The sequence below is a fragment of the Achroia grisella genome, unplaced genomic scaffold (assembly GCF_030625045.1).
Source record: "Achroia grisella isolate CSIRO2021 unplaced genomic scaffold, CSIRO_AGI_Agris_v1 utg1186, whole genome shotgun sequence".
Lineage (NCBI taxonomy): Eukaryota > Metazoa > Arthropoda > Insecta > Lepidoptera > Pyralidae > Achroia > Achroia grisella.
This window is the reverse complement of record NW_026712592.1, coordinates 1,150,326-1,294,504: the sequence shown is the minus strand read 5'-3', so window position 1 is coordinate 1,294,504 and position 144,179 is coordinate 1,150,326. Positions and strand designations below refer to the sequence as shown.

Here is a 144,179-nt window from a genome sequence, read left to right as displayed (position 1 = left end):
TCTCGTGAAGTTGTTCGTTGTTATAAATTAAGTTTCGCTCATATTTGTAGTAGATAATAATAAATATTCTATTCGTCTATCTTTTTTTGTAACCACGTTTATTTTCTACAATTAATAATATTAAAATTATATAATAAAAAAATATGCCTTCAGTAGCTTTATTGCAGATTGTGACACAACACTTTGCTTGAATCCATTATCTTTGATATCCAACATGTATGAGAGCAAATTTACCACCACCTCTCAGACTTGTTTGACTTGTTGTCGTAATTACCATCACTGGAAAATTAGTGAGTATTGTGCATCATGACCTAGAAAACCCCAGAATTACGCCCAAGTAAAGGTGAGTTCAAATCTGCAAACACAAAAAAAATGTACGTAAATTTATATAACTATATACACCTCTTACCTACATTTGTGATGGTTGGATGGTTGTTTTTCTAGTGCCAGTTTGATTTCAACTCTTGCCTAATCCAGTAGGCTATTGCGAGATAATATAGAATCCAAATAAATATGTAACTACGGTTTAAAAGTTATTAATTTATTTCACAAACAAATGTAACTTTTGTAAATGCATATAATAGAATTCAAATACGGAATTGATGTCCGAATTTTAGTGCTTAAACCGGGCGGGAAAAGCTGAAAACAACATGTGGTTTCTAATTCATACAGAGCAAGCGAAATTAAAACTTGACAGATACAATTTCACAGATTTAGTATGCAACAGAATACGTGAATTTAAATTCTCGTCTTGCGTGTTCGTAGCGAAACAAAAGCGTCCAAAGTGGCTACCTTGCAGCCGACGTGAATAAATGCGCGATTTTGTATTTCATGCTCGCAACGTCGCAACACAGAACACTTGGAGCAAAATATCCACTGCTATGAAAAGGGAACAATGCCGGAAATAATACTGTTTACACTATCATGACCTACATATTTATATTACAGGGGAAGCATTGTCAGAAAGCCAAAACAAAATGCAACAATTTGATATTTTTACAGAATTGCATTGTGGCTTTTATTAAGTTTGATTTATGTTTAAGAAATGTATTTGATTTGATGATTTAGACTTTTAATTAATTACTCATAAATTTCATTTAACTGGCCGTTGTCTGGCCTGATGAAAATGTAATTAAACACGTATTGATTTTATTTATTATTATTTTTACTTAATAAATATGACTTTAGTTATTAATATAAAAAAGATAAGAATAATAAATTTATTACCTTACCTAATTTCTTTCTGTACCTAATGCATGCATGCAACCACATGAGATTTTATAAGTATAGTACTTATGTATTCTGCGACCAAGTGTCTGTTTAAGAAATATAAATAATGTTCATCAAACTTGTACAAAAGTCAGTATTAGGTTTGTAGAGTTTTTTTATAGATAATATTTCAGGAAAAGTTGATAATAGTCATAAATTTCCGTCCACACGTGCGTCCTGCTTATTAGAGCGGAAATAAAGATCAATTTGGCCCTTTATTTCCGGTAATATTAACATGTCATGTCCCTATTAGTTGCACCTATTGAAATATCAGTGAACTTTCTTATGATTTATAAACGTATCTCTGTATCAATAATAATATGCTAATAAAAGAAACGTCGAAGATTTTTCTGGAAATAGTAGAAGAAATCTGTGAACAGTAATGCCGCTTTTCTATTCTCATTGTCTAAACGTATCAATAGTTACCGGGAAAAATGTTACTAACTGAGCTAGTTATCGAAATAAAAGCACCGGAAAAAACAAGTTCAGTCCTTTTTTTTGTACAAGGATATATACAGACAAAGGCTTTTAGCGTGACTATAATAATTCCTATTTTCTTCGGAATATCTTATATAGTTTGGCTTGTTAAGATAGTCGAACGTACCTATATAAACATAATTTAACAAAATAGGAAATAATATTACGTCGTAAACAAATGAAATAAGCATGTGTTCATATATGAGGGACAGTATAATTTTGTTATAGGAGTGAGAGAGATAAGATAGTAAAATTATAAGAATGAAAGTGTAACACATATCGTATCAATAACATTACAAAATAGATTTTTTTGTGACATTATTTATACTATTCAGTTTAAGCGAGGGTTAGCTATCAATTCCTGCTAGGTGGTCTGTCGGTTTGTTTGCAGTTTAAGTTTTTTAATTTTTTATATAAGTCAAATATTTTTATATATCAATAAATATTATTCCAACTTATGAGATTATGAAGAGGAATATCTCAGGATATTGATAATTTTAAAAAGTAATATTTATATTAGTTAATTACTAATAATGTGTTAAGAATGTATAGTGATTGTAATAAAAATATAAATTGTCTTTATTCCAATAAACCTAATATAGGCCAATTTTAATATTTATACTATTCTAGTCACATAATATTTTTTTAGCCTACCGCTCATTCGAAGCCGACTCATTTGTAGAAGAAAGGGCAAGACTTGCGGTGTTGCTCAAATAAATATTGTTACATATTTAAGATTTTGTGTGAATACAAACTGCCAAATAGCAAGAATTACAAAAATGACTAAATATAATAGCTATATTAGAAATAAAATAAATCAGTCATATTAGTTAGTATTAAAATACTCCTCGATGAAATTTTCTGGTAGAAAAAAACTCTTGGTACACTATAAATTCAACCATGTAACTACCTACCAGTCAGTAGACAGATTTTTACCAACCAGTAAACAGAGCGTGTAAAGGCATATTCGTTTTGACCGACTTTTCCAGATAATACCGAAGGGTCAAGTCTTAAACTATTAAGCGGATGTGTTTCGTTATCCGAAACATGTATCCGACGATGTTCTATTTTATCTATGAAATTATTTCCATATCCCGCGAAATTAGAACATTACATAACATAATATTATATGTAGTATGTTGTCTTTTGATTTAGACATTTACTTATTATATATACCTCAATGTGTACTGTCACAGTACAGTAATATTACCGTAATTATTTTATCTTCTTTTTGTAACAACAGAAAAATAATGAACCAAGTTATTGGAAGTTTCATTATGCGTAGCTTTGATATTTTCTTACGAAACTATTATATATTTATTTTCTTGGGATTATTAGGTTTAATTTTGCTAAACATAAAAAGTATTTAATATACACATAATAGTGTTCTTATGAATAAGGTAGGTACCTTATTCATAAGAACACGTAATATATGCATCTTTTTTCTTTGTAAAAAAATCTTTAATCAAAATGTGTCCAAAAAATAAAAAGCGCCTAATTACCCTTTTATAAATCCTATAGAACGTCACTTTATTGAAATGGGATAATACTCGTATTACTCAATTTAATTTTATTGTATAATGACGGCACTTCATTTGACGTAGCGTTTTCGTTTATTTTCTCTAAAACAACCATATGCGGACGATTTATCTGCTGTATGTTCACGAGTACGGCAAATATGTAATTTCTGGTATACAAGTACTTTGGTTTCCATATATATATCAATTTTTCGTAACACATAAATATACATGAATACTCAAATAAACTAAATAAATATTCGAACTATCCACATTTATAGCAGTAAGTTGTGTACTGGAGACTTGTTGGGAAGTTAGTATTATATTAATTTTTATTTTGTATGTTAATTACACTTTGTTACTGGACAAATAGCTACATCTACGGGACTGGTAACAAATGCAATGATAGAAGAACATTTATTACTAACTCAGACAATTATATACTAGTATGTATATTTTATATTAATTTATAATAATTAATATTTATTTAACAAATATTACTGTCTTTACGAAACATAGACAAATGTACGTAATATATCTATTGGTAACTGGGCAGCGGAGGAATATAAGTGATAATAAATTAAAAAGTCACACGTGACTCTTTTTAGAATAAATCTGTTATGTATTTTATTTTAAAAATTATAAAAGTTATAAATATATCATTCCTAATATAGAAAATGTATTATGAATCATCAGTAAAATTAATTTAGGTAATTATAATATATAAGTGACATCGTGAGACTCAAATCGTTAATTAGTTTTGTAATTATGAAAACATATTGAGTTCGTTGGCATATAGGAGTATGAATGGCATGTTTGTGATATTTGCGTTACACCGAATATTCAGCTGTATATATATAAATAATACATATACATTTCATCGAATATTATAGGAAACTAGTTAGATTGTGTAATCTTAGTGAGTTTTGCTAATTACAGAGTTGTTTCGTAGAGGCTTCTGATTTGCAGAATACCACTGTAATGGTGGAACTTTGAATTAATTTGAGTATAGAACTATTTGTACACTCAACAAATTTCCATTTTAATTAAAATACGTAGAAGAGTTTAAATGGTTTTAATTACATAGTGACCAAACATTGCTAACTGTTTATATGAACTCGCATAGATTAGACTTAGAACTGGAGAATGTCTGCTTTTTGTCTTTATTTACTATTCTATAAAATTGTATTGTTTTATAGTCTATGCTGTTGGGCTTTCTAACTTACTTTAATCCAGATGGATAGATAAATATAACACATTAAATGAGACAAGCACTAGTATTTAGTTCGAATCTATGTCCATCTAATATTAAGATATTCGGATGATAGAAGAAAATAATATAAAATAAGGACATTAAATTAGGTACATGCAATAAATACTGACGGACACTTTATAAAGTGGTTTGCGTTCTTTATCTCTACCGCGCCTATTTCAGTAACATGCTTTATAAAATGTCTTTCGGTGTGCCGTATTTGAAATTATAGAGCACGGAGGCTTGACATCTTAGTCTGGCTCCGGAATGGCTGCTCACAAGTAGCGGCCGACATGCGATGAAGTGATGTCCGTTGTGCTGTTCAAGTATATAGGCAATGATACCTTACCATACCAACCTTACCACTGTAGGTTGACAGCTTATGGGAATGGGAATATTCGTGTTTTATAAAAAAACTTACCTAGCGCAGTCGTTTAATTCCGAAATCTGAATAAGTAGTAAATACATTGCATAAACTATTTCATCTTTACATAGATATAATAACACAGTAATATATTTCAGGGATGTAGTTTTATTACTATACCTACCTTGGGGCTTTCTGCGTTGCGAAATAATTAATACATATGATATATTTTGAACTGACATGTAAATATCGGATATGATTTTACGAAAATATAGCATGTAATTTAACTATGAATTCGAAAGGACCGTACAATGAAACTAAAAGGAGATATTAAAAAAATCAAATGAGATTACCACGACCGCATCGATGCATTTTGTTATGTAACTAGTGGTGAAGATAATGTATGAAAGTTGCCTGGTATGTCAGTTTAGTTACACAAAATAGTAGCTGCTTTACGTAGTTACGTCTGCTGTTATCTAAGATAAAATATAGTACACATATGTCTGTCCTCCTAATGAAGTGTCGATGTGTAAAGTTAACAGATGTGGAATCAAATTAATGTCTTTTTATAAAAATCGTATTGGACAATAAATCTATTAATTTTGTTGACGATACTGTATTTCTAGGTATCACATTAGATTCCAAGTTGCATGGGGTCTCATATTACTAAATTGTTACACAAAATAGTAGCTATTTTAGCTATTTCCATAGCATTATGTCTTATTTTGTTACGTAAATACAATATTTACTTTACAAAAGAGGGCCATTTTATGGTACGTCCAGGGAGTCATTGCGAGAGTGTTTTAAGGAATCAAATGTTATCTACATTTATGATAAAATATAAAAGAGTTAGTGATTGCACTACACATATGATTTTACCTAAATGTCTGTCCTCCTTTTAATGAAGTTTTACAATAAAATCGTTATAAATCTGTTTAAATGTCAAATAAAACAGTTCCTTTGCAAAAAAGTTAACAGATAGAAAAACTGGACAATATTATCACATTAATTAATTTCTTTTTTATATTATATATTATTTATATAAAAAAAAACATCTATTAAAAAGAGGCTTCTTGTGATGAATAATATTCAAAAGGCTTGTAATGAGTTTATTTGAATAAAGATTATTTCTATTTCTATTTCTATAGAATAAATCATTTGAATCATTTCATCTCCTGACTTGATTTCCTTATAATTAAAGTAGTTATGCAATATTAGAACTTTTAGAACCCCTGAAATATCATCTTATAAAATCGACATATATTTTTAAGTGTTATGTTATGCAACTCCGAAATTACACTACCATATCTCACTCTTTAACCAAAACACAACTTACAAAGCGAGCTATCTGCTATTAGAAATAGATAAAACGAAGGTAACCATGGAGTCGACTATGTAGCAAGTCTACCTCGGTAGAACCAATATAAATATCTTTTATCAAATGATTTGAAGCGAGATTGAAAAATATTACAATAATAATATTTCGGCGAGTCACGTACGTTTACGGGGAGTTTAATTTCCGTTTTGTAAGTACATTTTCTTTTGGTCTGGTTGTCTATATAATTATACTATTATCATATTTGTAGACAAATAAGTTATTTTTTTATCTAACAATGCTAGTATTAATTATATAGATATTAATTATATATATATAAAATGTTACTCATTGCTGTTTGTACATAAAAGATATATATGAGAAAAACTATTCTTGGGGGACTTTATTAAAGTAATAGTATCAAAAATAATGTTTGTTGAAATTTTTGTTTGTGAGTTTTAAGCACATTAATATATGATATGTCATACACTATTATAAGGGTCATTTAAAAGTTTGTGTTTGGTCTATTCTAATAGTAAACAAAAATGTTATAAAAGTAAATCGCGGGTTCAGCAAGTAATAAATATATATAATAATGACTATTATCAAAAATAATATTGGGCAATTTTTATACTAATAACTACCGTTTTTAAAATATTTCAATAAAATAATAGGATTTTTAACAAAAGTATATACAACTAAAAAGTATATTTAGACTTAGATGGAGGACTGGATATTGATCTTCAACAATATCCATCATCCAACTGTCAAAGAAAGGAGTATAGTATAATGTTTTTCGGAAATATTCATATGTATAATACGTATAAAGTTGTTGTTACTTTATACAAGAAATAGAATTAGCGTAATATTTTCCAAGATTATACCAACTACCTCTTTAGAGTAGAAGAAACAAATTCAAGATAGAAAGTATAGAGACAGATACAGTTTCCTTGTACACATCGTCTTTACTATAAAACTCAATCGTGTGGCCATTTTGGTATGACACACGAAAATAGTTATAACGGAGACCTTTACAAGATGACTAATGCAACTCATATTCACTTTTCGAACAGAAGGAGGTAGCTTGATAATTATTTGAGAAATCAGTTCTGAAACATTTAATGTATCTGGGAAATTGGATCAAAATTACAAACAACGTGTCGTTCTCACTCTTCGCCTTCGTGTACTAAGTTGTACCTATAAGTTACTATACTAGTAGATTTTATTTAAGTGTCCCACCAGTAGATTTAACTATTCCACAGGAACTCTTTAATTTTCTACGATTAAAAGATGAAGATTATTTAAATATCTCCAAAATTCATTTAAATCGGTCCAACAGTTTCGGAGATTACACTTTGCGAACAAACAAACAGACAGAGAAACTATAAAGTTGAAAAAAATCTAAATGTGTTCTATTTCTCTCCTAACATCCTCCTGCCTTGGTTTTTGGCGTTTTGTTTTCTATGTACAGAAATTCGACCTCTACTGTTTCATTATATGTATGAATAGATATATAGTATGCAGTACAAAATTAATGTATAAATAAATTGTTTTAAATCGTGTAAAATTTAGCAGTTGTAATTTTTACTGTGACTTGTTCGAGTCAGAGAATTCGCATAGTTGAAATATTGGTATAACACAATAAAAAAATATTTACTATTACAACATAAATTTAGTAGGCAGCTAGTAAATAATATAATAATTTATACTGACATAGCAACTATTAATCTTCATATCAAGTAAGCATAAAGAGATCTCGAACCCAGCGAAGGTAAAGGCGTTACGACGTAATATCCGTGGATAAGCACACTAAAAGAGGCAACAAAGAGTTTTCTATATACAAGATGTTAGAATAGCACTCGCTAGATCACGCTTTCTCTATCAGTGTGTTGCTGAGGTGTAGCTAATCTGGGCTTTGTGAATTTGAAAAAGGTGATTTTCAATTTCAATGTATACATACATTTGTGGCACGAATACATATTGAAAAGATTGAAATTAAAGTTTAGTCTCATTTTTACATTAGTACACCGACGCAAATTTGTTCAGAACGTTCAGCTTATTATATGTAAATACTTATTGAAATGAAAACAAAAATTGTTGATAAAAATTCGATATTACATTTTTCATGTATTATACTATTTACTTTCAACTTGTCAACATTGTTTTTAAGTTTTTGTACCGAATCATACACACATTCTTTTTTCTATAGTCTATTAATATTGGCATTGTTGCAGTAAAGTTTTTTTAATAATATTTGAAATTTGAATTGGGTTTATTCGTCATCATATTACCTATTAAGATCGTCGTATTACCTGTTAATATTAAACACTATTTTCTATATAATAATTACTAATACATAAACAGCGTTGATGGTATTGTGTATAGTGTAGTAAAATTCAGACAGCATTCACTTTGAATATCTAAAAAAACATTAGATCAAATTACCAGAAAAGATTTGGTCCTTTGAACGTTGGTTGAGTAACGTTTTCTCTTTGACGTATTGATTTGTGAGTACAATATTTTTTTTGAAATTTCCTGTAATTGTATTGTTAAGTGACATGCCTGCCACACACTATCTATCCTTCCGGACCGCTGGTTCTCTAGCACACAATTATGTCGTAACAGAACGTCCCTGACTGACTATCAACAGCAGGTACCTACATTATGTGACAAGTTTTCTTTGAGTCATTTTCTAACAGGGACAAAATCTTACCTACAGCATACACATACTGACAAAGTTGAGCATCAAACCATTACAGTAAGTGCCTTGCGCATTTCATGTATGTACTGCATGAAAATTGCTAATGTAGTCGCATAATTCTTTAAATTCAGCTATGAAGTAAAAAATTGATTAGGTATAGAAAAATAACATATTATAAAATAACTTTTATATTAGTTTGTTAAATTAAAACTTTGTCTTACATCTTTGCATAAAAGGATGATTTCGCCATCATATAAAATTAAAATGTTAGTTATCAATTCCACTGTCTAGGGTTTATTTAATGTTCTATGGGACTCAATAGATATATACATTATGTATTCTTAAGTATAAGTTAATAATCCAACGTAAAAATTAAAATATAACTTAACTTATATGTCGGAAAGCGTATATTTGTACAAACGTAGAAATCCAGTTATATTATTCATGAGTCTGAACAATTTTCCCCAAGGCAGATAGCCTAATTAGGAAAATAATTTTTGAACCTTTCACAGAAAATCGATAACGTGACTGAGCTGTATCTATCCGTGGGGAAACTTGTTCATTTTCATTAATTTTATTACTGAGTTTCAGCTTCCTTTTCATGCAAATATATTGAGATCTGACTTTCTGGGGACGACACACACACAAGATTGGTAGTGTTAGTAGTATTAGTTGTTCTTACCAATGTCGCGTTCCGCCCCTGAACCAATTAACCAGAACGGTTGTTCTGGTTAATTTTGGTGATTGATAATGGAATGGTGTACCCGCCTGTTCGCAATGTTATAAATACTGTAGTTTTTGAGAGAGTTTGTCTCAAAAACTGTCAGATGTTTTCGAATGACAATATATGCACCAAGAAACACCGTGGGCAATGCTAGTCCATTACAGCTTCTTTTCAATTTTCTCTTATTATTGTGGATAGACGTATAGATATCTAATAACAGTAAGAACAAATACAGAAACGGAGAAACATGGCTACAAATATAAAAGAATGCCAATTGAGACGTTTTATCTGAAGGTGAAGCAAACGTAGGGGAAAAGCTATAAAAGTTGTGATAAACAGATTAGTGACGTCAGAGTGTACGACGTATTACGATGCTGACGTCACAGCTTCGCTTTTTCTATGCTCGTGGAATAATAAATATATGTATTATGATTCCGTGAGGCGGATATTTAACACAATGTAGACTTTTGTTTTCTGAATAGATATTGGATGGGATGTTTATGTATTCATCATGTATCATGTGTAAAGATGAAACCTTAAAGTTAGATTATTTTTAGATAAGGACCGAGGTATCTTTTACCTTTTTTACTTGCCTACTTTTTTTGACTGAGGTAAATTTTGTACAAAGTTTTTTCTGTGGATACCACAGTCTATTAGTTCTAGTGTCAAGTAGCTCGCTTTCTAACTTTGTTTCGGTTAAGAGTGAGATATGGCAATGAAATTACGGAATATGACATCGTCCTCTGGTATGACAACACAAGAAGGATATTTTAGGTCATTCTTTTTATTATTTAGGTGATGTGATATTTGTGTATTATATATAAGCATTGGTGGGTCATTGGTTTTCATTTGAAGTGCTTACATCGTCAGGGCGCAAGTTTTTTTTAAACATTTAGATATAATTATATTTATATTACTAAAAGTCACCTTTTTCCCACAAATTTATAGTAATATAATTTATTATTACAAACAAACGTATTATAATTATAATACAAGAAAATAGGTATCACATTTAAATATAGTACCTATGCGACAATGAATCTGTTTGAGAAACAACAAAATAATTTATGTTGAATTGAATTATCGCTTTTAAATCTTAATTAATGCGTTCGAAAAACAACCGATGTGTGGCTTAAATAACGTCCGCGCACTTTACGTGTACAGAATGGATGTATTTTAAAAGTATTTTCGTGCCAACTGCTCGACCGGATCTCATAAATCTGCGAGAGTACGCAGTGAGGGTCGACGCTGAATCCTGCATTTGTTTTTGTTTTATTACGAACATCAAAGCTTTTAATTTATATTTGCAATGACTAATAATATGCTGTTTACTTGCAGTAAGTACTAATTCAATAATTAATGAATTTTAATAGTTTACTCCACAGATTAACTAGTAGATACTTCACTATTATGTAGTAATAATGGGTAGTAATGTAGTACTTCTTTATGTCAAAGAAGTATTAGGTACCTATTCCTTCTAGTCTGTTTTTAAATCGTGAATCGTTCAAAATGATTCTTATAAAATATTTGATGGATACAAGTCAATTACATACAAAAGGTTGTAAACGTAGTTCTAAATACACTTATATAATATTCTAATATTCTACATCAAAAATCAAGATACTATCAAGAAAATCTGTTTGTTTTAGGCTCTGTATATTACTATGAATTTATTCTAGACAAGATGATGGACCATGCTAAAATGTTTCAATAACAGATAGGTACATGCAAGTAATGTCCAACTTCAACTGTCCTGTCATACCAAAATTTATTGCCGAAGTTTCCAGTAATATCAACGTATGAGTGACACGCAGAGTGACATGATGTTTGTGATAGTTACTATTAATGTCTATGGTTATGATATTCCGGCTATGCTTAGGCTTGTTGTTATTCAACTCAAAATGTTCATGTTTGTAGTATTTTTATAAAATTATTTTTATAATGTGGTACTGCGGGTATATACTCGTATCTGCAATAACTTTAAACCACTATAGTGTAGTTTTTGTAATTCAAAATGCAAGAGCAAGAAATTTTTATTATTTTTGTTTTTCCTATTGCTGAAAATAGATTTTTGGAGTCAGACAACTTAGTACAAGCTTCTTGAGCAGGAACAATATCTTTTCTCGTCCCGTAGTCGCTAAGGATATTGTTCGTATGATATCTTAGAAATGAATTATATTGGTTATCAATCCTTTTTACTTTTTTATTTAAGTGAATTAGGAAACGAGCTATCAGCCCACATGTTGGTAAGTGGTAACCTTCTTTGTATATATAAACAACACTACCAACATCAAGTTATTGTGTGGCGCCTATAACATTCATGCGTTACCATTCCGGAGGTGTGCCTTATGGCATAACATTTTACCACCTCATCTAACGCTTTAACTGTAACACATTTTACAAAGCAAGAATCATCAAATCAATAATGTAAATAAAAGTATATATTTATACGTATTCTTAATTTCGTTTCTATACATATTTTCAACATATACCTACAGTTAGGTAATATTAAATCAATTTAAAATTAATGCAATTTTATTTGTTGTCAGATGAGCATTGCAAACATATTAATGATATAACTTTGCAATGCTGTACTTAAAGCCATTTAAAATTATGCATTTAATGAAAATTATAGCATTATTTTCACTGAGCAATGCCAATTAAATATTGTGTTACAATTAATAAAAAAATACTCATGTGAATATTATTAAATTGTAAGTGATATCAAATATTATTTTTATTTTCCACTGTCTGACTGTCAAAAATACTTTTCAATTTGACTTTTTATGTGTTCCTTTGTTTTATAAATGTCTCAATCTAGCAGTTTAGTTTTTTAAATAGATGATAATGGAATGGTGCATTCGGTTGTGCTAACAGTTTACACTGCTGGGTACCAGTGGATGTTGTTAAAATGACTATAAGGTCTAGTTGGTAAGCCTATCGATGCAAATTTATTAGGAATTAATCACGATGGTTTCCAGGGGAAATCGCATGGAGAGCAAACTGACAAGGTACATTGCGAACAATGAGTCCTTATTTGTCCATACGTGTATTATTACCAATTCATTTCTCTCCTAGCGGTTAAAACACCGCCTCAGTTCTGATTGTCTTAGGTTCGCTTTCTTGTATGATGCAAACATATTCACAAGTATACTACACGTGAATTTACAAATAAAGACAGATAGACACATAAATAAATAATTATATGAGGAATCGCGACCTAGCCTACCTATTACCTACTTCTTAAGCCAGTGTCAATAGCTAAATTAAGTACTAGTAATTAGGTATCACCGCTGCTTCATGAGGATAAACTATTGTTTTTTTTGCGGAACGAAGTTTCTAAATATTATAATTAAGATAAACATTAATATCTAATGAGACATTAATGTTTCTCTTAATTATAATATCCTTAATTTACTTATCAACCTATTATATTAACTTATTATATTAATAACTAAATTAACTTCCAAAATTTACGTTACATAATTTTAATGATAAGGGTATATGTATTATCTCGTTTTTTAGTTTTCTTTTTGTAGGTTCAGAATTTCGCGGCGAAAAAAATAAAATCGTTTTAATTTTGGAATGAACTTCTTAGTTTATTCTAAAATCAAATCGGAATAGTATTTCATATGATAGTGTATGCACACGTTTTATTATCGAGCCTCTATTTTTAATTATGGTATCAAAAAGGCACAATAACTTTTTTAAGTTTTTTATAATATTGGAATTATAGTATTTCTAACTATTAAACATTTAAAACAGAGACATTAATTGTTTTTGATATATAGCGCTATTGTAGCGAATTATCGGACTGGCTGACGAAGTTGTACAGCTTAGATGGATTTCCGACCTGGATTTAGAGTCCTAAAATAAAATCATAGACTAATGAAACATAGCCACCAGATACCACTGTTCCGGTATCCATACTAACATTTACAATTAAAAAACGTGTCTGTGTGTATGTTTTACGATCTTTTCACGATAAAAGGACTGAATGGATTTTAATGAAATTTAACATTAAATTGTATCACGACTACGAATAGGACGTGTTTTACCTTAAAAAAACAAAAGTCGAAGTTACTGGTAACTGTTAGTAATTATATAATTGAGCATTGTATTCATGTTTCTGGTTAACCGGGCTTGGCAGTAAAATGCAACGATGCTGTAGTGAAATTAAATACAATGTTTCACATAAAATGGACCTAGTAATTAACTCGTTCTCCCTCTTTATTCAAGCTTGATATGTAATAGGTATACGATTTATTACCACGTTAACTTACATAATATATCCCCAATAGAATAATAAATATAGATGGATAAATAAAGAAAATTAACAGATTTTTACTAAATGCATATGAATGTATCTACGGTACTTACTTCAAAAAAATAATTTTATAATTTTTGGTCTGTCTGTCCAGCCCTTTTGGAGATTAGCAAGAAGTTTCTTGTTACTTGTTCTTAATTCCACACGGACGACGCTGGTAACTTATATAAGTACAGGTAACTTTTGACTTAATCTCGTAGGTGGTAAAGAACTATTTAATTATCATAATGTTATATACATAAGAGTAACTGATGCTCGCTTCGCCTAATTTTTTTAGGGATAAAAAATTGTTATCATACTCACTTAATTTGCTAAAAGATAACAAATAAACAGACAGGTATACTTTTGTATTAGAATTGTTAGTGTATGTAAATGATGCAATTATGATATGTATATTATTCGATTTAAATATGTTTGGCTGTTTGGTGACGAGGAGTTTAACCGACTAACTCTTATTCCAGTGATTCTAACATTATACCAACTTTATTCTGTATTATTGTATTAACCATGTTAAATTAAGATGTATTCATTACGCAGCTCTAAAAAATTATAAATGTGAAGTAATTCCAGTCTTTATTAGGAAACCTTAAAACTATTCGCCATATAATTTCATTATAGTTTTAGTATGTGGTTGCTCCGTGAAGTACGGGCGGCGTGGAACTCTAATTGCTTAATTAACAACTTTCGCTTGGCTGCTTTTAATAAACAAACCCGACCGTGTTATGTATGTATACACAGCGACTTATGTTCTACGAAGAACGATAGAAACATATTGTATTACTTTTGAGCTAAATCAAAAGTCTAATATATATCAGTAGGTATTTGTAGATATAAAAGGAAATATTCATTAAGGTTGACTAATTTTTTAAACATTGTTATCGGCCGAAAGGAGATGGATATAAACTTGTACAATTAGCAGAGATATTAATGTTGAGTGTGGCCAGGAACCAGTACTAACCGATGATAGGATTGCCCTAGTAATAGAATAGTTAAGCAATAACAGATTCCTTTGGTATGGACATGTGGCAGAGGAGAGAGGACAATGACACAAATAAGATAGATTAAAGAAGAATATGAACTTCAATGAGTATAAAGGGATAGAACCACCGAAAAAAAGATGGTTTAAATGTATGAAAGAACATATGCATAAAAGAAAAGTAAGCTCAGATGCGACGGCTGATAGGCTCCGATGGAATAAAGCGACATATTGTGACGATCCCAAGTAGTAGGATAAATGCAAGCAGAATTTCGTACACGCTGTACGCCAATAATAATCCTCGCAAATATTCTATTATGTACTATTATTATGAATAAGAAATTGTCTAACTTGTTACCTTTTGTTTCTTCGTAAACGGATGAATGAATCTTAATAAACTTTAACGCGAAGACAGGGAGATATAAGGAGAACACAAATGTAGCCTGTCTGTCATATTAAACTAAGTAAACAAAGTCGTGGGTAAGAGCTAGTACTTAATATATAGGTACTCTTTCCGTGTGTTGTTTGTGGCTGTTCCCACAGGCGCGCAAACTAATTCCCGTACGCTTGAAAGATTCTTGCTAACATTTTGAAGAACGCTTTGTAGGTCGCATAGAATTATTAAATAGATGAGAGCGTTGTGACCTAGCGGGTTATTACTACAACTTAGAGCGAAAGGTCGTAACTACTAATCTGAGCGATAAATAATTTATTATTATTATTTTTTTTTTTGTCCAAAAATTCTCATCTCCCCTCTTAAGGAGAGGAGATGGCAACATACCCCCGGCAGAAGCACAGTCGGCCGGAGTTCAGGGCCCCAAGGAGAGAAACCGGCGTACAATGCGGGCAGAATCTAACAGCACCGCTTTCTGCATCTTTCCCGGGAGTGACCCGCCCCGGAATCCCAACCGTCTGAGATGTTGTTCCAGACTGGTTGGGATAAGACCGTTCACCGACATAACGATTGGAATGATTTCGGTGGACATCACCCCCCACATTTCGGTCACCTCGTGAGCCAGGTCGAGATACTTTCTCTTTTTCTCAGTTTCGGCTTTCACGAGGTTCTCGTCGTGCGGTATGGTGATGTCCACCAAAAACACCCTCGAAAGTGCCCGATCCATCACCACGATATCAGGTTTGTTCGCAAGAACGGTCCTGTCCGTGATGATGGATCGGTCCCAGTAGAGCTTGACGCTGCCGCTTTCGAGGACCGGCTGGGGCTCGTACTTATAGTACGGCAACCTCTCATTCGCGAGGCCGTACTTCAGAGCTAGTTCTTGATGGAGTATTTTGGCTACCTGGTTGTGTCTGTGCAAGTACTCAGTGTTGGCAAGAGCTGAACAACCCGAAAGCACATGTCTGAGTGACTCTCCGGGATGGCGACATGCCCGACAGATGTCCTCAGTGCCATCCTTCAGAATGTGCTTTCGGTAATTGTTCGTCTTAACCACCTGATCCTGTATTGCACAGACAAAACCCTCGGTCTCTCCGAAGAGATCACCGAACTGTAGCCAGTGCACGGAGGTCTTCGTGTTGACGTACGGCCCGTGAAGGGCTTTGAAGAACCTTCCGTGCAACTCCTTCTCTTTCCATACGGCCTCCCGCTGAGAGGTACCCAGGACTTCGGGTTTTCGCCAGTCCTCTTTAGCCAGAGAAAGAGGGGTGAATCCTTTGTCACATTCTATGACCTCTCTATGCAAACCCTCGTCTCTTTTCTTCAGAAAATATGTCCTGAGACTGTCAATCTCGCGGTTGTGCATGGTCTTAACGCTTAACAAGCCTCGACCACCAGCCTTCCGCGGGATGTACTGCTGTTATGTTTCTGCGTCAATTTATTATTCTGACTATCTCCGGTAAAGAAGTAGCGGTAGGCGGTAGGTACCTTGCTGAATTAAAATATGTATAGTGAAATGTGGAAATCGCAAGTGCTGGGTTTAAACCAGTTGACTATCACTCTTCCCCATCTGAGATAAGTTGTGAAAGTCAGATAAATAAGAATTTTGAGAACTTATTTAACAATATATTTGTAGGTTACTTAGCAAGATTGGGGTTTCAGCAAGATAATAGCATTTTGTTATACCTCTATATAATTTGTTAGGAGTTGGGTATTCAGATAACTGAGAAAACTAATTGCAAAACTCCAGGCCAAGACAGTTTTATTAAGTAGGTTTCATCAACTTATGGAAAAGAACGTACTGCGATTCTAATTAGATGTTTATTAATTTTACGACATCGATATTTCCTTCTTCTATAACTTTGAAAGCAATAGTTTACGGATTTTCCAATTGTACATGTACCAAGTAGTAATAATTTTTTCTTGTGTATTGAGAGAGAGTGTATTGTGTATTTCAGAGTTATACATACTGATAATAATTTGCTTACCACGTCTGGTCGTATCAGTTGCCTTGCATAGTACGCCGCTCCCTCCTCTTTCCTAACCTTACCTTATGCATTTTATTAGTAGGGGTACGACGGTGGTTCACCAATATTGCATTAAATTACAAATTTGTCAAATTAGCATTCAAAATTTATGAATTGAAGCTAACAGTTGTTATTAGTAACAAATGGTAATTAATTAAGTAACTAAAAAACTAATTTAATCATTAACTAAATTAGTAATTAATTAATTAATAAGTTTATGAGCTATTACAAGACGTGTGAAGTGTATTATTACTATAAATATACTAAAAACAGTAAACACAAATGGAGTTAGCTGTGGTAGGTACTGCAGGTGTATATTATTATTGCAGTTGTGGTCCACCACATACACATCACACGCAGCAGTACGTAACACTTAAAATGCTTACATTTTTTCGAGCATTTTCGAATTCAATCTAGTAGGTGTATTCATCATCTATCATTGCTGTTAATGGAAAATACATCTTTCCTACAGTTATTTTTATGTATTGTTCGACAGGGGAATATTGCAAGTTGTAATAATAGTAAAAAAAATATATTGTCTTTATAGGTGATGCCGTGGAATGTACAAAAAGAAAAATATATAATTTCACAGAATGAAACAAATAACGTCAAGTTTTTTTGTGACAGCTACATATTCATTTCTGACCTCAAATATGTGTCTTTTTTTTAATAACTTCATTTATACGACTGTATAACTATTGCATTTAACTAACTTACATCATATATACGTTTGTTACATCGTAAACATGCTACGAAAGTGTTCTAACGAACCCGATAGTTTTTGTTATGTGTGTGGAGAATTAACTTTTAAATCTCAGCATCGAAATTTCACGTCATTAATTGAACAGTGCTATTTAGACTATTTTGGATTTCCTGTTAGGAATCAAGATAAATCCTGGGTTCCACATAAATGCTGTGTAACGTGTGTGAGACTGCTACTAGGTTGGGCTAAACAACAATTCAGAAATTTTGCTGTTTCATTTGCGAATGAGACAGTAGGGACAGAAAAAATCACTATACAAAGAAAGTGTTGCCCAAGCATAAATCACTCATTCCAGGCCATAAAAATGTTACAAATAATCCTTTAGTGAGCCCTGATGACAATCTTTTACCACATTAAAGCATAAAAAAAATTGTAAGAGTTATGCCTAGAGACGGCAGTGGATTTGTATATCTGAAAGAGAAATTCCCCAAACTCAGCAAGTCAAAAATTAAAGAGGGAATATTTGTAGGTCCATAAATACGGCAACTGATAAATGATAAGAGCTTTGAAGAAAAACTGAATGATCAAGAAAAACTCACCTGGAAATGCTTTGTGAACGTTATCCAAAATTTTAGGAAACCATAAATCGGAAAAGTACAAAGACTTAATAAATGAACTTTTAATGTCATAAAAAGATTTAAGGTGTAATATGTCATTAAAAATACATATGCTGGACTATCACTTGGATTTCTTTCCGGCAAATTTTGGTGCTGTGTATGACGAACAAGGCTAGAGGTTCCATCATGACTTTTTCTAAATGTAGAAGCGCTATCAAGGGAAATGGAGCACAGGAATGCTAGCAGATTATTGTTGGAGACTTAAAAAAGACCTTCCAGAAGCCAAATATTCACGAAAATCATAAGTATTTTTTCAATATTAAGCAATAATTTCTCTAAATGTAGCGATGTTTGTACTTTTTAAGAAAATATATGTTTTGATGTCACACGAAAACCTGACGTGTAAATTTTTTTCATTCTTATTTTTTAGGGGCCCTAGTACATTCAAAATTTGATATAAGTTTTCATGTGATAAAAAAGTTACAATTTTGTTAACCAGTGATAATTAGTCTTATGGGCCACATATATCAAAAATACTGAACGTTTGGATGTGAGATAACATTTTGAATATGCATGTATAATGCTTTAGTTCTCAAGAAAGAGCAATGCATAACAAGCTGTTTAGATTTTAATTAGATTTTTCTTTGAGACTATAAAATTTTACTATTTCGTTCTTACTTCTCAGAAAATATAGACTGGAATATACTACAAATTCGAGCCCGTACTAAATATATGTGTCGTTATTTATATATGCATTTTATGAAATTATAATTTATCTGATAGGTGGTCGCTATTCCTTTTTCATCTATCTATTTTATCATTCTATACATTTAAGATCGCTGCTTTTTGAAGGGCAATGTTCAGTGTTTTCAGTAAAACCATTTATTTCAGACTGATAGAAGTGATTAGGCTTATTTACATGATATTATTCATATGAATCATGTCATAAAGTAGATTTTGAAATTTCTATCACGTATGGTTAAACAGAGTCAAAGGCTAAAATGCAGTACGGTGTAAAACTTTATACGGACGTGACGTATCAGAGTTGCATCGGATAAGTAATGCGCTTAGTAACACCTAAGTTTGAAATCTCGAATTCTAGTCGTCAATCCTATTTTCCCCTTTCTGTTATTCGGAGCTATTTCTTTGATATTCAAAGTCTATATCTAACTTTTAAATCCAGAATGTCTTACATGACTTTATGTACGTACGTAAGGAACATTTTAAATATTGATATCGATATTTAAAATGTTCCTTAAGATGACCAGACGGTCATCTTTCATTGTTAAACATGTTGAATAATCATTCATGATCAGACGGTCATCAACATGTATGTTCAACAATGAATAACATATTTGATTGACACGATATTGGTTATGTGAAAATGAATTATGGTTGATCAATAAAACATATAATATACTTTTTCCTGAAAATGTATTTTCTATTATTACAATAGAAGCGTCCTTAAAATATATTAATACACATTAAGAAGTGAATTACGTTCTATAAGGAACGTATTGCATCTTTTTCGAAAATCATTTATAATTGTACCTACTAAACGATTATTATATAACATGAATGCAAATTGTTGTGTTGAAATTGGTATAATAGGAAATACACTATTTTTATTATCTCCTCTTAAGGTAGAGCAGAAAAGTAAGAAGTTTTTATTTTTTTGTTCCGTTCACGCAACATACGAACAAAGCAAAGTGCGCTTCGTCTACTTAGTCTACTTATTCGTATTTAATTTAAGCTATATTATTTATCATATTTAGGTATGTTTAAATTTTCAAATAGTTTTTAATATTTGACCAATATATATAATACTAGCTACCCACTCCGGTTTCGCGCGGGTATACATGTATTATACATATAAACCTTCCTCTTGAATCACTCTATCTATTAAAAAAACGGCTTCAAAATACATCGCGTAGTATTAAAGATTAAAGGTATTAAAGGGACAGACAGCGACAGGGACTCTGTTTTACACTATGTAGTGATAATAGCTCCATGTTATTTTCAGGAACTCGCCAAAGTCAACACAGCTGCGAAAGACAATGAAAACTTGAAATAAAACTATATACGAAACTATATAGCTGTTATGGTAATACTAAGCTAATATCATCCTTTAATGGAAGAAACCTGTGCTCTGTTACGACTGTAATTATTTTATATGGTAAGTCTTCAAATATTGAAGTAATTTAAATTGCTGATGTCATTGTCTCAGTAACAGTATAATATTATGGTGCCATCACCAAGCGCTTTAGATGGCAGAGACGGAGTATGTTTAAAAATATTTGGAATAAAAAAATGTTCAATTAATACATATAAGATCTCAATACATAAAATCATTCTTGGTTTATAATAATTATTATTTCTACGTTTAAATAAAAATAGCAAATTAAAGATATATTTATATAAGTTAGAACATGTTGGGTTAAATAATTTCCCAATATAGACTCAGAAAGTAGGTATCACAACAGGGGTAGTGTTCGGATTTTGAACACTCAGACTCGAACTAATTTAGAAAGTTTCGTTTCCTAAACTAGCTAAACTGTGAATCGAGGAATCGACACTAGCTTACTAGATGTTACATACTAAAGCAAAGATTACTACTGCTTCTTGTTTATTTATTTAATAAATATAAGTATAGACTTAAATAATTAGTATTAACTTTATTATATTGAAAAATATGTCACATTGACACATTATTGTATTGTTAGAAAAAACAAATACGTATGCAATATCTTACCAACGTTTCGGTATGCAATATATACCATATATGAAAATATGCATATATTATGACTATTAGTCACAATATATGCATATTTTTGAAATATTAACGACTCTGTACTGCGTTGAACGACGCAATTATTATGGGATTTCTTTTTGTTTTTTGTTCCATAATATACAGCCCATGTAACTTTTGCAGGTAAAATATTTTAAAATTAATTTTTTTGAGTTTATCATATATCAAAAAATATAATATTTTAGATGCAAGAATCAATCATTTAAAAAATTGTAATTAAACTTCGTGATAATAAGCACACAGTCAAGTACATAAGTAAATTGGGAACTGTGGCTTGTTGTATCTTTCATTTCTTTAATTTTCCGGGGTCTCAAAGCTGTCGCTCTCAGTTAAGTCTTTCAATTTGCGTCGCGACATATATTTCTACAATTCTGTTGTCTCATCTTCTTAGAGAATGCTTGATTTTATAAATTAATCTAATTTTATGCTCAGGTATTTGCAATTTATGTTATAATAAGGAAAAGTTGTCATTTTATGGAGCATAGTGAAAATTATTTATGAAATTTGAAATGTATATTATACATATATTATACATATTAGATAGCGAACAAATTATTTCCATTTACTTTCATTTATTGCTCTTTCTTATATCTGAAATGTAATGGCTTTTTATACCACTGAATAAAAAAGCCTTCGTTATGTGCTTTATAATGTTGGTAAAAAAGATAAGTAGTTGAAAAATGTAAAAAAAAAATTATTTTACGTATTGATACTTCTGTCCTTGTTTACGCTATTTAACATTAATTTTCCTGTTGCTCACCCCGTTACCCAACTATCAAGTTTAATTTTGAGTTAACTTTAATGAGCCACTACAACCCTCTCACATAAGTGTAACTAGAAAACTTTCCTGCTTCAGGCTTTATAAACGTTGTATACTACACAGATTTACAAAGATTTCTTACTTATAAATATTCTTGTAGTTGTCTTTTTCATATAATCCAATTATGATACAGCGATGCAATATGCAACATGTATTGCACATTTTACGAAAGAAGAAAGGACGTTCTTATATACTAATGGTTAATGAAATACAGTATCTGCATTGGGGTAGACACAGATAATAAACGCCAAATTCTGAGATTAAAATATACCAAACTTCTGACACTGGCTACCTAATTAAAACTTTATAAATGCATTCACTAAATTAATTATTTACACTGTCAGTTTATAGCGTTTAAAACTCGGCAGCATTTTTTATTAGGACACGCGAGATTGTATATATATTGTGATACAATGTATCAGTTTAATATATCTTTACTTAATTATGTATAAAAATAGTGAAACTAAAATATAAAAAAAACATTGTTTTTATTTTATCGTTACTTAGGTAACCTATCATACATATAATATAATATCTACCTAATACAGATTTATTTTTTTATATTAAAATATATAAATAGTATTACATAAAACAAAAACTGTCTTCATCTACATATATATATCTCTACTTTACTTCTAAATCACGCAACGATGTTTGATACAGTTACTTACATAATCATTTCAAAAATAATATGAATTCTTTCAAAAGGTTCATATGTATAACAGATACGACCTCATTCGTATAATCGTGCGAAGTCGCGATAGGCTGCTTTATAGTAAGATATCTTATACATATGTATATTTAGTTAAATATAAAAGAAAAAATAAGCTTCTGAACCTTTAATTGTATTAGGAGTTTTACGAAATCTCCAAGGCATTATCTGGGTTTATTGTGACGCAATTACTCTTAAAAAGGGAACCGAGTTTTTGGGTATGGCGCTAAATTAATAAAGATGGATTGTTTGGATAGATGGAATGTTTACGAGTAGTTTGTGCTAGATAAGTTACTGTAAACCTATATATTTAGTTTGTCATGGGAATATACAAGCTTTTTTTATGTAATTGGAACAAAAAGAATGGTCAACTTTATGGTGCATGCTGACCGTTGCACATCATCGTGACATGCCCCTCACGCATTGCCATTCTAGAGAACTAAGATATTATGTAATATTATATTATCTGTGCTATTATACAGATATATGTATTTATGAAGTCGACTGTACCTAGACACAGTAATAGGTTTATAATTTCATTCCAGAAAGCTTCGTTTCATATAATTATTCGCAGTAATCGTCATTCTCCATTCGTAGTCATTATATCACACTCATATTTCACTACCACTTAATGTACACTCGCATTAGTGAAATAGTACTTGGGTATATATCTACCTGACATCATTACACTACTTGACACAAGTGTTATTACTGCCAAGTTGGGTAATAAATCAGCGAATAGCAGTAACTTGATGATCTATTGGTAAAGTGGTTAAATATGCCGCATCGTATAAATGAGGTCGTATGTTCTAGGTATAATATATTCCAAGTGTCATCTTGAGTCCTTTAACTTGCAATATCAATTCCTTTTGTCTTTATTAATATTACATGTGCTATTTGAGTATGATGAATAAGTTGAACTTCAAGTCACTGGAATGGCAACACATGAGGATTTAACTCAATAACCAACCTGACAGTACTATTGTGTGTCGCGATTTTTCGTTGGAAAATAATGACGACAGTAATAGTAAAAACTGCTGCTGAGATAGAGTGATGTTTCTGCACAATGTGATCTTCCATCTATAGGAAAATGGTTTTCTAACATAGGTACATCTGAAAAATGTTATGTTTCTAAGAATGTAACTTTCTCTGTTAATGTGTAATTCACAACATGTTATCTACTGTAAACAGGAGTAATAACTCATCACGACTAATTTTAACCAAAAACCCCTGCAAATATTAGCGTTTACTAAACAATTCGTGCGCAAGCTTCTGACCCCACTCCGTGTCTGTCAGTTCCATGTTGACGCAGGGTAATGAAACTAATATCCGAGAATATTACATAGATATTGAGATGAATAGATGATCATCTATATTAGTTGTAGTTATACAGATTAAGATACTAGTTCAATTGTTACTAACCTTTAGGTTGACTATTTATATATATATTATTGTGGTTGAACATTGAGTAAGTTATATTATAGTAATAACAATAAGTCGTTGAAATTGCAGGATATAAGGCATGACGTCTCAGTCTTCTGGAATGACGTCACATTATAGTCTGTAGTAATATGTATTGGTGATGGTTACCAATTACAATTTTGCTAGTCGTTAACTTGTTTGATATTCCAATTTAATAAAAAGCAATAACGTACGGATATTTTTATTTTCAATTGTGCGCTATTTATTAACTTCTTTATTGTCATTCGGCACACTTCCTTGTGGAGTAATGGCTTGTCCGCATCAGGGTTGATCGTCTACAAGTTCTAACAGTTGCATATTTCCCTTTAAGGAGAGTTCGCTCCTCTACAAACCGTGACGTAAAAAGCACACTCTTGTATAGTATATAGATTAAATGAGCTATTATTAATTTAATATAAGCCATTAGAAACGTAACATCATTATAACTTTCGTCGTAATATATAATAGTTTCCTTTAGATTGCTTAAATCACTTATATCGCTTGATCTACAGTGAATGTTCCGGCATACCGTCCATAATTGTCATTACGATTCATTTCACTGCAAATTCAGTCTACTCGTAGAAGCAATTCTAGTTCTAAAATGTATTCTATATATATAACGTTAACGATAATAATGAACCAAGAAATTCAACAACTCGGGAACTTTATAGTTTCGTGTATGAATATCGTCAACAGTGAAATTAGTTAGTAACTAGAATAACTCAGATTCTTCGAGTTGGGGTTAGCAACTAGAGTGTGACACTTCAAGCATTGTGAAGATCTGTAAGCTATAGTAATTCCTTACTATTTATGATACTACTAACTGCTTTTTACTACACAACCTCTTGACTTATTAATGACTACTTAATATTGAATTATAAAAACATATAGCTAAAATTATTGTTGGCCAAGTTTCACTTTTATTTTCATTTACTCTTAAGTAAACGAGAGCATTTGAATCATTTTACCTACTTGCCTTATCTATTTAACCTAATATCTATGGAATGCTATGACTTTGTTATTTGTGAGATAATATTTAGAGACAATGCTGGGGACTCTCACGTAAACATCTCTTGTCAACTAGCTGTGTTTTCGTTCTTAGTTGATTAAATAAGGTCTAAGTGTAAGGACTTCAAAATCTCTTGTTATACACCTGAGATCATATTAGCAAAGTCTAGTCTAGTAATAATTTTATTTAAGTAAGAAATATTTTCCTCTGAAGTATGTTTATATAAAATACTTGACTACATTTTTAGCGAAAACATTTTTTGTATTTTTAGTTCTAAATTAATAAAATTATTTCTGAACATTATTTTATTATTTACCTTTCTATATATTACCTTTCCATTATTTTATTATTTATTTACCTAGCTATAATACAAACCCTGCTTAGTTTGGGTTCCAAATGTCAATGTATAATAATAATATAGCCATTAAATAAAAGGTCATAAAAGCTATTATAGATTGTGTGGCTGTGGCGGCACTGCGGTTTTAGACTTACATACATATATATAATGATTTATTTTGAAATTGTTGAATAAATTACTGACACATTATTTCGTAACATTACAGTGTATGTGTATATAATTTATATCTATAGATATATAAACAGAACAAAATAGCTTTGGTTAGATTTAGTTTGTAATTATATTTGTATATACAGTAATACATTATTGTAATTATAGATATGCAAAATAGCAAAGTAGGGTAAAACAGCTGTTGCATTGTGTCTTGACCTTATTAGAGAAATGACAAGTTCGTGGGGAATTTAGTTTATATTAATAACTTTGGTTGAAACTAACAGTATTATTAAATACAGTTAGGATCTATACAAGTATGTCAATTGTAACGAATACTTGTATTGATTAGAATTATTTGTATGACTTCGCTATAAAAATTGTAAATAAAGTCTCTTTATTAACTCTTTTTAATAATGTGTACTAGATACGAAATATATTTATTATTTCGTATCGTATTCGTATTACTAATAACAAAATTTATTTCATGAAAAATTAATTATTTATTTAACAATCTTTATTGTTATTTTTATAATATGTTGGTTTTACTGGTTTTACTGAAAACATATGGAGCAATTTATTTATATTTTCTTATTGTATATTAATTATATTGTTGTCATGATATTAATATTAAGTGAAATCAAAATACAGGTCAGTTAGATAATTATAAATAAGTATTTAGTTGTAATTAAATATAATGCAGTGAAATTGATAATATTATTTTTGGCCAATATTCACTTTATAATTAATGATTGAACTACGTAAACATTTGCTTTACTTTAATTATTAATGTAATGCTAAATTATTGTCTGTGAATTATTTACATACTAGATGAAAAACCGGCTTCGCTCGGGTGAATGTGGGTAGATATTTCTGTAGTCATCGGTTCTCAAGGAATATGAAAAGCAAGCAAGGCATAGATTCGTATAGCTTCGTTCAATGTGTTTATAAATTAAATATAGTAAGTAAAAAGTGCAAAAACAAATAATTTTTAGTTTAAATCAACATTCAAAATAAATTAACAAAACATATAACTTTTAAGGTTTATTCTCTATAAACCTCTTGGTCTTAAGTTCTCTCTACTTTGGCCGATATTTAAAACCAATTGCTTTATCCGAACATCATTCCCATTCTTGATCGTCAACTGGAAGTAAATAAGTACTTATTTTATTCACTTTAAAAAGAAAACATAGAACAAAATTCACATAAAAACACAATCTGCCTACATACAGACCTACTAAAATACTACTCACCATCTTTACGAAGAGCTGTACCCACTTTCCACAATTGTGACAATGTTTACCAAATGCAAGGAGATTCGCATGTTAACAAAATGATACAGGTATCATTAAACAAAAGCCCAAACAAAGACACTGAGATATTTTATGAAATAATTACGATTTTCGGCATAATGTGTGTAATCCAAATAAAGTAAATCACTATGCAAAACTAAATGACAATGACATTTGAACTAAAACTTCTACTTTTCTGATTATGGTTATAGTGTGTACGGTCTTCTGCAGCCCTCTAGGGAGGTGAAAGTTGGGGCCTCGGGGACCTCTATGTCCCGGCAGCTACTCCGGGGACAACAACCCCCGGGTGGCTAGATCAAAGCCCCTAGGGCAAGTTTACATAAAAAAAGAAATCAAGGAAAACCACTTAAACCTTACTACACGTTGTGCCATACTTGGGGACAGAAGTTATTTTTTCATTCTATTTTTTTATTTAGTCCGCGGGACTCTCAGGACAACTTGCCAAGTTCCTAGTTCTGTCGCTCTTTTAGTACGATGACGTGGTCCACCACCGTCCTTTTCCCCTTCTTCCTCTTTTTCCTATCCATTTCCTCTTTCTTTCAACCTTCCCTCTCGCCCCGCGTTAGCCATTTGCTATGCCCCCACTCATGCGGGGCACGGGGCGACAGGGACACCAAGTAGTAGCTTAGGAATTAGTTTGTAAGTGCCATACTTCGTTATAGTTTGTTTTTTTAATCCCGAAGACTAAATTGACAGGCTGAAATGTCAAATTTTCAAATAATGTTACCAACTGTAGCGGGATAGTGGTGTACCTGCGATATCGATTTGTGTAATCGGAAACTTTTGTTTTAACATAATTTGTTTTAATGCTTAATATGACGTTTCCATAACAGAATTTTATAATTTATTATAAAATATATATTATTTTTATAATATTATAATATAATATTTATTATTTTAGTCGCAGCATAAAAATATATTTATGTCGTTTTCATACAAATAGTAATTTTACAGTGTTAATCCACAAACCAACATTTTTTTCTTACAATCAGCTAAATAATTTAAATAGTTTCATAATATATGACACAATGAAAAGGTCATTGTATCCTTGTTTATAAAAAGGCAACTAAAATGCTAGTAAGATATACATGTTGAAATGTTACAATATGACAAGACAATAAAAAAACAAATCATAGTAGTCTTTATTTGGGGCGAATTAATGAAAAATAAGAAAAATGGAGTTATACTATTTTGATACAACAACCGTATATTTATTAATATCAGCCTATACTTTATTAATTTTGTGTTAATGCTTTTTAAATAAACACCCACACATTATTTCTGTATAACCTACAAAAACGGGTAAACAATTTAATTTCGGATAGTGCCACACCACAACATTATTTAAAAAAATGCAAATACCTGGCAACTTGTGTGTAATAATAAAAAGTGAAGAAATTGTGATTGTTATTAAGTTTTTTTTTTAATAAGTTCGTCAGAACAGAGAAACAACATTTGACATTTATTATTTTGTTTACCCGGTATATATTTCACATAATGATCTCTTAATTTTTTGTTGTAATTTATATTGTAAAACTTTAAGTTGGGCTAAAAAGGACTTGTATCCTGAGCCGTAAAACAAATGAATAAAACAAAATTGCCAAATTTGTCTCGCAATCGGCCAATTTCAGGTTTAAAGAAAGAACACATACACACAATATACGATACACGATTTTATCATAAAAAAGTGTCAAAAACAATATTTTCGCGAAATGTCAACATCATGTTTCCGGCAAGATCTTTCATTTTCGCTAGTGACATGAAAAGATGGCGACTGCAGTTTGTTTGTCAGTGTCATTAGAATTTAACGAAATACTCCATAATCCGAATTTTGCAGATAACATATATCTGCAAAATTCGGATTTGTGACTCGAAATCAATATTTTTTTATGTTTTGTTATGCACATAAGGTTTCGTTCGAGTCTACCGTACCCCTTGACGAAATTATTAATATAGATAGATAAATTGCTTGTTCATATTTATATGTTAAAATACATGCATTTTTTTAAGTTTTAAGAATTAAGAAATAAGAGTTGTCTAACTGGTCTAGCTACAGTCGCGGGTTCGATTTCCACTTACTTACGAACATTCGTATTCATGAGTACGAATGTTCGTATTGATTATATATATTAGTTATTTAATTTCAATAGGACAAACTTTAGCTAAGCTTAGTTTTGTATTAAAAAGCATTATTAATTGCCTCGTGCCTTAAATGTGAATGTGACTTAAATGAAAAACAACACGTACTCGGTGCTCTCTCGTAATTGACTTGGGTAAAACTAAAAAAATATTAATGAAATTGATGTAAATTACATTGGACACATAATACTTTGCAATCATTCAATATACTTTTATAAAACCAAATCAAATAGAAAGCAATCAATCAATTTTCTGTATTGGAAGATGGATTAACTTAATGCAAATCTGCTTCCTGCTACGATAAACAATGGTAAAAATTTGTTTTAGTGAGACTTTTGACTACTTGGCTTTTATCAAGGTTGAAAAATATCTTTGGCTAAATTTAGAAATTTATATATAAAAATATTTGAAGCATTCAAAATTCAAACAGAAACAACTATAATTTGATTTTGACAAGTACCTAATAACAATAACAATTTTATCAAATATCTATTTTTATCGTATTGTATATTATGGAATTTTCTTGGAAATTTATATGAAACTTGCAAACGTATATATAATATACGTATAATGTAATGACACAATACATAGTTAACGTTATAGGGTTATTTATGAATTAAACTTTTTATTTTCAACACGCTTTCTGTGTGTGAATCCGAGAAATCGTTAATAAAGTGTATAACACATTTCCTTGGACACTTTTAACATATTAATTGTACTTAAATCCTTTTGTAAGCAGCCGAGACGATAATGAAAATTTGAAACCATTAACACAATTCTTATGTATCGCACGCTCGCAACCGTACGTTTAAAAGGGTTTTCATATAATATCATAACAATACAGAGAAGAAGCGACGATACTTCATAATAATGGCCTCACGCGTAAAATGCGTCTCACGCGTGAACACACTTGTACAAGTCGCGTACTGTAGGGTTACCATAATATGGAAAAGGGGATATTTAACAGTTATATAATAGGACTTAGTTAAGAGAAAAATATTGCTAACTATGGGCCTCATAAATAAGCTTAAAAGTAACTCAGAGGGCAATGGAAAGGGCTATGCTTGGAGTTTCTCTGCGTGATTGTATCAGGAAAGAGGACACCCGGGGAAGAATCAAAGTGACCAACATAGCCAGAAGAATTGCGAAACTGAAGTGGCAATGGGCAGGGCTCATAGCTCGTAAGACAGATGGCCATTGGGCAAAGTCCTCGAGTGGCAACCACGGACCGGAAGAAGCAGCGTGGAAAGGCCTCTGACAAGGTGAACCGACAATATGGTTAAGACGCTGGAAAACGTTGTTTGCAAGCAGCGCAGGACCGATCGTCAGGGACATTTTTGGGGGTGGCCTTGGTTCAGCAGTGGACGTCTTCTGAGCTGAATTGATGACGATGATGATGATGAAGAATAAAATATACATTTTTTGTTGTATTGAAATATCATAATCGATTTTTTACATAGGAACTGGAATGCCAAACAAGCTGACAGTCTACTTGATAGTAAAAAGAGTTCGTAGCCTATATACATGAACCAATAACTGTACCGAATGAAATCGATGTAAATTCTACGTGAATGTGATAAAATCAATTAAACTCAGAAATTTAAATGTACAACGGTTACAACCCATTATGGTTTGAATCGTAATTTGTTATTGATTTTATGAATTGTTTAATAGATTTTACAATGTAATACCAATTAAATATTTTAGCTCAAACATTCTATACGTTTGTTTGTAATAATTGAATAGGTTCCTGTATGTTTGAAAACAAATGCACCACTATGATCTGCTCTGTGCGCCAATAAAGAGATAAAATGACTACATTTAATACAGTGATATTTTGTGTAATCCACATAATTTATATATTTTTGTAATATCATTGTAGATAGTTATCAGTTATATATTTACAATGGAATTATAAACAATAGTAAATGTCTCTGGTTTGTGTCTCATAGTGTGGTAACCATAATGTCTCGCAAAATCACGCTATTTCGCAATGCCAACGTACCCACGGGAGATAGGGTGCGATCGCGTGTTAGCTATGCGTTTCACCAATTATTGTGAAGTGTCGCTACTTTTGCTTGTTTTATAACTTCAATATAAACCTTCGATTTATCCACTTGGAATATTTTCCAAGAATTTGTCGTTTCGTATTTGTTTTTGTTTCATAATTTTGTAATATATATTTCAAGTATATAGTGGCATTGGAATAAGATATTATTTTTTAATGTATTTCTTTATCTAATTAATTTGGCAAACAAGCTGACTGTACAAATAATGGTAAGTGGTCGTCTATGTACAAGAACTTATGTGAACAAATCAAAGGTATTGGATACCATATCTGTACACCTATGAGATGATAGTCAACTTGTAACGAAATGTAAAAAACTCTAAACGTAAATCTCGTAACTATGCATCTCAAAAACAACTACGAAGATATACGATTATCATTGCTACATTCGTCGTAGAAAAAAGTGAGAAATAAATGACAGTATTTCGTTGCTGTAATAAAGATTTGTTTGGTTTGGTTGTTATGGAACTAAATTACTTAAGCAAGATTCCTGCAGCTACAGGATAGAATAGCTAGAAATTTCGTACAAAGAGAACGTCAACGGAACTATTGTTTTAACCGCAATCCGTTGTTCAGCCGATAATAGATTACAATCGATTATTTCCAGACATTTGGTCGTGTCCTTAATAATTTACTTTTGCTGACCGCACCAATCTGTAATCGATATGACGTCTATACTGACGAGCTTCATTGATTCTCATTTTGTCGTTTCCAAAGCTCATAATACACTATGGGTTTGCTATTATATTTCTAGCATTTTCTATTTATATTCAGTTAAAAACAAGTTCTCGAGTGAAATGTTTTTTATAAAAGCAACAATAAATTAAAAAAATATAATGAAATACCTTCAATGATTCTTTTTTACATAGTACACAAATGAGCTTGCGGTCACGGTAAGTGTAAGGTAAGTGATTACTGCTCCTCATAAGCACCTGCAACACCAGAGGTTAGATTGTTAGTTGATGAAGGAATATGTTTTCTTAATAGTTTAGTACTTACTACTGCTCCGTTTCACAAGATGGTTGTTATAGAAATAGAAGAAATTTAAGACCTGTTATAAATTGTGTCAAGATATGATCTTGTTACTTTGTCCTCATAAATATCTTAGTCCTCAGTAAAGTATAACTTAATATGCATAGTAATTTCTAATATTCATGATATCTACTATTAGTGACAACAATCTTTTTTCATTATTGTGGATTTCTTTAAAAACCTAAAGTTAAACAAATGCACAGATAAAAGTGAAAAATAATAAATTACGTTACTATATTATTAGCTCTTAACCGTATTTATTATATTTAGTTTATTTGCATTAAGAATAAATTAAATTAGGTATAAGTAAGATAAATAATAATTAATTGTATAACATGGCACAACCAGCAAATCTTGGCTTTGATATATGTAAGCGTGGGCGACCTACGTACTCTTGCCCTTAATATAATCACATAATGGACCGTATTTTTCTCAATTTGTCGCTATTTTTAGAAGAAATACTGTTAACCTCTAAAGAATTTGATAAACAGATTTTGTATATATTTTTTCCATACATTTATCTCTTCAGAGAATTTTAATCTTAAATTGAATTTGCATGAAAAGACTTCATTTTATTCTGATTAAGAACACGTAATATGTATTAACAACAAATAATGATGATTAATAATTTTATTCTTAGTGTTATGCTATTGACTTATTTTTTATAATAGACGTTGGATAGTTTTTGAGGTTTTATTCTTTGATACGATTTTAGCCCGTGCTAACTATATAATATTTATAATATAATATTTAAGAGGTATCTGTGTCTAGTTTAAGAAAGTACGACATTATTTAATAATACGAAAACCTAGAAAACTAGTATTATATCTTATGGTATGTATTTCAAGTTAAACGCCTGTGACAGAAATTCAATTCATTTACTGTTTTAATATTGAAGCGGTTATTGTTTATATGTATAATTAGTAAAAATCAAGGGATATTACCATGTTTTATTGAGATTCCGATATTTCGGTAGTGTTTAGTCTCGGGTAAAGTGAAGAGCAACGGTACGATGGTAAGTAAAATCTTTTATGGGCAGACATATACGTCTATTTTCAACTGTCTTCGTTTGTTGAACTATTGAAATAAAATAAAACGTGATAAGTTCCCGCGTATTATCGTATACCTATAAATGCCATTCATTGTTCAATTTAGAATAGTTCTAGTGTACCCTAAAAAGATAACGGATTCGTTTGAGATACTACGTTAATGTGCTCTATACTTTGTGTTGTCGATAGGTACCTGTATTACTTTTTATAGAATATAGGCCACTCGCCGTTGGCAAGGTGAAACCACGTGACCGGTTTCAATGAAGGGATGAATGGGGGTAGCTGTAAAAGGTACTAAGTGCTCTATTCTTTTTGCTTACACTATATATTTTATCGTGAAGATCATATAGCTAGATAGATGTAGACGTAACTTTAAAACAGTAAATTTATTTGAAAACCGCGGGTTGATATAAACTTAATTTACCAGCAACAAGTAGGTTCTAATTTTAGTTACGTAACAGGTTACAATGCTGTCGAGTTAAGCGATGTTATTGCATAATATTATTATGACACTGCCCAGTTTGGTGGAAGATTGTAATTTGTAGATTAATTTTAACTAATTGCCTAAAAGCCAATCTCTTCAGCTCGTTAATATTTTTTATAAGTATGTGACAATGCTTTCATTATTTAGATGATTTTTCTTACTCATATATGTTTTTTTTACTTTTTAAAAGGAAAAAATAATTTTTATCATAATACTTGTGACAATATGGAATATTTTTTTTTTATACTACTATGGTGGCAATCAAGCATATCACCTTAGTAAACCTTATTGATTAAGATAGACGTCATATAAGTAAAACTAAGAATTATTCTAAGGAATTGTAACCTACAGTACAAATAAACTACAGTATTTATAAGTATTATCTATTGTAGTTTATTATGAATATTAATTAAATCAAATTTTAAATAGATTTTACCGCTATAAAAGGTATAAAACAAAACAATTCAATATAAAAGAAATAGAGGGACATTTTATATATAAATATCACAGAAATCAGGTATGCATGATTTATTACTATCATTATAACAAACGTAAATAGAAATTCGAAGTAAGAACAAAAAATAATATCCAAATTTTATTGTGGCAATAACGAGACAAAGGGATCTTGAAGTCACGCTTGGAACAGACAGTCTCCCTACTTATTAAAGTATCTCAGATTTTATTCATTTTAGGGAGATAAAATTTGGCCCTCGTTTATTGAGGTTTGATTGCAAATCTATGTCTGAGAGTAGTTTAGTAGTATTGAGAGTAGGTAAATATATTCTAGAATTAGGAAGTAAATTATGATTTTGTATGTATATTTTTTCATTAAAAAAAGAGGTATTGTGATCCTCGATCAAGTGATAAATTAAAGAATTTTTAACAAATTAATCAAAGTTATAACATTTTAAACGTAAACAACTACTTTAGTTTTATAAAAATTGTGTTGCAGTTATTTGCCGCCTATCTCCAGAGCATTGTATACAGTTTAAATAAAAACAAATGATACTTATAATTCTTTTTTTTTTTGTGTCAGTTTTATTTAAATTTATACAAAAAGTACAGCAATCAAACTATTCAATTTTCTGTTTCATCATAAGAGAGGTATTAAAGTAGGTAGGTAGGTAAGGTATTAAAGTACTTAAAGTTAAAAAAATTCTACTTTGAGTTCTCTAGTACCGGTCAATAGGAGTTTGGATATTGAGGCTGCTATATGCTACGATAATACGTTGGATAATGTAGTGACGGTAGTAGGACAAACTGCTGACCTACCTACATTGATATCGCCGTACTCCAGTTTGCTATTTAGTATAATTTAGCTGAAAGATCGAGAGATGTAAATTTCTTATGTATCACAAAATTATTCGTGTTATATACGTACATACTTTAGTTATCCGGGTTTGATCATTATTTTATTGATTATATTTGAGCCTATATTTTCATCTGCACTGCTTTTTGAGGTAGTTATTTTTGTTTCAGTTGACTAGGTTAAATTATCATGTGTCATTTCGGTACTAATTATTAAATGTTAATTAAACGACTGTAGATTGTATCTCTGAATTCAAAGAAACAGACGGAAATGTGGGCATACCAAGTTCTGCATTCGTTCTAGCTACTGCTTAGTGGATGAATTATGAAGCTATAGTAATTTATTTATTATATTCCTTATATACCATTACTCAGTTAAAATTATTTACTTCTCAGTTGTTGTGACGTGCAGTGTAGTTTCACTTCTCTAATTTATGAGCAGAAACATCTATGGAAGGTTATATAATAGGCAGACGAACTAAAAAAGTTGGAAGAGGAATGTGACACGGAAAAAACTTGGAATGCAAAACTAAATTGGAATGTAAATCAAGTCCGCCCGTTTCGTGTCCCAGCCGATTCCCAATATACCTGATTACTGAAACAAACTCGCGAAATGCAAACGTGAAACTAAAATTACAGGGTTTGTTTGTTTCTATTTTTTATATAAATATTTATGATATATTAATAATGGAGAGTACAATCATCAATAATAATAATAATAATATCTCTGCACAAACTACACTACGTCATCTAGTCCCCAGCTAAACCGACCTTGTGTTATGTGTACTACACAACTTTTGTAAATACATACATAGTATACATACTCATTATGTATTAACAAAAGTTGTGTATAAGAATAATTGTTAATATATAAAATTCATAGTTTACTTATTTGATGATGCACTGAGAAAGAGATAATAGCGAATATCTTTATAATTGCATATTGCAAAATTGTTATCAAAAAAGGTTATCACAATGTTTTCTGATAGTTATACAGTGTTTCTATAATTTATTACTTCTTACATTTATTACTACACAGACTATCTTATATAAAAACTTGGTTGATGTAGGGATATACAATAAACATTTTATTTCACGAGTCGATATTTGTTTCAATTTCTAGTTTTTTTGGGGTAAGCCGTTTTTACGTGTAACACGAAACTATCTTCTTATGTATTTTATTGGGGACCTACGGACAGCCAAATAAAGTTCCAGTTTTAGTAATAGATTTATATGACTCGAAAACCAAATTTCCTCTGAATTTTCCTAAGTGAAGTAAACTGATTCCCTTCGCCAAATTATTGAAATTTAATGTCTATTAATGTCAGCACGGATGGGAGTCACCCCAGGTATTAGCATAATTATTTTAAGGTAATAAAAGGCATCGTTCAAGGGACCTTTTAGTTCAACAATTTGAAATACATTGATTTAATATTACTTACTGAAGTTGAAATTGAAGAGTGGCTTATTAAATTTGAATACGAATATGGTTATGTTAATGTAAATAAATTGAATCACACATTTTATTCATTAACTTCAGACGATTTAGCATACTCTAAGTATTCTTAATAAATATCACATGAAAATAATGCAACTACAATCTTTGAAATTCGATTTCTAGGCACATGAAGCTACTTGGTTTCTTTGATATGAAAATGGTTCATAACACTTATGTCAATAGGATTTCAGAAAATTGTCAAATAGTATTGTGTTATATAGTAATGTATAAATATTAGTGTGTTACTAGACTAGACCGATTATAGTGTGTTAGGGCAAAGATTTTGAACAGCTGTGCTCCTCTTCACTATTAGAATAGTGTAATCTGTCTTTTAAAAATGAAAGCTTAACTTGTACAATTGATCATTGCCTTGCCTTTATCCCATTATCTGGAGTGAACACAGTAATGTCTCATCTTACATTGATCACAACAGCCATCATATCTGAACTTACTCTCCTTTTATATCACATTTCACACAATCCATTCATATTTCTTTGGTCGTCCTCTCCCTTTTCATCCATCCACATTCGTGTTAAATACATGAGTAGTGCCTATTGTTACTAATGTAAACACTTGTACAATTATTTCGTAAAATTTATAAATGATACATATATAACGTGTTATACGTTATAATATTGAATGCTTAATTAATGTACGAGTACATATCAATATGACAATAACACATTTTAAATACAGTGCTCATCGAAGCTACACTGAAATCATTTCTACTAATATGAAATAAATTACATTCAATTCAATCGGGCGAATAAATCCAAGTATTGAACTAATTCGATAACCCGGCTGAGCTGTTTGCTGTTGACCCTTTTTTATCGATTTGACGGGATAAAATCTGATAGAATAGATTCAATTCAAGTACGTACGTCAGGTTAGTGGGGGTAATTATAAAGTATTGTAAGTTAAATCAATATTGGAGATTTGAACGTACCTTTCCTTGATAAGAAAAGTTTGAATGATTTGATACGATAACGGAATAAAAATCTAATATCATTAGCGTTTCAAAAATACACTATAGTATAGTAGTGATCATGCGATTCGTTAAGGTGTGATGTTGGTGTACTATAGGGCATGATTTTTCGACATGACATTTTCGACATGTAAAATTGTCTTTGGTACAATATTTAAATAAAAACAAATATTAGTGCCATCGTAATGGGAATTTTGTGAAATAATTTCAAATTAATATTTCAACGTTGTAAATGCACTTAGAGTCAAATTATAGAAAGTGCTTATCGAAGCTTTTATCAAATAATTTGTACTAACATGAAATAAATTATTTTACCATTCCATTCAATCGGGCGAACAAATCCAAGTACCGAACTAATTCGATAACCCGAATGAGCTGTTTGCTGTTGACTTTCTTTTTGTCGACTAACGGGATAAAATGGATTCGGAAATCGGATAAAATGGATACGAGTATTTTAGCCACAGATTGTTTATTGTAGGATTGTAAAACAGGTAATGTTTTAACTGCACGTTTTTTTTTTAATCCGCTTTAATTAAAATTATCGATTGAACTTAAAGGTTAAATTATTAGAAAAATATCCTGACAATTGGCGATAGGTAATAAAATTATGATATTATTTTTTATAGCTCCTTGCTATAAAAGTAGACTTAATATTAGATAAAATGTTATAGTGGACTTACTTATAGTTCATTAGTCTCTTTGACATACATCCCTTTTTCAATGGATGTATGTCAGTCATATAGCTCTATAATTACAGGGATTACGTTATATATAAACGATTTCCTGTATTAAGCTATTATATAGGTAAGTATTTACTGATATACGTATTACTTGAATAACAAGCACCTTAATAACTTGTAACTTTAACATACAGGTCCATCTTGTTTGATGTTCACGGACTAAGACTTAACTATAATAATAAGTGCGTACATCAAACGAAGTGAGCGCTTTCCGAGAACAGAAGGAAATGTTAATGACATGATAAGGTACCAGATATCATGAGTTATGAGGATAATTATCGATATTAATTAATACTGCATGAAAATGGATTTCCTTTGAAGACCGAGTAAAATTATGTTATTCCATGAAAATACTTTATAGAAAACTTTTTTATCTCCCAGGCGTTTCCAGTGGATACAGCAATTCGTAAACGTATTCAAATAGAATCTGCTAGTTTCATTGTTTATATTCAGAGCTGGCTTACATCCAACGCGGTTAAAATGCGCTCGTATAGAAAACCTAAGAGACACGTAAATCTCCCCAATGCGAAATCCTGTGGGTCATTTTCTTTTTGAGAACATTATAATAGGCGTGGTGAAGAACACAATATTTTTCAACACTCTTAAAATACTACCCGTAACGTATTAATAAAATTAAAATATCCATCACAGTTAATTTTGTACTTATTGTGTAATCTAGATATTTGTGGTATCAATAAAGCTAGTCAATTATTATATGCCATAGATTTAAAATGTAGGTTCTAGTGACACTTATATTCCAGAATAAAGGCTTAAAGTATTCCCGGTATATGACAAACTGCAAGGGGTCTATGACAGCGGTCATCTTGTTGTTTTTACTTTATGTTTTTAACACTAAACTCTACTACAGTTAGAAATTTATAAAAAATCAACACCAGGTAAGAATGGACGGTCTACCCAAAACCGAAAAATATGGCAAGGGGTCTACGACACAAAAAAGTTTGGGAAGCTCTACTTTACAGCATTCCCACCACTTATAATTTTTTCTAGCACTCTGAATCTTACAAATTCTGCAGTGTTTTTTGCAGAGAAGAGCATCTGGAGAAATTGATCACTTGACATATTGAGCCGAGGGAGTGCGGCTTTACTTTACTGGGTGTATACATTCGAACTAAAAGATTTGATAGTCTCTTAAAATTGATATATAAACCACCAGAAGCTATATACTTTCAGAGATAAATATCTGACATTTCCTACAAGAAAGGAAGTTATTGCATCGGGAATACCTTTTAAAAAGATAAATTTAATGATCAGTCATTCAAAATTACATTTTGTACAAAAGAACTTTCCATTTTAACAACGGGAAGGTTTAATAAGATATTATTAGAAATTGTTAAATTAAGTCGACATTTTGTTTTTCGCACGACAACCTGCGGGCTTATTTTCGTTTTACTTATACACGTACAGTAAATTTATGTAGGTAAGTAGGTATTTCGTTTTTTCCATACACTGCTTCTTACAAAGGCCAATTTTCCGGTCTGTGATGTTACAAATTACTCTTTAATTAAAATTATGTCAAAAATTTTACGTCATTATTTTGTTGTCCTTTGTGATTACGACCCTTTTGTGCGTCTATCGTCTCTTATCTTAGAGAGGAGAAAAGGGACAAGGAAAATATAACAAATAAGTACCTCACTTACAGTATTTTACACGAGAGGTATTTTTTTTATCATTTCACTTGTTGTGGAGTCCCGTAGAGCCTAATTACTTTGTTCTTTAATAAATCAAAAAGGTTATTGTTGTGTAACAGTAAGTCTATAATTGCTTTTTTGCGTATATTAACAAAGAGCAAAATTCAATATAATCATCTTCTTTAATATTCTTACATAAAGTGCATTTTATATTTATTTCTGAAGAGCATGTAAATAAGCTGGCAATATGTGATGAACAAAAACAACTTTTGCGAATTTGTGGTGAACAGAAACAACATAAGCTATCAAGACATTTATTACGTCACAGTTTGTAATTAGCTAATGAATTGCGTCATACGTAGCTATATGCCAAGAAATGCACTTCTAGCATAGACATATTTTTTTATTTATATATGTATGTATATATAAATAAAAAATAGAGATAGTTTGTGAAGCCTTCTTTTATGAAGCTGGTGAAAAAGGAGACAAGTATTGAATTATTAAGTTTAGTTACGTAGCATAGTTATGTATGTATTAAGTAGGAATAGGTTTCTCTATAAGACAATATTTTACACTAACAGTTCCTGTAGTTTACGGAGTAACGATAAACTTGAGAGGATGATTCGTTGCGTAAACCACAAAGTTTGACAGATTCAAACTACTCCCGAAATTCCATAAACGACGTACAACGATTTATAAACTAGCGATATACTCTAGGTTATAATGTTATATATAATATTATAACTTAAGAAACATAACACAGATTTTTAATTTTCATTCCCACATATGTATACTATGGAGTAACATCCCCACGCTAGCAGCAAGATTTATTTGTTGTACCGGATAATTATTGAATTAACAAATAAATATAATATCCAGTATGGTTTTATTTTAATACTAGTTGTACTCGCGACTTCGGTTGCATGGAATTAAACTTTAATTTTCTAAAATAAAAGTAGCCTAAGTTACTCCTTTTATATCAGCTACCTGCCAAAAAAGTCCCGTCAAAATAGGTCCAGCCATTTCAGAGATTAGCCGGAACAAACAGACAAAAATTGTAAAAAATGTTATTTTGACGTATGTAACGTAGGTATTTACATTCATATACATGTAGTAAAAAATGGTTATTTCAATGTTACAAACAGACACTCCAATTTTATTTATATGCATAGACAATTAAAAACAAAGTAGCATCTACGCAAAATCTTCTATTGACTCGGAAACGTGACTCAAAAGTTCCAATTCACTTACAATAACCTGACACTATGAGTGATATTTTCTTTTCTTTACGTTCAATTATCATAAATTATACATTTTTTATTGCGCTTTAAATAACATATTACTTTAAAATAATAATGATAGATAATTAGAAATAACGAAAGAAAAGGTGGATCATCTCATCTTTAAAAGATAGCACTTCCAGTCAACATTTACACAGCGTTGCATAGCTAGTAGCGAGTGCTTTACATGAACAGAAGAGGATTAATTCTGTAAACCTGCCGGAAAAACTGTACCTACTAATCTGTTAATTAAGATATTAAAGGATTAGTAGGTGCAGGTTTTTCCTCAGCCCGGGAATCTTATTATTACATTCAAGAGTTGAAACATAATAAATCCAATTATAATTCGTGCAAAGAGGGAATTTTACCCATTGCTCTACTTTATATATCTATAAACATAATTGCCAATACAGGTGTCAGTTCTAAAAATATTTATTGCCATGGAAACAAAGCCTATTTTTGGATGAACTGGTTTCAACGACTTTCACGTCCATTAGCCATATAGCCAGCAAAAACCCGTGCCAAATGTTAGTGTTTTTCATTTGCAAAGTCGTTTGCAGTCAACGAGTGTACGTGTTGTGGAGCTCTTATTGCTTTATAATTAAATATTTGACCTCGTACTACTTATTACTGGCAGTATTTACAGGGAATGGATAGTAGTAAGATAGTAGTAGTCTTATATGTCAGTCTTTTTGCTAGTCGCTTAGTACACCATGCAGAACATCATCCATACAAAAAACACAGAGTCTTTAAAGTCAGAATGAACCTTTTATTTTAATGCGTATCCATTTAGCGTTAACCATTTAGCGTTTCAGACCATATCATCACGTAATAGTAGTTGAGATTGTGATGATAATGCCAAATTTGACATAAAAGGTTATTTACATATATACGCTTAATTTGAATATTATAGACGCTAGTAACTTACAAAGTCACATTGGTTTTTAAATTGAAAGAAAGGTTGAGATGTGGCCTTTTCTCTCTTTTTTTCCATACAAAAAAGTTTTCGAGACAAATAAATAAGTAGATAAACTAGTAATTACCGACTCTAATAAGATGGTAATCTCACCTTTGTAAGCTGACAATTTAATATACCTATTTACGTTTTATATCTAGCTAAAATGTACATAAGTAAACTAAGGTTTATTTTGTAAATTATCTTCATATTTATAGATACATTAGTGGAATATGGTACTATGAACATTTACAGATATTTTTTAATCTTGATTGACATCCTGTACATAATGAATTTTGTTGCCTATAAACGCATATGTACAATACCCAACTATAATAACTTACTGACATTAATTAGGACGCAAATTACTTCCAAATATGAAGAGAACATTTCTTCATCATAGTCGCATGACAGAAGGATATGACTACTTTATAAGATGTGCATTATGGATGTTAGCCTTAAGTCACAGATTCTGCTTTTACCCCATCAGTCCATCACATAATTGATTAACTGCTCCTTGTTCTTCTCTCTCTGTCCTTCCATATGATAAGTACTCGTACGTAAAACTATCTGCACACAATACAAAATTTAGAAGTAATATAACATTTTGTGGTGGGAGTAAAAACGACTCGGAGACAAGTGCTATTAAAAATCGGCATTGATTTTATTACACACGAGGCGATCTAGGAAGCGATCCAGAGGGCTCCCCACTATTGCTGTAATACTGCCGTTGATTTTTGTGTCATATCTGAGTCGGTTAAGAGGAGAATATTAGCCTATTACGTCCAAGTTGACCAAGCAACTTGACAATTTTTTTTTCTAATTTACTGATTATTGTATAGTTCTATTCTAAAAATAGGGGAAGGGGATTGCTGGTAACGTGGATTGGCATAATTGTACCTTGTGTTAAAGGTCCACTTCCATACGACTTCTAGAAACAATCGGGGTTGCATCCTGGAGAATTTGTTACTACTGAATTGACTATCCATTAGAAACATAGTACAAATATTTCTTTTCTAATTCAGAGCTTCGGGATTTGGCTATATTTTTATAAATATAACAAGTCATATCATCTTATTACAAATCATACAGCACGTTGAACTCAAGTTACAAGCAGCTATTTACATTTTTTCCTTTCAATGCTTATTATATTCATTGCCTACTTTAGCATTATCTACAGATTACAGAAAACTTTTTCCTTTACATTTTCAACTTTCTTTTGGTTAAGTACAAGTATAAAATATTTTTGCTACTTTTTTGTTGTTTCCTTGTTTCGTTGTTACAAAAACGATTAAAAGAAGTATATAACGGAAGAAAACCGGCTCTAAAACCTTGGCTGTGCCAATTATCGTTAAAGGTAGGTACTTACAATAAATGTTATTAGGTAGATCTTCGAGAGTAGCTTCAAGCTATAAAGAAATTATTGGTAATGAAATTTATTTGAAAAACGTAATATATTAGTATTATTACTATGCTTTTTAAATGGCTCTCAGAATATAATAAAATGTACAACAAATAAAATTAAAAGTAAAACGGATAAATCAATAATTATTTGAATTAGCACCATCAGTGACTCTTAATGACTATAACTGTATTCTGTGTTGTTACTCAATATTTTTATTTTTATAAATCGTTTCATCATTATAATGAACGGAATATGTTAAAAAATTCAGCGTTTTAATACCACAACGTATACAAGTTTAAGTGCTAGTTGAAAATTATACTCCAAAACAATCCATTACAATTCTTTGCACTAAGTGAAAAACTACTATTATATATAAAAATATACTTTTATACTACTCCACAGCTGTGCCACCTAACTAAATTTATTAGAGGCTAGCTTTGGGACTGAGACTGGGTGAGTTACCGACGTAGGTAATGTCTGTATTCAGTAAACACTAATGCTCAGCTAGCTCGCAAAAAACCCTAATTTCAAATGAAATATAACGTGCATTAGCCGGGCCATATTACTGTGTAACCCTTTGATAACCATGTTTTTGATGTTGATTCACACAACGGTGTCAAATTAATTATAGGCGTTTTTGTATGCTTTTACGGAATAGTCCCTTGTACGCGCTTGGTCCCTTATTTGTATTCTTCGCAATTAAACCGTTTTGCCTACAGCAGGTAATAAAACTACCTTAACGCTTCAATTATTTATAAACAATGTATAAAGGCTGCGTTTGTGGTAGTTAGTGATGTATGTAGAATAGGATGAGTGATAAATTTTAAAACAACCCATTTAAGACTGATAAAGTGATCCCTTTTATAACACAAGGATTTGTCTACGTATCTAATCTTAATGTCGAATACCAATTCTACTGTTTACAAATGTTTCAATTGAGTGAATATAAAATGTCGATAGTGTAATACGCATATCAAATAAATCATTTATGGATTGAGCTGTATATACTTAAGCATTATTTTGATATACTTATCAAGTGTTAGTATTGATATATGTATTGTGTTGTGATAATTACTCTCATTTGTAGAACGGAGTCGATGAAATCGATTTAGGGGGCAAAGCAAATATTGTATTTTTTTAGTGGATGATAATAAGATGGTGCACCCAACTGCTTTAACGGTGTAAGCTGGCGCGGCATCTATGAAGGATGATGAGATGTGCATAATTTCAGGTCAGTTAGCCCACTCTGACAAATTCATCACGAATTTACTATAATGGATTTCAAGGGGTCCCTCTGAAAACGAAGTCCCCGTGTCGACCGGATATTGCTGTAGCAATGAGGTCACTAGTTCCAATTACAAAAATCTACCCCCACCTCCCTATAGGCTAATATGGCTTTCTTATAGGGAAGCCACCCTTGTATCCTATTGGAGTATCTAGTACTTCTTTATTTCAATAGAGTAGTAATTTTAAGGACAAAATATGTTGAGAGTAATCTGCAAATGGATTTAAAACGCTCTTGTGCATCTAAATGTAAATACGCCTGTTCCTTTGTCTTCTATAGCATTCTTTCTAGAAGTAATATTGTTAAATAATTTTATTTCAAACAATTCGTCCAACTTTTCTAACTCAATATATTTCTCAGAAACTCGAAACAATACGGTTCTATTGAACTGTGATTTGGTATGGAATCTTACTAGATTGTATACCAAATCCAAGCAGCTCTCTAAACATATATCACATTGAGCTTATAGTTAACCCCTCTTAAAGTAAATGTACGTTAGGAAAGACATAAATCGAGATCGTTAAGAATTTCACACTTGCGAATAAATTTCCGATTAGGGCGTGTAGGTACAAATGAGCTGATAGATTAGGCAGAAAATGATTAGGTTGGTAGTAAACAATATCATGTTTAATATTAGGTATATATTTAATCTTATATGGATTCATTTATGTCTGTTTAATATTATATAAGTTGTGTAGGCTATATGTTTTCAATTATACCTACTAATTATATCACAGACTGTGATTAGCTTATTACGTATTGTTGGATGACGAATACATATTCGTCATCCAACAATACGTACGGACAAAGAATAAATAAACATAGAAAGTGAACTGTATTTTTTTAAAATAAAATAACTATTGGAAAATGAAGAAGTAACACGATTTCGCACAGGAAAAACTTTTCCACACTCCCAACAATCCAAAGTAACACCAAACTTAACTCACCTTTGCTAAGGAACGACCCGAGATGTAGTACAGTTTAGTGGGCACGCATTCTAGAGTGTATAATTTTATAAAAACGATTAATAATATTAATAAAATCAATAATTTTCTGGAATAATTCTGAAAATAGTTAAAAATATGCGAGCGTCCTTTTCTTAGAGTTCTTATTTCCAATTGTTTTTTTTCTTCTATATTTGAAATTTAAGTGGGCCACGTATTTTTATTTGTGGCCAGTATTATCAAGCGCCCTTTGCTCCAGTAAGTAAGCCGGTGATACAATCTGCTTGGACAAAGCTGCTTGGAAGGTCTGAATACGGAACACGTATAACATATTTAATAAACATAAAAATTAGGTAGTTATATTACTATTAGGGAAAGTAGCAAATAACGTTCAATTAGATTGATTGTCATTCTTAGTATCATTAAAAGTACATTTTCCAAATTTATGAAAAGGTTGCGAATATAATGTTTTTCAAAAATGTTACATTTATATGTAAAATATATTTTAAGAGCCTGCCTATACAATGTACTTTGGTGCCCCACTGCAGGGTAATGTCATTGTATCTTGTGAACACTAGCGCCCACGCAAGGATGCCTTTGATGCAGGGTTGTCAAGCTTATAACTTTTTTTGTATGAACAAATAAAGCAATCTGATAAAATCTTGTACATTATATCTCATAGCTCTCAGATTTCATATATCGTAGTAATTTAACCGATATGTGTAAGTTACAATTTCATATAAACCTGTAAGAAGACGAAAATGTTCTCGGATACTTTGACAGCCCTGCATTGATACGTGCCCAAAAACCGGCAATATTGGCACTGTGCTTCAACGCCATCGACATCCAGCTTTGTCTTGTTACGCCTATATTACATATACCTACCCAATGAAAATGATCTATAGGTTTATTTGACTATATTTGTAGATTCATCATCCATTATTTTATTACCCATCAAAGAAAGGTTTTAAAAATAAGTTACGATTATACCTATTAATTATAAAACTTGTAGACTAATTTAATTCTCTTTATTAAATTCTTTAATACAATACAAAGCGGTTTTCAGTATTTAATGAAATTCTCTATTATTATTGCTACTTTTGATTATTATATATGGTCTGTGAAAATAAATGGCTGACATAAAAGACTAAATAAAAGACTTACGTCATAGACCCTTCAAGTTCTCGTTTTTTTTTCTATCCAAAAATACACCATAATGGAATTATATGATACAAAGCAAAATTGGTTAATGCAAAGTAAAATATCATCCTCTGTAGAAAAACAGGGGTTTTTCTTAGTTTATGGAAGTCAAAACGAGAATTTTATAATCTATGATTAAATTTTTTCGACTGTTTACTTATAATAAAATAGTACTTAGTTTATTATAAACAACATGTGTTGAAAATTTCAGTTTAAGAACAATCATAACAAAGTTTGATACAAATTTTAATGGCAACAAGAAGTAGCTAGTTACGGTACGAGCACTGTACTTTTATGTTTTATTTTACTGTGATTACCAATAATCTGAAGACTTATGTAATGAGAAGTGGTAACCATGAATGCTAGACATGCCAGACAAGTCGAACTCACAAAATACATTTTGATACCCGAGATCTAGTTTCATAATAAAGTTATTTCTCCCTTGAGAATAATTTTATTTCAATATCTTATACTACAAAACCAAACACGATTTGCGGAGCATGTAGCAGAAATAAGTTGTAATACATAGTCTTTCTGTCTATCAATCTATGTTACTTATTGTTCACCTCTCTCGACGTGAGTTACCACATCTGTAATTAGCGTCTACTACGTAGAGATTATATGCTACGAGTATCATGTTAGTGGCAGAATATAATTTGTTACATGAAAGCCATAAACAATAGATAAATAGAATTATATATCTAACTCAAATTTAACTCTGTAATTATTAAGCTTACAAACTGTTTGAAGAGCAATATTCGTTAAAAGGCAGAATCTGAGTTTGAACGAGCATGCAATTAGTGTCTTGCGGAGTTTCGGAGCTACTTCAACTTTCTGAATTCGCTCATTCCCTGAATCATCTCAGATGGGATTAGTCAACATTCTGTCAAGGATTGCCAACTTGCGTTAAAGTTTTACGACTTTTATTTTTTCTTCTTTGCTTAACTATTGGCTACTAAATAAATGGTGTTTGTCTGTAATCAAGCTTTTTAGCAAAGTATGGAAATGATCTTTATTTTACTATAACTTGATTAAATAAATTCATATCAATCAATTCAAAATATCTTTATTCAATAAAGATAATTTGAATTGATTTGATTATTTTCATTTTATATTACTTTTAGCTCTAACTGCACAATACAATGTGGCATATTGTAATCAAGTTATAGTAAAATAAAGATCATTACAGACATTACAAACTCTTAAGTCATTGTTAATAACCATACTATTATAATTATATTATCTGTGCTAATATTTTAAATTTAAAAGGGTACTTATTATCTGTCTGTCTGTTTGTTAACTTTTTACAGCTAAAGGGCTGAACCTAAATGACAGTAAAAGATGATGTGTAATGATAATTTCATATACGTTAATGGTACACACTGACTGATAACTAAGTACCTAGATAAAGATTTTTTTAAAGAGTAATATTATTTTTATAATTTAATACTAGCAAGATATGAAATTCCTTTATTATCGTAATAGCAATCATACTAGCTGTCCACGCAACTTCATCTGCATCTTTCTTTTACAGTTCTGTTCCTATTAGTTATAGTATGATGATATACCCTTTATCGATAAATGGACTATACAAAACACAAAAAAAACACTCTCCACAAATTGTAACCTTTTATAATATTAGTATATTATATCAGCAATTCATAAAGACAATTTGGTAGTACTTTATATAAACTCGTAGTTTAATTAAAATAAATAAAAAGTAGTTGTAACTACTTCTGATTTATTATTTTGCAGTAGTCCTCTGTGGGTCCATTTATGATCTTTAATTTATTATACCTACCTTATGTTTTTTATTCCGAGGACTGTTTCTTTATACATTTATTTTTTTCCGAGGTAGTCATGACTTGAGTACAAAGTGGGTTACTAACTATTAGATTCTTTCCTAGAAAGCCGCCGTACGTGTTTACGTAAATAGGTTTTGCAATCTTTTCTTAGTTCAGCATCATATTGCCGGAGTATTATATATGTATTATTATTATAAAAAGTGTAATCACATTATTAAAGTATACATTGGTCTATTGCCTAATGTGTAGCTTATTATTTATTTACTCTTTATTGCATCAGAAAGACAAACAAATGTACAAAGAATAAATAAGTAATATGGTACAAAAGGCAGTATTATCGCGTAAGCATTCTCTTCCAGAGAGCCTTTAGATATCTCTCTATACGCAATAATGGACGAGAAAAATAAAGAAGTGCATAGACATAGTGCAGTGTTAATAATAATTTGCATATACTACTTATATATACAATACAATTTATACACTAATGTATGTATTAGTGTATTTATATATTATATATATAAATACACAAGAGTATTAAGTACCATGTAATTATGTTTCACGAAATTTGAAAAAACTAAGTGGATGAAGAATTTCAGAATAAAAAAGTTTAGTTGGAGAGATGACATTTAACAGAATTTTTGAAAATTGATAGTGATGGTGCGCTACGAATAGAGAATGGAAGCGAGTTCCACAAACGAACAGTTAGTACAGAAAAGGATTTAGTATAGAACGAGGATGTGTTTGGGTATGGGTTTTTAGACTAAGGTTTGCAGTATTGTGAATTCTGTAAGTCTGGATGGTGGTGGAAGGTCACTTTTGTCTCACCTATTTCAGAGGCTAAGCAGTTAGCTAAGCTGTATTCCGGTATAAGGTTGAGATATGGTCGTGAATTACAAGGTATGGAGGTCCTGAGAATTGCCATGTTTGTGTATCTCCAAAAAAAAATCGAAGAGTTCCCATAACTAATAATTCCATTCCCTGGTTCCGAATGTTTCTTGACAATCCACGTAAAGCCCTATAGTCTCAAGCTAAGCAGAGTTATGGGTTATGGTATTAGTTATGGGTACTAGACAACTGATATAAACATCTGAATATTTCTTTAAATATATTTATATAATATACATAGAAATTACACAGACAAAATTATGAACAATCATACACATGTATACAAATTTTTGCACCGAGCGAGGAATCGAACCCATGGCCAGAAGTAAAGCGGTGTGATAAACTACTAGACCACTGAGGTCGTCTACAAATTGAAGAATTTAACTGACATTGTATTAGAAAAAACTCTTTTAATTTTGACATCAAAATTATCAATGACTGGGAGAACATTAATGAGGAAGATATATCAAATTAATGACGACAGTACAATAGCGGGTCACACTTAGCTACATTTAGGTAAAGAGGGTAAATTCTGTACCCGTTGTCACTATAACAAAATAATGTGCGGCAAGCCCATTAGTGTGACTCTTATTAAACTGCCAACAACTCCTCGGCCCGAATGATAATTTACACGTGAAATAATACCTTTTTGTTATTTAATCTTGTAGAAATGTGTTATATTATAGGTTTTATCTCATTTTCTAATTCATTTCTTAATAGAATTTTCGTTATCAACAAAGAACACTAGTAGTACTACTACTACAATAAAGAACAACTGATAATTTTAATTTTTGGTTACTAGAGATTGCTCCATTTGGTACGGGTATTACGACTAATTTATAACATCTTTCTTTATTATTGATGGATGAAAAGCGCATAAAATTATTCGTTTAGTAATTTTTGAGTTTATCGCGAATATATAGATAGACGGGGCGATGACTTTATTTCATAATATATGTATATACCTTAATAATAATAAAGATATTATATAGTATTGTACAACACAATATAGTGTGATGAATGAAATTATACGAGCATATAAACTAAAATGACCTCGAATTACAACTAGCTGAGTAGCTTTTGTTGTAGCGATACATAATGAATTATTACATAATGAACTTTTAAACACTTTTAAAGTTAGTTGGTAGTTATTATTGTAAAGTATTGTTTTATCCGTTATAACGTCTGTTGATCAATTTGTCGTAACAACTTTTTTTTTGTTGATCAATAGCATAAGATCAAGACTACTACAAGTAAATGTAGCTATTGAGTTTCTATACATAGTAGTTTTTCTCAACTGAATTAGCTAGCCTAGCCTAGATAGCCTAACCTAGCTAGATGTAGTGATAAAAAAATGGCATGCATTATTTGGCGAAAGTGTACTTGTTATATGATTAATAATTTAGACTTTGACTTTGAAAATTTAATAAAAGACTTAGGAAACAATTATAATTAAAACACATTGATCAAATTGACGAGGCGAGATGTGGCAGTTTTTATAGAATGATAAATGATTAAACTTATTTTGAAAAGAGAAGATTTATATTCTTGTAAAAGTTTTTAAATGAGTTCACCGTGTTTACAGATTAGCGTGCAGTCGCGAGGTGTTCTTAATCTCTTTTTTATGTCAATACAATGTCACTCAAGATATGAACAGATTTCTGTAGATGTCAAAAGCACACGGTTTATTTAGAGGAATATTTGACATTTATGAAAAGACACTGCATATATGCGTGGGATGTATTATATTTACTTAGCACCCACTTATCATTAGAAAGAGTGAGCTGAAATGTTAATCTAACGGAGAACAATTTAACCTTTCGTTGTGATAACCATTTCTTTAATATTCCAGATATAATACATGATGTGTGAGAAATACAAAGGTTAATAATAGAAAAATTGTTAAATATACTTTTAATATTGGTATTAAATTAAAAATAATGTAACTACCAGCAGAGTATGATTAAAACTAATTTTCTAAGAGATGTGAATTTTATGACAACAAGTGTACTGGTACGATCACATGCAATGGACCGACCAAGTTAAACCAGCGGTAGGCGAAATCAGTAGAGGCAAATGGCGAGCTGTCGTACGGCGGATGACATCAGCCTCATACTCCACTAAATAATGACCACAACCGTTCTGGCAAGAACATATAGAGTGGAGAGAAGTTAAAATTACCTATTGGTTAACAAATGATAATATTAATTAATCAGAATTATTTTCCTAGTATATAAATATTTGACAAGGAAGTTGTAATACGTGACATATTTACTGGATTAAATTGAGTGTTGCGCCGTTTATTTCCATTGGCACACAAACATACTGTTTTGTACATAATAGTAGATATGCACTTACCACTTACAAAAGTCTCGACTGTGCGCGAAGCATCTAACCGAGCGGTTATGATGAATCGTTTTGTTCTCTTACTTTGATTTATACGTAGCTATATTTTACTATGAAATATCTCTGGAAGAAGTATTTACTTTCCCTACTTTGCAGTTTTATATATGCATATTTAATGGTAAACTAAGTGACTATACTATTAAGTATTACTGTTTTATTAATAAAAGCAGTAGGTCGTCTGTAGCTTAATGGCACGAATTTATACGACTGATATTAATAATTATTTTTTTTTAATTAGGGATATTTTATTCATGATAAGAGCATGGATTACAGAATATTATAAAATTTCGAAGAAAAATATTTAATCTGTGTATATATTCGGTAGATTAGTATATAAAGCATATATCAACCTACCCGTAACTAGAATAAAAAAAATGTTTCATAAGTGTAGCAACTCGTGGAGAATGGAAAAGGTAGGACTCGACGAAACCCATTTGCGTTCCGCTTCCAATCCGAAAATTCATTGCAATCCCACAGTGCAAGATGCAGCAATTTCAACAATTCCAAAGTAGTTACATTTTTATACATTGCCAAGTATTTATATTCATAAGTATTTTATTTAAATTCACTCATTCAAGTTTTTAAATAAACTGCGAATAAATAACAGTTGATAAATGACCACATAAATGCTAGAAGGCAACATGTAGAAATATCTTTATAAACGCAATTAATATAAAACAACATTTCACTTTAAATAAATGTCTTGTAATGAATGTAAATTAAGCGTAATACATTAGACAACAAAGTTTTTCACAAGCTTTTATATTTATAGGTTAATACGACAAGCATGCAAACTCTGCGTGTCCGTAAGCAGTATTTTGTAGTCCTTAATTACTCTACGGTGACTTTATCTTTTTTTCTTCGCGGCGTTATTTTTTACTATCGATAAACATTAAGTTACGAAATCACTATAAAGTATAAAAGAGCTATAAAGTGTATAATGTCTGAAATAAATCTGTATCCGGCAGTTTATGATGCGCGTATTGTATCGCTGTGCAATTGACACATTTCGGAAACACGGGAAACTTGTTTTCCAAACATCGTCTCAGTGCCCTATTTATATTTTTGGTATATTTAAAAAAGATATACAGTTTCAAAGTAAGCCTTATTTTGTTGGGTAGGGTTAAGATTTTATTTGGAATATATTTTGAGTTTTTGGATAGGTTTAAGATTCCACTTGGAATGTGTTTTGTCTTTTTTGTATTATATTAAACTACAGTTTTACATTTTCAACAGTTTTTACTGCTTTGTTAAAGATTATTCATTCTTAAGAATAAGTATAACAGTAAACATAATAATGTAATAATTTATTGTTGTAGAAGGCTACTGTATAATTACTAAAAAATATTCAATTTCATACTAATTTGAAATTATGTGACGCTAGTCCGAATTTGGTTTGATGATACGAAAAGTGTTATCAGGACTTTTATTATAAGGCGTGTTATGTCTGATTAATATGTATAGAAGATTAAATGAGATTAGATTCAATATTATTACCTTTATTAAATCCATTATAATTAGGAGATATTTTTACTCGAGACTTTGTCTGGGTGTACATTTGTTGGCGTCATCTATTGACATACACATAATAATGAAACAAGATAACATATAAAATTAATTCTTGTAACGCCCTCTATTATTTTAATAATTAATAAACAATAGTAGATGACGTATTTCAAATAGATAAGACAAAATATTACCCTACCCTTTTCGGAGTATTCTTTAATAATTTTTAAGCCTTTATTAGTAGATCCGCGTTTAACAACATATTCTGTGAAAAATTCACTAAAATTACTCCCGACGATTTTTTGTGGAACCTTAACATACAAATTAATCAAAAGACAAATCAGTCTGTTTCTTTATTTATCTGTTTAAGATAAATGAAGAAACAGACTGATTTGTCTTGTCATGATTTTATAATTTTATTATATATTAAGATATAGTTATTTGCTAAGAATTGTATCACCGGAGAACACTATAGAAGTATAGATACTTTTATGTAGTTTACGTCTACGAACATGAAATTTGGCGATACGCCACATATTTATTGTGAACTTACTACATTTATGAAATCCTTTTATATATTAAGGTAAACAACATTTATTCACGAGATACATAGCAAGATTACACCTTCGTTACTGCTGATTAAAAACACTAGCCTACGTCCTTCATCATTGTTCAAGATATCCGTATTTCTAATGTCATAAAAGTCGGTTCAGTCGTTCAGAAAGCAAATAGTTCGACAGACCTTTCACATTTATTATGTTTGTTGACAGTTACTGTAGATATAGGTAAGATAAAGAGTAGGCACAAGTCATGTAGAATATAATAAATGTAGGTACATATATTTATACTCAAGAACTTTTGCGATCCAATTAGTTTGTAGTTTGATGTTACTATATTTTATTATTATGAATTATATATATATTTTGTATTATTTAAATTTGTATAAGTGATACAATACATTGCATTTTATTATTTTTCTTAATCAGATTTTTTATTTTCGTAATATTAGAGCGCCGTGGTTCCAGTGATTTACAAACCTAGTTATACTGCTAAACAGTTGTTTGGTCGCGAATTCGAAGGTGATCCAAAAATCTTTGTCATTGTCATGTCAATTTATACGTCTAATTAATTTTCCCATGATGGAAGGACCAAACCAAATTCATCCGGGAAATGGCGGTAGTCTTACCTCTTACCACATTCGATTCCAATTGTAAGATTATAGCCTTGTGTCATATCATACTTAATGTTGATAGTGCTAATCTACGACAATAGATACTGTCAGTTTCTAGTCAATCACTCCGATAGTATATCTGTCGGGCATAAAATCGGTTACTGTTGGTTTTTTTTCACTTGACCACGAGTTTTTGAAGGGAAGTTATATTTGTTATATATTTTAATTATGAAATCGTAAATTATCCAAGTAATCGTAGTTTTATTTCTGAGATAAAAGAACTCACCCTCAAAATATACCGAAGGAAGTGTGGTATGTCAAATGTAGCTATCCCCACATATACATTCGACTATGGCTACCTCATCTGTGATAATTGTGGTGAAGGTACATTATTATTATTTCTATTTGAGGAAGTAGAAGAGGTATTAATACTCGCCAGTACGACTAGTATTAACACATATTCTAGCCATGCTAGTCAAGCAGTAAAAGTTACTTGAGCCAGGCACGAAAAAATATATTTTTTACTCCGTTAAGCATCTAACCTAAACAAGTCTGAAGTTTGAAGGTTACGAGTATTTTGCTCTAACAACAGGCATCACTGAAATAGTCCAAAACAAAGCTAATTTAGGGTTATACCAGATTATAAGACATTACATCAATATGCTATTATGTACCAAATGAGATGTTCTTTATGAAAAGCATCGTAGTTCAAAACTTTACCTTGTATATATTTGAATACTTGTTCTTAGAGAGTTCTATGAATCTTTCTATGAACTTTGTTATAGGAGGGTTAAATTATAGATATAGGTACGTGAATATCTATTGTCCTTGTCAATTATCTTTACATGAAACATAATTGAAAATTCGTGATAAGACGAAATTTATCTACATATTTGTCTTTTTAGGATATATTTTTCGCGGAATTTGTTATACAATATGCGTCGACTATAGGGCTATAGAAAGCTGAGAATAATACCTCCTAAAGGTAGTTTAAATCAATAAAGAAAAGAATCATAATTATAACGAGGTGCACTTCGTAGCATTGCAAATATTGTCTTGTTATAATTTATTTATTTATTCATTTATTTCAGGCAACTAGGCCTAAAATACATTATAGACTGACATACATATTATATAATATTTAAAAACTATAGCATAAGCAAGTCTAAGTTATCTAGATATTATATTTCAGTTGGAATAACCAATTCTATACCTATACCTAAAAATAGTACACACAAAACTACTGTTTGTACACGTTACATACTCCGTCTAGAATTCTGTAAATTCCTTTGTACCAGTGTTCGGTATTCTTCCGCATTCGTTTGCACCGTATTTATACAACGTAACAGGGATGTCAATCGCACTAAGCTTTTCGTATCAGAGCTAGCTTTTTCGACTTTCATTCTCATACAATTATGACAATATTTTCATCTATAGGAAGTAAGTACATTTAACTATACTATTTTGTTTTAATTTTACGATATATTTCTATATCTAATAATGTATACAACATTACAAATAACAACCTCTACTGTATTTGATGCCTCATAGTCATAAAATTATGACGACGTACGACGTTAGAAAGTCAAATTCAGTTCATATAGGTACGAGATTATTTACGTTTTCGTTCAACCAATTTTTTTTAAAATTGCCAACCCTGTCACGGAATTTATATAATAGAACGCGTACGGTATTCCTCAATCATATTACGTAATGCCCATAACCGGCTGCAATGCTATGTGTATGCAAATTTCCTTGCATATTGCAAATTCGTGCCGCAATGCCGTCTTTAGTATTTCCCAAGGGCATATCTGAATTATGTGTCCGTTGTAACTAGAACAACAAATAATCGTTAAGTGAAGACGTCCAATTTCTCAGCGAGCTCGTTGTATAGTCAGATATAAAATAATCTGAACATATTTCAATGAATATTGTGTCTTATTGTAATGGATCAGGGTTGACAGCTCACTAATTTTTTATGTTATTTTACTATAGACCTTATGTTGAGCACCATGTTGTTTTCCTCTTTTTTTAAGTTCTGTATCGATGATAATACATACAATGGCATTTAATTATTAATATTTCTATTTCTGGGAAATAAAAGTGTAAAAATAAAAAGTTTCAAGATTAATCTGTTAAAACTACGCATGTTCTCAATGTAAACAAAGTAAGTTTATATTTTTAGTTTTTCATTTTAATTATAACATATTTAGAAACTTGTTTTAATAGATGTAACTTATTTTACATGTATCTGTTATGTATAAGTACTTAATATATATGTTTATATTTTCGGATAAATACGCTTAAAGTAATCATTGTTATGAGCAGTAATTACTTGACAAGGCAATTTATGAAACAGGCATAATGTAATACAATAACGAAATTTGACAGAGGATCGTATATTGCAATTCTTAGCGAGCTCTTAATGAAATGAATTTTCATAAAATTCCCGCAGCTGTTTATCTGGTTTCTCATATTACGCGAATTTTATGTTTTGTACAGACTTCATAATTCTAAAGATAATACCAAATTACGAATTTCATAAATTACATCCAAGACGGAAATACGAAGCTAAATAAAATTAATTTATCGCGTACACAGTTACCCATAAATAACAAATATTTGAACCAACACAATAACTGTTTGGAATACTCAGCTGTGTTGTTCTTGTTTTCTGAAATAAACAAAGTGAAATTCAACGATTTTCAACCAACACAGTCCCGGTTTATAGCAATAACCTGCTTTTTACTTCTTGCAATGTTAAAGCAACGAATATACTATTGTAGCAATCCCAGCATAGTCATACTTGCATCAATTTCGCTTTAGCCTCTCTCTACGGACAAACCGGAGAGGTTTTGCAAATCTGAATAGAATACCTGAAAAGTTTGCTTATAAAATTCTCCACTTGAATTTTCATAGTTGTTTATACTCCTTTCTGTGCTACAAACGTAAATATACATATGTTTTGTTTGCGTTTAATTTGGTATGTTTGCCCGAGGTCAGCCTAGACGCGTTTGTAAGCGGTGTGTTTGTATTTGATTGGTCTATTTCTTTACAAATCAAGGCAGAGAGGTAAAGTTTACTTTCAGGTTTGTTGTTATATAAAAACATTGTGTAAATATAGTGCAAAGCAATGTTTTAGTTTTTACGTAATAAGAATTATTTATTAAATATTTTCCGTATCTAGCCTCTGATTTAGATTTAATTTTTTACGTTTTAAAAATTAAAATATTTCTGTTCTGGTAATCATTAATTAGCGAGTCTTTCTGTAAAAAAATAAGAATTATGTATATTCAATTTAAATATTTAGGATTAAGGTAATTCTCAACTTTTTACAGAAAAAGTCATAAAAAATTCTCCTATTACCAAACGACGTAGGCAGGCTTGACTACAATTACTAGTCAACTTCCATTCATAAACACTCAACCCAATAGAAACCGACACACTTAGCAGCGCATTACTGACGGATCATGTTTATTTAATAATATGGAAATTAAAAGAGATATTTTAAAATTACAATACTGAAATGTATTGCAGTCGGCATCAGTAGTCAGTTGTCAGCATCGCGAACAGGATTTGACAGCAGCCGTCGACGAGTCGACGAGTCAACAGCAATGGTATTCATAGGATTTTCATAAAATTTATCGAAATACTACGAATAATACAAATAAATTATTCGAAATGAAGTGATAAGTGACACTGGAACGGGATGATAATACTAAGAATACAATAATTCAAGAAATACAATTATTATATATTATACCTATGTACATTGATCTCAAGAATATTCACAAAAAATCAAATGTATCAAATTATTATATCAAAATATTGTAGACATTTATAAAAATAATGACAAAGACAATACATCAATAGTAGGTTATATCACAGATAACAGAATATTACATAGTAATATTTTTAGAGAAATAATATGATTTGTAAGGTTTTTGTTGTTTTCAGTTTGCTTCAATATGCCAAGTTGCATTATTTAGGTAAAGATTATCTGAATAATGTGAAATATATTTTAAGATATATTATACAATAGTTATAATTAGGGAATTACAATATGTATCTTAAGTAACATATGTTTTTTATGTAATTTTATTTTATTTATTTATTTATAATGTTAAATAAACTATGCTATAAGCATCAGATCGATGATGGTAAGTGGGAACTAACGCCTATATATATGGTACTAAGTTCTCATGTAATTACGCGACGTATGTGATACTACTCATGCTAAGATGTTATGCCTCCTATCTTATAATTTTATTGCAAATTGGCACCCTACAATCAAAATACTGTAATAAGGTGAGACTGAGGTATGTATGCACTACACACACATGAATTTAGTACAACAAAATGAGATAATTCGTAAAGCAAATTAGTAATTATTTTATTTTATTTATTTACTTTACGAATGAATAGTAAAAATAGAATAAAATATAGACTTTAAAATTAAAATAATTTATAAAAATAATATTAAATTACACGATTTTTCACAAGGAATACTATTTTTTATTATTATATATTTTCGCTGTGTAAATATGCATTGTTTAAATTTAACATAACAGTTAAAGACTCAATTTATAACATAAACTTATATAATACTTATCTATATATATATATTATTGGGTTTTAAACTGAGGTTAGAAATAATAGTTGTCTATGGTGTCTTGTCTTATAATACGTACGGTAGACTAGTAGGAGTTGGGTTGGCATATTGATGCTTTGAATGTCATTATACGTAGTAAGTAAATAAAGATTACATTTATTATAAAAATATACTGATAAACTAAGCAACCATTTAGATTTATCTTAACTTCAAAGAAACCGTAATTTAATGTCCTACATATAAGTAAGTGCGAGTACTTCTCTCAAAGACCTTTCGAGATTGTAGTGTTATTAGAACAGAGTAAAAAATATTTTCCTTATCTTGGTTCGCCTTCGAAGTGGAATTTTTTCTAAAAGTAGAATCTTTTTCCGTTCTAACGCCTATTATTCCGATGTTGAAGGCAACACACTGTGGGCAACAAAATATATGGTATTTTATAAGTTGCACAATCATCGCCCCGCCAAAACTTGTTGATCGCAATGGATATACAATATGTGCAGTAGAATTCATTTGGGAATTTATTAATCATACCGTTGTGCGTTAATATTGTTGGAAACTACTACAATTTTTTGTTATAAAAACTCTTTAATATAAATTGATTTCATAATTTTTAAATAAAGAACCATTTGTTCTCAAGAATACGATTGTCTTTTGTTTCTGTCTTTCTTCAAATTATAATAATAGTATATAATTATAATTTGGTGTTTTATAATCGGATTCAACGTTCATATCCACGCACCTCGTTGAGATTGAAACAAATATCAAATAGTAAACATTTTATAATAATTATTGTGATTACATTTTTAGGGAGCAACCGATATAACCAGGCTCTAGTGATTTGGTGATCTCTATGATAGTAATTACTACACTTTTTTTTATAATTTTGTTATTGTAAGTAATGGTAAAAATAGTCAACAGTAGCTTTATTACAAAATGCTTGATGGAAATATAAGTTATATGTACCTTATTTAAAATATTCTTTTTTTATGGATTCCAAAATCAAATTTACTTTGATTCCAGTTCATCGCATGTTAATTTATCGCGAAACGATTATGATCACACAACGTCTTGCCCTCAAATCGTCTCATTTTCATACGTCACTCACAGGCCGTCTTCGTAGCTGATCATAGCTGATCAAAAATAATAAGATTGTCTTTATTACTCTAATATTATGTAAACTTTTTAAATTATATTTTAGATTAACTAAATGTACAAAATTTATCAATACACAATTTATTTTCATTTAATAATGAAAAATAAACTAATTATATAACATGTTTAGGTGGAATAATTATCGAAATCGAGAGCAACAAATTTATACATATTGCTCTGTAGAAAGATTTTGTAGATAAATGTCTAGGTTTATTGTCACCATACCGCCAGTCAGCAACTGCCTCTAATTACCTAATATGTAGCTACAGATATAAGTATAATTTATTTACACAAATGGCAACCAGAATACTGAATTTACAACAATAACAATAGCCGAGGTAGAGTCGGAAATCTGCGTAGGAATCACAGTGGCATATTTCAGCGGCTAAATAGTTTGCTTTGTAACCTATTCACCGTCAGAACTCCTTACTTTCCTTAAAACTTAACTTACCTTCAAATGAAATACAGCTTAAAAAGTTAACTACTTGGCGGTTGAAATGGTGCGACTGTGATTGGGTAAGATAAAATAGTCATCTTAGTCTTCAGGAAAGGCAATCACAAGAGTCACATGATAATGCAATATCGGTAGTGGTGTTAAAATTTATAGACAACGGTTCCCACTTACCATCAGGTAGCCTGTCAGGTCATTTATTATTCCAATTTAATAAAAAAAAGTATAACGGATACATTCCTTCAGAAAAGGGGTTGTTTGTATTAAAGCTTCAGTATGTATCTAGCTTATATTTTATATTCTATATTTTGGCTCCGACGCACATATCTAAATTGAGTTTCAACATCAATTTATGAATATATTGGATTCTAGAAATGTAAGAAAATATTGCTACAGAGAATATTTAACTGAACGTATATACTTACTTATTGGTAATTGACTGGAAATCTGTTAAAAGAAAAAAAACTCGATCATGTTAAAGTGAAATTTTCATTTGTATCATTTCTTACGGCACATTTGCAGTTTTCTTCCTAATGTACCTATCAAGCCTTGAAAAATGGTAGCGTTTTCGCGAGAACAGCGCATCGTCTTTTCCTCCTTCCTGTTAATTTACTCGACTATTCATCATATTTCGTACGTTGCCGGCCCAAATTGAAGCAACAAATGTTTTTTCTTTTAACCAAATATGCTTAAGTGCGATAAACCGGTAAACTTGGTGATTATGCCTAATAGAACCTTGGTTATGTCTTCAAAGTAAAAATATGTGTGTAATATATTTTTATTAAAATATTGCAGACCAATTCAGTTATAAAGATAGTTATATATTAACCTGGTCTGTAAATAATTTGCGAATGATACATTTTGATAAAAGATTTTTCGTAGATGAGTTTTCTTATGCTAAGTAATTTATTTAGATAAGGTATTGAATTTTATAACTCTGGAAATGTCATATTGTTCATTGTAATTATTATGAAAAATGTATTCAATAAAAATATTTATAATAAGAATTTTTTCCTCCTATTATTATAAATCCCTATTATTATAATATATATAATAAAAAGTTAATAAGTTGGTTGCAGACTAGTAATATTATTAAATTATCCTGAAATACGACCAACAATTTATAGTTGATAAGAATACTATAGACAACGATCGCTATTTCTATATGGAAAATATATGAGACAAAAATGTTTTATTAGAATTCCAGCAGCTAATTTACAACCCATTTATAAATAATGTGACTACTTAAAAACCATTTCCAATTCCATTTTAAAATATAGTTGATTCATATACCATTTAAGGGATTAATGCTTTAGAATGTTTTGAATAATCCATATAAGTGTTTTTTCCTCGACATATTTACCCATATTTACCATGAATTGAAATCACCACAACATGTTTTTCTTAGTATTCATTTAGTTAATGTGCCTTTGCTACCTAAATAACCTACCAATTTGTATTTGAAGATGTAAAGGGCTCACATTGAAAGGGTTGAAACTATTCGGATTTGTAATCATTTCATGATTACTTGGATACTTTGCCTCGTTCCTTATAGTCAATTACTGTAGGTATAACTTAATTTAATTATTATAAACTAAGTTTACGCTCTCAACATCAATTTAAATTCGGTATATTTATTAATCTAAGTACACAAGTTAATATCGATGAATCGTTGTCACTAGCGATTACTATTTATACTAGTACTGGCTATTATTATTATAGGTATAATTTATTTTATAAAAGGAAGATCTATCTGAATGTGAACTCTGGAACTTTTGATTAGATTTTTTATTCGCTCTTTTCTGTATTTATTTTACATTGCGTTGTGGCCTTTACCTTAAGAGGCTACCAAAAAGAATTAACGATATTGAAAAATCTTTAAAAAACGTATTGGCCGGCCCTGTAGATGGTGTAGAGTGAGTACACAACGACTAGTAATACTTAAAGTAAGCTATATAAGCGCATCTTATAAGCGAGCTCAGTTATAAAAATTATTGCCTCTATTCTTCCTCTATCTGTTGTTAATCTAAAACATGTCTGTTGTGGAAAATACTTGTCCTAGAAATTAATAAAATATTTTATTCTAATGTTTATACGTGTGTATAAAATAATAATATGGTGCTGGTGCTATATTTACATCGTCCGTTTATAATATATTAATGTTATCAACTTCAATATGGCTGAATTAAATGAAACGCATTAAATAAATCTACTGAAATCTACTCTCACGAAAACATAAAGGTACTGTAATTATAAAGTTAAAATGAAATTGAACGTGGAAATAAAATAGCATTTGAGTCTACGTCGAAGTATTAGTTATTTTTGACCTCTTTGGTTCACTCAACAGTTGTCGAAGAGGCAAAGTTTTGCCGTTAGCGCTACTGAAACTCTACTGAGTTTTTTTTCGTTGTTGGTACACTTACTTGTAAGGAAAAATATAAAGGAGTCTTTTAACTGTTCCACGAAACCTTTACGATATTTTTTGTCATTAGTAAAAATATGTGTACCGTGACAATATAGTAAAATAAATTATGAAAATCGTTAGATTTTGAGACACAGTCAGCTATTTAAACCTAAATCATTAAAACGTTTTTGTTATCACGATTTCGTATCTATAAAACATTTATGTAATTTTCTCCGATACTATCATACTGCATTATGTAGTTGTGATAAGTTCTTAAATCTGTATGAGCATTTCTTACTCTAATAAGCTAATAACAAAATATATAACACTTCAACAATCACTTGTTCATGGCAATAAGCGCTTATATAACTACTTGATGATTTTTACCAATCTATGTATCTATCTAATTGTCTTTCTAAATATGACATGCTATATTGGTTAAGTCAGTTTATTGAGGTCGCTTTTATGGAATAGGTACTGGACAATCGGCTTACCTATAAACACAATAATATTCTTAGACAAATTGGCTTCACGTGTCACACACAGTATTTGAGAAAATATTGAACGTTTTATTGAACATTTTAAAATTTTATTTGTAACCATTTTATGGCGTGAGCGTAGACGGAAATAGCTTTTTCTTCGCCAACAAACCTATTTCACCTCAACCTAGGTAATAGTGCTGGACGAGAAAAGATTAAAATTTATATATTCTATATTTTGAAATACAAATATAATATGTAACTTTACACCCATTTCCTATTATTCTTATTATATATATATATTAGACCTAATATTTACATATCGCCGTCGCCTACTTGTAATGGTTGCGGATTAAATTTTTAGCACGATACGTTTGTATGAACATTCATACTCTAAACGAATTCCTTAATACGTTGAACGGTTTAGCCGTTAAAAGGTAAAAAAAGTCAAAGACACTTTGACATTTTTAATATTAAAACAAATATATAACATATATTTTTTATAAATATTATTTTTTTGTGTAATGTAGATATTAGTATATATATAGTATTAAAATGTAAAGTAAATATTTTATGTTTTATACTAAATATAAAAAATTTACTTTAAAAAAATGTTAACCTGTACCATGTCATTGAACGACATCGTTAAAGGTTTCTTTTAACAAATATTTAATTATCGATATATTTACATTATCAAAACGTTCATGAAAAGCAAAGATAAAAGGTGTAGGTTGAAATTTATACGCATGCTCATATACGCACGCACCTTTGCTTTGAATTTCCATAAAAATGTTATACATGTGTAATTGTTGGTACGAGAAATTGTCTATTGGTTAATATTTCTTGACTGAAGATATGAAATTTTTATTTAATAATAACGTATTGATTACTAACTGAACCTGTGATTTTGTACCCGTATAACGTTTTTGTTTGTAAATCAATTGGAATACACCAAACACGAAATATTAAGTGAAGTAAATTATAGTGTTAATCCAATTAAGCTATTTCTACAATTAGCACAAACAAAAATTCTAACAAAAACAAGGTTTGTAACAATATCAATAAAAGAAAGAGTTTATATAAAGCCTATAGCACTCGGGTATAATAAATTAGGTATATACTTTTCTAACAATGAAATAATTAAGATCGAATCATTAGAACCGGAGATTACTCCATACAAACAAACCTACACAAATTTTACTTATAATATTAATAATATGGATGTACAAACAGCGATTTATTTTTAAATATAAAATTTTCTATCTCGACTCGATTTAGACGCCATAACTCTAGAGTTTGAATCTAGCCGACAACAAAAATATAGTGATGGGAACATTATCATGAAAACGTCGTTAACAAAGTAAATTCATCTGAAAGGCGGCGTTAGGTTCACCCTCTGCTACGTTGAATTTAAATATTCTCAGTGAAATGTGGGCATGTCAAGTGTTACATTCACCACAACGTCGACAGTTCAAAATGCGCCATCTGGAGCACAGAGCCACTGTTATTTAATTCTAATTGTATAAACTTTATTACCTACTAGTTTTGCGGAAATTTTACCGGTATATATCTTAACTATAATATCTAGTTAATTTTGACAAATATCTTTTATTCAAATTTACAAATTTTATTAATGAATTTTTTATTTTAAATTTTCATTATTCAATATTGAAAAGTTGTAAGAGTTTTACAAAGTGTAATTGATAAAATTATATCAACAGTTTTATTTAAATTTAAACTTATATTGAAAAACTTAATTGTATTTTGATAATAGAACTTGAAGGAAAAAATAAGCACAGTTGAATGTTAATTGAAATGTTGAAATCTAATTTTAAAATTATGTACGTTTACAAACTCCTACACATCTCTCTCTGTCGAAAACAAAAATCAATACAAATCATTTCAATTCACTCTATTAAGGAGGATTTTTAACTCCAAAGTTAGCGAGATTTGTTCGTTACTTATAATTAATTCATATTATATTATTTCACTTTACTATTGATCTATCAGATGATAATTTTATTACGATTCATGTTGATTGAAGTATCGTGAGTTATGGCATTAAATTAAAAGTCCAACATTTGATTATTAGTTATTATAGAAAGGTACAACCAAAAAAATCTTTAACTCTTACATCATATTATAAACGCTAACCAATACATGTATTCACGAATATCTGTGTATTTCCTACGTTTTTATGATTAAACATCTGAATAGCTCTCAATCAAATTTGACGAGAAGATAATTTTCTTAAGGATAACCATATATATTCATACCATAAAAAATTAGACGCACTTAGCATATACTACATCATTCATATAAAATGCGGTTATAAATTTACATCACGTATATTGTTGCTTCGACCACCTAAATTTGAACAGGCGGAATATATCACAACGTGGCATATACATCTAATTCAACGTAAATTGTTAAAATAGTCGTTACTTAAAGTACTACCTATACTTATACACAAGTATTTAACGTAAATGAGAAAAATAAATCGATGAGAATTTATAGATTTGCAGAAATACATGCTATATTGAGTAAACTATAAATTACATATACCATCGTGACTATTGTTCTAGATAATACTGTCGACGCCGACGTCGTGGTGGATGCAAGATATGATGTGTCATAGTGGTTCCTATATTTCATTTGTTTCTTCATTTGGTTCATTTGTTTTTATATGGGTGTTTCCATCATTGGAACATCAGTCAGAAACATAAAGTAAGAAAGTTTTTTGAAGAACTAGATGCAAATTTAGGACTTCTGGTTTAGGTCGGGGTTATAACATAGAATAAATATGTATTACGAATATTATGATGGCAATTCATTCTTCTGGAAATTTATGATCATTTATAGGAGAGACCTGTGCTTAATATTGGCATAGATATATTAAGTATAGATAGATTATATTAATAAGATAATTACGGATGACAGTACATAGGTGTAGTAGTACGTATGACTACTTTTACCATCCAAGTACAAGATATAATACAAATTACAATAGGATCAATTTGATTCTATAAAGTCTTTTTAAGGAAGTAAGTACATTTTTAAATTTACGGGTTAAACTAAGTACATTATTATAAATTTTCTGCTTCCGAATAATATTTTGAAGGGCTTGATAGGATTACTTTGGGAAGTTTTCATCTCAAAAGGTTATTTTCCTAAAGCAGGGTTTCGATTTTAAGATTTTGTTCCATAACTTCACTAATCTATAATGTTGAGAGATGAGGTTACTATAAATTTATTAATATAATAATAAGTAAATGAAAAAAATGCATATGTTGTTTATAATATATATATTTATCAGAATTTACTATAACTATACTAGTAAGCCTACGTTTAATAATGAACCTGCCTAATTTAATACTAATATATGTATTACAACTATAAATGGTTTGTTTATCCCAGTTTCAACCTTTAAATAGATTGCTTTGTAAGCTCTCTTAGTTTTAACTTACCTCTCGGGTACTTGCCGTTAGCTTATTTGTCAATGAAATTAATTAAAAAAACGTTAGAGCCTTAGAGTATTAAATGTAATGAATTTTAAAAAAACCAACAATATTGACCATACTTTTTCAAAACGCATTTATGATCTGCAAAACTGAACAGAGATATATAATATTCTCCCTTTCATGGTTTTATAGTCATACAATTTTGAATTTATATCCCATTCGAGCGCAAGGATATAACAATACCCTAGGAAGTTAAAAAGCGAGCAAATATTTGCCGCGCGACGGTAACTGCGGCCCGCCAAAGGTATAATTTGCACGGAATCACATGACGTTTTGTGCCTGAAACAGGTAAACTTTTCGAGTTTTAAAAAATACGAACAAACGTTGGGTTATAAAAAAGCGAGCGCAATTGGTTGTAAGCTGAGGTCAAAGTCAGAGGCGAACTAAGGGTAAAGTTAAACAGTTTATCATCGAACCGCTGTCAATAAGTTTTAGTGTAACATTGTTTATTATTTGAAACACAAATGTAGATAGAAGATGCTAATCCAGTATTCGGATAGTTACATTTTATATTTAATCAAAGAAAATATTTTGTAGTTCTATTTGATATCTATTAATTATTATATAGATATACATATACATCAAGTCCTTTAATTCATATTCCCACAGTAACTTGCAGATGCAGATAATATATCCCTGTCTGTCGCATTATTAAAGTTTAATTATACCTTTATAAGAAGTGTATTTGCGTAATATACTATTTTCATATAATTCTAAGTAATAAAAGTAAGTTCTAAGTAAATCTAAGTAAATTCTAAGTAAATAAGAAATACGTGAAGCACGTCAATAATCTAGATTATTGACGTGCTTCACGTATTATTACATATGGAAAAGTCATTTCCATATGTTTATCTATCATCGTTATATTTTAGCCAATTTATACAATTACATACCTAATCCCTCTATATAGTTATATATATTACCAAAATACACTATTTATTTATTAAAAAAGCATAAAAATTCGCTGGCTAGTGTTTAAGTTTATCGCGTTCAAATAGACAAAAGAATAAAAGATAATTTATTTTCTAAGACTATTTTGCAACACTATAAAAATTTAATAGAAAATGTACACAAAACCGAGATGGAAATGGTGAATAGGAGCTGTTACCATTATGAACATTGTGTGTGAACGTCACTCAATATTTCGCCTAGCATTTGTAAATCGATGTTGCTGGGAGCGACAGGGCTTTATTTGATGCCTCTCCAACACTGGAGAGTTAGGTTAAAAATAATACAGTGTATTTTTAAACAGCTATCAAAATAATATTGACAAAACTGATACATCGCTTAGTCTGTTCACAACCGAAAAGGTAAGTTAAGATTATGGTCAGTCTACCCATCTGCTACATCGCTATTTCGCACTAAATAGTAATCAATTTGATATATCTGATTATCAAAACTAAAATTTCCTACAAACATACTTTAATTATAATGGCATTTTTTCACTGTCTTACAACTGAAGAAAATAGTTAGTACTAAAATGACAACATAGACGAATAGATAAAATAAATATATATATAAATGTATATTATTAAAACAAATGAATTATTAAAAAAAAAACAAATACCACAACATATTTGAGACCATATCTAATAGATTATTATGATGATAATTCGCGTGAAATGATGCGTCTTTACAATCAATGTTAATTTTATAAATGAAAGTAAAAACAATTGAGTTGTCTGTGTTCTTATCTATGTTCTTCTTTTTACTTTCTATACCTTTACATTTCTTTAAGCCGGGCGGAGATCTCCTTGTAAGTTTAATTAAATAATTAATTTTATACTTATGAATTAATATTTAAACACAAACATAGGTATCAAAAATTCAGGTGATTTTTTGATACCTATGTTTTGTATTGTTATGTAGAGGTTCTGACAACTTAAATATTTGTCTTTTTTGTAATATTACCGTGTCTTTCGTAAATATAAAATAAATGATCATGTTAGGAGTAGGTACAATTTATTCTAAAATATTACTTCCGGACCTTCGAGTCGGCCTCGCACATCATCGGTTTTCTTGAAGCGTAATCTTAAAGTAGATTAAACATCAAAGGAGTAAATATTCTTCTGCAAGGAAATTATGTACTTTAATATGTGATGAAGTTATAGTATCTATAATACATTGTATTGAAGATTTTTAATTATAATATTTTGTGGTCTTTAAAAAAAGAAAATATATTTTAATCAATTGGTTTAAAACTGTACCAGTTTTTAAATATATTGCGTTATGTTATTATTGATGATAATATGCCCGGATAATTCACGTCAATGGTGCTTCATAGATATTTTATTATAAATATGTGTTTATTATATATATAAATATGCACAATAATGTGTTATGTGAAAATTGAATCCAGAACTATCGGAAGTAAAGCAATATGCGAAACACTAGTGAAATCGCAATTTATTATATATATATATATTTAAAATCTTATATTAAAGGATAAAAAGAGTGCAATTATCCTTTATTTTGCAAATATATTCTATTCATGTATTATATTAATTGGTAAGGTTAAGACCTATTGCTTTATCCCCAGTTTGTATCTGGGCTTTTGCTGACTTTCTAGTATACAGTGGCCGACAAGAAATATTTCAGGGATTGCTTACCTTCCTCTAACACTGAATTACAAAGAATTCTTTTCACAATAACCGAAGATTTCCCATTGTTGGAGATTTACGTGAAAAACTTGTTATTTTTTAATTGGATTACACGAACAAAACTGAGCATTTCGTGTTTACGATGCCCTTATTATAAACATTGTGTCTATTTCTGTCTTCTTTCAGGTTTCATTAACATTCATTTGTATTTTCAAACAAGTTCTCGTAAAGTTTCATTTATATGTTCATGAATAAACGATTTGTTATTGAAATTCATTGCTAACATAAAATGAATAAATAGATGTTTCGAAATTTAACAAAACAATCGTTATTAATAGATTAATAATTAACAATTGTTTCAGTAAATAACCAGATTTTCAACCCACGTGTAATATACAATTTCCGTTTTCTTTAGAATTACCTAAGTAACCTACAGATAGAAATGACCATCAATTTTTCGTACTGATGAATTTAAATTAATTATTCTCTTATTCATAAGGACGGAATGTCTTTGGTCGATTTTTCTTAATTAATATTCATGACAAAAGCTCTTCATAACTACCATATAAATACGTATACTAAATACTCGATAAAATTATTATAATACCAATTTTGTACCTGGTATATTAGAATCTTTGAGTTACTCAAACCAAGCTTCGTTAATCCCAGTTCAATTCTATGAATATAAATTGAATGAGTGAAGGATTTGTGAACGTAATCCTGTTATCCTAATCTCTTTATACACGATATTCAGTATCTTACATGGATTCGAGAGATTCGACAAAGCCTTATTTGTAATAGTTTAATAATATACGTACCTAATATACATTCTATATTGTTATACATTGCTTTGTAACAAATTGATTAAATTTTCTTATTGTATAAAATCTAATGTAATGTGACATTAGGGATAAAAATGACAATAAAATTTTATTCAATAACAGACTAAATTTATTAAATAGTGATTCTATTAGTACCCAATTCAATGCTTTTAGTCTTAAGAAAATAAATCATTGTTTTAATTGCAAACGATAACATTCGTTTGCAATTAAATCAATGATTTATTTTTCAATAACCAATATATTCAATAAACAAAAACTTTCAACGTCTGTATTTAATTAAGTATATTTTATTTTAAAAAAGAATGGAGGAAAATGTTTCTTAGACTGGCAGAATAAAATCTTTGCGTTATTTTATGGTTATTGTACACATAATATGAATAACATACATGTTTGTCATGAAAAATAATGTATTACAATAGAGAGCTTAATTCTGCAAAGTTCTATTCCAGCAAACCGGCAACTCTGCGCTGTATAAATCCGATTTATTAAGCCGGTTATACAACACTAGGTCATGACTCTTTCTGATTGCAATGTGTGTTTTTGAATATTCTTACTTATTAGTAACCCATTTTTGCATATATAATATTTAAATAAACAAACCCATTGTTTATTACACTCACGTCTAAACCACTCGATCTACTGTGATGATTTTTTACAATGTATATACATGCCAGCTCCTGTCGTGCAAATAAAAGGGGCGAAATAAGAGATGATAATTTGTAACTTTTAAATATCATAAATAAGCAATATAGAACTTTTTTTAGTAAAATAGACTTCTCGGAGTACTAATAGTGCGCAAACGAAATCGCGAGAATCTGCTAATAATTATATAAATTATTATTTATTTACATCTTATATATAAAATTCTCGCGTTACAATGTTAGCTACCATACTCCTCCGGAACAGCTTGACCGATTTTTATGAAATTTTATATGTATTTACAATAGATCTGAGAATCGGCTACTATCTATTTTACATACTCCAAGTAAGGGTTGTCCACTTCTAACATTTTATTTTTTGGTCAAAATTGACTTTTTATTTTTTTATAATGTGTTATTAAAAATACATAGAACCCGAAATTTTCGACCTTCTATCACCAACCCCTAATTCTTAAAAGCGATTTTTATTTATGCTAAAAAACGTTAGCGGGGTCAGCTAGTAATATAACATAATAAATGTAATAGTCTATGTGCCTTAGGGTACCAATATATGTAAGATTACATATATTGGTACCCTAAGGCACATAGACTATATTATGAATATCATAGAATACACTCTGACACTCATGGATACGCTACCGTGGTTTGGTTATTTGTTACACTACTGAGAACTCCTTAGTTTTAATAGTATTATGACTCTATACCGTACTTCTTTGAGTTCTATATCCTGTAGTTTAAGCTACTTTTCGACTAGTTAACGTATGTGAGAGTCAAAGGCAATGCAAACCCGCTTAGTATAAAGTCTCCTTTTGGTACTAGATAATACTATTTACCAAACTTACATAAAGATAAAGGTCACATAATTTGAACTGAAATGTCTGAATTTGTGTTCTGAAAAATATCATAGTTATTTTTTTATAAACCGTACCTCCATAGAAGTTTTTTGGAAGATTTAATATTTTATATACAAACTAACGAGAAACTCGCACCTTTGCCAAATATTTAATTCATCCGCCCTCTGCTGACATCAATAACGTTTTATTTCTGATTCGCCGTTAAAGTTTTATGATTCGTCTGCCAGATGAATAAAATAGTTTGAATAGGTAATCGATTTATACAGTGATGGTCGCATTGCAGTTTTATATTGCTGTCGTTTATTTAAAAGATATTAATAAACGAATGTTTATTGGAACATTTTTTTGTATAACTGGAAAAGATAACTAGCAGATGGTCTATTTGAAGCAAAGTTAGTAACCGTCGCCTAAATGTGTGTATTGTACCTAGAACCTTACAATCAAATGCTTGGACAATTCACAAAGCTACATCTAGGCCCAAGTTAAGTTGAGCTTGTGTAATGAGTACCAGACTACTGATACTTAGATTTTTTTTAAATACATACATAATATATATAGAAAACACACAGACCGATACAATTATGTTCAAGAATGTGAGTTATTGAAACCGCGACAATCGGACGTAAACCATTAGACCACCGAGCCCGTAAAACGGTATTGCTACCCCATGACAGTCACACTATACACTGACAGTTCGTATTGTGTTGTATCATTACTAATTCGAACTAGGTATGTATTATAATTCGATACCACTAATTTTACTGCCATGTCTCGGCCTTCAGAGTAATATACTGGCAAGAGTAGAGTGGTGAGGTAGAGGTTTTTATATAACGAGTGGTAAACAATCTGTTTGTCTACCTGGTAGTAAGTGGCAACCATCATCTCTATACATGAACTGTACTAAAAACATCACATTATCATGTTACGGCCGCGATACCACTTAGGCGTTGCCATTTCACGGGACAAAGATGTTGTCCCTACATACCTTGTAATTTCACTGCTTTAAAGTCTGCCTGCTATTCAATCGAAAAGGGTCTTTGTTTGGACAAACTGTTTAGCGACTGAAATATGTGAGACGGAGGTACCCACGCTGATGGTACTAAGTTTTCCGCTACTGAAATATAGTACTTATATAGATGACGTCCATTAAGGATATCTATTTAAATAACTTTAACAGATTGTTATATAATTGTATAATGTAATTGGATATCTACATCTTTTTGTTTTATTTAGATTTATTCCAAAAAACAGATGACGAATATCACAACAATGCAAGATTATATTAGCTGTGTTATGGGAAAATTATGCTGAGAAAAAAGTCGCGAACTCACTTCTTTATATGTATGTTAATGTAAGGAAAACGGCTCGGGTTTATGTCGGCACCAAATTAGAAAAGGGTCATATGATATATTTCTTTCATGGTGATATACAAGTATATACATACTTATATAATCGGGCCGCTACCATACCACCATTTTTACTCTTCAATTCAATTAATGAATCTATATGTACATTAAAGTCATAGTTTTAGCACAAATGGGACTAAATACCGTATATGATATATCCATAGCTATAAATTTATTAGAATAAATAAAAAAACTGATTATTTCATCTTCGCCAATTTATTTGCATAGATGCTGGCGGTATACCTAAGTATGTACTAGGATGATCTTTGTCACAATACTAGCTATTAACATATTAGAAATGTTTGGAATTATCAAGAAGAAAACAGAAAGTTTTTTTTTAAAGTATATTGTGGTTTCTTAACTGTCGGAAAAGCGCACATGACATCGCTGGTGTTTCAGGCGTCCATAGACTACGGTACGGTACGTTTCCTATAAGAAGGAAATTACCATGGCAAAAAAATCATTTCATGATATAACCACTTCCTATACGTACTTCTCAAAAAAGCAGTCTGTTAGCTATTATCTACAGAATTTGAGCTATGACTCTGTAGTTCGATCCGTTCTGCTATAATTCCTATCTATTCTTACCATTTAAATAGTATTGTTATAAGATATGATATTCATTAGAATTCAGTACTCCTCACTCTATATATATGATCTATGTTCCTCTTAACTATCTGTATTCGATAGATAAGTCATTTAATTGCACCTTCGGCATACATAAAATACAGTAAAATATAAACATTTTTTTTTATTTTACGCCACAGTGTTATCTGTTAACAACTTAACATACAATGTGTGTACTGTTATTAGTTTTATGTACTGCAACAATGCCATTGACCATGTCTCAGTGTCGTTTTATATACAAGGAGTAATCATTGATATGTATTAAATCCACATAGACGTATGGAAATATATTTTCTAACTTAACTTCCCACACCTTAAAAATATTGTAACAAAAATTTAAACAAATTTTTCCCCTTTATATAAATTACCTATCATTTATGATAATGCGTAGCGATTTAGTAAATTTTACTTTTGTTCTCAGTGCTCTTTTTACAAATGCGGAAATAGAACAAACAATGATAATGCTTTTCTTTATATAAATAAATTGATTTAAATTAAAATTACATTATTTCTATTTAATTTTATATTTTTTTAATTCTTATTGTATAGAAAATATGGATAAGCTATGTGCATAATCATATTATAGATTAATGAGTTATAATCATACAGCTCAGTTTACTAAAAGATCTAATAATAATACATATTTCTAAATACTTAATTAAAATTTGGTCTTGAAGACTTGAATTGAGTTTGGATATATTTATAATGGACAAAAATTAACACTGCTTGTTCTATGAAAATTTAATTAGGTATATCTGTATAACTTCAACAATGTAACGTGACGTTCCTCTGCTTAAATTCTGTCACAATGTTATGAACAATAGTTGCAATGTCTCATTCCTGTTTTACCTCTATAATTATACCTGGAACTCTGAAGTGACATAGTTCGTAGCTGCTAAAGTAGGTGTAAATTGCTACAGTTTAAGCAGTTACTAAATATAACTTAGTATACTACATATATTCATATCTATAAAATGTATGTATGGAAAGAATATGACATTAAATAGGTATTATTTCAAGTCAGTCAAAGTCAGATAAATTCAACTTGCGTTCAGAGCCATTTTTTTTCTTTGAATAAATCTCCATGGATACGCTCTCTCTGGGGAGGCGAATGGATATAGTGAGACTCCTACTAACTAAAAACTCTAAGGTATTTCGATGAAGCGCCTATTATATGGAGTAGCGGGATCGCAGTATCATTCATTTGCGACGAAGTAATCAACTACGTAAGTAAAACAAATAAATAATCTATACATTATTCGGTTATCCTGATCATAACAACCCATTATTGTTCAGCAACTCCATGCAAGTTTTCTCTTAAGAGGATTTGCTTAATAAATGCTTCTAATTTTGAAGAAACGTTTAATGTTTTTGTTGCCAATGGATTTCCTTATTCTTAATATATAAATATTCTTAATATTTCTTATAATTATCCTTAACTAATTATGTTTATTTTTCATTTACAATACAAACTTATTTTCCACCATAATTTTATTATAAATGAAAGAAACAGATAAGTATACAACCTCATTTCATGATAAGAAGTGGCACGTTCTAACAAGTAATAAAACAAACTCCACAGAGTAAACCTCTTACAGAAGCGACTACAAATTCTTGATTAGGTAAGTACTTACTTATTTATATATATACCTAGAATAGTCAAGCTCGTACTATTTACTCGTACCAAGGTAGATTTTGTACATAGTCAGTCACGGATACCTATTTCACCTATTGCAACCACCAAGTAGCCTACATAATCAGTAATTTGATCTGAAGGGCAGTAAATTTACTGAATTAAATTTGTTGATAGGAGGAGGGAAGATACCTTAGTCCTCCGGTAACATATAAGTGGCATTACGCACGTCACATGATAATGCATAGGCGATAGTTCGCGCTTACCTTCAGGGGGTTCGTTTTACTCTGTTTTTAGCGCCCTGATAATATTGTTAGCGATACTATCAGGGCGCTGAAAAACTGAGTTTGTATATATTATAAAACATTGAATGTGCTTGAAGCTGTGAAATAACAAGTGTAATCTAATCTTTATTTGATAAAGAAATAAGTGTATATGGGGAGCCAAGTAATATGCATATTTTAAATTAAAATTTAGAGACCATATTATTTTATTGATCATGTTTCATTGACTTCTTATAATTAATATTTAACCAAAATATTTTCCTAATCTAATTAAAACAAATCATAACATAAAATACGGATATAAAACTTATATAATTTGCAATATAGTGTGATTTTGTATTTAAAATTTATTTTATTTGAAATGTACACAAATATAGAAGTGGGTTAAAAATCAACAATCGGTACGCGTCCGCTAATGAAGTCATTATTGTAAGACGAATCAACCAATTTCAATGACAAAAGAAAGCAATTCGAAAAAAAAACGAGTCAAAGCAATGAATAAGCCTTTTTTGTACTCCGTCATCATCCTAATGAACACGTCGGAAAATACATTAAATCAGCCTACTTACTTCAGCGAAATACCAACACAAAATCTGTTGTGTTGAAACCAGTTGGCTCGAAAGTAAAGATGAAACCACAGCTCAATATTTTAAAATGAAGCCACCAGCATAAATTAATTATTCATACGCGACGTGGCGGGGAGTAGCAATCAATAATTTATGCAACAGCTGATGAAACGCACTGGAATCCCACAAATGAAATTCTGCATATTGTACAATGGGATAAAAAGTAAGAAAAGAGATTCGTGGCGCGACGCGGCTTAAAGAAACATTACATATTCGTCCCGCTCAGAGATTTCTGCATATTTGATATAGAAGGAAATATTACACCGCAACCGGGAATAAAATAAAGGAACTCTTTGTAAGTACTCCCGTTGGTAATAAAGATTATGTTCTTAAAGCCGTGTGTACTGCGGAGTGCCGAGCAAGCTCAGGTGAAAGTTAAGAGACGGCGCCGGCCTGAGTTCTAATATTACGTCTCATAAATTAGGAGACGAGGTAGTAACATTCCCTCAGTCTCGTTTCCTTCAGATGGCAATTGTCCCGATATTACATGGCCATAAATTGACGGTATGTGTGAGTGTGCCGTATGTATGCTAATACGTCGAGCTGCTTTCTGGAGCAAATTTTTATTATGATTGCTATATTATTATGACATCTTTTGACTTCGAAAATATTTTGAGGTATAGTAGCGTTTATTCAAAATGAAGTAATATCTATAGGAATATCACGAACATTTCCTGTACCGTAAGTATAAATCATGTCACTGATAGAGTGTCCTACTATAACAATAATGAATGTTTATTATAAACTACACATAATATATGTAGGTACACTATAATATATCTTATACTATATCTACACATCGTGTGTTGAAACATTTTATAAGAGCCAAGTCGCTTAAGATCCAATACAAAGGTTTCAATTGTATTTTATTGCATTTCCAAAGAATGAAACTTTTGAGTAAGAAATATAAAGTTCAGAGGCAATCGTTAGAAATAATTCTATTTTTATTTAACAAAAAGCCTAACGATCATAAATAATGGGAACCGAAATATCGTATCACGAACAAAAAGCGAATTCACTCTCACAAATGGCAACAAAACGTTAACGACAGTAATAAATTCAGAAGTAATTAACTCCAATTTGTTTTTCAGTAATTTTTCACAATTCTACCTTTCCAATTCAGTAAAATATCCTGTTATAGGGTAAACAGGTGCATTTAAGGACATTTTCACTTTCATAAATATTTCGAGGGCCGGGTAAAAGGGTCGGACGCTGACTTAATAAGGTAGCGCAGATCACTATAAAAGTGGTCTCTCTTGTGATATTGCAAAATGCTCTTTTTTATGATTCTACCAGCTCAATAAAGACTGCTATCGATCGTTTCTTCATAATGTCTATAATTTAGTCGTTGGATCTATTCGTTTTATTAATATAAGATAATTTTGATAGCCTATAACTATATAGCAGTTAGGTATATTTACTTATATTGTTATTATTTACATGTATACATTAAATATCACTATTCAATAGATCCTACTCAATTAGAAAAAAAATTAAACTGTCTATTTATACGACAAATTGCGTCGTATCCGAACTATTTTAGAAAGTATATCAGCATAGCAGTAATTTGTTAGTAGTAACTTACAACAGCTTTTTACACTTTTTACAGCATAGCATTTAGATTAAATAAATTAAATATTACAGTCAAGTTGTTAAAATCATCCTAAAGTCTCATTAATGTTGTTGGAAACTCCAACAAAAATAGTTATTAAAATCTTCTTAATTATTTACTTCATAATATTTAAATATAAAATGCTGTGTTCTAATAATTACTATTGTCATTTGTTTTATATGTGCTCCAATATTTTTGTTACACCGTTAATTATATCGACATATTAATAAATATATATATAATTACGATTTAATTTACAATTTGGTGTTTTATAATTATTCACAACGAATACATCCACGCAATTCGTTGAGAATCACACAAAATTTGGTCCATTTCGAGCATCGTAAGGTAAGAAACAGCGAGTACAATAATCCCAACGCAACATACGTGGATGCAAGAAACGCCATTCATTTGTAATTAAAAAGGTGTAAAAATCGATTTTGAAGCAAACCGATTCATTCTACGAGTATTCAACAGGCAATTAAATATTGTTAGCCTACAAACAATATTTCTCCGAAAGTCATCGACTATAGAAATTATTTTTGTCAAACGGCGGCAAGCGAGTAACAGTTGACCTGCAAGTAATACTGAATACCGTCAAGTTAATATATATTACAAAGTTGAAGTGACAACCTTCACAAAAATAGTATATGTGAACATTTTCCTATTACATGATTTTATTTGTGCAATTTATAATTTGTACCTACATAATTACTAATTAACAATATATATTATAACTTTTGGTGCAATTTACAATATTATACGATTCTTGGATTTTATATAAATATATATGCAATGGCTACTGATATAGAACCATCATTGCGTGCTTCTCGAGGATATGTAAAGGCAGCGATTACGCGAGTACACAACTTTGTTCTCGATATTTCTGAAGTAGAAGAAAGTACAACTCGTAGAGAGAGACTCCTCGCTGCATTCCGCGAGTATGAAGCGTTTAATATGCGAATTCTCTCAATACAACCAGAGGATGACGAGGATGTCGCGGCTGTGGAGGACAAGTATTTATATTCTGTTGCTATTCTCAGCGAAGCAATTAATCGCAAGACAACTTGTAATGACATTAAAGGACATTTTAGTAACATTACACGATCGAAGACAAAATTACCTGCTATTGAAATGCCTATATTTACAGGTAATTATATAGAATATATAGCCTGTTCAAGCTCTTTTTATACGTCATTAATACATAATGATTCTACTTTAGACAATATTCAAAAGCTGTATTATCTTAATTTAAAAAATGAACCTTACGATTTAATTAAGAACTTGCCATTGACAGCCAATAGCTATGATAAGGCTAGACAGTTGCTAGAGGATAGATATAATAATAGGTATCGTATTATTAATGAACACATTAGCCAATTGTTAGATTTACCTGCCCTTGTTAAGTCGACTTTCCGAAACTTTGTAGCTAATCTTAAGCAAAGTATAGTAGCTCTACAAAATCTCGATGTGAAGATTGAAACTTGGGATCCAATAGTAATTTGTATTCTTAATCGTAAGTTAGATTCTTACACGGCTCAGTCGTACCAGCTTGAACGGGATGCTGCTGAAGAGCACAGCGTCAATAACTTCATTGAGTACCTTGAAAAGAGGGCACTCGCGTTGGAGAACGCTGCGCCGTCCACAACAGCGCAATACACGAAGGCAAAAAGCTGTTTATCTGTTAATGTAATAGCTGCTGGTACCAAGACGATGTCATGTCGTTATTGTAAGTGTAATAGCCACAAATTGTTTTCATGTAAGTCATTTAAATTAAGAACTTCTTTAGACCGATATAAATTTTGTAAAGTTAACAATCTATGCATGATTTGTTTAAATAAGCATAGTTGTAAGTTTCATTTTATTGTAATCATGTAAAAAACAGCACAACTACTGATTCACCACGATGAAGGTTCCAGTTTCTTTATATAACACGAATGTTTTACTTCCCACCGTACAAGTAAAGTTATTCAGTAAGAATAAAAAAACGATAATAGCGAAGGCAATTGTAGACACTGGTTCCCAGGTCTCCCTCGTTACGAGCAAGTTAGTCCAGCAATATCCGACACCAATTAATACAAATATAATTGGTGTAGGCAATACTCAGAATAATACTAAATGTAGTATTCCATTAAATGTACATTCAGTCAATTCTTCCTTTAATATGACAGGTAATTTTCATGTGGTTGACAAAATTACATGTAAATAAACGAAACCTGAAATTAGCCAATTAAAATTACCCCCAAATATTATATTAGCTGATAATCAGTTTAACATTCCATCTGAAATAGATCTGCTAATGGGTGCCAACATATTCTTCAATGTGGTAATACCCAACGAGTATGAACCATCTCAGACTCGACATCTGCACCGGCCACTGTCTAATTCTGATGAACTAACATCCCGTATCATCAATACACGTTTTGGATATATTATTGGTGGTTCAGTATTAGATCATCAACGAACTCCAAAACAGATCACAGTACAAAGTTGCTGATGTATAATAAAGTAGAGTCTCGGGTTCAATCGGTAATAACTAAGCTTTAATTTAGTACATTATTTTATGCCAGTCCAAAATGTATACTTTCAAGTCTTAGTCAAAAGTATTGGTCAATGGCATAATTTATATACAACCTATTTACAAATGTATACTTTATTTTAAATAAAAAGAAAATTATTTATGGCTGGAATAAAAGAAACGTGTTTTCAAGTAGATACTGTAGAGTTAAGGCTCTAAAATTATATCAAATATGTATTTTGTCTATAAATGATAAGTGTTGGAATGTATTACTCAATGTAATGCAAATGTTTAGTTAATTATTGCTGTATTTATTTAAAAGTAAGTACATGTCATGTTATGGATACTTAAATGTTTCTTAGAAAAGTATCCTTGCAGTATTTTTTTCTTTAATTTCAATTAATAGATATAAAAAAAAATTATTGTATTCAGATATCACTGATTTAAATAGGTGTTATGATTTTAATTGTATTAATATATATTGCCATTACAAAAACTATTTTATAATAAATATTGTTAACATATCTGATTCATAAGTAGTGTTAAGGAAGTGAAACTTTAGATGTTTTGTGAAGTACTGTATCATCACCATAGTCCTTTGGCGTGGCGAGCATGTTGGAAACTCCAACAAAAATAGTTATTAAAATCTTCTTAATTATTTACTTCATAATATTTAAATATTGAACGCTTTGTTATAATTATTACGATTGTCATTTGTTTTTCTGTGCTTCAATATTTTTGTTACACCGCTAATTATATCACATATTAATAAATATATATAATTACGATTTAATTTACAATTTGGTGTTTTATAATTATTTACAACGAATACATCCACGCACCTCGTTGATATTCACACAAATGTAAGTATACTATTAAAACTACGTTTCTGTCTTTAGGGTCCACTCATCCAAGGTTACATCCTCCAGTGTACTTTTACCCAACTAGTCCATTTTATAACCTATAAAAGGTCCTCACATAAAAGAAAAAATACCCGACAGTTGAACTTACGTACAGGTATTAAAACGAACAATTAAAGTCTAATGTAAAACCTATCCAAACTACTAAAAGGGATTAATCGGGAATGGGCTCATCTTTACAATGGCTTAGGGTTGTCTTTCAGATAATTTTTTTGAATAAATGAATAATTTTATAATTTATAAATTTCCAATGGATGTATCTGTGCTTTATTATATACATATATGACTATAGACTAAAAAAAATATTGTAATCCATAATCAAATAAAAATTTATGTCTTTTTGGTCAAATTTAATACATAAAATTTAAGGCAAGAAGTTATTTAATAAACTCTTAACACGGCAGTGTAGTATCCTTAGTTTCAATATATTTATGCGTTTTTATTTACATTACCTGGTTATTACTTTTTAATGTACATTTAAATTGGCATATCTCGGTTTTCAGTTATTCTGTTTATATATGTCATGGTTTCTATATATAAATTTATCTAAAAATTTACAATGTAGTAATGAGCTATGATCAATTTTCTTCTGTAGTATGAAACTTCTATAATATGTAAGAAATATATGAATATCATGTGAATGACCCTGCCATATATAGATTCGTTTAAATGTCTCTGGAGACCCTCTGGTATCTTGATAGCCGTAGTCAAAACAGAATCAGATAGTCCCTCCAAATTATATTTAATGTTATTTATATTCGTTTGACAAATAATTAACGAACAGCTATCTAGATTGTCTATCATCTGTCTGTTTATCAAAGTATCAAATCTCTTACAGTTTACTTAAGTCCGACCTTAATGTAATTTTAGATGTTTTGAAATTCCACCCTTCGAAATGAAATATCTATTTCAAAACATTTCCAATTGTGTACCTACTAAATTACTTTACAAAATAGCCTACTTTTAAGATAAACAGAATACTGTAGTTAGGCAATGACTTTACGTTAAAATATACTCGTAGATAGAGGAAGTATGAATATATCAGGAAAAATAGAATATAGAGTAAAGAGAGGGATTTATGAGAATTATGATATTAAATTTAAAGATAGTTAAAATCTTTGACGTGTCATTTATCGATTATCAACTATAATAGTATAAAAATGTTGCTATTGTCGTCTATCTGTTTCTCCGTTTATTCGTGATACGTTTATACTATGATTTAAGAATTTGTGCCCCATTTTTATATGTACAACACATGCAAATAGTTATACGACCTTCGTTATATATATTATGTATACCCTGTAGGTATACTCGTACAAAGCAAATGCTAGCTGCTGGTTATGGTATAACTTATTCTCATATCATTCGTATTTGTCATGTGAATAGGTATATATAGTAGTTTTATTTGATAGAGAATAAGATTCAATTTACCAAATGGGAAAAAATGATATTGGTGTTGGGTGAAAAGGACTGAATGAAGTTCGTCGGGTATTTTAATATCGGAAATGCGAAGACATTGGTCCATTTGATCCCAACTCTTGGCAAGCAATATTAAATCATTCGTCAAACGAATGACGTGATAATATTTCAATTCCACAGTAGGCGCCTAAGTCATTTCGTAAGTTGATTTTATTTGTAACCGTGTATCTATAGGTAAGTACGTTTTCTTACATTACTATTACCACAGATAACATAATATTACATACTATTACAATAGTCAAATGAAATCACCTTTGATTATTATTAGGTATAAATTTAAAAAATAGATACAAAATATTTTTTTTTTATTTATAATACTAACATATTTTTTATACTACCTGACTTTAAATTATTTATAATGCTAAACTTTTGACTACAAAAGTTATTATATAAATATATTCTTCTGTTGTCCCTAATATCTATTTTGTAATTTTCCCACTCTCTCTATTATCTCGTGACATTTTATATTAATATGCCTTTCGTAAACATTATATGTTGCTCGTAAGAACAATTTCAAATGAAAACAACTGTTAACACGTAAAATGTTTTTATTTACAAAATGTATTTACAATTTCCAACTAACATTTTTACATTTTATCAGTAGATTTAAATTTTCACCTATTTCCGATATTACAATAAACCGGAAACAAAGCTTTAACATTCATTTCTAAAACCCAATCTATATTTTAGAAGAGATTATATAAAGAAAAAATTGTACTTACTAAAAATATTTACACAATACCGGGCTATATTTACGTATATGATTTCCTGATAACTAATATCAAAGCTTTTACAATAATAAAATTTACGATAATTATAATAGGAACATAAAAGACGTATTGTGTAAATAATTTAGAAGATCAGTAGGTATATTGTATAATGCTATGTTGCCAGTGGTTTTAATTGAATAAGTGCTATTATAATTAACGTTATTACGCTGTTCAATGCAAATAAAGTAACCGAGGTTTTACATATATATATATGGAAAAACTATACGAAATGGACTAGAAATTGAGACATCAAATTATCGATATATATAGTATATTTAAAAAAAGTGTTTTTAATACCTTATATAGATTGAAACTACAACAGTATTAATGCCGATCTGTTATTAATGATAATAATTAGAATATTATTTACAAGAAATATTAGCACAACCTTAAGAAAAATGATATCGTTTCGAGACTTTTCCAAATCAAAATAATAAAGAGTTTTTAACATACAAAGCGTTACATTGTGATAAATATAAACATATTTTTATTCTATCTTGTATCAAAATAATAAGTATTTTAATTTGGAATATTCATTTAGTATTGTAAACAATTGATGTTAGATGAAACATTAATAACATCAATGCAAATCGAATACCATTAGTTCCTAATAATGGGATACTTATTACAATAATTCGTTTCTTAATACGGTATCAGATTTTGCTTACAATTTTCTTATCTCGTACTTATTACATAAAATTCATCATAATTTCTTAATTTACATATTTTGGTCATCTCGTTATAAATCTTCTAATGCGGTTAAGCCACAAAAATTTTACAGCTACTAGGAAATATTTTAAAATCTTTTCTGTCAGAAGAAAAATATATTCTATTATATTGCTGAAGATTGATCTAATTTGATTCAAATTTACCACAAGAATTATCAGTGATGTCAGTGATGGTGTCACCTGGATTGCGTTGCTTTGCATTGCAGCTGGTCGCTCACCGCTTACTACATGGACAACCACGGAGGCCGAATCTGTTATGAATAAAACATTCAAGATATGAAATATCTCTAAGCGTAGAAGGAAATGTGAAATAGAGAAATTTGGTATCAGATTAAAACCAAGATAAAAATTAAAAGTATATTATATCTTAAAATACATGCTACATCTTTAATTTATTTTTTTGTTCCATATAGAAAAGTTTGGAAACTACTTCCCGAATTTCACAAAAAAATAAACAAAAAATTATCAAGAGTAACCGATATAAGAGAGGAGTCTTTATTCCAACAAAATACTCTATGATTTCTTGATAAATAATATTCATCAAGTAATCATTCAGTATTTTGATGATATGTAAAAAATTCCTGGCAATTTAAATTACTATAGCTAACAGATTCCCTTTTGTATTTTCTATTGCGAATTCAATTGAGCGTGATGCTATGCTTATTGTTGCTTTTTCGGGCTAGCAAAAAAACCTTTTAGGATTCCGTTAATTTTATTTAAATCTATATGAAAAGTCAATAGCCCGGAGAAAAATGGGGTGAAAGGAATACAAATTGGCGATAAGAGCCCAACAGAAACAGTGGATTCGACCACGTTGATTCAGGACTTGGGGAAAAGGGCGCAGAAAAAGACAAATTGTTTTTACGCACCTACGAGCAGAGATATACGAGAGGAGTGCTCTAAGAAAAATGTACATACTCAACGGACATCTATTATACTATGCGATTTTTTATTTACTCCAAATCTTTATTATAGTGTACACGATTGTGGATAAATTACTTTTTTATTGTTATTGTATGTATTTATTAATACAATTTCTTCTACAGATTACTATAAAATATATAAATTTTAAAAATATTCTATGCTGGCAAGTTTGCTGATGATATTCATCAGTAAAATTAAATAAATAATAAATTGACACAAAAGTTAATACATAAATTGTATAGCATGAAGACGATGTATAGTAATGTCATAACTGTATTTATCTTACAAATACACATGTAAATATATTATCACAATTAATCTTTCAGATGGGACAGTCAGAAGTCAACAGTCACCGTTATTCCATTAGTATATTTTATACGTGGCAGACTGCGAGACTATCGACGTCTCTTGGATTTCGTTTTGTTTGGTTATGAGGTTTCTTTTCACCGGAGAGTCAGATATAATAATTGACTACCTCTTAGGCGTAAGTCGATATAGAAAACTGATCAAAGTTAGTATTGAGTATTAAATTACACTGAAGATGTGAAAGTGATACCGGTAAGTATGATGTTAGTATATAGATACACCTAAGTTTATATACGTACGTATGTGAAGTGATAAATATAATTTCTGTAGGAGATAATAATTTTATAACTGGGTAAAATGCAGTTTGCATTTATACTATAGCTATATACGGAACTCACCGGAGCTACTGGGCGCACAGGTATAGTTTCCAGAGTCCCTCGGCGACGCTCGTGCTATAAGTAAACGGCTGGTACGTGTCCGCTGTTCTGTCTCCACGCTAATTCCACCGCGCTGAGCATAATTTACGACGTGCGCACCTCGGTACCAGTAGATGAAACTGTACAGACAATAATAATTCATTACGCTTGGAAACTTTCATCACGACTGAAAATAGGCATTATTATTCTGTGTGTATTGCAGTTACGGGTGTGCTATTGCCAGTACAAATAATTTTATTAGCAACATGTTTATTTTGAATTTCTAACAAATTTGTAGGTTTTGGTGTCATATCGCCAGTTTTTGAAGCTATTTCTATTGTCTAAGAAAGCAATAATGATTGCTCTGTCGGATCTAATACTATACTCTAATGGTACCTTTATTGGATAAACTGATGAAAGACTAAATCGTATATTATTCCTCTTATAAAAGTGTGACTAATCGAAGATAATAAATAATTTTTTATTTTTTTTATTTTCTTGATTTTTTATTTTTATTATGTCTTGAATTGTTAAGGCAATGTAGTCGTAGAATGCAAAAATAATCATGAGTTTCTTAATACTTCCTTAACAGTACACGGGATATGCTATGATTGTACTATGCTAGATTTCATTAAGAGACTTTGTTGATGGATGTCTGTTATTTGATTGATAAAAAAAAGCTATTAGTCTGTTACACTAATTTAAATTATATATTTGGAATGGTAAATAAGCTAACTACTAGCAGCATAAAAATATGCAAATGACCGTTAAGAAAGTACTCTCTAAAATCATCTACGCTTTTCAGAATTGTTGTTTGTTTACAATAGAAATATTCAAGTGCTTTAGAATTACGTCAAAAATTCCCTTTGATCACCGAATTCTGTACAGGTTACGACGTTATTATAAAACAGATCTACTTGTCTAAATTTCCTTTTGGAAATTAAGGTATTATTGTAGAAATAATTTAAGCGATGAAATAAAAGTTCAAGGTTTCAAGGTACTGGGGCCCTACCCTTCTTTAAAAATAAAGAAATTTGATATCACAATTCTTATTCAAAAATTAATATATGTAGTTTTAATATTAAAATCTATTCAGTTTACTTTGATGTTTTGATATGATAACTATTAATAAACTCTTTGAAATTAATTTCTTTCAAATTATAAAATGAAAAAGAATCTTTCTATTTTCTTTATTTTTGTTATATTAATTCTATAGTATAATAAAACTGTATAAACTACCAATACTGTACTCAAAAGTAATTAATTAAATATTTTAATAATACAACTTACACTGTCGAATAGTGCCCAATAAGGTCCAGTTATATATAATATAATAAGTACCTACATAAATATATAGACGAGTTTTCTACATATAACATATGTATAATTAAGCAAATAAATACATGGAACTATAATGCACAGTATGAAAAAATACTCTATCCTCTGTAGCGAAAAATGTTTTCGTGAATAAAACAGGACAGCAAAAAATTGCAGCGAGTATAAGCTTTAACGAATGGCTATGATAAACATAGGCCCCTGTTTAATATTCTAAGTTTAAAAATATTAGTGTATTAAGTAATATTATAAACTATAAGTACTTTTTTACTAACCTTGGCGGGTCCGGGGCGTGTCTTGCGATACAAGTCAAGTTAATGTCAGAACCGGCTCGCACGAACAACTCTGGCCCTGAGAGGATCTCTGCTTTTGACACTGGAAGAAGAGATTGTATTAAAGCGTTTGAAATAAACACAATCTATAATTAATATTATTATGACAAAGACTGTAAATTGTAATTATTTCGATACTTTTATTATTAAGCGGCATATAGATAAATAGATGGATAGAAACTTTATTTTTCTAGTTTTTACATAGTTTACAATTGTACAACTGTCCTGCAAAACTCCTGTTTGTCTGGGGTTTGTCTGCATATTCAGTATTACATAGGATTCACTTGAGTATTAGTTGTGTACTAGTTTTCCCGATATCCAATTCTTTTTTTGTGTGAACTTATAATACATATTCTGTTCAAGTTTTACGTGAATCTAGAAATCAACCTGTACATGAGCTTATTAAGAGATAAAAATACAAAAATTAACAAATATTTTTACATTTTACATCCATATAAACTAAATACCGTACCTAAGTTTGCTAGCAATGGTTAAATATGCCACCAGTTCTTAATTTCTAAAGAAACAGAAAGCCATTTAAAGATTAATAATTGAATTATGGACCGTCATAATTTGTCTTGTGAAAAACGGTTAAATTGATAAGCAAGGTCGCGGTAGGTCTGAAGAGAAACTCTTACCGTAATGTTAACATTTGTGTCTACTCTAAGCTAATAATATTGCTTTCCACAAAGGGCTCTGACAATTGTCATAGCTAGTTAACCGACTTTGCTGATATTTATTTTATGCAATGTTTATGGTATAACTATTATATCGGTATTTCTTTTTATTTAATATATAATATAGTCTTTGTTATTGATAAAGTAAATTTCCATAACTAAATATTAATATTAATACAGATCTCTTAGTTACATCAACGTCACACAGTTATAATTATTATGATTTCTAGTTATTTTGAAAATAAAATACAGCCTACTCGTTTTTAGGTGAAAATATTTTTATCTTATCTTATAGGACAAATTTTTTAACATCTATTGAACTTTTATCCATTATAGATAAAAATAGAGTTATTTTTAAACTTTTGCGTTTATTACACATTACTTATATTTTTAACTGGGTCTTAGCACGAATAATTTAATGGTAAATAAAGGTAGATATTTCGACGAGGTTGCTCTAATCGTAATTACCGGCTCTAAGATCGAGGTTATTCAAGTTAAGACCAGGTTACTAATATAAAAAATCAAGTATCACATTTTGATATGTTCAGTATTACAAAATTGTAATATGATTTTCTATTTATTCAATAGAATAAAGACTAAATACGTATAGAATCTAATGAATTAACTTTATTTATAAGTTTTGGTGGCAATCGGTTTGAATATATTATGTTATCTGTAGTTTGTATAGATTGTATTTGAGAACTACCATCTAGCATCCTTTCAATTTGATATCAGTTTCGAATTACGTTAAAGATTCTATCACTCGCTTTTATCTCGCACATATTATTATTAATATTTAAGTTAATTGCTCATAACATAAAAGGTGGTATATTTGAGAGACTTAACACCATTCGTCATTTTCTACCAGTCAATCATACATAGTACAGAAGTAATTGTTGGCGAAAAATAAAAAAACCAAGTCCAACAAAATATAAACAGAACGGAAAATGTATATCTAAGGGAAACAATAATGTAACTAACATAAACGTATATAAGTATATAAAAATACTGAAATTAATATAACAGTCTAACAGAGACTATAGAAAGTAGAATAGAGAAATGTAAGAAAGAGTGAACTAAAAGAAGAGAAAAAGTAGCAAAAATAATAAAAATATAGATATATATTCCCGTAATTTACGTTTAAAAGTATTAGTTTACTACAATTTTATTTAATTTGTATTTAACAATTAGTTTGATTGGTTCGTTAAATATAAATATCCTAATAAAATAATAACTAAATTAATTGGACAGATAATATATTCATTTTCTAGTAATTCAGCGAAATGTAGGCATCAAATTTTAGATTGTCACGTAAAAGTTTCCATAGTTGATTATGGTTGATGTACTCAGTTGCTTTTATCCGATTATAGTTGGGTTTGATTATGGAACAAAATATTTATGTACTTACCAACAACAGTCAGTCGGAATGACAAACTGATTTTAGGCTCTGTGGAAACTTGGCATTCGTATGCGCCAGAGTCGCGAGGCTGCGCAGGCGCTACTCTCAACGTCCATTCATCAGAGCCGTCGGTGTGGAGGGCAGCGAAACGGGCATCGCTGCTGTATGTGTGCACTCCCACAGTCAGGATATGTAGATCTCGTTTACGGATCCAAGATACCTGGAACAATACATATTTTTAATGAACTAAATTGTAATTTAAGTACAAAATCAACTAAGGTATTTAAAACGAAACAATTCTTCAAATTGTTTCGTTTTAAATATGAGATAAAATTAGTTATTAAATTTCCTCATAATGGTATTATGAGGAAATTCGGTGCAAATATAATAAAATATACGAATTTAAGTTTGTATAAGTAGATAGTAATATATAAGTAGATAGTTACAAGATGCTGGAAGCAACTTATCTACTTATTTATCTATTATGTTAAATAAAGTGTATTTTGTACTTATATATATAAGTACAAAATACACTTTATAATAAGAATATATGACGTTTATTTTGTCCACGGACTTGGATAGTTTTCCTTCTTTTTAATAACACCATCGCTTTACTCAATATGCGACCAGATGGTGCATATTGTATGGTGGTTGTGATGGAAGTACTGTATTAGGCTGGTTTAAAATGAGATACGTTCCTAGGTGAAGTCAAATATGTATATATATTCTTAAATATTTATTTTAGTAATCTTAAATATTTATTGTAGTATATTCTACGGTATATTGGCAGAACGAGTGTTGGATCGTATCGCCTTAATTTAATTAGATTGGTTTTGACAATGGGATTGTCATCGTTACATTTAGTGCACAAAAATTCCTATAAATAATAAAGTGAGAAATATTAGACGTAGGTCAAATTTAAACATATAAATTTAGTCGTACTAAATGACTTTCAGGACTACTTTACAACACGTCACAAAAATACGTTATATAAAGAAATGGCAATAATAAAACTACTGAATTTAGAAAATATTTCTTCTCGATGTTGGTTAAGGCAGAATAGTTTCATAGCAATAAACCGCTCAATCTTCGCTAGAGTGAAATCTAGGAACGCAGAAATCGGAGCACGCTCGATAAATTGTTCACAATTCGATACTTTGTCAAGAAGGAAATAAGTTTATTTCACGAGTACAGCCAGAAGAGGGACCTCCCTCTTCTGGCTGGTTCAGAATTTCCGATAGTAACATCGGTGATTGACGTTTCATTACGGGTCCTTTGTAAAGTCCACGGAACGGGGCACTTAAAAATACAATTGATCTCAACAGCACAGGGGAAATTGGTCGGATTAAGTGAATCATTAAAGATAAACCTGTGTTTACGATTGGAAATGGTCAATGATTACGAGCTGATATTGATTAACTACCACAAATTTTATGTCATGCATTGTATGCTATGTTAGGAATGATTGTCTCGTACATCATACTCATCATCTACATACCGATTACATTCACTTTATAATGAAATTTCTTTTCAACCTATGATAGTATTGTATTTATTTGACTCGGTTTTTGATATGAAACTGTAAAGGTGAGTTAAGAACAGCAAAAAACATTAGAATAGTTTAAATAGTTCATTTAAATTATTGTATGTAACTACGCATAGATTTCGTTAATACAACTTGACGAATGTGAATAATTGGGTGTCATTTGGTTTTATTCATCTTATAGTCTATGTTCTATAATATGTTACATAACAAAGTCAACGCCATAAATAAGTATGACGGCTGTAGACTACCATTAATTAGTTCAGAAGTATAGGTGTTGTCACCAATTCATTGACAGACGTTATTTAAAGTAATTAATTACGACAGGAAACATAATTCTTATTATATTATGATGATTATCTTGTTATTCCTAGTGGAATGATACTGAATTAATTAAATTAATTACTGGTACAAAACAGATATCCATTTAGATTTTTCCTTTGGAAACAGTAACAATTGTAACTTCCCTCAAATAAGATTCATGTCGAATGTTATGAGAAAATGTTTCCCTAGGCGAAAAATATGGAACAGAAGTGTTCGAGAATTTCTTTTCTCGTAAAAAAGATTAAACTTGTAACAGAAGAGAGGTAAAGGTGCGTAGATACTTAATAATTCGTCATAAAACAAACGATAATGGCATACCCATTACACTTTATTGGCGTTTTCTCGTTCAAAATGTTCTGCAATATTTTTGCTTTTTACCTACATGTTTTGGTTTGTCGAATAGTAACTGAATATAGATTTCAGTTTCTGATAAAATTAAAATATTAAATAAAAAAACACTACTTTAAACTTTTTTTACGGTTATTTACATTACACTAAATACATAATCTATATATGTATTCAACATGATACTATTATTAAAGAACTCCCGATATGTCGCACTAATACATACGTCCTAGACATAGGTCGACATCTCGTTTAAATAATACATAAGTAGCCATTTAAAAAAACAGCTTCCTGGCATATTCCTCAAACTACATTTTTGAAGCCTAACAAGGAAAGTTTCGTTGTAATTTTTTCTACTATCATTATTGATCAACTGATAATTATCATAGAATTTAAATATGTATAACTCACAAATATTGTTTCTATTTCAGCATACTTTCAACCAATTCAACCCCTAAATGAAACATTTGCAAAGCATATCAGATATATGTAATAACGTTTATTTGTACACATAACATGACATAACATCAATCCAACTTTTTATCGTTCGAAAATCAGTTTGACGTTTTATGCTGCGAAAACAGCGTGTACGGCAATTTCCTACCCAGTTAGGTGCTTCACGCATGTAATTACGTGATTTATATTTCGTCAGTATATACACGATAGTATAATTTGTCCGTAGGGAAATTCGCAAGTCGTCTTAGGCGGAATTAGATTTACATTCGGGTGTTTGCTCACTGAATCGCGCGCGTTTTATGCGAAACATTGTTACCGAATAACACACACCGTGTAATTAATTTATACGCAGATAATTGCCTCGTTTATTAGTCAGTTACATCATTTTTCTAAACGTTGATTAACTTATAATAAATCTATTCATGTCTGTGATATCGGAAGAAATAGATAGAAGTATTATCATTGTCGACAATGTGGTGAACGCTACATCTGACGTGCTCACATTTTGGTGAGTGATCCCACCTGATCATTTAATAAAACTGCCGCTGTCTTTCAGATTTGATTAAATGTTTTCAATTGAAAACACCTATAACATAATAAGTATTTACATTACTGCACAGTAAGTCAGAATTAAAAATTGACCATAAAGCTATTTGATGTCGGTCAAGTTCAAACTCACGACCTTTGGGTTGGTTTGTAAGACAGCATGGTGTATTACTATGCCACGGCGCTACCATTTTATAACTTTCAGTATTTGTTTGAAATTGAAAAGGGCTGTTTGTATAATAGTTACCCAATTACATTAGGGTCCACAGGTTTCTAGGGGTTCGATTCAATTTGATCCCAGTGTTATTATAATCGATTACCGAAGATCACATCGCAATCACATCTTACTTATTTTTTATACTTACGCCTTTCATTAAGGTTAGGAAATTTAATGTCCAGTGTGTACTCACGGTCTAGCCTGGCAACTATATGTGTGTACACAATACGGGGTTTAAACCACTAGACTGTGACATTCTCGAAAATGTAAGTACGTAAGACAAAAAATAGGGCATAAAAAAGGATATAGAATATACAGTTTCAATCAGAACTAAAGTAAATACAGCGAATAAACTGCACTGACGGTTCAACAATAAAATAATCAAAACAGTAAATCCCTTAAATTCGAATTGTATTTACACAGAAATAAAAAACATAGCGCATTATTTCAATGTATTTTATTTGAAATCGTAAATCTGAGTATAATAATTTAAAAAAAAGAAAAGATAATATTGTTACTATACTTTGAAATTCCGTATTGACTTTTATTTCAATATTCAGAAAACAAGAGGCACTTACACAATATGACTTAATTAAATTAAAAATTTACAGAGTTGTATCTGTTATAAGATTTTCTCTAGGGAATTGTCGATATCGTTGCAAAATAGTAAAATAAAGCTACAATTTTGTGATTGCGAATATCACAATGCTTTGAAATGAAATACATTTATAGTTAAATTCGATGATAGGAAAATTTACTTGTATAATATTGTTTGTTGCATGTTTCTTGACGTCAATTACAGCCAATAAATTACTAATTTTCACATTTGCAAAGTGTACTAAGTTATTTATTTTATTAATAACGTTTGAAATTGTGTGGTCAGAAAAAAATCTTTAACATTATTGCCGGATTTTAACCACGTTTATATTATGTTTGTAACATTAGTTAGCTTCCTCCCCAACTCGCACTTCCCCGTATTATACTTCCATCTCCTTTAATTACTTAGTGTGAAACGTTACGATTTGAAGATCTCATTTCGGAATAAGTGGAAATAAACAAAGGAATATATGTCAGCCTTTTATTGTCCTACTTTGAGATTTATTGAGATAGCAGAGTATTCGTTCTATATATTTATCTACTAACATGTAAACTTTAAATATTTATATCCATTCCCGTGCTATATTTTATAAGTAGTATAAATAAAGAAAATCCTTGTAGTAATAAATTTCATTACCATTTAGGGCATGTGATAACAGTCATTTCTCTATTAAGTACATAAAGCTGACTGTACTAAAATTTAACTGGCAATCTCTATGGTCTAGCAGTTTAACACATCGCCTTACTACTGATGATTGCGGATTTTATTTCTAGCACAATACAAACATTTGTATTCATGACTTGTGACTAGATCTGGTATTACCTATTCAAGACTACGTCTGATTATGTGTTTATTTACAAAAAAATGTATTCAAGTATTTATATCGTTGATTAGTAGCCATAAGACATGTTTGGATTTGGACTAGATGGTCCTTTGTAAATTTGTCTGTTGTTGATCCTGGATGGTGAGTATGAGTAGAACAAGATCTGCTTAGAGTAAAACTTTTTAGAATATGTCTAATTTTTGGATAACGGACATTGTATGTCTTTTATGTCAAAATATAGCGAGATAATACGGACGTTGTTAGACCATTGATTGCAGATAAACTATCAGCTACGCAATCAACGATACTATCTACAACAAGAAATCTCTTGATTTTGAGGAAACAATTTAAGTAATTGCCAATTGGGATAAGATGTCCTATAATCCACTAAGTTCCTCATCCGATAACCCTCCGTGTCATAAATGGAACAGCGCCATTATTAACCCTGGTAAATCGTCATACAGTATTTTTACAAAATAAAACAAAATCGCCGCCGCGGCTGGCTTTGTTCCAAAACTGGCTCTACAGGCCTCGACCCAATTCTCTCTGCTTTATTCTCCGGCGACGATCACGCGACATTTCCTATTGCACTTACTGGAGCTTGTACGGAAAATCAAATCCCACATACTGACTGTTAAGCCGCATCGTCAATATACGACTGGAACGCGGCGTCCGTTATATTGACAGCGGCTAATAGAATTCCTTCATCGTTTTATGACATTATGTTTTGCTATGTTCCGGAATGTAGTCTAACTGGTTTATGGGGTACAATTTTGTCTTTATTTGGCTAATTTGATCTATGTTTTATCTGACAACTATAACGGTGGTTTTTTAGTTAACTTTTAATAGAACATTATGTAACTTAACTATGTTCACAATATTGCTGATTGTAAGTAATCCAATTTTTAATTACGTTGAAACCAAAGAAAATGTTCCAGGATTATAATATTAGAATATTATTATTGCAATTCAAAATACGAACAAACAAACTCATATTTACATTTAAATTGCTTTAGGTAGATTGGTTTGTATTGGACAGTGTATGCATAGTGTACGACTGTTAAGTAGGTACAATAAATTTAATTCAAGTGCCAAATGCTTACAATGTACGTAAACCTTTACAGCCGATGTGCTCAATGTATAATACTATGTCACTGTGTTCAACTTTGCGTGTTAAGAACAAATAGAGACTTGTCGCGTTCACCCAATTTTTACTGTAACCGTGTCTGTAAGTTATGGACGGTTTGTGGCCAAGTTCCACCAAATCGTTTTACGCCTGTACATTTATAACCCACTATGTAAACGCATAAATTTCCCTGTGTACCTCGCAGTATTCATAAACACGTTATAGTTATTATTGTACCATGGCGTTATAAATTATGTCACAGAATGTAGGCTGTAATCATCTGCTTTATTATTTCATTATTGTTATCGGGTAATTTATATTATATTCATAAAATCGAGCCATGGAAGTAAGTAAGTATAATTTATATTGTTAATTTTATTTGATCGTTTGTTTCTTATTATAAGGTAATGCAGATAAATAATAATTTTGATAGTTTGTACAGACTCGTCTGTCTAAAATTAAATATATCGTACAAAATATATAAACATAAAGCTATGGTGACTGAATATTTTATAAAGTATTTTTTTCTTAATGTTATTAAAACTCTACATTATGTCGGCATAAATATATAATTCGTTGTGAATAAACACTTTGTGAATGTTACTTTTATAAAAAAATCTTTAGTTTGTGTAGTCTGTATAAGTTCTAAGTAATTTTTATTAGGTACACCTGAGCTCTCCAAGTTGTTTGTATAACTTAAAAGTATTATTTAAATTAGAGTTGGTGGATATTAGAGCATATAAATATTTAAATACCTATTATTATACTAGTCTGAATAAACATGTTAAAATTCTATTCATGCTTGTTTAGACAAGAACCATATAGGTACTGGGTGAGTTATTTCAAAAGAGTGTATCTCTTTCATTAGGTATAATTAGAATCCTGACAACAGCTGCCTATAGTTTAATTGCTGGACAGAGTACCTTTTGCTTTTCTTATAATTTGCTGATGAAAAGAAATGTTAATATACAATGTTCTTATCACTACACAAAATACGGAACATATTATATTAAACAAATTAAATAAAAATACTAATATATTTTTGAATTCTAACTAGGTATTCATGATATAAAGAGACGTATGAAAGCACACTGCATTTTATAGGAGAGATTATAACTTTGTTCATATTTAACTCCGCAACTGAGCATATCCCAGCCGCATTATTTTCACGAGACCTTTTCAACTAAAATGAACAGATGAAACAAATGTTAGATCAAATTTAATTAAAAATTATTGTATTAAAATCTAGACTCATTTAATTACGTTATAAAATTAAAATGCTCAATTTAAATAAAATAAATCTGCTTTAAAAAAGATCAGTGATAAATAAAATGAAAGCTTTGGGTAGACCATCGCATTCCTAAAACTCAGGGGTAAGTATTTGGGCGGTGATTTATGGTCCTTCAAGTCCAAAGGTGCGCCGGTATCGTATTAAATGGAACTGTGGTCTGTCTACCCTACGACCTCGAAGACAGATGTCTCGTTACGTATAAAAATTTTCACGTATTCTGGTTCTATTCGTGTACTTATGTGTATTAGATGGAGGAGACATTTTGGTAAAAAGGGCAAACATATTGTTTTTTAGTGTTGGTAATTTAACAAAAAATTTGTATTTACTAAGAGGAAAGAAGAAATTCCAGTATGGGTAGGTAGAACACCTTACTTCTTAGGTATGACAATGGACGAGATATATGGTGATTGTCATAAAATTATATGAATTATATATTCGTTCGTGGCACGAGCGGCACAAATATATATGCATAATTATTTATAGTTATCACATCACATAACCATCAGTTTGTTTGCATTATAATTCAAATATAAATACAAAAATTTTCTCTATTAAGGACTATTATTTAATGTATCTTTTCAGTCCCTTTGCTGAATGGGATTCCAGAATCGCGCGGTTTCTTACTCATATCACACTAATTGAACACGGATGTCCTTTTATACTTACAAAAGCATACCTTTCCCATTAGGATCAACAGTAAACTCATTAGGTACTTTCTGTCGATATATAAGATCTACATAAAATTGTTGGTATATATGTTTAAAAGTGAAAGAGAAATATGTTAAAATTATTACGAAAATTAGTTATTTTCAAAACATTAAATGTATTTTAATAACACTGAATTGTCGGAAAGTATCTTAAATACTTAAATATTAGAGTATGTCAAAAAGTTTTACTCAAAGAAGATTAGTTATAATGATATAGATATAAAGGAAACATTTTTGGTGTCTGAAGATATAACACAAAGGAAACATTGTTGGTGTCTTAAATGAAGTTTAATAATAATACAAAAAGTTTTACTCAAAGAAGATTAGTTATAATGATATAGATATAAAGGAAACATTGTTGGTGTCTGAAGTTTAATAATAATACTACAAAGGTTAGTATAAGCATATGGCTTTGCGCGGATCAGTTGGTAATTGCGTTAAAATCTCTAAATTTATATTCAAGAGTTCACATTTTATCAAGCGAGGGTCCTATAAATCCAAATTCCGGCTCTCGCGGCAGGTTGACGTGAAAACATATCTAAAATGTCAGACTGAATATCCACTGTAATTTTACGAGATTAGCATGTAAATGTAGAGTTAATTTAGACAATCCGTGTTCGCTGGCCGAATAATATATTGTTACACATATACTTATTTATACGACCTATTTTATTTTTATTTATACGGGTTTAGAATATAAATATAAACCTTGGGGACCGCTGAATGGTAATTTTTAAGCGTTGTCAAACACAGGTTGTATTATATTATTATAATAGAACCTGGATTTACTTGGGTGCCCATAACTTATAATAATACATATCCTATGTCAATTTAGAATAATGTACAGTAGTGCCGCAGTTTATTTTCTTCCTAACAAAATCCGCTATATCTGTTTTAAGTATAAATTTAAAAAAATGTTGTAGATGTTACATGAATAGATTTTAATATGCGCATGTATAGAAAACAAATCAGTTCTATTCAAGGCATCTGGTCAGCTATTTTATGGTGACAGTAGCAGTAGCAGTAGACTGCTAGGTACTTAGTTAAAAAACAATATTTGTTTTTAGTTTCACAAAGTAAGTACAGATATTATTTTTATGTTATTCCATCAAGAAATTACCTTAAAATCTATTAATATGTAATAGGTTTCAAAGAATTAATTATGATTGACGAATTCGTCATATTATAATACATAGCTCGTGATCAGAGTTCTTTGTTTGTTGTTAAATTGCTGTAAAATAAATAATTATGTATATTATAAAATGAAAAAGAATTAGAGCATTCCTGTAAAGGCGGTTCGTTTGAAATAAAAAATATACAAAATTAGGTTATGAAATTACATGAGCAACTTTTTTTTTATGTCAAAGCTCTTTATAAAATAGACAAGTATAAATACAGTACCGTATTTCTGAGTTTAGCGCCTTCATAAAATAACCTTATTTAACATTATAATCATCGACAAGGCTTAAATGTTGTACGGACTCATTAATTGTACACTTGTTCTTTAATTTTTTATCTAAATGCTATGCTTTATTATAATAAAACTTACCTACGAAAAACAATTTACAACAGTGATCATAGGTCGTGAGGTATATATTTTTTGTATAACTGAACAGGTAAGACCACTACTGGAAACCTATTGTCTATGACTCGACAATGCTTATAATGCCTGTTGTACTCCTTATGCATTGCAATCGAGATGTATGTTATAGTGGCTCTATGCTCTGTAATTTCATTGTTATAATCACGCTCTTTTTAAGCTGGAATATTAATAGCATGTTGTTGATTTCAGAAAGAAGTCAGACAGACATACCCAGGCGTTAGTAAAGTCTACCTAAGTAGGTATATATATCATTACATTTTTTTATAAATTAAAACGCCTTTCGCAAGTTTTATTGCTTAAAAGAATGTATAAGATTGACATCGTTTACATTTTTTATACAATAGCAGTGAAACATCAGTAGGTTTTCTAGAAATAATACCGCTGAATTATATATCTTGCCAAAGTCTTTTGGATATACAATAGTGGAGCATTGTGATACAAGTGGAATGTGTGGGAGTGTTATTTTGATATTAAAGTAAATATTCTTATTTTTCTAAGTACATCTAACTCACAACCGGCTCTTGAATTCTATCAATATATAATATTTCTCTTTTTATTAAAACAATGTAATTTTAACTATCTTTTTAAGCATTGACAATCTCGGTAGTCTAGCGGTTTAGCACACCTTTTTATGTCCGATGGTCGCGGGTTCTATTCCTCGCACGGTGTAAACATTTGCATAACTATGATTGTTTGAATCAGTCTGGTTGTTATCTATATATAAATGGATGTTTTTTGAAAAAATATGTTTTATATTAGTACCCATTACACAAGCTCTGCTTACTTCGTAATTAGATGGCGCTATATGAATTGATGATTGTTCTGAGATATTATATTATTATTTATCATAATCAATATTCTTACTTTTCCTTCTGTATTTATGTTATTACTTATTAGGTATTAATATAGTTAACAATTACAACAAATAACTTATTGTTATATCGTAAACTTTCCATAGAATTTTAGAATAAACGTGTTGTACATAAAGTTCACTTGGAACCCTTGTCCATTATAAATTCGGTTGAAAATAATAAAACAACGAGAGAAAGACAAATGATTGCGGCCTACACATAGCTATATAATAAGATTATGTATTTCGATGCGGAGGACGGACTCCATTATTTATAAAAACTAAAGCCTCCTACGAGCTTATTTTGACTATTATGTCACTATTATCCATATTATGAAAATATTTTAAAGAAGAAAACAATAATAAATACATACGTGGCGAGGGTATTGAAAGAATATTAGTAGTTCCATTGATAATAATGAACGAGGTGGACTTCCACGTTGTGTCCCTGCAAACTACTTTAGCGTCTATATTGTTACCGCTATTATTAATGTTTGTATTGTGTTCTTGTAGCAGCAGCGGGAAAGAAGGAGGTGAAATGATGAGTCCAGATTGTTGTTATGTACATATTTATAATTACGATGTATTTACAATGAATATATAGGTATGTACAAGAAAGTGATTCGGTCTCGAATGACAGGCCTGTTATTTTATTCTTCTGTCGTAACTAGGCAACGGTGTTACCGCGCGATTATAATTAATTCGCCACACCACCCCCGCGGAGAGAAAAAGGTGAAAGAAAAAGAAAAGACACTATTAATCTAAAATATCATCAAATAAAACTCTCCGTTCTGACCTGGTAACCGATGGTTTTGCGTTGAGGCAGGTTGATTATATGAAGTGGTGGCGAATTGAGATGAATATAAATGATGAAGAAGTGAAAGGAATAGAGGAAGGGTGGATGGTAGTGAGGGCTCATGTAACTAATGAGCAGGACTCAAGCATCCCGGCTTATCCTCATTCTGTTCTTCTTCTAGATGAAGTGGAAGGAACAAAAGATGACACTGTGGACCGTAGTGAGGGCTTATGTAGGAGATAAGCAGGACTCACAATATCCCGGCTGATCATCTGTTCCGTTCCATTCCAGATAAAATGGAAGGAAATAGAAGTGAAAGTGTGGATCGTAGTGAGGGCTCATGTAGGAGATGAGCAGGACTCACAGCATCCCGGCTGATCACTGTTCTTTTCCCCCATGATTAATGGCTTGGTGGTAGATGACTGGTAATGAATTAAATGTGATAGACTCAGTCATGTTATCTCAACCTGTGTGAACTGTAATGCCGTACAGGTCAGGAGGGAGGTAATTAAAAAAATAAAATATTTAGGTACCTCCGGGGCAGATGATGTGGTTACGTTGAATGTGCCGAATTGATCATTGCGAGACGAAAAATAAATCAAAATTTTAGAAAAATATACAAATTTACACAATGAGTAACTGAAAATGTTGTCCATCCGGGAATCGAAGTCCAACTCGTAGTGTATTGACTGCGTCGTACTGGCCCGTGTCGTAGTTCCTTTGTAGGCGACGGTGGGTACTGCGACGGTATATACAGGAACGGTCAGTCAATAGTGACGGTGTGGTCATCGGTGATGAACTTGAATGGATTACGTCTGGTTGGCGGTATGAATAAGGAATGAAGGAAAGATGGCACCTGGACTGGAGTGGGTTCACGCTTTACTGTGGCTGCTGTGCTGGAACGTCGTGGGTCACCAATTTAGCGTCTTTATTGTTACTGCTATTATTTGTGTTTCTGTTGTGTTCTTGTAGCAGCAGCGGGAAAGAAGGAGGTGAAATGATGAGTCCAGATTGTTGTTATGTACATATTTATAATTACGATGTATTTACAATGAATATATAGGTATGTACAAGAAAGTGATTCGGTCTCGAATGACAGGCCTGTTATTTTTATTCTTCCGTCGTAACTAAACGGTGTTGCCGCGCGATTATAATTAATTCGCCACACCACTATAGGAAATTAATGTTGAATTCCTCACGACAAGTTACCTAACCTGATTTTATTGTCATACAAATCATTTTTCACTGAGGCCGCCAGAACACACTATTAACGAAGGAAAGAAAGAAAGAAAGAAAGAAAGAAAGAAAAATATTTTATTCAGTGCAATGTAAAAAATACAATATAAACAACAAACGAATAAAAACAGCAAATAAAATGTACATATAATTAAACTTAATTTACCGCGTAGATAATTAAAAAAAAACATATACAGGCTGGTACTCTTTATCATAAATATATACATTTATTAACATATTTGATTAAAATTTGAATCTGCCACAAACCACTTCAATGATTAAAGTCATTAAAGTGGTTTGTCGTTTTTGTAAAAATGCAAAAAATAGCTTGAAAGATGAGACTAAACTAAGTTCAATAAAGCTAAAACAAATCGCATAGGCATTTTTAGTAATAAAGAGCTCATAAATATTGCAGATATCCATTCCGAAGTAAGGATGTTTATTTGTATTGTATTGTGGCCTAGGGCTTTAATATTCTGCATTCGCGCAAAACATCGTGAGTTCTAATCTGGCTGATACAACAAAAAAAACAATGTGTCAATTTATATCAGTTGACACTAAAAAAAAATCTGGGAGACTGCTGTAAACTCGCTCACTCGTCAAGTGTATTCAAATACGAGTATACCCTGTGAAATCAACAGTTAACAATGACTCCAACTAAACTATCTAAATAACAGTTTACTAATCTATTACTATATATTAACTCTAATACTAAAATAAATCCACATTAAACTAATGCGAATACAATGTTATATAGCTATATGTTTTCTGTATATAGGATTACTTGAGTTTTCTCCTAGCAATAGCTGCGGAGCTGACAGTGTTAATCTCCAAGACTATTTTTATCCATTAGTTTAGCTTTGTGTCCATTAGTGAACGCATTAACTTCTTTAAACAGCAAGGATATACTTTTAACTCCTATCATAAATAATGTCATATTTATTAGTATGTCTATACTAACTAATGACGATCTAATAGCACAGTGTATTACTTTCTAATAATATCGTACTGTACGTATTGATTCCTATACATATTTATTTAATTGCAATATATTTTAATACAGATACAATGTATATCAATTGTCTAGTACTTATTATATGTCTAGTACGTATCAAACCAGCTTAGCTAAGGATTGGACAGCGTTATGTGAATACAAATACTAGGAATTAAGCACGATGGTTCTAATAGACTAAATTGCTAGCAATGGGGCCCATGGTCTCCGTAACTAAGAATCTCCTCCTTTCTAGTTATTATATCTTACTATTCTTTCACTTGGATAGCGAAAGAAGTTTCCAATTTTAAAATGTGTTTACATTTTAGACTTAGATAAGTAATCTTCACATTAGAACAATTAGAAAATAAATTAGATCTATATAAGTGAAGAACGATCTGTCTGAAAGTCACTGGGGTCGGATGGCTCGTTATTTTTTCTAGGCGTAAAAAAAATAAAAACACACTTACTTGGCTAAGGGTGAAGCGTAAATAGAATTTTATTGTTCGCAGGTTGTCTATGCCCTCTCTTAGTTATTGACTTTTTTCTACAATACAAATATTTACCTTATTACTTAGGTTGATACTTGTCTAACCTTTTTTCAAAAAGTAGACGAGACATATTGTATAAAGAAACGACTTCGGTGGTTCAGCGGTTTAGCATACCACCTTACTTCTGATTATTACAGATTCGATTCCCGTATGAAACAAAGAAATTTATTCTTAATTAACCGTCGCGGCGTCGTGCAAGCTTAACATAAGTCGGAACTAGATGGCGCTGTGTGAATTGTTCTGTCTTATTATTATATAATAAGATACCCAATATTCATATAACCATCAAATAATAAATCTATTTCTGTCATGGAACTATTTTCTTCTTTTCTTGTGATCTATTTTATCAAATTGAAAGAAAGAGATTAAAAATACTGTAATAATAAATATGAGTTTGTCGAAGTTTTATATTTTATATATAGATTAACACAATTTTATATATAGTTAGAACAATATCTGCTAATAATGACAATAGTTGAACTGTTGTTGTTCAACTATTGTCATTATTAGCAGGTATTGTTCTAACAGCAACTTGGTCCTTAATATTTATTAAAAGGTAGGCTCCCTTTTAATAAATATTAAGGACCAAGTTGCTGTTAGAACAATACCTGCTAATATGAAATAATTAACACATACACTATTACACTATACAATATTACTTAACAGAAACGGTAATTAAATATATATTTTTACCAAAATTTCGGACGTAAATATTCGTGAAGGAATTTGTAATGAACATAATTATGTCGCACTTTGCTACCCAAAGCAAAATCTTTTTGTATTCAGTATTCTTTGTTATTTTAAACGAAATTAAATTTCACAAAAAGCACAATAACATTACGAAATCGAAAAATATATTGCGTCAATCACAAATAATATAGGAAAAGGGCAAGAAGACGATGTTTAGCCGTATTACGATTAACAAAGGCCTTTAAATCTTTGATGATACTTTAGTACGCATTCCGATTACTGATAAAAGCGAATTCGAATCTAGCCATATCGAGCTGATGGCAGTATCTGTAGATATATTTTTCAACTTTGTAAATGTGGCGAATTTCCTTACATCACACAGCAACACCATTATCTAGTTATGATACTAATATTAATAATAGTTGCCATTCAGGACTGAACCGCCTACTTTTTAATTATACATATATATATGTAAATAGCTTCAACTGGTTTCATATCTTCACTATCCTTTATAGGAAGATCTAAGCAAGGTAATTATACCTTTTAAGTTCTGGTGAAAACATACTAGGTCTACCATTGATAAGAAAGAAGAAGACCACCCTTTACCACTGCTTGTACCAGATGAACACAATGCAATTAATAGTGGCCTATCATAGTCGCTAAACAAATAATACAAGGATAAATATATACAACACAAGAAGAAAAAGTGCAACATGAGCTTCATAAATTGATTGATTGGTCTAGAGCTGAATCTTTAAATATTTTCGACTAGTAGCGTATTTATTTCTAAAACTGAAACAGTGAAATATTAAAAGATATATTTTCTTGCAAAAATGTAGTTTTACATTGAAATATACTTGCATATCTAGAAGGTGACAAATATCTTATATGTACAAAACTTTTGGCGATGTTTTGAATTACTCATTCAGATTTTCCTTATACATGTAATAAAAATTACTGTTAGTAAACGCTGTATATATGTACTTTTACATTTTATATTGAGTACAATGTACCTATATACTGCAATGTACACTATACCTATATTAAACTTAAATGTGAAATAATAATGATAGTATATGTTTGGTAATGTACCCAATATCCTCCAAACACTCCTTTCAAATGTATTGATTTTAAGGAAACAGCATTCAGGATATTGTTAAACAGTATGCAAATTCAGATATTGCTTGCAGGCGGCGACCCATAGCGGGTCGTTTTAATAGTAGAAGCGTCAGAGCATTCAACTGGTGTAGGAAGGCGTTATATTAATTTAAAGCTAGTTATTAATCCTTGTAGTTCTAATTTTATCTTACACCAAAAAGACAGTATATTAAATTAAAATCTTACCTATTAACTAGTTACACTGATTCTTTTCTTTACTTTAATGATTAAACTTTAGTAGTTTTATTTCCAAACTATTCTCAGCAGCTAGTGCCGAATATTCCAATATATTCGGCTTAATATAATAAATAGGATTTCCCCTAAAATTTGTACCTATAAATAAATATACCTATAAGTAAATTTGTACCTAATAAAAAATGAAAACGGTCAAATGCCATCTGGATCCGTATATGAGTTCTGTTAAAAATCTTCATTTCTATATAATTATTCAATTAGATTCCTAAATTGGTCTTAATTATAAATTATTAAGATTATATCATATAAACATTTTAGGAATTGAAAAAATTATCATTACAATCAATGTAATTATTATTTTTAGTATGTTTTAGTATTTAGTAATTACAGCAAAAAATACTACCATGAGAATTTTAATTTTTCTGACGTATATGTCGTCATACTAATACGTCAAACATAATGAAACCGCTCCCTTTTCGTCGAAAGTTAATAATAGTGCAAGCAAATCAACTATGCCCATAAATACTAATAATTTTAGTTCTTCCCACACAAGCGTAATGTCATTAACATTAGACAAATGAAGCCAGTTTAACATACTCCCTGTTATTATAACTGTCGTCACCACAGATATCAAATGCAATAACTCAAAAATAAAAAAACATAGGGAATTACATAAAATAAATTAGGTACATAAAAATCTACTCTACATTTTAAATTATAAAGTCCATTTCCTAAATTTCTATTTTGATAATACAGGTTTCACGGGTGTACTGTGTACAACTGTGGATAAAGGGCGGATTCTTACTATTACTTTAACCTATATTATCTGATCTATATGTATGTAGTTAGATTTGATAACAGTGACCGGCACGTAACTTGATCATTAATGTGGATCATTACTGCGTAGGTGACATATGTTTGCTAAACCCTCCTATTATAGTAATGAATGGTAAAGGTGCAACAACTTACTTTATTCACACTGAGCAATTTTGTGATATGGGTTACTTGCATCACACATATTCATCTGTATTATCCTTAAGTTAGTATTGTAAATGCGAAGATCTGTCTTGCTGTCTGTTTAGTGCATTTTCATGAACAAACGACTGAACAGATCTTAATTAAATATATGATGATAGGTTTTATCATAGGCTATTGATTTATCAAAAAATAAACCGGAAGGGATATATTTATATAGGTACATTTGAAATTTTATATTTTCATAAATCAAGACTGCCCAATTTTGAAAACAATCTTATTACAATGTAATGGAATAGTAAAAAAAACTTTAAAGTATTACAATCATTTTAGAATAGTTATTTTATTACTCTACCGCCACATTCGTAATGTAAAATCATCTCAGATGAATGGGCAAGAAACACAGCTGCGGCTCTTTTATAACAAATGAAATAATTTTACAAGTTTTAAAGACTTTGTATGAATAACATTTTGTGACGTAAATATATGATATTGTATTTATAGTCTAGTTTGAAATTAATAAAATAAATATCTTAGTGGTTATTAAATGACGTGGATAGCAAAGTTTTATATTACCAGCATTTTGCAGAGAATATTTAGACCTGATTGCACTCATAGACTTCGAAGGTCTATAAGTCTATAATGTTTGATTACAGTTAATCCAAACATTATAAAATACAGTTTCAACCTATGCAATTTACGGAACATGATATTTGATAAAAAACAGAGTGCGAAAGAATAAACGTATTTGATATTAATATATACAAAATCAATCCTAATCGTCCAGTCCTATTACATATTTTATTTGAATAAATAACACAAAATAGGACAAAGGGTTATTATCTAAGACAAAATATTCTGAAGACAAAGGTGTCTTCAGAATATTTTGTCTTAGAATGTTTCGTGCTATATTTTCCAAATTCTTCCCAAAATACCCAAAAGCGAGAAGTTCACGACAATTTTAATTGAAATAAACTAATTGTGTTTAACGTAGTTTAATTAACCAACTGTTTGACAAAGTTAACTTCGGAATTATAAAAGAGGCTCTCATCTTAATTAAGTTGAGTAGCCTTTATTCGTTGTACGCCGGATTAAGGACCGCAATAAGCGATACGGTTTAGTCAAGTTTAATAAGTAAAATCAGTGCAAACGGATTTGCCATAATCAGATCAGAATAGTCCAAAGAGGAGGCGTTAAGAAACTCTAAAAAATCATGCATTTAAGGCATAATTTATGTCACTATTTACTTCTACATTTCACGAATTTAATAATTTCACTTCAGAAATTTAGTAGGTACTTATATAGTAGCAATACAGTTACAAATTATCAATATCATGTCTATCATATACTGTCTGCAACGCAAAACGGCTGCCAAAAGGTCATAAAAAAACTGACTCCAATATATCGACAAATATAATAATAATTCCCAGATGCAAACCTGAACAACTTAACTAGAAAACTCAAACAATACCTACCTATAATATTTTAGAATTTCATTTACAACGGGATCACATTATCATCCCGACTTGGTGACAGTGGAAAAATTCAAGGAGGAAAACCTTTAAAAATAAGTCAACATTGGTTGATAATGGACGATGTTATGAGTATGAATATGCATAAGAAATTATATTCTTGTATAGCTATGGAACATAGAGCTTCCTCCTTTTTTGTTGTCGGATACTTTTTCATACAGTTTTTACTAGGTTACAGTGATGTTAAATTTCATTATAAAGGTATAATACTATTTATATTTTATATTTCCCTCTAGGCAATACAAGTAGGACTGAAACCCAGAGTTGTACTACGTCAAAAAAAGCTTTGATGCCTGCCACCGAAGTCTGCCGGCTGGCATTGGTCCCCCCGGCAAAATTATCCGCATGTACAACAAAAAACGAGGAAAATGAACACGAACTAATACAAACTATGAACTTTTGGGTAGAATTAACATGGTTTGGAATAATATTTCTTTTCTTTTCATTTAATTATCCAACTTGCTATCTTCTGATAGAAAGTCGATAGGAGGACTATAAGAAGTTACGATGTGGAATGCAACATGATGAGTAGGCACAAGCTTCAATGTCAGACCGTTTTAATTTTTAAAAATGGAATTATGAAATGTTTTTTATTTAAAAATCTGGCACCAGGCAATAATACTTTTATTAATTATAATAAAATTTAGTATTAATTGGTATCTTTTGTTAAAACATGGCAGCAGACAAATTCATGTTTATAATCTCGGGTATATACCTGAATACAATTTGTATAACTTTATTTTACCATATGGTAAATTTCGGTTAGACATAATTATAATATATTTCTTAGACAGTAACTCCCCTCAGAGTTTAATGAACCGACAAAAAATTACTACAATAGAAACCATGTAAAATTATGGCCTAAATGATTCAAAGTTGAGTTTACTTTAGTTAGCTGAGTTTTTGGCCTACCTATAATATATAAAATAGGTTTTCATTTTAATTAATTAGAAAAGACTTTATTGTTTATTGTACGGTGTTACGTAAATTGCTGCAAATGATACAGACAGCTTTATAAATAAAGTTTCAAATTAAAAAAAAACTTTGTTGTGTAGAACAACAAAATTACAATAAAGGGTTTTATAAACAAGTTTTAGCGTCATTTTGATACGACAACAGTGTAGAAACAGATTCTTGAATAATCTAATCGAAATATAATCTATAATATACGGTCGACATTCGGTCATAGAAATGCAAATATATGGAACGTTTATGAATTCTAGTTATATGTGAAATATGCAATGTAAAAACAAATACCTGGACGGTATACACGTTCCATAAATTTTACCTTTATATTTACCTACTAACATTATAAAAGAGAGTGAGAGAACAGATTTTATTATGAGTAAAGTAAACTAACTTCGGATCCACCGCTCTTATTTGAGAAAGACGGTTCTCTAAAATATATTATTGCAGATGGACATGTACTATATATATACGTATTATATTATGAACACCTGCGAAGACCGGCTCTTCGCAGGCTAGAAACTAGCATTATGTACAGTAGAGTTGAAAAAATGTCTAGATTAACTACAGTGTTTTAGTACAAATTGTTTTATCAGTTTCAGATTTTTGGAATCATATGTTTGGTTTTGCTTGGGTATTTTTTTAATTGTGTGTACTACTTATTTGTACTTTTTACGAAATAAAATTACTCTACAGTAAAGTTATTACGCTAACCTTTAATTAACCTTGATTCATAGACCTCAGACATTAACAAGATTACTCTTTGTAGAGTTAAATAGAATATTAATTTATTCAAATAACCAAACATTTGATGTTAATATTGATAGTGAGTAATGCTATAGATATATATATTAAAGAAACCTATGTTTGTCAAACTAGCAACTACCTAAAGATTTCCTAATAAGCAAGACTTTTGTGAATTGGCACTAAAACTATAACTGTTTGTGCTTGTATCTAATGTTGTATTTTGGGAGTTTAAGATAATAAAAGGAAAAAGAAATATTCAGGGAACAGAGATTTGTTGGAGTATGTCAAGAAGTAAAAGACAAAATTGTCACGGAACAGGGCTCTATAAAAGGTTAAATATAAATTTAGAATATTTTTGATTAGCCAGTTACTACAGTTACGTATCTATTAAAAAGTTACTATACAAATATCTAAACAACGGTCTATTTACTTCCGGCATTAATTTTGTTTCATTTCTAATTAATTACATTTCAAATTTCTCTGAAATGTCAGGAAAGTTAAGTTATTAAATACATTCATTGTTGGATAATTTATTAATAATTAATATTTACCTTAGTTTTAATAAGATAGAATTGTGGGCGATAAATGAGTAGACTAGATACGAGATGATTTAAATAAGGAATAAAAAATGTTAAAAACATATAATATGGAGTTACAGTTTACCCGTGATCATGGCGGTTTAGACACTCCCGAAATATCAGGAACTCAATAAATATAAAACGTGGTAAAATCCCGTAATTTTTATTAATTATACATACATATACCTAACATGGATATGAACAGTAACAGTAAAAAGGTGGCAATAATAAATAATTACAATATAGTAGGTATGTGTATGGCATTATTTAATATGTGATAGCACACGTAACCCTATCCCATATATATATATCGTGATAAAAAAGGACAATTTTAAACAAGAACTGTGTGTTTAATTTCATTTAAATCTGACCCTAATTTTGCTACACCTTCTATTACTTATGGCAAAATAGATTTATCTACAGAACAGAAACAATGACTAGATACAACATGTTTTATTGAGAAGCACATACTAGATGATATAAAAAGTTCATAAAACAGAACAAGGTAGCGAACGAGCAGTCTATGTGTTGTTCGACTCATGCGTAGAACATAAATATTTTATTACCAAAACATACACATTTTCCAGGATTTTATATTCGAATGTGTACATTGATGCGATCAATTGTATGTTCTGTATTGATTATATATGTATATATATATATATATATATATATGTCTTGTATTTGTAGTCCGTAAATATTTTTAGAAGCATTACAATATTTTTTGTAGACTTATAGTGAATGAAAAATATTTTATACATCATGCTACTCATGCATAATAGTTTTTGTTTGAGTTAGTACAGAAGACATGAGTATAGGTTTGTTTTGCCTTCTTTGTGTCTGTCAGAAGGCAACAATAGTTAGATATAGTATATAGAGTAACAAATGTTTTATTAATAAAATAACTCATTTCATTCACAATTAAATTAAAATTACTCAGTAAAATTATTGTAATCCTATATAAATATTGGATCTATTTATGAATTGAAAATCAGCGAATGAACCGAGCAGTAATCGTTATTATACTTACCTACATGTCATTAAATAGATAGAGATGTCTTTGTGGCAGGGAAGCGTCATTTTTCATTAAAATTAATGGCTTTTTATCTCGGCTCTCTTGAAAAGTTTATATATAGGTACAAACCGAGACGCGTTCGCGTTCGCGTTCGATAAAGTAATTACTTAATGTAAAGTCACTTAAGCTCCCCATCCTAATATAAACTCTTGGATTTTTTACTTAAATAAAGACATTTCTTGGATTGTGTTCTTGTTATACTTACCTTTGGGTATTGTAGTAGAGATTGAACGATTTCCCTTATATCAAAAGTAGGACGATCATATTGATGTTCCTTTTTTTAAATAAATTCTTTAATTATGTAGGTAGTTCCTACATATCCTTTAAGTAACTTCTGTTTTATTTCAGTAAAAACTTAACCTTGTTATTATACGTGTACGCAAAATTTTACTAAGGAATAACAAAATCCCTTGTTTTGAAATGTATTACAGTGTGTTTTTGTTGTCCGTCTTGGACGCCGTTACGCGGTTGAAGTCCAAAAGAAGTACGAGCATCGGAGCATAAACAAGATACATGATTGATTCTTAACCTTTTTTTTTAATTTCCTATTTAGTATCATCTGTACATTCATATTATCAGCTATACTCAGTACATAATTCTCTTAGTTGTATAAATAAGTTCAAACAAATTTCGGTAGGAAAAGTCAATAAGTGAGTAAGTGCTGTCTGTTGCAATCTTTTGTTGGACAATCTAGCGGTATTAGTTGGATAAAATTGCTGAAAGCTATCAACATTCATATCGCTGTTCTCCAGTCCGTTGATGACTACCACAAGTGCAATTAGTCGAAATATTGAGATATTTTAATTCATCATAAAATTATTCGCATAAAGACCTGATTACATGATTAATGTTGATGCTTGTACTTAATTTTTATCTTCTGTCTGACATAAGCAGTGAACTCTAATTACTCGACTCGACAATAAATGTACATTGACGTACTGAAATACATTGTATATATTACAAATTTAAATATGAAACTGGAAGAAAATCTTACATAGTAGACAGTTGTAAAAGTTTTATGGTCTGGGTGTTTTCTATGTGCCGATATATCTGAGCACGTTTATCAATTGTTTAGTAGTGCAAGTTACGAACTAGATGGTGCTGTGTGATATATTAATTAATAACAATAAACGCTTAATGGTATAGTCTTCGAAATAAATATAAACAATTAAATTACTCACCGCACGATCAGCCAAATTCTTCACTCTGCAGTGCAAATAAGCTGGTTGCCCCACGGCTGCAGTGTAGTCACGTTTAGTGGCATTATCGAAGTATGGCTGCCCCATGTTCTCTGTGGAGACCGTCGCATTAATGTCCGTCATGAAGGTGAGTTCACTGGGCATGACAGTACCACCACTGGGCAGAATAACGCCACCGATAGTGTCCCCACTGGTACCACCTCCACCAGCCGACATTCCTGAAAGTAATGCCACAAATAAGTATTCATATCATGTAGTATCAACAGTAATCAATTCTTATTTGTACGACTGTAATTTTGTGATATAACTAATGTTCGAAACTAAACTAAGGGTTAGATTAATAAAACGATATTTTTGTAAATTCGTCAATACTTAATTCTTATTAAAGATACTGGTATTACTGAAATGTATATGCTTATCAACAGGGCGGCTGGAGGGTGTAAGGTTTCATTGCAGGTTTCCTTCTCTACCAACATTATTGAGGTAACAAAGCACAATGCACAGGTGTATTGTATTTTGTTGCCGTAATGTATATTACAATATCCCAAGAAAAATAATTGGTGACAGTAATACAGTATAGTATACCTACATACATTATTGTAGTTCTCTGTTATCGCAAAAAGATATAGATATGTGTAAATGGTAATATCAAAATTTATAATACAAATATTAGAAAAAACTTACTACATATCAGCTTGATATAGCTGGTATGTGATAAGTTTCTTCTAATTTTTGTATACTTGGTGTATACAAAAATTAAAAATAGGTTAATAATTAAGTACATTAATCAGACAAAGTAAATCTTTCGTTACGTAATCTTTTATCGGTTATTGTACAAGGTTCATTTCTAACTACAACGGAAAAATAGCTTCTAAATACATTGTTCTTGGTTTCTTATTTGAAATATTCATATCTGACCTACTATTTCCATAGAGAGGGAAATACAAATATTTGTAAGACAAATCTTATTGTATTTGCATTCATATATGACTGAATAGACAAATATGGGGTTACGGATCTCTGTTTGTTACGAAGTTACATCCAAAAGCATTTGCTTTTAGATAGAGTTGGTTAAATTGTTGATAAATATTATACACATATTATTTATTGAGCACAATTTAAGTTAATATGAAGAAAGAGTGCAAAAAGATATTTTTTTTATAATAATACTTAAAACATTTAGATACATATACTCACAATTTATATTTTCTATTTGTAATTAGGAGTCTATAACTATATAATTTAAAATTACAATTATTTATGATATTTTTTTCTGACATATACATAAGTAAGTTTTCTTTATATAATAGGCTAACTCGGGCTATTAAGATTTTTAAGTAAACTAGTATTTAAAAGTCAATGCATTATTTTCTCAATTTATCAGTTCACATCGCAAGCTTATATTATGGTAACAAAAAATCACAATCTGCATTTAATATACCACAACAATAATAAATATAGACCCTGTACAAATAAATAAATTAAGATATGTAATAATAATAGAAGTTTATTTTTAATAGGAAAATGTAAAATATTATATTAATACATATTATCTTTCCTGGAGACACGTATTACTCCAAATTTTTATTTAACAATGAACTTGTTTAGTTCTCTTTTCATTCTATCGGATGTAATGACAGTTCTTGCTGTCAGCGGTGTCATGTAGACGCTTCTCAAACTGAGAAGGCAATTTGTCACTCGTTCGAGCCGTGTTTTTTCTATGGCTGACATTGACCTCTCCCAATAGGTTTGCCGTTTGCCGGTAGGGTCCTCTTGAAATGTTCACCCCTACTCGTGGCCATCGTCCATCATCTTGACAGGTGCCAATAACATTAACTTTTTCTTTTATCACGGTGAAAATTATAAGACGATGACGTAGTGCCAATTTATATCTCATTTCGCAAAATATTATCTTTATTCTTGTCTGCTTTTTTAATATTCTTTTTTCATAAAATCAGTATATAGTTTCCAAATTATAATATTCTCTATAACACCAGAAGTTCTAACTTTTCTTAAAACATACAAAGATATTCATGCAGATTTCAAATTGGTATTTTAAAACTATTACCTACGTAAATTGCAATAATTTGTCACGTCAGTTCTTTACAAATCTACTTTCAATTTTACAGTCAGATTTCAAAATTCTATGTTAAAAGTATATTGAGGTAATAAAACAGTCATCCTAAATTTAATTCATGTACACTATTCTTTCAGATTTGAGAAAAATATTATTATTATTTATTTTAAGTAAGTACTTCTTTAGTAACTACCTCCTTGTGGCTGGTCATCCCAACCTTTTCTATATATTTTAATAAAGAATAAGAAATTACTACGTCATTATTATTTCCATACTATACTTAAGATTTAATGTGATCACTAGTGACCAGACAGCCATCTGGTCGTCTACAATATCATATGATATTAAAAGTTAGTCGGTAATTTAACTATGGAACGTTTATGGAGTATTAGGTAAAATATAAGGTTAACTACACTAATGTTGGTATATATAATTTATATTATTATATAATTTATTTATATTAAAGCGAATTTGTTAACAAAGCTATTATTGTTATTATTATAAATTTTATAATTTTCCTTATATCTACATACATAGTTATATATAACTTCTATAGTGTTGTAGCCAGTTGATAGCTACTATAACAACAAAATGTTATTCGATCAAATCCGATTCAATATGATAATCTAATATCCCCTATTACACATCTTAATATATTGAACGAAGTTCATAAAACTAATGTAAGAAGATAGGTCCTTTGTCCTTGGTCCTAGATGATAATACGTACCCGTATTATCATCGATATTTTTAGAAAAACACATTTCCACTACATCACTAATTATTTTCTATGCTACCCGACCCATAAACTGACACATGCATCCTACGCATTTTTGTTATATAAATTTTATTTATAATTGCAAGTACCCTTTAACGGCAGAGTATAGGTTTAACGATCGCTGAATATATTGTAAATAACTCCTTTGATATGCGACCCCGACTGCGACTTTTGGATTTTAAAGGTCTGACATTATCTTATAAACCAAGAATTTACACAATCTAATTTAATACAGTACATTTCACAAAAAGTATGTTTTAAATAAAAAAAACATAATATATATTTAAAAAATAAAAAGAAGTAACATTTACCATGATGTGAAAAAACCGTTTTGTGTTTATCAACCGATATACTGAATTTACACTGATATCTGAGACACGAATATACAAACATACATATCAGCAATAATAAATATATAATCAAATACAATCTATATTTTTATCCAGTACTTAGTTTACTTAGAGAAAATCCTCATGGAGACCCACCCTTCGGGGAGGCAAATGGGTTTCGTTAGACTCCTACTCACTACCTAATAACATACCTAGAGAAACTGATTAGGTCAAATCAAGTGATGTAGGTGTAATAAAGTTCCAATAATTATTGTCTACAATAAGTCCATAATACTAACATAGAACTTATAATAGTATACTATATAATTGAGTTTTCGCAAACTTTCGTCTCCTATCATCCTTCCATATTCTATTTCAGATAAACTATAGCCTATGTTCATGCTCGCGATACAATTCATCTTTACGTCTTTCATTAAGATCTGTCGAAGCACTTAGGCGTGAAAAAGTAACAGATAGACAGACTCGCTTTTGTATTTATAATGTGTAACATGCATATATTAGGTATTGTTGTACTATTCAGTATTCTTATTGTTACATGAAATTCCTCATTCATGCTTCAGTTAGTACTTATTGTAATCATTGCAATTTTAATAAGATTACTGGTATGCGACGAGCTCTTAAGAAATACCGCCGACATCTGTAACATGCATTCCCACCGGTATAATCCCGACATACACATTATTACTGCTGTGGATTGAGTTTAATTTATTTTGATGCGGGCAACTGGCAACAAAAATTTAATTTATTATGTTTGAACTCAGACTGGCAATAATATATAACTGTATAACTTTTTTTATTTGTAAACTATCTGAAATGATACATTCACCCAGTACAGCCTTCTACAATACACTAGTGAAATTATAACGCAAATCAGTTCAACCGTTTCTGAGATTGGCGTGCACAAATGATCAAACAAATAGACAAATTTTAACAATAATTATTTTCGGTTCTATTCCGTTATTAATGTTTCTGTATAATAGTTTTTCTTATATATGTTTCATGTACAGATAGTAGTACAAAACGTCTCCGTGGGTATGCCGCAGCAGCCAAGAAACTTTCATTATTTGCTGTGTAGGGTGCGAAGAAGGGTGTTCGGTTATAGGGTGCGATTAGATAGTAAAATTATCGGATAGGAGGCACAACATCATAGTTATATAAAATTGACAATGTAATAGTGGTATGACATGATAACGGAATGTCTGTAGTGCCATTTAAGTGTTCGTATGTAAAACTCAGCATGATTGCTATTCCAAATATATATCGGAATTATAAATTCAATATATCCTATCACAAGTGTTTAATTATGCTTACAAGGAGATTCTTAAGGAAATATATAAATAGGAATATGTGATTGTTGATATGCAAAAAAAAAAAAAAAAATGTAAAACATACAATGAAATAAATTATTATTATAAATTATTATTATAATATACCTCGGCTACTTAATCGAACATCGTAAGTAATAATAGTGTATAATAGTATATAGATACGATAACGATTAGTGGGATATATACAATTTATTGATTCTAAAAGGAAAACACAAAGTCCTGTATAAATATAAACAAATTATCCCAAACTAATTTACAAAGGTAATTTCAAATTGAGTGAGGGTGAAACCCAAGAGAGATAAAAGGGAGCTGTCGTAACCGTTCAATATACATTGATTAAAGCGAAATGCAGTTCTGAATAGTTAAACACGATAGCAAATAATTGTTGGCAACTTGTGATAATAACCAATATAACTGGGTCGTCTATTGCTAAACTAATTTTGTACCTGTTATCTCTCTTATAACTTATGTTGTTTAAAGTGTTTCTAATAATAATGTGTTAGCGATTTATAACTTCAGCTGCAAACTAACTTTGGAAATTACTTTATACGATTTATGATTAAACAATCATTTTATTTTATCAATGTTCGTTCTCTAAGCACTCTTAAAACTATAGATCAGATTGTAATAAAAATTTGGTGATATTTTGAAAGGAGAATGAATGATATAACGAGTACAATTTCTAAATATATATATATATATGTATACAGTTTGTATTAAATAAACAGATAGAGTTGCTAGGGGAATTACCAACAGTCTATATAGTGTTAAACGTAAAATAAAGTAACAGTTGGCTGAGCACATTCAAATGCCATGTATCCTACCATACAGAATTTAAATATGATCAGCCAACTGATTGCGGATTTGAGGGCGAGTTTGGTTTTTAATTTGGTTGGGTACTAGAATTTATTACAAATATATATTTTTTATAATTCCATATAATTAGAGAATAAAATAGTAATTCTGATTAATAAAAATAAATTATGAATACAAATATGTAATGTGAAGCCGTCGTCAACAAATACAGGCAGTATGCTAAACCTCTAAGTCACCAAGTTCGTCAGTATAAGTTAGCGGTCAAATTCAGAATAGTAAAATAACAAGTATTGCCCACCTCTTTTAATAATACATAGATATTTATATATTCATTTCTACTTTAATAAATCCATGAAAATTTTCAGATATCTATCATAATAAATATGTCCTACCTTCGTCATTTATATGTCACTTAGTACCAATTTTGCTTCTTTGGGTCAAAGTACATTACATTAGTCATTCAGGAAGCTTGTACAAAATTTATCACTATAAATGAAATATAGCCTTAAGCCATCTATGTACATAGGTACATAATATAGTATTCTACTGCATTTTTTTTCCAATGACAATAATATTAAACCATTGGAAATTCCTTTATGTCTACATATGTTATATAAATACCTACATCGTATAAAAAAATATAGTAATTTGTATTTTGCGACATTCTTTTATCTGATTTAGGCACGTGAGTAGTTTGAAGTTTCCGACCTGCTTCAGAATTATAAGTATAAATAAAAACCAAAAATGTCGTTTTTATTTATACTTATAATTCTGACGTGAAATAAAGCAAAAATTAGTTAATTCTTTTATTAATGTTTATGGCTGCCATATACGTGTATGGCTACCTACAGGTAATTCAACTACTTTAGGAAGATTGTACTATTATATATTATCTCTGAAAAAAAAATAAGAGTAATGTAATTATTATCCTTGATTATAACTGCAATAAAACATATTAATATGTAATATGCGATTACTGCATATTTGTAGGTGTATATGCTACGACTGCTATTTACGAAGCTTATTATAATTGAATTAGTTTCTTTTATGTAGAATGAGACGACATATTAATATGTATGTAATACGCATTACCTTTGGCATTTATACACTGATTAATGTAAATAAACTTGAAGGTACATTTTGAAATATTTGTATGCATAAAGAGAGAGAGAAGTATACTAAGATAAGTAATTTGTATTCTTAGTAGTAGAATGTAGTGTATATGTCAGAAACTATTTTCTATTTAAAGATTCGTACCTAAGTATGTTACAGTATCTATAACATTTTTATATAATAAACCAGAACTATCCCCATATCGACAATGTTATAAGTAATAAATAGTAGATTATTAAAGCAGTTTTTTTTTATAATTCATATAGTAAATATCTCGATATTCTCCCCTGTATTCTCCCCTCCGATGGATCCATTGTCCAATTCACACGGGGATTGAAATTACGATGGCCTGAGCCAAGGTACGTACCCCTAGAGATGCCCTCAGACTAATGTCTTATCCATCAGGCGGGAGTTGGTTTTCAGCCGCTCCAAAAGTCCTTCCGAGGGTTTGTAGTGCGTCTAATCTGTTCAAAACCTATGTTAGAGTAAGAAGCTCAATGTTAATAAGTTATATAATATATTGAATATAAAAATTTTCAGCAGGAACTATACGAGGAGGAACTGGAATATGTAAGGTAAAACACTCTACTACGGAGGAATTATAATCACATTAAATATTATGGGTTTGGTTTAACAGAGCGACACGTAGAAAATCCCGTTTAACGAAGTGGGGCAAATCTGTTCAGTGCATCTGTATTAGTTCACAAAATACGGAGAGCAACCAATCAAAAACTCTATTCGTGCGTGATAGATTAGATACTTGAATTTATGAATATAGAGTTCAAATCTACTCAGCTGAATGCCACAAGAGACCGTGCGTCTATTACGAACTATGGTGTAATTTCTATGAAAGCTGCATTACAATTCTATAAAGCCTATATACAGATAGCAATGGTAGGTTCTTCAATTTCTTGTAAGAACAGTATTTTTTAAGGCATTCATTTTATCATTTCACGCCTGCCTCATATCAAAACTATGTGTATGTATATAACATTGAATGGTTATAATACCATCATCGGTAAAAGAATTAAGTAAAGGGATATATAGCATATTTAATTATAACAAACTGTATTAACTCACAAATTGTAAATTTCATGAAATGAGCTTTAAAATTTAGACTGTTATGTTGATTTCTCGGATTTTCAAATTTTGCGACATGATGCAATTTGTCATTAGGCCTGTAATAATGCAATTCATTACTAAAGTATATTTTACTGGCATTTAACATCCATCCATGCTCTCATATGGCCATTAGTTTAATTAGGATTAATCAGTGTTAATCTGGCTTACTCTCAAAGGAGTACAAGGTTGATTTCCAACACAGGGTTTACAGGAAGGCGAATGAATGTTACACAACCAGAAGGTCTAATATACACAATAGTAAATTTCGTCTATAGGTCCAGACATTCTCGAATAGAAACTTAATGCCTTGAGAACCTATAGGCTTTTAATTTTCAGTGGATAAACTTCATTTAATTTTTCATACATCTTTTCTATACATTGCTTTTCAACAATCAGATGAAATAATAAAATTGTATTAAAAATAACACGATCGAATATAAATTTATATATTTACAAATGAATACGTGTTAATTATTATAAATAAATTTAAAATAATTTATGTAAAAATCTTTTCATTCGTTGATCAATTACTTTCATTTAGCATTGTAATTACAACCTTAACGCTTTCAAATAAAAATATAGTGATTGCAAAGTTCAATTCTAAATTGGTTGTAAAAACAATGACAAATAAAAGTAACCGATCAAAGAATAAAAGGGAAAAAGTTACATTAATTTTGGTCTAAATGTTACAAAGAAAACTCAATAACAAAAGTAAAATAAAGAAAAAAGAATAAAAAGAAAATAACAAGGATTGTTATTTGCCAAAAGCTCTCCTCTTAGCATAAGCTAGCTGCGGCATATATCGCAGCAGCGCCTTAAAGGCTTCTTTGTCGTGACATTAGTATAAATTAAGGATGGTAAAGTCTCGGCCACACTGCCAATGATTGAGCAATAAGGAAAATTTACTACGATAAGTACATTCAATTTTAATATCTCAGTTAGATATGTTATGTAAACAAATATAAAGATAGATAGAATATACTTTATTTGCAACATACAGTAAAGAAGAAGCACAAACAATATAACAACTGATTTTATCACGGTTAGTTTTCTTTTTAAAACAAATACTTCTTATTTAATAGTAAATTATATATTTAGTAGTAAATAATTTTAATACATTATACATTTGATTTATAAACATATTGTGACCAAACTGGATATCAATTTGTTCATACAGAAACAGTTAATTAAATTTGTATTTCTATATAAATGTACTATATTAGTGTTATAATACGTAAATAATATATATATAAATGTGGCACTGCCTTTGATAGAACTTAACTGAAATTGAATGAAAGTAGACAAACTTATCATTGTCCGTTATTTTTTAACTTACAACCTCAATCATCTGTCTGTTAAAACTTGTAAGAACACTGGACAATAAGTAAAAAATATCTTAGTAAAAATGAAATTCATAATTACCACAATTAAATGTAAAAAGAGTAATTTTATACACCAAAGTCGTTTTAATCCAATTAATGTGAAACGCAACAAATTAATTATGTTGTCTAAGTCATAATGGACGCCATAATCTACGAGAAACAAGCCGCTTTAAGGGTTTGATGGACGTAGCTGACCCGGGATTTTGTGTTACTTGATAAATAATTATTGGACTTCTATAAATACATAGTATAAGTCAAAGTCGCCATTTTCATCTTTCTGTACCCGCTCCGCTTATAGCGATTTTTCCTTCCGATAGGTTTATATACGCGTATATTGAATTATATCACCTCCGTTACAATTTAAGAAAGTGCGAATCCGCTGTGTGTCGTTAGTGAAATGATAAAATTAAAGTTTTTTTTCATTTTGTATCTGTTATAAATTTTACAATGTCTTGAAATTAAAATTCCCCATACATACAAATATACATGATGCAAATAATTTTGAAATATAATAATATTGTTATATTCTTTTCCCAATTCCTATATCAATCGAACATTTCATTACCCACTAGGAATGAAGTAATATATTACCCACTATTTGGAATGAAAAATAATCTACATATATAGTTAAGTATTAATTAATTCTAATGTATATTATATAAACTGAAACAGATAATAATATAAAATAAATTGCGAATAGAATATAATATAGAGTAAAATAATTTTTGGAATTACGTATAAATAAAACGTAATAATTTAATAAATAATACACATACACTCACACACCTGCAAAAACAATCCATTTTGTAATAATTTAAATATAATACTTTTCTAATTTTTCTGCTCTATTTGTGATCAAAATAATCTACATATATAGTTAAGTAATAATGTCAATATAAAAATGAAATGTAGCAGATTCTGTTAAGTAAACCAGAATCATTCATATTAGCTTTTATGTATGTAATACCTAATAATACATATCCACATAAAAAGGTTACTTCTGTAATGTAGGCGTTGTTAAATAATGCTATAAATTTATCACAGTATTTGAGGTTAGATTTATTGCTTTGAAGTTAATGGATTTCATATGTACTTATATATAAATGCAGAATGTAGAATTGACAATAAGATTATGTGGATATTTCTGTCAAGTATTGAATTCTTTACAACTTTGGACAAATTGTATTATAAAAATAATAACCCAAGACTGTCTACAAAGCGACATCTAGTTCCAAATTTTAAAAAAAATAGGCTTTTTGTAAATATACATACATAATGTATATAGAATACTTTAGAATCGAATTATAGAATACTTTAGAAACCAAACAATTATACACTTTAAACGAATCTGGATCTCATCCGCAAGTCAGTGTTCTGCTAGACTACCTACCTTAGACGATACACATAACTTATTTATTATCTCTTATTTTCAAAGAATGCGGTACTCAGTCATAATTTTATATTATTATAATATGGTTTGTCGTATCTATTTTATTCAGTGGGTCGCAAGCATGTGGGTGTCAAATTCGCGAGACGAGCAGGTAATAGATGCCTGACATTGACCTCATTTCTAAGATATTATTGTTTGACATAACTTATAACATCTAATGACGATAGATAGGATGAAATAGAAAAATACAGGATATTGTGATTTCAATTAATAGACATTATGTAACCAAATATTGGAATTTCAACATTAACTCAACGGCAACTCAAATAAAGTAAAATAAGAAGATAATTTGAATAAAACATATAATAAGAATAACTATATCCTAACATTAGAATTTGAACATAATAAAAATAATGTTAATTTTGGCAACTAAAACAAAGTAACATGAGAACATAATTTGAATAAAACATACAACAAGAATAACATATGTATTTATTTGAACTTTTTAGAACAATATTCATATTGTATTATTAACAAAAATCAAATCGCTTTCCAAACTATTAAATGTAGTATGATTTTTAACTTTATCCATGTAATATAGTATATAACCCTAAAATACATTTCTGATATTCATAATATACATAGTCCTGCTTTTTACCGATCTATGGATAGATGATATAATTATGTTAATTTTCATAATCACCTGTTCAGGCGTTTGATCATAAAAAGGTAACAAACACACCGATAGACAAATTTTAGGATTTACACTGTTAGTAGCGAATGATATTAAATTTGACTCGCTTCAGGAATACATAATATATAGGGAGATATCAAAGTATTCCCGTCTTTTATAATTACATATCGCGGCATACGTGAGTTGGTAACCAAACAAACACTGTAAATTACTTCAGCGAGGTCGCTCAGTACTCCATGAAAGTATTGATGATCGATCACACATCGAGACGGAAATTGAATCAGCTCCCAGCTTTCGTTTATAAGTGTAAAACGTAAGCGATAATTAGCTTTTTTTTTCATAATACATTTGTGTATAATAGTCATCGAAAAAAGTAATTTGTTGCAGAAATAATTAGTAAAATATATGTTTTGTATATATTTTTGGTTTGGAAATTTTACCGAAGTAGACCTATATCAATATTATATATGTACTATTAAAATAAGGTAGATGCGAGTTAAGTACAAAGATAGAAAGGACATCGAAATGCGGTTTTTAAGTTTGAACACTTCACAACTTTTACTGTTGAATGTAAAAGTTTTCTTTCACTTTGTCGGCGAACCCTGATTTTAATATTATACGAGCTCTTGACAGATAAATTCTATGAATATATTTGAAACGAATTGTTAAAATTCAACATCCTTATGTATTCAGTAACCTTTTGTTTATTTTTTATAATTCATTACTATGTTCCACTCAGGCTGAGTAAAAGAATTCAAATTACTGCGTTAATTTTATGATTCTACTATAAAGTGTTTTGAATATATAATAATTTTATATTAGCCTTATTATTATATTAACTAGGTATATATTCTTTCTACTATACACACTGTTGTATGTTTTTTATTATTTTACCTAAAGAAAATTAATATAGTTTGTCCGTATCTACGTTGATAGTCTATATTAATTTTCTTTTTAAGTTCTTCCATATATAAATTTCTACAAAATTAGTACTAAACCACGATATAGTACCTACAAAATACATTATATTCAAATTTGGGTGAATGAGGCACTCATGTTTGTTTTACAATCCGCTCCTAAATAATAGTCTCATTTTCATTCATAACGTTATCAAACCGCTCCACCCCATCATAAACATTAATAAAAAGATTACAGAAACAAATCACCATTACCAGAGGCGTAACGGCTCATTCCGGACTCTCGGACCCCCTATGGCAGTATCTGAGGGCTTACTACATGGCAATACAGAATCATTTCCAAATAAAGCATTAAGCTCTTTCGCAAGACTCGGTGATAAATGGCGATTGATGATTTAAAACCAATTGCTTGCTCTGTCCCATTGTAATTTTATTAATATGATATTAGCTACGATAATATTATTCCTGTGGTGTTTAAATTGTAAAGATATAATATGTACCTACTTTTTAGCCTCCTAGGATATTGCAGGAGGCATCTAATAGAATAAAGAACATTACACTAGTATAAAGATATGAAAATTTTATTTTAACTAAAAGACATAATATATACATTAAGTGACACATTCATTTAACTCATTATTTTCAAATTATTCACAATTATATATAGTCGGCGATCAAATTTGAGAATTTTTAGGGTATTAATATCATTCATCAAGCATACGGCACATCAGAGGGGCCGGATGCTTGTTTGCCACCATAGTAGTATAAAAAAATCATTCAATCTAACATTTTATTTTCAGATTAAACTATGTTACTATTAACTTATATTCATAATTGGAAGGAAGAGATCTAAAAAAACAGTTCTTAATACATAGATCTCTACTGTTAAAAAAAATCGTACGCAAAATGCGTATATATCATTAATCTAAATCTACTCTGTGTTTTTAGGAAGAGTTAGCACTTTACAAAAACACGTGACCGCCTTTCCCTTGTACCACTGCACATGGCCGGTAACTGCCATTTACTCTTATTACTATTACTGTCGCCGCATTCCATTTCGATTCCCTTGGTGATGGGCTGACGAACGCTTTTTATATACCCTAAATGTAGGTTTTTAACTGACAGGAAAGGGGACGTTTGAGTTACGGCAATCCGATTTATGACGAGATTACGGAGGGTTGAAACTTATCAAAATACATATATGTATGAGAGCGGTAGATAGCTAAGAATGAAAAAATAACACTGGACCTTAGACAAGTACGGTATCTGTAAGAAAGGGTATTTTATGTTTATAAACGCACAGATCAACTTGGTATATCGCGCTCTTATAGAATAACTTCATATGGGTTCATTAATATTATGCAGTTTAAAAATATTAAAGGGTGAAACCCAACAACGTCTATGTACAGACAAATTGAGAGAAAATAAGAGTACGAGAAAGATACACGAGAAAAACTACTACTACGTTATCAACGTAATAAAACCCAAAATAGTGATTATTGTAATTTTAATCCTTTGTCTGTGCTTTTATGATTTCATTTTATTGTTAACTAATATTGCATTTAAGTTACACATACATTTTTGTTTTATTTAAATCGGTTTACAAAGTTAAATTATTCTTTCGACTATGGGTCGACGAATTCGCAAGCTCAGCTGGTGTAATAAATATTTGAAATGCAATATTCAAGTGATGTTATTACGGCAATTAGGTATCTAATGTTTGGTTATGGTTATTTTCTAAAAACCGTCTATTTACTAGTAAAATGACAGACGTGGTGTTAATAAAAAAGTATACATATATATAAGGACATATATAATAGTATGTACGATACTATTATATATGTCCTTATGTACATTTATGCTTGTTACCCACTCCTGTAAATTATTCTTTCATTCGTAATAAAATTTTAGCGGATTCAGCAAATATTTACACAATTGTAACAGACAATGTGATCTTTGACATTTCTCAAAGTCCTAATCTTCCGAAGTGGTTCAAAAAACCTTTCTGGAAAGCTTTGAGCAAAGAAAAATAAAGGCAACGGCATTAATAAGAGACTGTAAGAACTGAAGATGTTTTTCTCCATAAAGTTAGCATAATCTTTTTATGTTTTTCCTTATCTAATCTCATTAACATAAATACTTCTGTCTTCACTGAATTCGAATTTGTTTTTCCGAAATAATTTTGGATTACTAAAGTGGACTTTTAAGTCACTTTTGAAACTTAACAATCTTAATAACAATAGTTAATAAAAGAAAAATAAAATACATTTTGAGGGTTCTTATTTAAATTATTAATATATATATTATATAAGGTATTATAGCAGGTTAAAAGTTAAGTATTATAAAATTTATTCTTCCTATACACATCTTTGCAATCGCTAGGGCATATCATAAATACTTTTCTATGTAATTAGAAAGAAGTGTGCTATTTGTCTGGATTTTTTTCTATTTTATAATTATTTAACAAATGAAAATAAATGTCTAACTTTTGTACAATGTACTAATGAAGCCAACGTTACCCAACAATAATCTCTGTTGTTTTAGAACTCCTTACTGACTTAATACTATGTGTATACAGATCGCTTATATTGTTGTCTATTTGATGGAACAATAAGCTCAGTTTTTTTATTTGTCCTCCTATTACATAAATTTTACCCTATCTAATATCAAATAGAGGAAAGCGAGTATGTTTGTTTGTTATGCCTACATGTCTTCCCTCAGGTATTACATATAATGAATTTGACTTTTTAAGAACACGCTCGTAGCTTCTCTTTAAAAGATAGTTATGTAGACAAAGTAATTAAGCTATAAATTTAAATAAACCAATATAAATATACTAGATTAAAAGGCGAGTGTTAGTAATGGGTACTAGAGACTCCATTGTTATCAATATCATGTCAAGTTGACCTACACGCGTTGCCCCCCGGAACCCATCGTGGTTAATTAATAGTGAATTCACCATGAAAGGCTCACTGACCTAACTTCATCTTCATCTTATCATCTACTAGTGCCTTGTCTAATCAATCCATTATCATTTATTAAAAAGAAATATACATATATATCCACATATTTTTTAATGTTATAACTTTAATTACAAAAAGATAACGCTCTACTTGATGGCAAGTGTCAAACGCCAGCTATATATTTACAAATATATCATAGTAGTTGTAATCTGCGACATTGCCTGCAGAAACTGTCGCCCCCTATTTCACCCCCAGATAATTTGTTTGATATAACTGATAGTCTATATTTGCCAGGGTAATACCATCTGTCTTTACTAAAAATTCTATTAGTATTTGATTAGCCATTTCGTGAAAAGGTAACAAATAACTGACGGACACAATTACACGCTTATAAAATTTTGTATGGATTATAGATCAAAATTATTCAAATAGCTATTACTAATTAGAAATTGTATAATAAACAAATTTTCCAAATGGATTAACCAGTGCACAGCTCTATAGATTACGGCACCGATCGGAAATCGACTGAAGCTCCCTAAATTATACGGACCGAGGGAGCGATCGTACTGAATCGGACAAACATCGCTATACCTACCATATATATGGATAGTATCTATCAATATGAGCACATACGTAGGAAATATTGGCTTCTACGATTATGTTGCGTATATCTATATTAGCTAGTCTGCAAAATTGCGTGTTATATAACTATAATATGATAGGTCTTTGTAAGTCTTATATGTACTTATGTATATTGGAATATATTGATTAACCTTATAACATTATATACCTATATAAATATTTTATTTTTGTGAATATGACACTACTAAAACTTCATCGATGTATGGCCACAAAATAATATTTTTATTTATTATATAAAATTATTCATCGAATATTATTTTACGAAAATACAAAATACGTATTTGCTGTGACATGATTATAGCGTAACTACTTCATGTTTATTGCCGTAGGTCCCAATTATTTTCAACAACTTTATATTAAAACATTATCAACAAATAATTTTTATGGTGGATGAGTTAAGACTTTTTGTATAAAGATAAAATAAAATAAAGATAAAAGAGATAGGATATTACCAAATTAGCTGTGGTTTATTTTCTCTAACTTACTATTTCTATATTAGAAAATAGTTTATTTCGAGTTAATGAAACTTCTAAACAACACAATTTTTAATTTATTAAACATAATTAAATCAAATCCATATTGCAAGAAATTGAAATTCTGTTTAAATAAATCATCAAAGTCTAAACGTATTCTGCAAAGTTATCCAAAGTAAACAACTTTTGTACTTACTTACGTCAGAGTTACGAGCGTATTGTGTTCGAATTAATATTTCGTGGTTAACTTACCATGCCTGAAAACGAAGCTGATATTGATGCCGAAATAAAAAAGATATCGAGTTTTAGGTCAGCCGTCTATATCATCAGAATGATAAGTTAAAATATTGCAACTTTATTTTTTTTCAAGTAGGTACGTAATTTTAATTATTTAAATATAATTAAAAATCGGAATGAACATTAGAAAGGTCTCGAAATAAATAAATACTGAATACATAATCATGCCTCTTATCTTGTAATTTCACTGCCTAAGCCTATAAATGAAACTGTCTACAAAATAAGCTGCTTAGTGAGACTGAGGGACTCACGCAGATGGCTTTCTAAAATATAACTTCGTGTCTAGGAATACACTCCTATTTTTATTAACGGCTCGCTTTGTGCAATTTTGTTCAATTCGAAAGATACTATAGTTTTTATTGACTTCAATATTAGAACAACTGAGCCACAGCAACGCGTGTCGGTTCAGCTATTAAATATATATTTGTTTTTCTTACAAGCTGAAGTCCAAAGAAATAGAGGAATCAGATCAAATAATTGCTGTGAACAAGACGCAACCCAGTAAAGCAATACGATGTCGCTGTTCGCTATCTCCAAGGAGTCATTGTAAGAAATGAAACGATTTTGGCGCTCGATTGAGTTTTCTCAATGCATTAGCTCAGTTCCTCACTTCCACTATGCGCAGGCTATTGCCCCGTAGGTAGAATTGTACTAACTGTAGTTACGTGATATATTTAAAACTGAGTCTAAAAATAGAATATATTTAAAATTAAATTAAATGTCCATTTACATTAAAAATAAATGGAAGTACATACTGAAATTACTCGTAATTGACCTTTGAGTTAAAGATATGATAATAATAGTTTTTATTTAATTAATGTCTTGAATAGCTCATTTCAAATATTTTTTATTATATTTTTATATACATAAGTTTTAATATAATATACATACCAATAGTTTTTTATGTTTTTATCATTATCATTTTAATTATATTATGAGAATTTTTACTTCTACAGAAGAATATAAAATATTTTCTATAATACAGATGATGTGCTATTATACTTTACATAATTATTCAATTCAGAACAACTGTACTAACGTGACTAATTAATTGAACATTATTTCACGAATGGCACAAATACCTATAACAAATTTTAACAAAACAAGCAGGATGTACCCACAAAGAAAGTGAATTATGTGATTCATTCACGCCGCCTCAAAACCGCTAAAGCCAGATATGTAATTTGAACAGTGGGCGTCTTTTGTGATCTAAGCACTCACTAATAATAGCTTTTGGGAAATTCAACCCCTGTAGTGGAAGATTAGGTAAAAAGCTATTGTCTAGAAAGCGAAACAGATGTTAAGATTTATATTTATCCCTAACGTTTTCTTACCAGAAATGTTTTATTTTATTAACCGACTACTAAAAGAGTTATGCCTTCAAACCGACTGTAAATTTAATAAACTTATTCATATTCCGCAAAATATAATCCCAAATGAAGTAGTGACGGGCATTAACATGATGTTGTAATAACCGCAACTTTTAACATGCTTACATTTCGCTGAGAATATTTCAATCAAGTATGGAAGAGGGTCACCTTTCGGATTAATTTTGTTAACAGAACGTTTCATCACGAGAGATTTAGTCAGAAATTGCTGTTTCTATAAAAAGCTTTTGGTGTCGACCAGATTCGATATTACGACTTTTGATAAGTTAAGATTGTAAATAACTAGGCCACGTTTTCATTTTTTTTTAAATATTGATATAAAATCAATAGAAGGAAAAATAGGGTAGAAGTTTCTCGGCGTTTATTTTTAAACCCCTATACAAAAGGAGGGGAACAGTAATCACGCCGCTTTGAAACAATAAGTTTGTCGTTTTTAATATTATAGGTATGCCTGTTTCTGTTTACAGATTTTTTTTAAAACTGCGTTTAACCTGTATTATTTTTAGCTAAATTTGATGAAAACAATTTTTAGATAAAGACTTACTTCTAATATTAATGTAGATCTTTAATTGACAGTTTAAGATAGTAGACAGATAGTAGACAGTTAGAGATTCTACACTCGAAATTGTCGATCACTACGTATACTTTAGTTCCAATTTCGAGAAAGAGGTCAATCGTCGAATCCAACTCGGATGGGCAGCGTTCGGGAAGCTCCGATATATCTTTTCGTCCAAATTTCCGCAGTGTCTCAAGACGAAGGTTTACGACCAATGTGTGTTGCCAGTGATGACTTACGGAACAGAGACGTGGTCGCTAACTATGGGCCCCATCAACAAGCTCAGAGTTTGGAGAGGGCTATGCTAGCTAAAAGAACCTCTGAATAGAAATGAGGAGATCCGCAGAAGAATTGCAAAATTTTTGGCCGTTGGGGCAGAAAGTCCTCGAACCACGGACCGGAAGACGCAGCGTGGGAAGGCCTCCAGCAAGGTTCTGGTCAAGATCGCGGGAAGGCATTATGCGAGCAGCGCAGGACCGATCGTCGTGGAGATCTTTGGGGAGAATGTCCAGCACGTCTTCCAGGCTGCGATGATGATGATGATGATGATTAATTGACAGTGTACAAATTCTTGTTTCGTCATTCATAATATTTATAAAAAAAATACATATTATTATTTCTAAAAAGCAATATGTTTAAGCAAAGCAAAAGCAAAATATTGAAATATTATCTCTAAAGATGACGGAAATTGAAAATAATGTACCTATATCTTACGAATAAATTATCGCGTATTATTGATTAAAATGCTTCGTTACTTGACATTTTACAAACACTTTGTTCTTTAAAATCTGTCTATTGATCATTCATGCCATCTTCTATTGATTATAATTTAGAAAATCTTTCTTTGTTCAATACCGCCGAAATTTTGCTACCGTCGCTACTACCGTGGCAGGTTGCCATAGTGAGTGTGGTTACCACAAAGACAATATATTTATTTTCTATTAGTTAATCCATAAGGTACATGTAATATGGTTCAATACTGTTTTATAAATAATAATAAGGTAATTAATAAATAAGTAAGAAAAAATACGATACTGGTTGGTTGAAAAAAAAAAGGTTTACAGTGATGTATTTATTTGAAAAAGCTCATAGGGATGTAATTGTGGAATTCTCCCCATAAAGAAAGTGAAAAGTGTTCATTGGTGCGAATATTTTCGGGTGGACAGATCAACCGACTAAATGCCAGAGAATGGTTGCTTTTTTAATCGGTTGAGTAAATTGAATGAAACGATAGATACTCGATACATTTTACGTTAAAAATATCCACCAACAATAAAAATAAATGGATGTAATACATATATAAAGCACTGTTTTGTTATTATTATGTTCTACAATATCTATTTATTTATACCTAATTACTGTAAAATTGTTGAAATATAGAGAATGATAGAATAATAGAAACGAAGTGAATGATGTCCAGTCATTCTTCTTTTTCTGATTTCTAGTCTAGTAGCAACGATAATTTGATAGACTAATATAGCTAGCAATATGCCAACTAGATCCCATACACATTTATTCACACTCATAATCGTTTCCTCTAAATAATTCTACATTAAAAGATACAATCTAAAATGTTGAAATTTAGTTTTGAGTAAAATGAACATTTATACTTCATTTTATACTAGTAAATTATGAACAAAATATATATAAGATACAAAATATATGCAAAATGTATAATACATTGCGCTATTTAATGAACTTTGCACTTAAGTACCGCCACTAGCAAACACTTTCCCAGTACAACATAGTTGCGCTTTGTTTTTGCATAAGAGTGTTAACTCTATAATTGCGTTGTGTTAGGTACTGTACGAAGAAACAGTGCAGTGAGCATTTCTATCTTCCAACGTAATTGTACGTAGAACAATAATTGAACTACAAAATTATTTGAACGTAAATTGCTTATTCTTATCGCAGTTACGATTTTTTAATTACAGTAAATAAATTGTTATACAATTTATTTACTGTAATTAAAAAATAATGTTACAATATCTGTCACTAGGATATTAATCATTCTTTTGGGACTATTTTCTCAGTAATATTAATAGTAATATTACCATATTATAATGATTCAAGAGTTATAATGAATAAAAAGGTTTAAAAAAATAAATATAATAATTTTGTCAATGTCGCGTTATAACATCTTCACATTTAAAAGTTTATCTTCTATAGTTGCTCTTGACATTTGATATCGGTGCTAAATTTACGATGTCTTTAAATAATAGCATATTTCCAAAAGAAACGGAGGTCGGTCTGCAGAAAAATGGTTGGATGTTATAAAAGCGCCCATAAGTTATGTCTGGATGAGAAAGGTGTAGGTCAGGCTATGAAAAGGGGCAATTCAGAATTATTTTCTACATTCGCAGAATGAGAATATAAGATATATTTATACACCTACTCATGTCTACGAGTATATTATGGAATATAATTTTATTATCTTGTAACTAAATGCACAATAATATAAAATTATTATATCCTATACTGAAGGAATAAAAAGGGGACATCTATTGAATATTTCTTTAAGATTATAAAACCTATTTAACGCACTTTCTATTAAAAAATATGCAAAAGATTAATTCAGATGTCCAAAATAAAAAAAAAATTATGACACTGGTACTAAAAAATCAATACAGGGCGTAGTAACATATCAATAACCATAATTATGTAGCCACATAATAAGCTTTAAATATGTAATAATACTGTGTAGGTTTTTAATAAAATATTAAAGGAACTTACCCAAGTGAGCGGAAAAATACACTAGAGCAGCAATCCACATCACGACTGTTTTTTCACATCATTAGTGTAAATTAAATTTTATATCACTTTACACACAAATCAGTTCAAAGATTGTTCAACACATTATTTTACACGTTATTACACTATGTTATTTTGTATTATGTGTTTAAGTACTAAATTTCTTTGCAGTTAAAATTGGTTATACCATTTCAAGTTCACTTAGGTACCTGTTCTACAAATGTTTATGAAATATTCTTTATTAATGAATTGTTTTCTCTCTTACTTATATACTTAAAATATTCGTTTCATTATCAATATCAAATATTCAATAGAAAGTATTTATCATTAGATTAGTTTTTTTCTACAGTTCCTTGTAATCTGGCCCAATTTCACGGTTGTGTTTTGCATGTAGATTAACAGGTATCTTTTATAAATTTTACGATATTCAATTGTTTATTGCTTTTTGTAACTCAATTCTAATTTTGTATACCTAATTGAGTTTTGTAAATTGACATGCATTTGTAACATATAATTTTATATGTGACATTAGTTTTATAAAATACAATATGTATAGGTAAAATATGATTATCTCTAATGATTCTTAAATAAATTTGAGAAAAATACCGAAGAATATTAAGAAGGTTATATTTTGTAATAAGAGTTGAAGTATACAAATTATGTGTGGGCTGAACGCGCTAACTTTACTAAAACTGATAAAAACAAAAGAACAAAGTAGCACTTTTCTAATGATTGTTTGTGACAGAGTAATAATATATTTTTCAAGTGTTGTATTTCGTTAATGGCAAGAAACATTAGCTTCAGAACGAAAATGAATAAGCATTATTGGACGGGTCCAAGGTTGTATTTGTAACTGAATATCTTCCAAAGTAAGAAACGATAAATCGAGACCTTCGAAATGAGTTCAATTCCTTATACAGTCAATTTCAGAAATTTATACAGGTATTTAAATTTTAATGTATTCTTTATATAGCCGTCGAAAGATGTCTGCATGTCCTGTACCTAATTACAGTCATATATATCTCACCCTCCAACCAGAATACAGCTTACAAAGATACTACCTTAAGGCTGACTGAAATAGGCGGGACAACTAACTAAAATAGTAGTTATAGAAATAGAAATAGAAATAAGTATATAATAACTAGCGTCATATATATAATCTTACCAAGCCCATATATATAATATCACCATCAGCCTAGACTGTTATGTTCTCACTGCTAAAATAAACAATATTAAATTTATATAACAATCGATACAGACTTTGAAACCCATAAATTTTATATTATAGGCCAAACCATATGCTGCATTGTTACGTTACGAATATACGAAGTGTCAAATTAATTATTTAAAAAAAATAGATATTATATTTGAATACAAATATTTTCAATCGATTTTATGAATAGATTTCCAATGGATCTATTTTTTTTAATGATTATGATGTTTGTTTGGAAACTACTACTTCTACTGTGGTCCCATATAAATATAATCATAAGTTCCAAGTGGATTTTGAGTTATGCTTAATAATGTGATTACAGACTGTGATAATAAATACAGTAAGTTGCATATACAAGTATGTAGACATACTCTAAGCTAGACTGTACATTAATTTGCAATTTAAGTAACGAATTCTAATATACCTAATAGCATAACCAAAACAAAGGCTAAATACCTAATCTTACAAAGGAGAGATTTAGAGCATCCGTATATAAGACAGCCTGTTTGAAACTAAATTATGTTTACAAATAATAATATATAATGCACTAACTGTACATACCTATAACACCTTCCATATGGCGTTATGTGAATAACAAAAGTAACAAAGCTTAGAAATACCAGTAAAATTAAAACTTTTTACAAACATTAGATCGTTTTGTTCATCGAATAATAAATTAGAGAAAAACAATCTTGTAAAAATATTTTAATGAAATATTTAACGATTTCTCCGAAGTAAACATTATAAACAGACCTCTTCATAGGTACGTCAGTCACACCTATTTGAGATGCCAAGCGGAATGGTAGGATGTGAATGGATAACATCTTGATCTTCCGAAATGCCAATGCATAAGATGTAGAACGGTCGTCACATAACAATGTCATGTCTTTTTATTTACGAGTACGGGGGCGGCGACATTCTGCACATACCATTAGAAGGACCGAAAATGTACGAGGAATTAAGTTTATGCCAAACAACAATTGGTTGTCTATGATTAACTAATATAATATTTTTGACTCTAATATTAGTCAGGATTCAGCCGTGTATATCCAAGATGGAGACTAAAGTAGATGAACAGTGACACTGAAGGTTCAAAAGGCGTCAGAGTAGGTATTCGCTGAGGCTTGCAATCCCTTTGATCAGCGACGCCGAGTTAGCCCCACGTTTGTGCAATCATCGACACAGAGGAAATCTGTATTTTGAACTCGACCGAGGTCAAATTATAAATCCTGTATATCATAAAACTTTACCTATATTGGTAGGGATACGCAAAATATTGGAAAAGTTCTCTTTGTATAGAACTTCTGAAGAATGTATATATTCTGAGGAAAGATTTACAGGAATCAAGATATTTGTGGTCCACGGAGATAATATGCTTTTGTTATATGTACGAATCCGAAACCGAACGACAATATATATTAGACTAACTACCTTTTTTATTAAATGCAGAGATAAATTTCATAATAAATAAAAAAATAATGGATGATAGCTTAGCTACTGAATAGTTTTAACAACGATTTGCCTATTTTCACAAAGTAAATAAGCTTTTAATTAAAATATTTTTAGAAATCGTAGTTGTACACTAATATTATATAAATACATATAAATAAATGAAGTATACAGAAATATAAATTAAATTATAAAATGGTAATAAAAATGTCTTTCCCAGAACTCGGTTCTAAAAGATGTAGCTTAACCAATGTGGCTTCGTTACATCTCATCTGAGTTAGCACTATAAAAAGCGGACTACTAAAATCGAGAAAATCTAGTAGAGTTAGGCTAGAGGTTTTAGGGTTTCGTATTAAAATACCCACATTATATTATATATTACTGTATAAGTACAAACATAACTCATAGGTCTGTTTGTACTGGTACAGTAAAATTTCAAGAGCTTCTTGAAATTTTACTATTTCCTTATCATATTAGTTATTTTATGGGCGATGATAGATTGGAGCACCCGTCTGCGCTTACGGTATATACTAGCAGAACCCTAGTCAGAGTACTTTCTGTTTACTTTAGTGGGAAATTATATGGATATTGTTATCTCTTAATGTCATAGATTAAGTACTTTACTTTCTAGGTAATTATAGACTAGGCATTGTATTATAGAATGTACTTACGTTGAACCATATATGGCCTACCAATATAAATTATTTAATTTAAACTAATTTATAAACATCTTATGAAAATTATATAGATTTCTCTCTAACACATGAGATATTTAGTTAAAACATTATTTTTAATAATGATAAATTATGCTGTGTGAAAGTGAAATTATCTATGTGAGTATTATTCCTACTAAATATTATTTGTTTACTGTAACTGAAAGATGGTTTATAAATGATATATAAACCATCTTTCAGTTATATAAAGAAATTACATAATAAGGCTTTATAATATTTTATAAAGCCTTAAAAACAATGATTGTAATATAAAAAACCTTAAGATACTTAATATTTTTCTCACAAAGACTATGTTTGTGCCAAGTTTCTTGTCTTCAGAGAAAACAGAGCGCAATCATTTCTTATCACTAGTGTGTTTACAAACATATAGTTTTATAAGCAGTGGCTGCAATAGGAATAATATTCACGTTATCTATATTTTTCCTAAACAATGAAATACAGAACCCTTCGTCTGCGATTTCCCTCACAATTGATAGATTTATGTGAAATAGTCGTCGGTTGCCTATCGTCGGGGCGGCAGTAAAATTTTTACGCTTCGGAAAAACCGTTTGTGCAATCAGGGAGGATTGTGCTCGAAATCTAAGCTAAGCCGCGTTAAGCGTCGTAGGCACCGGGAAAACATTTCGCTCCAACAGAATCGTATAACCGTTTTTAAAAAGGTTTCGCAGATTTATTGATAAAAATCCATTTGCAAACTACGCGTATGCATTTATTATGTATGGTTTTTCAATTGCACAATTTCATGTTTTTTAACAAGACTTGGCTTGACTATGTGTTATATTTGTTATTTAATTAATACCTATGTGTAGAAATCAATTTAATGCATATATGCATTTTCAACTCCGTGGTGTTAGTTAGTGATTTGATATTAATGTACTTAATAAAACTAATATATTCCTAGTTTACATTGCTAAACATCTATTTTCCTAAAAGTTATATTCAGAAAATTACCATGAAGGAATTCCTATTCCAGCAATGTCGACTGTGTCGTTATAATTAACAATGTTTCATGATTATGTAAATAATGTGATATCCAGCTACTGCATAAAATATGTACACATTCTGTAATAAAATATTCGTTTTTAATAGTATTCGTAGTTCGTGGTAATTTTTGAGCATATATGAAATAAATGCTCAAAAAATACTACGAACTTTATACTGACGTTAGTGACTGATGTTACAGGTGTCCATAGGATGCGGTACCATTTTACTATGATGGGCCATGTGCTTGTGAGCCACCTACGTAGTATGAAAATAAAAATTTAAGTACAATATTATTTTTATCATTATTTTCTATTAGCAATAAATATAGAACTTTTGAATGTTACATTATTTTTTAATAACACTTTTTATCTTACTTTCACGGTTCCCTTCATTGCCGCCCAGTTTCGTTCGATTATAAATAAAAAAGACGGTCCCTTCCGGTGCAGTAACTTAGAAAATGGGCGACACAGGTCGTTTACTTTGATGTCATTATTTACAATAAATTTTAAATACACGCGTTTTTAATGTTTGATGCTTAATTGAGTAATTTTTGGAAATGTTTTATAGTCATATGTATCCTTTTTAATATAAGAAATTACAATGATACAGTGGTACAACATCCAATCAAAGAAAATTAAATTAAAAACTATGATTATGTAGTAATATCTTATCTGTGCTATAGTAATGTCTATGTTCATAGAATATGTTACTACCCATTAATTTAAATTTCATAATTCCAAATATGGGAAATACTTGGGCTCACAATATGATAAAATTCGGTAAATTATTGCACCTTCTCTTTGTGTTTAATATTAATTCATATAATGTACGGCTAACCTATGAATAGAAAGTAAATGTGTTAGAATATCTCATCAATAAATTATCAGGCATCACTGGGTATAACTTATCGTATAAGAACTTAGAGTGCTGCGCCAGCCAAAGCTAGCTAGATAGTTTTTTATGATGTAAGCCGAACCACCATAGACCTGATTGAACACTTTATTATCTTCCGCCTTCATAGTATGGTATAAGTAACAGATATAAATATCACTAAAACATAAGTAATTTATAAATGTTCACTGTATTTGACATAATAATTAAAATACCATAACATCTCATTAACATCGCACCTGGCAGTGGGCCGGGCATGTCAGCCGAGTTAGCAATGGTAGATGGGGAAGAAAAGTCATGGAGTAGAGATGCGTATGGGTCGACGGAAGGCGAATGATCGCACAGGATAGAAGTCATTGGGAAAGGCCTATATCCAACAGTGGATAGACACATGCTAAAATGATGATAATGAATATTCCACTGCTAGGTCTATCACAACAAGAGATATTAGTTTGTTATTAACACGTTGACCAGGTATAAGACTTTATTTCAAGTTTTTGTTCTTATACATTTACGTAAGAACAATAAGTAGTTCTAGAGACGAAAAGATGTCGTGAAATTACTACAGGCTGTTGTTTTAAAATGAGTTAAACAGGCAAATAACATCGACCATACTGGCCGCCTGTAATGAAATTGATATACAATAGATACAACCCAATTGATTGTGTTATAATAACAATTATTATGAGCAGACTAATACTCAGTTCTACTCGCTATGGATGAAATCCTGGGCAGTAATAATAAGTATTATGTGATAAAACTACATTTTAACACATTGTAAATGCTAGTGCAATAACCTCGTAAATAAAAAAAAACGTTATTATCGCTATCATTGCCACTAAGAACCTTTATAGTATTGTAATGTCTGTTTTATACTTGTATATACATATATATATATAACACCTTTACAGAATTAAAGAAATTATTTTTTTTTTGTGAAAAAGTACTATTGCACAATGCATTTTTTACACATGCAGTAATATTTTCCTTTGCCATAAATTTTGATCTTAAAAAAGTATTTGGGAAAATTAAAATGACAAAAACTATTTGTTGTAAAATTACAATAATATATATTTTTTTTATTCTAAATTAAGCTTCTGTTTGTTTAAAAATAAATCGTTTTATACGTAGAAATAAAGCATGCTTCACTTCATAATAGTTATAACACTATTAAGTATTTACAATTTTTATACTTTTTTTAGTCCGCAATAATGTAGTTTATGTTTATTAGGTAAATCTAATAAGACTTCAGACACTTTGTATTAAATTTTTAATTATCTTTAAAATTTTAAATAGGCTATATTTAAAATTGTAAAGATAACTACTTTTCATTAATTAGGTTTGATGAACATTTCCAGTATTCGATAGAAGAAATATTACTACATTTCGTAAAATGTAATAATTCTATAGAAAACTTTTCATATTAGTTAGTAGACTTCTTTACTTAAAGTCATCATGCTTCAATTAAATTAGGCGTAGGTTGGAAACTTACAAACAGCCCGTTCCGTAGACGAATACAAAATCAGGCGAGAACTCTCTACCATAAATTTGAACTGGGCATAAACATTATTATGGAGTACATTAGTTTGACAAAATCATTCAAATAAAAACCTTATTTTATATTAACCTCTTTAGGCGGGCTTAACCACTTTTTTACACTTAACAGAAGAGAACATTGTATAAATTTTGTATGTATTCCACATACGTATAATTTTGTGCAAAGTATAGAAAAGTTTAAATCTGTCTCATCTATTTATATGTTTACTATAGTATATGCCGTAATATACGAATTTTAAAGAAATTTTGAAGATAAAAACTATACATCACATTCAGCGTTGTACAATTTTTTTTTCATCGGGTGAGGCATTAATTAAACCGTAAAGTTTACTAAGAATACAATATAAAATGCACTTTTATATCAATTAGGAATACAAAATGAGATTTTTTTAATTCAGCGCGGTAATAGTAGATATCTTTTTGTAATAAAGCGTAATCTTTACTATACCTATTAATATACAATAGATATTAATGCTGCTCACTATTGATATCACCAATTATTATTCCATGATGTTATTGATCGATTAATATCCCTGAGGAGACTATTAGATCAGAGACTAAATTGGTTCGTCCATTAAACAGTGTTTCAAAGTATACTAATTATGCAGTTGATATTCAAAGATATTATGTTTTAAGTAATATTAAAATCAACTTTCTTCATCTAAGGTCAGGATTTTAAAAATAGCAGAGATTATATTTTTATATATGTTCTTATACAACCGTTAATGGTTTGTTTTTTACTAAGCCGAATACTCTGAGTATTTTTACTCATATTCTGACATATTTCCATTAGAATATTAACGATCTCGTTACCACTTTTTTATATGTTTAGGAAAATTACCATATTATGAATTACGTAACATAACGTATGAGAAAAAAATGTCATGACCGAATAGGTTCTAACAATCTAATTCAGCTGAGGACAATTTCATTAATCATCCAATTATCTGTACTTGTATTACTATATATGTGATGTGAAAATACATTGCTATTGTCAATATATCACTGCATAGCATTTGTGAACAATAAGACGTTATACCATTGTACGCAAAGCCACTGTTTGGTAGCAGAGAAACGACTGAGAAAGAAACCTTTAAGATAATTTAAAAATAATATAAATCACATTGTAGCTATGTTTATTGGTAAGTAAAAATAGTTCCCCTGTAAATCTCAGAGGAACATGAATAGAAAATTAAAACAATTTTTAAACCAACAGCCAACTTGCTTCGTCATTTAGTAGTTGGCAGTGCCAGCAGTAATCAATCAGACGGTTTATTTTTTGTGTATCTGTTATGCGATAATATTACCAAAACTGACTGAAAATCAAATTCTATGTTCTTACAAGAGTTCGTGTTGTTACCGCATAAATATTTGTTACAAATGTACATTTATTATACACAAAATCAACCACTGAGAAGGACCACCAAATATATTTATTGACATTGTAATCCGTAAGTCGATAGCATATCCATATTTCTCAGGATTCTGGATCGTTGTTATATTACGATTTCCTTAAGGAAAGTTCTTCAATTTCATGATTGTCGAAGAATATCAGGATATATTACCCGATTTTTTATACACCAAATAATGTATTATGGCATTATATGCCATCTTAGTAGAAAATAAGACGATAGGAAAGGAAAGAACCTGTCATATTTGTAGTGCAAATAGAGGAAGAAATTAATACAAGAAGGATATACGTATGCCTAAACTAAAAAATATATTAATCGGAATTAGTACCGACTTGCCTATTGAAATGATATATCATTTTAAGTAGTAATGTTTTTTCTTCTTCATTCTTATAAATTATAATAAAGCAAATAAAGAATCTAATTAATCACATAATAACCATATAACTGTTACATATACTCAGGAATTGAACTTAGAATTTCGAAGAGCCGTAATTCAATTGCAAATTATTTTTCAGTAGAAATGTTTTTATGTAGGTATATAAATAATTATTGTTTAATTAGTTTATTTTAATCTTACCAATAAAATAGCTTAATTAATCTATTTAATCCAAAAGAAAGAGAATAATTCGTAGCACTAAAACGCCGTTAAATTCACCACTTAATAACAATTAAACGAAGCGATAGATTTTAACAAAATACTAAATGCTAGGTAATTTACAACTTCTCCTCACGCACACAGAATTAACACGATTATTTATTTATTTTATCGCTAATATTTTAAAGTTTTTTTTTATTGACACAGTAATCTATTTAGACTAAGTTTCAATGTATGTCGCGTTCGGAACGTGTTTTCGAGTTTCGAAATTTGAATCGGCGCATGGCGCAAGCTCGTTCGCGAAGACCACGGGCGTCGAGCGAACTGGACCCCGCCGCTAGTAACTCATTTTGCGCATGTGCACGAACCTCTTATAATTTGATATCTCACATCACCGCCTGTGACATTCCGCGGTAAAACCTACTCGTAAATTATTCAATTTTATTTACTTATACGTACGCTTCTGTGGTTGCTATAAAATCGGTCGGTGATTCTTTATCGACATTAGAATTAAGTTAAGTTTTTTTTCTTAAAAAA

At 30.2% G+C, this 144,179-nt stretch overlaps 2 protein-coding genes across 3 annotated transcripts; one reads left to right on the top strand and one right to left on the bottom strand.

Annotated features, from left to right (window-relative positions):
* Nucleotides 1-79,646: 79,646 nt before the first annotated feature.
* On the top strand, nt 79,647-81,348 carry LOC131854487 (uncharacterized). The gene is made up of 2 exons (XM_059205617.1): nt 79,647-80,610; nt 81,110-81,348. Exons 1-2 carry the CDS (start codon nt 79,647-79,649, stop codon nt 81,346-81,348), a joined length of 1,203 nt encoding a protein of 400 aa, XP_059061600.1.
* A 3,495-nt stretch (nt 81,349-84,843) lies between these two features.
* Nucleotides 84,844-143,948, bottom strand: LOC131853837 (hemicentin-2-like). 2 transcript variants are annotated; one of them, XM_059204896.1, is made up of 7 exons: nt 143,625-143,948; nt 134,790-135,021; nt 113,756-113,991; nt 90,665-90,875; nt 88,523-88,622; nt 86,895-87,052; nt 84,844-85,517 (listed from the first exon to the last, which is right to left on the bottom strand). In XM_059204896.1, exons 2-7 carry the CDS (start codon nt 134,827-134,829, stop codon nt 85,270-85,272), a joined length of 993 nt encoding a protein of 330 aa, XP_059060879.1. In that variant the 5' UTR covers nt 134,830-135,021; nt 143,625-143,948; the 3' UTR covers nt 84,844-85,269. The 2 variants fall into 2 exon arrangements, with proteins under 2 accessions (XP_059060879.1, XP_059060886.1); XM_059204903.1 differs by having other exon boundaries at nt 134,790-135,016.
* Nucleotides 143,949-144,179: the final 231 nt, after the last annotated feature.

Bases quoted from the DNA above. Each gene is read 5' to 3' on its own strand.
- LOC131854487 (XM_059205617.1), top strand. From the start codon at position 79,647: ATGGCTACTGATATAGAACCATCATTGCGTGCTTCTCGAGGATATGTA. The intron at 80,611-81,109 runs GTAAGTCATTTA...ATATTATATTAG, and splicing joins TAGCCACAAATTGTTTTCAT to CTGATAATCAGTTTAACATT.
- LOC131853837 (XM_059204896.1), bottom strand. From the start codon at position 134,829: ATGTGGATTGCTGCTCTAGTGTATTTTTCCGCTCACTTGG. The intron at 88,623-90,664 runs GTAAGTACATAA...CTCTTCTTCCAG, and splicing joins ATTCCGACTGACTGTTGTTG to TGTCAAAAGCAGAGATCCTC. The intron at 87,053-88,522 runs GTTAGTAAAAAA...TTGTCTGTACAG, and splicing joins CACGCCCCGGACCCGCCAAG to TTTCATCTACTGGTACCGAG.